General features: G+C 55.0%; 31 protein-coding genes and 1 non-coding gene across 32 annotated transcripts; 18 read left to right on the top strand and 14 right to left on the bottom strand.

Annotated features, from left to right (window-relative positions):
• Positions 1–16,337: 16,337 nt before the first annotated feature.
• HRG_06498 (FAD binding domain-containing protein) lies at positions 16,338–18,418 on the top strand (the record flags this gene model as incomplete). Its single annotated transcript, XM_044864969.1, has 5 exons — positions 16,338–16,611; positions 16,671–17,942; positions 18,001–18,095; positions 18,168–18,248; positions 18,326–18,418. The coding sequence occupies 5 exons, from the start codon at positions 16,338–16,340 to the stop codon at positions 18,416–18,418; spliced, it is 1,815 nt and encodes a 604-aa protein (XP_044719909.1).
• A 637-nt stretch (positions 18,419–19,055) lies between these two features.
• HRG_06499 (UPF0183 domain-containing protein) lies at positions 19,056–20,660 on the top strand (the record flags this gene model as incomplete). Its single annotated transcript, XM_044864970.1, has 3 exons — positions 19,056–19,107; positions 19,162–20,181; positions 20,239–20,660. 3 exons carry the CDS (start codon positions 19,056–19,058, stop codon positions 20,658–20,660), a joined length of 1,494 nt encoding a protein of 497 aa, XP_044719910.1.
• Positions 20,661–22,506: 1,846 nt separating this feature from the next.
• On the top strand, positions 22,507–24,381 carry HRG_06500 (major facilitator superfamily domain-containing protein; the record flags this gene model as incomplete). Its single annotated transcript, XM_044864971.1, has 1 exon — positions 22,507–24,381. The coding sequence occupies one exon, from the start codon at positions 22,507–22,509 to the stop codon at positions 24,379–24,381; it is 1,875 nt and encodes a 624-aa protein (XP_044719911.1).
• Positions 24,382–25,240: 859 nt separating this feature from the next.
• HRG_06501 (kinesin motor domain-containing protein) lies at positions 25,241–28,875 on the top strand (the record flags this gene model as incomplete). The annotated part of the gene is made up of 3 exons (XM_044864972.1): positions 25,241–25,681; positions 25,731–27,437; positions 27,502–28,875. The coding sequence occupies 3 exons, from the start codon at positions 25,241–25,243 to the stop codon at positions 28,873–28,875; spliced, it is 3,522 nt and encodes a 1,173-aa protein (XP_044719912.1).
• Positions 28,876–29,281: 406 nt separating this feature from the next.
• On the bottom strand, positions 29,282–31,428 carry HRG_06502 (RNA polymerase I specific transcription initiation factor domain-containing protein; the record flags this gene model as incomplete). The annotated part of the gene is made up of 3 exons (XM_044864973.1): positions 29,282–30,116; positions 30,174–31,111; positions 31,162–31,428. 3 exons carry the CDS (start codon positions 31,426–31,428, stop codon positions 29,282–29,284), a joined length of 2,040 nt encoding a protein of 679 aa, XP_044719913.1.
• A 363-nt stretch (positions 31,429–31,791) lies between these two features.
• HRG_06503 (uncharacterized protein) lies at positions 31,792–33,780 on the bottom strand (the record flags this gene model as incomplete). The annotated part of the gene is made up of 2 exons (XM_044864974.1): positions 31,792–32,025; positions 32,080–33,780. The coding sequence occupies 2 exons, from the start codon at positions 33,778–33,780 to the stop codon at positions 31,792–31,794; spliced, it is 1,935 nt and encodes a 644-aa protein (XP_044719914.1).
• A 381-nt stretch (positions 33,781–34,161) lies between these two features.
• On the top strand, positions 34,162–35,550 carry HRG_06504 (GPI transamidase subunit PIG-U domain-containing protein; the record flags this gene model as incomplete). The annotated part of the gene is made up of 3 exons (XM_044864975.1): positions 34,162–34,300; positions 34,373–34,640; positions 34,692–35,550. The coding sequence occupies 3 exons, from the start codon at positions 34,162–34,164 to the stop codon at positions 35,548–35,550; spliced, it is 1,266 nt and encodes a 421-aa protein (XP_044719915.1).
• A 192-nt stretch (positions 35,551–35,742) lies between these two features.
• Positions 35,743–37,090, bottom strand: HRG_06505 (outer mitochondrial membrane transport complex protein; the record flags this gene model as incomplete). The annotated part of the gene is made up of 2 exons (XM_044864976.1): positions 35,743–36,887; positions 36,943–37,090. The coding sequence occupies 2 exons, from the start codon at positions 37,088–37,090 to the stop codon at positions 35,743–35,745; spliced, it is 1,293 nt and encodes a 430-aa protein (XP_044719916.1).
• Positions 37,091–48,175: 11,085 nt separating this feature from the next.
• On the bottom strand, positions 48,176–49,074 carry HRG_06506 (uncharacterized protein; the record flags this gene model as incomplete). The annotated part of the gene is made up of 2 exons (XM_044864977.1): positions 48,176–48,786; positions 48,840–49,074. 2 exons carry the CDS (start codon positions 49,072–49,074, stop codon positions 48,176–48,178), a joined length of 846 nt encoding a protein of 281 aa, XP_044719917.1.
• A 275-nt stretch (positions 49,075–49,349) lies between these two features.
• HRG_06507 (tRNA synthetases class I (I, l, M and v) domain-containing protein) lies at positions 49,350–52,301 on the top strand (the record flags this gene model as incomplete). The annotated part of the gene is made up of 6 exons (XM_044864978.1): positions 49,350–49,399; positions 49,452–50,463; positions 50,509–50,918; positions 51,015–51,237; positions 51,400–51,776; positions 51,827–52,301. 6 exons carry the CDS (start codon positions 49,350–49,352, stop codon positions 52,299–52,301), a joined length of 2,547 nt encoding a protein of 848 aa, XP_044719918.1.
• A 1,039-nt stretch (positions 52,302–53,340) lies between these two features.
• HRG_06508 (uncharacterized protein) lies at positions 53,341–56,994 on the top strand (the record flags this gene model as incomplete). The annotated part of the gene is made up of 2 exons (XM_044864979.1): positions 53,341–55,863; positions 55,909–56,994. The coding sequence occupies 2 exons, from the start codon at positions 53,341–53,343 to the stop codon at positions 56,992–56,994; spliced, it is 3,609 nt and encodes a 1,202-aa protein (XP_044719919.1).
• A 586-nt stretch (positions 56,995–57,580) lies between these two features.
• On the bottom strand, positions 57,581–59,840 carry HRG_06509 (sacI-like domain-containing protein; the record flags this gene model as incomplete). Its single annotated transcript, XM_044864980.1, has 3 exons — positions 57,581–57,751; positions 57,828–59,560; positions 59,615–59,840. 3 exons carry the CDS (start codon positions 59,838–59,840, stop codon positions 57,581–57,583), a joined length of 2,130 nt encoding a protein of 709 aa, XP_044719920.1.
• Positions 59,841–61,303: 1,463 nt separating this feature from the next.
• HRG_06510 (ras family domain-containing protein) lies at positions 61,304–62,186 on the top strand (the record flags this gene model as incomplete). The annotated part of the gene is made up of 5 exons (XM_044864981.1): positions 61,304–61,376; positions 61,431–61,450; positions 61,509–61,535; positions 61,591–61,782; positions 61,839–62,186. 5 exons carry the CDS (start codon positions 61,304–61,306, stop codon positions 62,184–62,186), a joined length of 660 nt encoding a protein of 219 aa, XP_044719921.1.
• Positions 62,187–62,947: 761 nt separating this feature from the next.
• HRG_06511 (uncharacterized protein) lies at positions 62,948–65,189 on the top strand (the record flags this gene model as incomplete). The annotated part of the gene is made up of 4 exons (XM_044864982.1): positions 62,948–63,067; positions 63,130–64,629; positions 64,681–65,088; positions 65,145–65,189. The coding sequence occupies 4 exons, from the start codon at positions 62,948–62,950 to the stop codon at positions 65,187–65,189; spliced, it is 2,073 nt and encodes a 690-aa protein (XP_044719922.1).
• Positions 65,190–65,652: 463 nt separating this feature from the next.
• On the top strand, positions 65,653–67,269 carry HRG_06512 (folylpolyglutamate synthase; the record flags this gene model as incomplete). Its single annotated transcript, XM_044864983.1, has 1 exon — positions 65,653–67,269. The coding sequence occupies one exon, from the start codon at positions 65,653–65,655 to the stop codon at positions 67,267–67,269; it is 1,617 nt and encodes a 538-aa protein (XP_044719923.1).
• Positions 67,270–67,384: 115 nt separating this feature from the next.
• HRG_06513 (folylpolyglutamate synthase) lies at positions 67,385–69,065 on the bottom strand (the record flags this gene model as incomplete). The annotated part of the gene is made up of 4 exons (XM_044864984.1): positions 67,385–67,802; positions 67,881–68,779; positions 68,844–68,975; positions 69,039–69,065. 4 exons carry the CDS (start codon positions 69,063–69,065, stop codon positions 67,385–67,387), a joined length of 1,476 nt encoding a protein of 491 aa, XP_044719924.1.
• A 470-nt stretch (positions 69,066–69,535) lies between these two features.
• On the bottom strand, positions 69,536–70,609 carry HRG_06514 (glutathione-dependent formaldehyde-activating enzyme domain-containing protein; the record flags this gene model as incomplete). The annotated part of the gene is made up of 1 exon (XM_044864985.1): positions 69,536–70,609. One exon carries the CDS (start codon positions 70,607–70,609, stop codon positions 69,536–69,538), a length of 1,074 nt encoding a protein of 357 aa, XP_044719925.1.
• A 432-nt stretch (positions 70,610–71,041) lies between these two features.
• Positions 71,042–72,850, top strand: HRG_06515 (prefoldin subunit domain-containing protein; the record flags this gene model as incomplete). Its single annotated transcript, XM_044864986.1, has 2 exons — positions 71,042–71,585; positions 71,730–72,850. 2 exons carry the CDS (start codon positions 71,042–71,044, stop codon positions 72,848–72,850), a joined length of 1,665 nt encoding a protein of 554 aa, XP_044719926.1.
• A 1,119-nt stretch (positions 72,851–73,969) lies between these two features.
• Positions 73,970–74,043, bottom strand: HRG_12109. The gene has a single exon. It is a non-coding gene; the product is annotated as a tRNA-Val (tRNA).
• Positions 74,044–74,276: 233 nt separating this feature from the next.
• On the bottom strand, positions 74,277–75,250 carry HRG_06516 (uncharacterized protein; the record flags this gene model as incomplete). The annotated part of the gene is made up of 2 exons (XM_044864987.1): positions 74,277–74,708; positions 74,765–75,250. The coding sequence occupies 2 exons, from the start codon at positions 75,248–75,250 to the stop codon at positions 74,277–74,279; spliced, it is 918 nt and encodes a 305-aa protein (XP_044719927.1).
• Positions 75,251–76,397: 1,147 nt separating this feature from the next.
• HRG_06517 (ribosomal protein s17 domain-containing protein) lies at positions 76,398–77,506 on the bottom strand (the record flags this gene model as incomplete). Its single annotated transcript, XM_044864988.1, has 5 exons — positions 76,398–76,466; positions 76,531–76,769; positions 76,899–77,074; positions 77,143–77,154; positions 77,469–77,506. 5 exons carry the CDS (start codon positions 77,504–77,506, stop codon positions 76,398–76,400), a joined length of 534 nt encoding a protein of 177 aa, XP_044719928.1.
• Positions 77,507–77,588: 82 nt separating this feature from the next.
• HRG_06518 (spc7 kinetochore protein) lies at positions 77,589–82,021 on the top strand (the record flags this gene model as incomplete). The annotated part of the gene is made up of 6 exons (XM_044864989.1): positions 77,589–77,798; positions 77,849–78,688; positions 78,767–78,944; positions 79,038–80,323; positions 80,369–81,314; positions 81,369–82,021. 6 exons carry the CDS (start codon positions 77,589–77,591, stop codon positions 82,019–82,021), a joined length of 4,113 nt encoding a protein of 1,370 aa, XP_044719929.1.
• Positions 82,022–83,118: 1,097 nt separating this feature from the next.
• HRG_06519 (uncharacterized protein) lies at positions 83,119–86,049 on the top strand (the record flags this gene model as incomplete). The annotated part of the gene is made up of 1 exon (XM_044864990.1): positions 83,119–86,049. One exon carries the CDS (start codon positions 83,119–83,121, stop codon positions 86,047–86,049), a length of 2,931 nt encoding a protein of 976 aa, XP_044719930.1.
• A 129-nt stretch (positions 86,050–86,178) lies between these two features.
• On the top strand, positions 86,179–86,472 carry HRG_06520 (uncharacterized protein; the record flags this gene model as incomplete). The annotated part of the gene is made up of 1 exon (XM_044864991.1): positions 86,179–86,472. The coding sequence occupies one exon, from the start codon at positions 86,179–86,181 to the stop codon at positions 86,470–86,472; it is 294 nt and encodes a 97-aa protein (XP_044719931.1).
• A 5,057-nt stretch (positions 86,473–91,529) lies between these two features.
• Positions 91,530–93,016, bottom strand: HRG_06521 (vacuolar sorting and autophagy-related subunit; the record flags this gene model as incomplete). The annotated part of the gene is made up of 3 exons (XM_044864992.1): positions 91,530–91,567; positions 91,628–92,374; positions 92,440–93,016. 3 exons carry the CDS (start codon positions 93,014–93,016, stop codon positions 91,530–91,532), a joined length of 1,362 nt encoding a protein of 453 aa, XP_044719932.1.
• A 659-nt stretch (positions 93,017–93,675) lies between these two features.
• On the top strand, positions 93,676–94,264 carry HRG_06522 (uncharacterized protein; the record flags this gene model as incomplete). Its single annotated transcript, XM_044864993.1, has 3 exons — positions 93,676–93,960; positions 94,024–94,147; positions 94,209–94,264. 3 exons carry the CDS (start codon positions 93,676–93,678, stop codon positions 94,262–94,264), a joined length of 465 nt encoding a protein of 154 aa, XP_044719933.1.
• Positions 94,265–96,067: 1,803 nt separating this feature from the next.
• On the top strand, positions 96,068–97,417 carry HRG_06523 (kinase; the record flags this gene model as incomplete). The annotated part of the gene is made up of 7 exons (XM_044864994.1): positions 96,068–96,140; positions 96,197–96,238; positions 96,292–96,470; positions 96,537–96,731; positions 96,826–97,118; positions 97,164–97,245; positions 97,301–97,417. The coding sequence occupies 7 exons, from the start codon at positions 96,068–96,070 to the stop codon at positions 97,415–97,417; spliced, it is 981 nt and encodes a 326-aa protein (XP_044719934.1).
• A 632-nt stretch (positions 97,418–98,049) lies between these two features.
• On the bottom strand, positions 98,050–100,845 carry HRG_06524 (centromere protein scm3 domain-containing protein; the record flags this gene model as incomplete). The annotated part of the gene is made up of 1 exon (XM_044864995.1): positions 98,050–100,845. The coding sequence occupies one exon, from the start codon at positions 100,843–100,845 to the stop codon at positions 98,050–98,052; it is 2,796 nt and encodes a 931-aa protein (XP_044719935.1).
• A 465-nt stretch (positions 100,846–101,310) lies between these two features.
• HRG_06525 (autophagy protein apg6 domain-containing protein) lies at positions 101,311–102,871 on the top strand (the record flags this gene model as incomplete). The annotated part of the gene is made up of 2 exons (XM_044864996.1): positions 101,311–101,395; positions 101,484–102,871. 2 exons carry the CDS (start codon positions 101,311–101,313, stop codon positions 102,869–102,871), a joined length of 1,473 nt encoding a protein of 490 aa, XP_044719936.1.
• A 644-nt stretch (positions 102,872–103,515) lies between these two features.
• Positions 103,516–108,489, bottom strand: HRG_06526 (ABC transporter domain-containing protein; the record flags this gene model as incomplete). The annotated part of the gene is made up of 8 exons (XM_044864997.1): positions 103,516–103,917; positions 103,999–104,097; positions 104,166–105,406; positions 105,460–105,625; positions 105,668–107,165; positions 107,223–107,362; positions 107,446–108,081; positions 108,175–108,489. 8 exons carry the CDS (start codon positions 108,487–108,489, stop codon positions 103,516–103,518), a joined length of 4,497 nt encoding a protein of 1,498 aa, XP_044719937.1.
• Positions 108,490–112,394: 3,905 nt separating this feature from the next.
• On the top strand, positions 112,395–114,693 carry HRG_06527 (putative WD repeat-containing protein C26H5.03; the record flags this gene model as incomplete). The annotated part of the gene is made up of 6 exons (XM_044864998.1): positions 112,395–112,617; positions 112,689–112,922; positions 113,001–114,003; positions 114,076–114,111; positions 114,178–114,416; positions 114,467–114,693. The coding sequence occupies 6 exons, from the start codon at positions 112,395–112,397 to the stop codon at positions 114,691–114,693; spliced, it is 1,962 nt and encodes a 653-aa protein (XP_044719938.1).
• A 448-nt stretch (positions 114,694–115,141) lies between these two features.
• On the bottom strand, positions 115,142–116,596 carry HRG_06528 (DNA polymerase ligase (LigD) domain-containing protein; the record flags this gene model as incomplete). The annotated part of the gene is made up of 3 exons (XM_044864999.1): positions 115,142–115,235; positions 115,434–115,999; positions 116,099–116,596. 3 exons carry the CDS (start codon positions 116,594–116,596, stop codon positions 115,142–115,144), a joined length of 1,158 nt encoding a protein of 385 aa, XP_044719939.1.
• Positions 116,597–117,229: the final 633 nt, after the last annotated feature.

A 117,229-nucleotide genomic window follows, 5' to 3' on the forward strand; every position in this document is an offset into this window, starting at 1 on the left:
TTTATAGCTCTATAATAAGAATAGTAACTATAAAGAGAATTTAAAGATAATCTATAAATACTACTTACTTATAAGCACTATAAGTATATTTTATAGATATTATATATTTATCTAGATTATATAATATACTTTTAGATAAAAGCATAATATAATACCTTCTTAGTTAAGTTTAAGGGATAAGTACTTTCGAAACCCTACTTAAGTATAAAACTAAACTACTAGAAAATCGATTAACGCTACTTAAACGACTAAGTTATATTATTAGAACCTAATTATAGCACGCTACTTAAATACCGCGATAATTATAGTTTATTAATAAGATATCTTTCGGAGATATATAAAATCTATAAATACGCTAAAATAAAGGAATAGTATAGCGCTACTCGCTCTAAGATATTAAAACTATTAATCTTTTAAAGGATTATATAATAAGTTAAATATAACGAAGAAGATTATAACGAATATATATACCTAAACTATAGAGTTTATAAATATAAAAAAGTATAAGTATAGTATAAACGATATAATAGTATACTAAAAGATTATTAGTAAAATATATAAAGGCTATAAGCTATATTCGACTAAGAAAGAATTAATATAGAAATACTATATATAAAATAAAAAGATATAAAACGAAAACTTAACCTTTAATATAAAAATAAATAAAATTATAAAGTATAATATATAATTAACTACGAAGTAGTATAATATAAACGATATAGCGTTAAGAAATAAGAAATCTTTAATTAGCTATAAGAAATTAGTCTCTTAAGCCTTAATATAATACTATATAATAAAAATATAAAGAAATAATATTAATAATAAATCGAAGAAGAATACCTAAATAAAATAAATAAGGACTAAGTAAAAAATAAGGTACGCTATCTATAAAAGGGCTATAAACTAGTATAATACGATAAGATCTAAGGACCTTATATATAGTAATAGTAAGCTATAGCGATTAAATAGTATTAGATATCTAAATTATAAGATATTATATATATATACTTTTAGACTATAGCGCGATAGGTAATTACGTTTTACCTAAAGTTATTAATCGTTACTAACTTATATAAAGATATAAGAAAGATCTATATAAACTTATAAATATTAAAGGAAAGGCCTTTAACTATAATAATAGAATTATTAATATAGAGATTAATTACCTTAATATTAATATCTAGGGCTACGATAAATAAGTTAACTTCGATATTATAGATATTAAAGAATATAACCTTATATTAAGGCTTTTATAGCTATAGGAGAGCAACCTATTAATTAACTAGAAAACTAGCTAGCTATATTAAGATAAAGATATAAGTTTCTAGGACTAGTAGATTTAAGAGAAAGTAAAATTTTATAATAATTTAGCTACTAAATAGGATAAAAAGGATAACTATTTAAGTAAATTATTATAGGCTTTAGCGATATAAACGAAAATAGTAACTAAACTAGCGGATATAATAAAATTAACTAATAAGACCTACGTACTAACTAATACGGCTATATAACCTAGTATCTAATATAAATAGAATAAAGGATATAATATAAAGATTTAAAGAGTTATTACTACTTTAAGGAAAGACCTTAAATAAATTAATAAAGAGCTTAAGTTAAGAGAAACTAGCTCTTAAAAGAAAGAATAAAGCCTATAAGATAGAATAAAGAATATCCCTTAAGAATACTAGAAATATAATAAACTCTTTAAGGAAGAACTTAAGATAAGGTTACTTAAATATAGCTAATAGGACTATAAAATTTATCTTAAGGATAGAATAACGCCGACGTTTTATAAAATCTATAACCTAAACGAAAAGTAACTATAAACGCTACGCGACTACCTTAACGAGAATCTATAAAAGGGATATATATAAATATTAATATCTAAAGTAAGCTACCTAGTTATATTTATTTTAAAGAAAAACGGTAAGCTATAATTAGTTATTAACTATAGACGCTTAAATAATATTATAATAAAGGACCGAATACTATTACTACTTATATTAAAACTATAAGACTAACTATATAGTAAAAAATAGTTTATAGCCCTTAATCTTAAAAACGCCTATAACTTAATATATATAAAAAAGGGATATAAATAGATAATAGCCTTTAAAATAAAATTTAGATTATTTAAATACCTAGTAATACTATTTAAACTTATAAATATACTAACTACCTTTTAATAGATAATTAATAATATCCTATAAGAATACTTAGATATCTTTATAGTAGTATACCTAGATAATATCTTAATCTTCTTAGATACCTTAGAAGAATATAAAGAATATATTTATAAGGTACTCCGCGTACTTTAAAATATAAAGTTACTAGTTAAACTAAAGAAAAGTAAGTTCTATATATAGGAAGTAGACTTCTTTAAATATACGATCTTACTAAAAGAGATATAAATATAATAAGATAAGATTAACTTAGTTAAAGAATAGCTAATACTAAAGAACGTTAAGGATATATAAAGTTTCCTAGGATTTATAAATTACTATTAATAATTTATTAAAGATTTTAGAAAGATTATAGTACTACTATATAACTTAATAAAGAAGGAAAAAGAATTTATATAAGACGATAAAGCTAATAAAGCTTTCGATTATATTAAGACTATAATTATATAAGAACTAGTCTTAACTACCTTTAATCTAAAATAATAAATCGAACTTAAAACTAATATATTAAACTTTACTTTAAGAGTATAAATCGGATAAAAAGATAATAAAGGAAGACTATAACTAATTATATTCTACTTAAAGAAGCTATATAGTATAGAGCTTAATTACCTTATCTATAATAAAGAATTCCTTATAATTATTTAAGCTTTTAAGGAATTTTAATACTACCTTCTTAAAAGTAAATATAAAGTTAAGGTCTATATAGACTATAAGAATATCTTATATTTTATAACGATATAATAGTTAAATAGATAATAGATCTAATAGGCCGAATACTTATTAGAATTCGACTATAAAATAATCTATAAAAAAGGAATAGAAAACGGTCGAGCTAATACCCTTAGTCGATAAAGTAACTATAATATAAAAGCACTTATAGTAAAAGGATAGCTCCTAGAAATTAATAAAAATAGGAACTACTAGTAATAATAGCTAAATATAATATTTAAAGTATAACCTAACGACTTAATATACTAAAAGATCCTAAAATAAATAAAAGAATATAAAGTATTAAACGGATACGATATAAAATATTTAAAAGTTCTAATATATAAAAATAAAATCTAGATACTATTAGTATTATAAGATAAAGTTATATAAGATATATATAAATATTTAATATATAGATACTAAGGAATCTAAAGAATAATAAAATAGATTAAACGATAATATAACTTCCTATAGCTTAAAGAAGTAGTATAATAAGTTATTAAAGAATATAAACTTTACGTACGAAGTAAAGCTAAATAATATAAACTATATAGAGAATTATAACTATTACTAGTACTAAAGAAACTATAGGATTTAATAGCTTTTAATTATATTATAAAGCTATTACTATTAAAAGAACCTATAACTAACGTTAAGTACGATAGTATATTTATTATTACTAATAGATTAACGAAGTATAATTACTTTTTACTATATAAAGAAGTAAGTAATATAAAAGAGCTAGTATATATATTCCTACGAATAATTATTAGTAATTATAGACTACTAAATAAGATTATCTTTAATAAAGGAAGCACGTTTATAGCTAAGTTTTAGTAAGCTCTTATAGTATAATTAAGGACGAAATATAAGCTTAGTATAGCTTATTACCTATAAATAGATAAATAAATAAAACGACTTAACTAAACGCTTAAATAATATTTACGATACTATATTAGCTATAAATAAAACGATTAAGTTAAATAGCTACTAATAGTATAACTAGCTTATAATAGCTTAGTTATAGAAATAACTAAGCTCTTACTAGTATACGCTAATTATAGATATAACCTAGAAGTATTTAAGGTTACTTAATAAGGACTATAAGCGGAACGAGTAATACTATAAGTAGATTAGCTATAAAAATTATATAAAGAAATATAATAAGAACTTTAATTCGTTAGAAAATAAATATCTACTTACTATAATCGGAAAAGATTATAGGGACTAATCTTTCGAGAGGGAGATATAGTCTACTTTATACGATAAAATATTAAAATAAAATAACTAAGTAATAAATTAAATTTTAAGAAACTTAGACCGTTTAAAGTTAAGAAAGTTATTTTAAAAGTTAATTATAAACTTTTGCTACTAATAATAATACGGATATACCTAATATTTTATATCTTATTATTAAAACTAGCGCTATAAAACGCTAAACTATAGGAAAAAATCGAAGTCGATAACGATTAAGAATATAAAGTAAAATAAATACTAGATATAAGAAAATAAGGTTAGTAATAAAAATACCTTATTAAGTAGAAGGGATATAGACTAAAGGAAAATACCTAGGAACTACTTAAGCACTTAACCTACTATAGTTCTCTACTCCGATAGTTCTACTAAGCGAACCCTTACTCGGAAATATAGGGTTACTAAGAATAGCATCTTAGTCTAATATATCTAAAGCACTAAACGATTAAACCTCGCTAATAGTAATAGTTTCCTTATTTAATAAATAAACCGATTTATCTCGAAAAGAACGTATTATACTATCTTTTTTATTAATAGCTTATATACCCTAATAAAATAACTTACTACCTTAGTCTTTTAGGAAACGCTTCTATTTCCTAATCTAAGCTAGGCGAGCTATCGCTTCCTTTAACGCTTCTTTTACTTTCCGTTCGTTTAAATTAATCTTTTACTATTAATTTATAATATAATAAATTAAAAGGAATATTAGCGAAAAAGAATAATAAGGAAAGGGATAAAATAAATAGGCGGACGCTATATTATACCTATTATAAGAACGGCCTATAGAGGTATATTTAGAATACCGATTAAAACGCTCGCCGACCTTATAAGTTAGGCCTAACTAAAAATAATAGGAGTAAGGTATAATTTTAATACTATAGATCTCGGTCTAGGATACTAGCTTTAATCGTTAATACGATTTATTAGAATTATAAGAACGGGATTTTTAAATATAACTAGATATACTATTAGTAGTATATCTTAAAAGGATAAAGGAATAAGGAATAATATACTTACGTACGACGCGATAAAGGTATATTTATATACGGCGGCTAAGGTAGTAGGTCTTAAGGGTAAGACTAAAAGGAGGGGAGGCATCCTATTATAACTATAGTCTAGTAAACCGCGGGGACTAGTATATATTACGAGGATATATAACGTAGGGAGTAAGGAATATTAAACGGACCGACGGGCTAATTAAGTTTAAAGCGACGGGTTACTTTAGCGCTTTAACGCTCTATAGCTAGGATCGTAGGATCGCTCTAGCGCCCTAGCGCTCCTAGGCGACGGGATTACCTAGTGCTCTCGGCGATCTAAGGAAACTCTTAAGATATATAAAAAAGGAATAAAATACTCCTTTAAATAGATAGCTCGATAGCTTTTAATATAATTATTACGATCTCTATTACGATCTTATCTTTAATTCTAATTACTTAATTACTTAGTTATAGTCTATAGTCTACGACCTCTAACTTATTACTAATATAATATACTTATTATTACTTAGACTACGCCCTATTATATCTACTAATATAAACCCTTCGATAGGTTTATCTCTTAGGAATAATACTAGTCGTTATAATATAAAGGCGAACTTATTAAGGAAGTCCTAAAGTATATTATTAATATAATACTAGAAGGTAGCGGGCGCTCCTAAGAGGCTAAAGGGCGTTATAAGCTACTTAAATAAGCTATAGTATATATAGAACGCTGTCTTTTACTTATTACCCTTTAAGATCTATACCTTATAAAACGCCTATTTTATATCTAGCTTTATAAACTACTTTACCTTTAAAAGGTTACGGAGCGTATCTAAGATTAAGGGTAAGGGGTAGCGGTCTAGCCTTATAATTACGTTTAGAGCCCTATAGTCGTAATAGAACTATATCCCGCCCCTTAGTTTATATATAAATAAGACCGGCGCTCTTACTTTAGAGCTACTTACTTAAATAAAACCCTTATTTAAGAGGTCCCTTAGCGTCTTCTTTAGTACTAATAGCTCCGCGTATAATATACTATATAGCGGTCTAAATAGTATAGGCAGTTCCTACCCCTTCTTATTAGTATAAAGTACGATCCTATAGTCTACCCTTAGCTTATATAGGTTAAGCTTATCCGCTTCCTAGGCCTTAAATAGCGGTAGGAGGTTATAAAAGCGCTTTAGTATCTATTACTATAGCTTAAAGGTCGACTTCGGCTTCTTTATCTAAAGGGCCTTATCGATATCCGCTAGGCTAACTACGTAGACCGCTATATTAGCTACTACCTAGCCTTGCCCCTACTTTACCTATCGCACGGTTCCTATAAAGATAAAGGTAAGGACTTCTTATACTAAGTATAAAGCTTATACGCCTAGTCCTATATTTATAAAACTATTATTATAGCGGACCTACTATTATATAAGCTTAAACTATAGCTTCCTTTAGTATAAAACTAAGTATAACTCTATATATAATAACTAGGGTTTCCTAAGGATTAAGGGAAACTTTAGTTAAGGGATTATATAAGCTACGATAAGCTTATAGTAACCGTCGACCTCTATAGCTAGCTATATAATACCCTTAATTACTATACCCTCTATTGCGCTTAAGGCGCCCTTTACTTACCTTAGGGCGATCTTTTCTACTAGTACTTATAACTCTCGTGTAAGCGCCTCGTTAACTACGGTATAGTACTAGTAGCCCTTATCTATAAGGGCAGTAATAGGTAAGGAGTTATTAATTATAACCTATATTAAAGTAGGCTCCTCTTTTATATAGGCAGATAATTCTTCCTTCTCCTTTACTAGTACTAGTAATTAGGGCTTTAAAGCCTATCTTTACTCCGGAGCTACTCTTTTTCCTCTAAGCCTAGGGGGGCGGAGTCCTCCTTATTATCTAAGGTAAAGAGCGGTTATATCTTTACTACTTAAACCGCTATAGGCCGCTTAGCTAAAAGGAAGGGGCATTTTAATATAAAGTATATAGATACTCTATAATATAGGTAGCGGCTATTAGCCTTCCTCTTCTTAATTTCCTTATTTATTACTTACTTCGCCCGCTACTTAGAGTATAAGGCGGTATAGGGGGTAGTCGACGGCGTCTTCTTACCGCGTCTAGCCCGGTCTATATAGGTAGCCGATATTAAGGTATCCCTATCTATATCGATAGCTAGTTATTTATCTTACGGAGGGGCGGTAATCCCGTCGCCGCTATACGGCGTGCGCTTACGGAGCTTCTAGAAACGCGGCGTCTACTTATAGCCCTAAGCTACCTTTATTAACTAGCTTATATACTCGCCGTAGTTAGTAGGTATAATTATAGGGATAAGTAGCTCTTATAAGGCCGGCGTAATCGAATTCTATAGCTATATAAGCTTCGCGCTATCTTCTTATACTATAGTCCCCGCTACCTATAAGAGCGTCTCTTTAAAATCGGGAAGGAATTCGCTAAAGGTTTATCTATCTCTTTACTTAAGGGTCTATAGCCTATCTTATACCTTCTCCCGCTCCTATACGTTACCGAACGTATATATAAGGTATTAAAAGAAGTCTTATAAGTCGCGTCTACCCTTAAGGCCGCCCTTATCCTAGAATCCGGAGATCCGCTATATTTAAGGCTCTAGTAGCGTATAGAGGAGCGAATACTACGCTATATCGCGATAGCTATTTAGGCCCTATTTCTCGTCGGTTATAAACTTTATTTATAGCCGGCTAAAGAAGAAGTAAAAAGACTCTAGCTTACTATCTTAAGTCGGCTAAGGGAGCGGCTTCCTCGTTAGTAGTATCGCCGCCGTAACAAGCGTTATAGAGGCCATAGGGGTTAAAGCCGGTCTTATAGACAGCTCCCTTAGTATAGCGAGAACCTCGTCCTTCTTACTAGCTATCGCGCTTCTAATCGCTTCTAGGATAGCTACGATACTTCCTATCTATCTAAGGAGGGGCGGAGTGCTTCCTTAAAAGGGAGGCGCTCTCTCTAGAGAGATATCTATTAGATCTATTAATTAATAGCTTATACTATTACGGAGTAGGTAGAGGTATATATATAGGTGCCGTCCGTAGGATAATATTAATAAGCTATATAGAGCTCTCCTATACGCGGCTAGCCCGTATATATACGTATAGGATCCGGCCTTCTATATATAACTATATAGCTTAGGCCGTAGCCTAAGCCTATAACCTATAATAGTTAAAGACTCTTATATATAATAACTATTAACGTTATAGAGCATAGACTAATATATACTTATATAGGCGTATACGCGAGATATATAACCGAAACTACCTCTCTTCCTAACTAAATATATATAGTATAGTAAAAGTAATATATATTAAAGATATAGCTAAGACGTCTATATAAGAGGGGAGATAATTATAAGAGCGCTACTAAGAAGTATAGGCTAATAAAGTACTTAGTACTAATATATTAGTAGGGTATTAGTAGGGAATCGTACTTACCCCGCTTATATATTATAGACCTCTCGCTACTCCGACTAAAGAGGAAAAATCCTTCTTCCTATAAGCTTTAGTCTTACGATAAGGAGAATATAATATATATAGCGTAGTACCTTTAGCTATCTTAACTACCTAACTAATTATACTATAATATATATTCCCTTATAATTATACTTAACGTTCGCTTAGTTATTACTTTATAGTAAAGTAATAAAGGTTAAGATAATCTATTAAAATAGTAAAGGACTTTATACTCCTTAGTTTAGTATCTTAATACTTTAAGTAGTAAATAATCGCTTATAGCTCTTTATTATAAATTAGGTAATTATATTCTACTAGTATATCCCTTTTTAAGAAGAAGGTAATAGGCTATATAATACTATTATCGCCCTTTTATAAGAGCGCCCTTTCTATAATATAACTAGATAAATCTATCTTTATAATTATCTTTCTATTTAGATCTTATTACGCGAGAATTAAAGCGCTAGTTAAGAGTAACTTTATCTCTTTAAACGCTGCCTTATACTCCTTAGATTATATAAAGACTATATCCTCTTTTATTAGCGCCGTTAAGGGTATAGCGATATTAAAAAATCTAAGGATAAACTACTAATAATAGTTTATAAACCCTAGAAAACTTCTAACGCCTTTAATAAAATAGGGCCGTTACTACTATTAAATTACTTATACCTTTTCTAGGTCTATATAAATACCTTTTCTAGCTTCGACGATAAAGCTTAGGTACTTAATACTCTTTACCTTAAAGTTATACTTATTAATATTAATCTATAAGCCTATATCTTATAGTTAAGTAAGGACCTACTTAACTTTATTATAATAGTTTATAAGTAACCTACTTAAGTAAATTAAGATATTATTAATATAAGTAAAATAGAACTTATTAAGGAAATCGTATAATATATAGTTAATATAACGCTAAAATATTATAAGAGTACTTATTAATTTAAACGGTATAATAAGTTATTTATATAGTCTATAATATATTTTAAATACTATTTTCTACTTATCTCCCTCCTTAATATAAATCTTATAAAATACTATAATAATATTAAGCTTAGTTAACTACTTTACTTTAAATAGCGATTATAGAGTTTCTTTAATTAACGGTAATAAATATCTATCTTTTTTCGTAATTATATTTAAGCCTTAATAGTTAACGTAAAACTATAGGCTACTATTAAGCTTCTATATAAATAAAACTAGTATTAATACTAAAGAACTACTTACTTAAATAAAACCCTTATTAAGTAGCTTAGTAAGAGTCTTTTATAGAATAATAAGCTCTTCTTATAATATACTATATAATAGTCCTTATAGCGGTTCTTTCTCTTTATTATTAAGACCTTTCTTTAACTATATCTTATAATTATACCCTAGAAAATATAGTAGGAGTTAGTCTACTTAGTTATAGTTAAAGATAAATAAGTACTTATAATAGTAATAAAGTAGCTTTTCTCTTAGGTCTAACTTCTTCTTTAAAGCTAATACCTTTTCGATATCTATTAAGCTTATAGAAAAGATCTATACTCTATTATCTTAATACTTAAATTTTCTTACTTAGCGAGTTATTCCGGCGAATATAAACGCCGCTTATCCTTATATATTATATAGTTTCTCTTTCTTTAAGTCTTAGCCTTTTACCTAATAGTTATATATTTTAATATATAAAAGGTTCTAGGATAATTATAAAGTAATATTCTCTTAGTTTAACTACTTCTTCCTTAGAATTATAAGATCGGTTTAGTCTTATATAATATAAAAGAAGGCTTATTTCTTTTAGTAGCTATTAATATTAAAGTTAAAGTAATTTATAGTATAAATAGCTATAAGTAAGAATATATTAACCTATTTTAATACTTAAGGTATAATTAGGATATATAGTAAGTAAAGCTTATAGATAAGACCTTTACTAATAGTTTTATAATATAGGTAACTATAGTTAGTAAAAGCTATAATAAAATACTTTCGATTAATACCGAAATTTATATAAAGGCCTTTATAGTCTATCTTATCCTTTTAAGTTACTTACTCCGCTTTAGCTTTTATATACTCTTAATAGCGATTTTTATTAAGAGCTACTTATTTTCTAAATACTTATTAAAAGCCTTATTATAAGAACTCTTAATAAGCTCTTAGTACTTTACTTTTAAGCTCTTTATCTTTTCCTTAATATAAATATTCTTCTATCGCTACTATTACTTATTCTTTAAGTAGTAAGCTATAATATAGCTAAGTTTCTTATACCTATAATATATATATTCTTTTAATAGGACGAAATAGTTTCTCTCCTAAGGTTTTCCTATATCTATTAACTAACTTACTTTTATTAGCTCTTAATCTATTTAATCCTTATAAATAGATAAAGGTAGTATAACTATAACTAGTATAGAGACTAGTAACTAGAGTTTTTATCCTTAAGGGCAATCTTTACTAAGTAACTTAACGTTTAAGTTCTTATTATTTATATACTAGTTATAGAATTATAGATCCTTAAAGATAGCTTTAAGATTTTATAAGGTATTAATAAATATAAAATACTCTCTTAATAGGCTTAGCTAACCTATAAGATAGGTATAGAGTTCTTAGTTAATAATACGCTTTAGCGTATTAATTTATATAGAGTCTACTTAAGTAGCTTCTCTTATTATAAAGCATAGCTTAATTTTATAGTTCTTAGAGATATCCCTTAGTAAGAGGGACTAAGGAAGCTAAAAACACTTAGTATAGAAGAAGGAAGAAGGAGCTAAAAAGAGGTATAGAAAGGAGGGTAGGGGTATAAGGGGAAGTAAAAGTAGCGATAGCTTCTTATAGAGGTAGTAAGAGATAAGATAGATATACCGGTAACGGCTAGAAAAGAAGGGAAAAACTAGTAAAAAGCTTAGTAGTTAAAAGGATATTAATAGCTTCTTTAAGTAAGATCTTCTTTATTAATAAAGATACTAAATAGGTTTAAAAAGGGGCGTTAGATAAAGGAAAGAAGGATAATTAAGGTAATATAATAATTACTCCCTTACTATAATTACTGCCCTTATAAGAATTAAATATCTCTACCCTACCTATCTAACCTATTACTTTTACTTTTACTTTTATAAATTTTATATATACTTCTTATATCTCTCTTTATAAGAGTTATAAGCTTAAGAGGAATAGAATTCCTATATATTCCTTCTAGCTACTATAAAAAGCACCTTTCTTATATCCTTTATAGCTTCCTTTTACCCCTCTTACTAGAAAAGCCGATTTTTAACCGACTTTTCTATCCTTCCCCTATAATAATATCGAAAAACGACTCCTCTACTATCCCTATAGTCTATAAGACGATTCTTATAAAGCCCTAAGATTAAGATAAGTAGGTAAAGGAGCTATAGGCTTATATAGATAGAACTATTTATAATTTAGTCTTCTTTAATAAGTAGGTCCCTCTTAAGCCCCCTCTTTATCCTAAGGTAATAGAATTTATAAAGGAGCTTCCTCTTCTAAGCTAACCTCTATATAGTAAAGAGCTTTTTCTACTACCTTAAGTAACTATAAGAGTTATTATAAGGAATACCTTTATAAGATAAAGCTACTAACTACTACTTATATAGTAATAATAGAATCCGTTAGTACTATAAAGCTAATCTCTCTTTAAAAGAAAAAGACTCTTAAGTAATAGCTTTTAAAGCTTAAGACCTTAATAGCTCCCTTAAAGGGCTTATAACTAACCTTATTAGGAAGACTTATATAGTATACCTAGGAGCCTTTTTTACTAGGAACCTACTAGCTTCTTCGTAGCTAGCTAAGTAAGAAGAAATCCTTAAAGAAGCTAACTAATACTTCTTAATAAAAGCTCTTTCTAGCTAGTAGCTATAGGATATATCTCTACTAATAAAGCTTATTAGTAACGGTTACTTAACTATCTTTCGAAAAGCTAGCCGGGAACTAAATAAAGAGGCTACTAAAGTATAATAGTAAGTAGTTTTATTCCTTTATAGCTAGCACTCGACCTAGACGGTTCGACCTACTACCCCTATAGCTACTATAGCCCTTATTACTACGGCCCCTACTACTGCTACTACGGCTATTACTCCTCTAGCTCTTCCTCCCTCGAGAGCCTTAACCCTATTTTTAATAGCTGCCCTAGTCCTAGCCCTAGCTCCGCCTCTTACTCCGGGCCCGGCCCTGGTCCTATTAGTTAGACCGGCCTAACTAGTCCTTTAATAGACCTTTTAGTCTATTAGTTAAAAAATTAAGGAACTAGTTAAAATCGAACTTCGTTAAAATTAGTAATAAGGGGTAAAAAGGGGGAGCTTTTAAGTAGACCTTTTAGATTAGGATAAGGATTCCTTAAAGAAATAAAAGACTAGACGATAAAATAGCTGCTTAGCTTATAAATCCCTAGGCTATTAGTTATTATAATACTAGTAGGTCTTTAAGGAAAACCGACCTAAAGAGGTTAACCCTTTAAAAAGGCTATAAGAAATAGTATAATAGTCTCTTAAAGAGGACCCCTTATTATAGAAGAAGATAGATAAGATTTAGGTTACTAAGAAATAGTAACTAATAACGCCGCTGCCTTTATTTAAGCCGTAAATTTAAGGAAATATCGTTAGTATAGTAAATTTAATATTCGTCTTTCCTATAGATTAGTAAGACTACTTATTAGGACCCTCTAACTATCCCCTATAAAAATTAGCTATCCTTAATTTTAGTACTTCCCTTAATATCTATAATATACTTTTATAATTTTAGTTCTTTAAGAAGGTATAGAGGGAATATCTTATTACTAAGGAATTAACTATATAGATAGAGGGATATAGAAGGGTAAATTTTACAATAAAATTACTTAATAGGTCTATATAAATTCTTTAATAAAAAAGGGTAGCTTTTTACCCTTAATTTTTAACGAGCTTAATTTCCTTCTACCTACTTTAAAAAGAAGGAATCGTCTAGGATATAACGTCTAAGCCTATAAAGCTAGTTAAAAGAATTAAACTATTAGACTTATTAAGGAGAAATTCGGTTAATTTATTCTTAAATTCTAACCTATCCTTAAAAAGGAATCTCTAGAGAAGTTAGCTTTCCCTACTAAAAGAAATAGGTCTACTATAAAGGACCCTCTTTTAGTAGCCTAAGGAGACGGTCTTCTTTAGTATATATAACTTAGTTACCTAGGCCCCCTAGCTTTATATAAGCTAGGCTAATAATAAGGCGTTTAAATAAAGGGCCTAAAGACCGTTAAATATAAATACTATAGCTAAGGAAAGACTAAGAGACGAATTTCTAGACGAACCCCTTTATAGCCGGACTAGCTATATAAGGAAATTTAGGTCGACTAAACTAATATCTCTAGGGATTAAGAAAGCTTCGTTAGGGTAATATTTTTTATAGACGCCTTTTTAAGGATAGTTTTCCCTTATTTTTTATAGACCTACCTAAGTAAGTATAACTAGTCTACCTTCTAAGACTTCGTTAACTAAATAAAATCCTACTTTAGCTACGAGGTAAAGAAGATACGGTTTAATAGAGAGCTATTTATAAAGTATATCTTAAATTAGCTTCGAAAAAAGAGTATTTTACCCCTCTTATTAATACTAAATACCTAGGCCTAGAACGGAGGGGTAGAAAGATTAGGGGGTACTATAATAAAAAGGGCCTATATAATAAGACTTACTATAAAGCTTCCTTATAACCTTTAAAGGGAAGTCGTTAAGACTGCCTATTACCTATAGAACTAGACCCTTAGAGGGACTACCTAAGGAATAAACTAGAAATCCCCTCTTAAGCTCTTTATAAAAAAGAGGGCCTTACTAAGCTACCTTTATACCTATAGCGATAAGGTATACGCTATAACTACCGATATATAGCTAAAAAGGAAGAAGAAAAGAAAGCTTAATCCTAGAGCCTTTATTAGTTACCTTATTAGCTATAATTCTATAAATATCTTTTAGATTTAGATTCCTCTTTTATAAAAGGTTATTTCGACTAAGGATATAATTTTCGACGAATCTAGCTTCTTTAATAAAAAGAAGTATTAATAGCCCCTCTTACTCTTATAACGTTAGCTAATTTAGAAGATTTAAATTCCCCCTTCCTAATAGTCTTAAAAAGAGGTCCTAGATAAGGAAACGGAAGAAGATATCGACGTCGAAGTAGTTAAGGATAACGCCGATTTTAAAGAAGAAGAAGAGGAAGCTACTAGATTAGATAATCTAGATAAAGAAGGAGACTATAGGAAAGCGGTAGAGCTAGAATACGCCTATCTCCCTATGCCTCCTCTTATATAAGAAGAAGATCTAAAGTAGCTTTTTTAGTTAGTCTTCCTATCTCGACCCTTAAGGGGGTAGGAAAGGTACCTCTCTTAAAGGATTACCTAGCTGCCTTTTTATCCTTACTTTAAGAAGTAAAGGAAGGTATAGGGCCCGATATAAAAGAAGACTAATTTCTCTCTTATTTTAATTATTTTCCGACTTTTATTTAACGCCTATAAAAGACGGTTCCTATTAAATATAGCTAATTAAAAGAAAGGATTTTAAAAGACTCTTAGCTAAATAAAAATTTAGTTTTAAGTAAATAGTAATACTTTATTATAAATCTTAACTATAATATAAAGTATTACTATTTACTTAAAACTAAATCTTTATTTAGCTAAGAGTCTCTTAAAATCCCTTCTTTTAAGTAGCTATATTATACCTTAGTTATTAAAGAAAAACCTTAAGTATTTTAAAGTACTTATTTTATATATCGCGCTTACCTTATATAAGGGTAAACTTATATAATAAGACCCTTTTTAAAGAGGGACCTCTTTCTTACTAGCTTAAGCGCTTAAATATATTATTTTATAGTTAAAGCTATCTAAGGGTTTTTAAGGATTTTTTACTAAAGGAATAGTTTAAAGATAGTATATATAAGATAGAGTCTTACTATTTATATAGATAAAATTCTCTATTTATATAAAGTTAAGCACCTAAACTTAAAGTACCTTAAAGTTACTTTAAGGTACTGCCTATACTTCCCTTAGCTGCCTTACCTAGGTACCTACTAAGAAGGCCTCGATTACGAATAAGCGCACCCGAGTACCTAAGCTAGTAGGGGAGGGGTCCCCCTTAGGGAGAGGCCCTACTATATGGGTTTATCCCCCGCGCGAGGTAAGTACGACGTGTAAGATCGCGACTTTTAAGGGACTTAAAAAATACACGAGGTAGAGTACTAATTGCTAAGCGGATTAAGCTACTAATTTAAAGAGAGGATTTTAAGAAGTTCTATATAAATAGAGAAATATATCTATATAAATAGTAAGACTTATAAGATATTAATATAAGATATTAAGGTACCCTGCCTTTACTAGTATTAGCTAAATAAAGATTAAGTCTTAGGTAAATAATAATACTTATAATATATAAATAGTAATCTTAAAGTAACTAGTATATATATTAACTAAATAGTTACTAGTAAGATAGTAAAACTACCTATTTAAAGATAAGATCTTAAGAGACTTAGCTAAATAGAAATCTAGTCTTAGGCAAATAGTATTTATTATAATAGGGACTAAAGTTAGCTAGTCCCAGGGACCCTTGGCCGGCGGCAAGTGAAATTCCGCCGGCACTAGGTAAATAGCTCCGTCCTTCATATCGACGCTTTTTGCACTCGGCCCACCAAGGGCTACACAGACATCGTCCCCGCGATCCATCGCCGGCACACGGCTTCCGTCCAAACTGCGCCCACAGCATCCGAGGCTGGCGCACACCGCAGGCATGGCGCAAATACAGCTGCGAGCGAAGGCTCTGCGGAGCTTTCGGGCTGCTGCTGCCGCTGCGCCGACAACGGTGCGCTGCTACGGGACCGAAATCGAGCCCGACAAGTCCAAGTCGCTCAGGCAGGGCAACGAGGCCAAGCTGGGCCGGTCGTTCCCGGGACAGGTCATGGGCAGCATCGGCGCGCGGCTGAGGAGGGAGAGGGAGCAACGCGAGCACTACGAGAAGTGGCGCGACCTGACGGATCCCGCCATGAACTGGATGACCACATTTAGTGAGTGCTCGAGGCCGCCGCCTCCCCCGGAGCTCACGACTGGCTAACCCGCCCGTGAGTGTTCCTGTCCAGCGTCGGCATCGCGTACTGGTTGGGCACCTACTGGCCGCGCGAACCGGACCCCGGCTCAACCCTCCCCCTGTCCAAAACGCGCAAGCCGCCTCACAATACCAAGCTGGAGAATATGCGCGCCGCCTGGGCCGACTTCATCAAGATCGTGGGCCTAGACAATGTCAGCACGCTGGAAACGGACCTCGAGCACCACGCCACGTCGGCCTGGTCGACGCATCGCCCCAAACCGGACGAAAAGCCCTTTTGCGTCGTGTATCCGGGCTCGACCGAGGAGGTCTCCGAAGTCATCAAGATTTGCCATGCGAGGAGGATCCCGATCGTTGGCTACAGCGGCGGCACGAGCCTCGAAGGCCACTACGCACAGACGAGGAAGGGCGTCTCCATCAACTTTGCGAGGATGAACAAGGTCTTGGCCCTGCACAAGGACGACCTCGATGTCATTGTCCAACCCGCCGTCGGATGGGAGTCTCTGAACGATGATCTGGCCAAGGAGGGCCTGTTCTTTCCACCCGATCCGGGCCCGGGTGCCATGATCGGGGGCATGGTCGGCACGGGCTGCAGCGGCACCAACGCCTACCGCTACGGCACGATGCGCGAATGGGTTCTCGGCTTAACGGTCGTGCTGGCCGACGGCACCATCATCAAGACGCGGCAGCGTCCCCGCAAGAGCTCCGCCGGCTACGACCTCACCAAGCTCTTCGTCGGGTCCGAGGGCACCCTCGGGCTCGTCACCGAGGCCACGCTCAAGGTCACAGTCAAGCCGCCGGCCACAAACGTCGCCGTCTGCACGTTCCCCACGGTGCACCACGCCGCCAGCTGCGTCAGTAGGGTCGTCGGCCAGGGCGTGCCCATTGCGGCCGTTGAGATCCTCGACGACAACCAGATGCAATACATCAACGCCGCAGGCATGACGTCGCGGTCCTGGGCCGAGGTGCCCACGCTCTTTTTCAAGTTTGCCGGCACCCCGGCCGGCGTCAAGGAGCAGATTTCCCAGGTGCAGGCCCTCGCGAGGAAGGCCGGCAGCAAGACATTTGAGTTTGCCAGGAACCAGGACGAGCAGGACGAGCTCTGGAGCGCAAGAAAGGAGGCGCTGTGGAGCGTCATGGCTGTGGGTCGCGAGGGCGATTCCGTCTGGACAGGTGACGTGGCGGTACCGATGAGCAGGCTGCCGACGCTGATTGAGGAGACAAAAGAGGACATGAGGAAGAGCGGATTGATTGGTTCCATTGTAGGACATGTGGGAGACGGAAACTTTCACAGTACGTCTGCTCTTGCGCCCTGCCCAAGGACGTGGTGCCACGACTGACTCGGGTGCAGCCATTTTGATGTACAGCGAAGCTCAGCGGCCAAGGGCGGAGATGGTGGTGCACAGAATGGTCAAGCGGGCCATTGAGATGGAGGGCACGGTAACGGTGAGGCCCGACGGGTGGTTACCCCCTGGAAATGCCGAGCTTGTACTGACACGCTGGATTACCACGGCACAGGGCGAGCACGGCGTCGGCCTGGTCAAGAGAGACTACCTGCCTCACGAGCTGGGCGAGTCGACGGTAGCCGCGATGCGCCAGGTAGGCATCTCCATGGACCGCTTCGCCCTGGCGATGCTCCGTCCCAGGTTGGGGGTATTTGTTAACATGAGCTGCAGATCAAGAAGGCGTTTGATCCTTTATGTCTGTTGAACTGCGACAAGGTGGTTCGGATGCAGAAGCCGAAGCGTGGCGAGGTGCAGGAGTGGTGAGATGGAGATGAGCACATACCACGACGGACACGGAGAGTCTGAGAGGGAAGTCTGAGGGGAGTCTGAGAGGGGAGTCTGAGGGGAGTCTGAGGGGAGTCTGAGGGGAGTCTGTCAAGGCCATTGGTTTGATATACATACTCTCGTGCCAAGCTGATTTGTTGATGCTGGCAGCTTGGCTAGTCTAGCCAGAGTTGAAGCATCTAGCCATGCGCATCCATCTGAGTTGTTCCTACCCCGAGGAACATGTAACTTAAGACTGGACCTTAGCCGTGTTCAGCAACGGGGTGCTCCGGGGTCAGCAGCTTGTGTGGCTGGTGACGCTAGCACTCGCCACAACAGCCCTTCTGCTGCGTCATGCCCCTCTCCCCCCCTTTCCTTCCCACATCGTCACATCACATGGCCTCTCTCAAGCCTGGGTCCCTGAAATCAGCTTTGGCCCGTGACTGACGGTAGCGCTCGTGCCGTTAGTCCTTGCGTTGCCTCCCTTGTCCTTTGCCATTCTGCTTCCTTTCCATCTTGGTCTTGCCAGTGTCGACAGCGAACCCGATCGAAACCCGGCTTTGCCCTGGACTTCGAGCTCAGGGGCCACGTCCGACGAGCCATTCGCCGTGGGGGCCTCCGCCGGTGAGAGAGAATCATGTCGCTGTTCACGGCGCAGCTGCATCCAGGCCGAGCGCTTGGGTTCCTAGGTAAGCCACGGCCCCTGGTCGACTTCCCGCACCATATGCTAATTTGCTCGACAGCCCTAGGAGCCTCTCTCCACGACGTCCTGACGCGCCTTAAGGCGGAACCGCAGCGATTTCCAAAGCTCGAGGTGCTGTACTCGCCCGAAAAGCCCGTCACCGAGCCCGTGTGCATCGTGCTGCCAAACAATGGCGTGCGCCTGCGCTTCGACGGGCCCGAGCAGCGACTGCGACTTATTGAAGTAACCGACTTTACAAAGAACCACATCACCTTCAAGGAGCGCGACCTGCTCAAGCCCGTGGCCAACGGCGCCTCGGCCCCCGGGTCCCCCGTGCCGGGCGACTCCTCGCTCGGCCCTACCTTTCGTCACATCTACCACCGACTGTTGGGCCCGACTTATGCTGGCGAGTTCATCCCCTCGCCGAGCGGGCAGGAGGATGGCATCTACGTGCTGTCGTACCCCGGCGTCGCCTTTAACTTTTCCCTCGCCGAAGCCAACTATTCTCCGGACAAGGACGTGGTGTCGCTGCTGTCGGCATCGTCGAGCCAGGTGGCGACGTCGATGGCCGTCTTCAACGGCGACTCGTGGGCCGAGGCTCGGCCGTCACTGTGGACTCTTGTATTGCCGATCGTCAAGTTGGCGTCGACGACTGCGCGTGCCAAGGACATGTATCCCGACGAAGTGTCTCTGGTGCGACTCTACGGGGGCGGCAAGGTTGACATGTTTCGGAAATGGACAGGCAACGCGTTTCGGCTTCAGCTGGGCGAGACGACGCCGCAAGAGCTGGTGACGGAGCTGGGGCCGCCGAGTGCCATCTACCGGAAAAACGACCAGAAGATGGTCATCCACAAGATGCGGACGGCGAGCAACGCGCGCAGTCGGTCCAACGCGGCGGACCTTGGACGGCCCGACGAGTTGACGGACACGGACCAATCTTCGATGAACACAGGCTCGGACGACTCGGAGGACAACGAGGTGATTGACGAGGAGATGGCGAGCAACCCTTCGGGTGAGTGCTTCTACAACTACTTTTATCTGGGGTTTGACATCCTCTTGTCAACGCCCACGGCTCCCTCGAGCGAGCCACCAGGGCCCACGGACGGGAGCGGGAACGCGATCAAGCCACACCACCCAGACCGGCTGGTGGCGACGAAGCTGGTGCTGCACGGCAACATCCCCGGGTGCTACGAGTTCAACCGCCACCGCCGATGCCGGTGGGAAATCGACTACGTCAACGAGGGCGACGAGGAGCCAGTGGGGTCCGAGACGGAGTTTCGGCACATCGAGTCGTGCATGAACGCGCGGTGGCAAGGGGCGGTGCCGGCGACGACGAGCAAGGCGGCACATCAGCCGCGGCAGAGGGGTATGGTCCTGAACCGCGGCTGGGGCGACAGTCCGGGCAGCAGCTGCGAGTTCCTGGGCGGGTGGGAGGAGAGCGGCGCGCGGCGGGCCGAGGCGAGCAGCGGGGGGGAGTCGACGACGACGTTGTACGGGTTCCCGGGACTGGTGTTTGAGGTGCTCAAGAATGACTATGTGAATACGGTGACTGTGTTTTGAGGTGCTCGGATTCGGCGGCGTGTGGAACGGGGCGTCGAGAGGGGGGAGGGAGGTTGGTTGTGGTTGGTCGCCTTGCCGGGCCTTTGTTTTCTCGAGGATACCATGGGTTTGCTTTTCTTTTGTCGGTCAACGTTGGCCTTTCGGATTAGCAATGCAACTACTGTACTGTAGACATTGCAGAACTGGATCATGGTAATCGGCACGCGAGTGGCTGAGTGTTTCCGTGGTAAATCCGAGGCAGAGGCTTGCCTTTGGTCGGGATATAGCGATAGTGTGGTAGGCAGGTTTGGGGCGTGGAAGAGTAATTATGTACTGTATGCACTTTGTTCTCGTCGGCGCTCGGCCGAAACGGGCACCGCGCGGTGGGTGAAGTCTCGGTGCCGCTCGGCTCCACCCGGCTAAAGCGGCCACTAAGGGTATCTTGGACGCTGCACGTGGGATCCGTACAAGGCCGGGGGCTACTTGGCAGTACCCGATCCAGTGGGTGCCGCCGGCAGATGACGGGGCATGCGTGACAAAGGGCAGGTTAAAAGGCTCCAATGACTGACTTTTAGTGCGTTGGTGCTTAAACAAGGGTAGGTAGAGTTCAGGCCAAGGCCATGTGACGTGACGGGCCTCTCGGCGGAGAGTGGGAGCGAAACATGGGGGGACATGGGGCCGCGGGGTACTGGGTACTGCCAAGTATTACGTTGTAGGTAGTTCTCCGTACCGTCGGAATGCGATCGGGCTTCTCAGCATGGGGGACGACCGGTGCAGGCACGGCGGCGGCGGCGGCGCTCCGTCCAGCATGGTCTCTACAGTCTAGCAAATACGTGACCAGACCAAGAAGTTGATCAAGGTCTATGTCTCCTCTGTCTCCTCGCCCCTAAAGATGGGCTTTTGTACCCCTCTTTGCCCCTGACGGTCCCTTCTGTCTACCTTGCTGTACGTACGCAGTACAGAGTACCCAGGTATCCGTACAGCTGACCAAGTGGGGGCCGCCGAGGCCGCGTCTCGGTGACGGTGACGGCAAACGGGCTTGTTGTGTGCGACAGCATTTTGCATCGGTACGTACTGCGTAACTTATGGCATGCGCGCAAGAGGCAAGGACGACCGGCCCCCGGACCCCGGCCCTCGCTCTCGGTGGGCTCCGATGCCCTGCGCCTCTGTTGCTTCCTCGTAGATACTTAAGTCCTCGTAGATACTTCCTCGTAGATACTTCCTCGTAGATACGAACCCAGCTGCATCTTGGTTACGGCTCGCTCGGAGGCCGGGGACCAGGAGGGGGCCTGGAGGAGCAACTATTGCATGTACACTTTCTTTTTCTTCCTAATATCCGTCGCTCTTGTTTCAACCCGTGCGTCTTGCTGCCAGCCGTGACGTTTCGGCCTCGGAAATAAAAAAAACATGTTCGGCCGCGTTGGCCCCCTTCTTGTGAGTTACAGTGCCGTATGTATGGCCCATCATGGTCGCCTCTTACCGCCTTGATGCCTTTCTCTTCCCTTCTCTCCTCTCTCGCCTCTCTCGCCTCTCTCGCTCCCCGCCTCGCCTTCCCCATAACTTGAGCTTGCCGACCCGCGAAACGCCCCAGACAACGAGCAGGACACCCGCCCTTTTCATCTCTTCTTTCTTGACTGCGCAACCCGCCCGCTGTTGAGCCCGCTGTTGAGTCTTTTGCCGGCTTGGCGGGACCATCCGCCGTGGTCCGTTTCGTTCCGGAGTCCCCCATTCGTCTGAACACCTCCGAGTCTGTTGGGACCTCGTCGCAGGCCTCGTAGTGAAGGGACGATCCCCCGATCTTGTCTCACCGTTTTTGTGTCTTGTCTTACATACCCCTCGGGGCCTGTGTGTGAGAGTGAGTGAGACCATGACGACAGCCGAGTCGCCGGCGACGCCTGCGCCGCGATCCACTTCCGAGGACACGACCGATGTCGAGCGAGACGCCGGCGTCGTCAAGCCGCATGAGGAAAAAACGACGCCGACCGGGTCCCGGGACCCAGAGCATCGGTCCGGCGCCGGCCAGCTCCCGGCGCCGGCAGTCGGGCGGCCAGAGACCGAGGCCGCGACCGACCCGCCCGAGAGCGGCCGCACGAGCATCGAGACGTTCCTCGTCATGTTCGCCCTCTGCCTGGCCCTGTTCCTGGCGGCGCTCGACATGACCATCATCACAACCGCCATCCCCACCATCTCCAGCCACTTCGACTCGAGCGTCGGCTACGTCTGGATCGGCAGCGCCTACCTGCTCGGCAACGCCACCTTTGTGCCCACCTGGGGCAAGATCTCGGACATCTTCGGCCGCAAGCCCGTCCTCATCGCCGCCGTCATCATCTTCTGGATCGGCAGCCTGCTGTGCGCCGTCAGCAACAGCATGGGCATGCTCATCGCCGCCCGCGCCATCCAGGGCGTCGGCGGCGGCGGCACCATTGTCCTGCCCAACATCTGCGTCTCGGACCTCTTCTCCATGCGCCGCCGCAGCCTGTACTTTGGCATCCTCGGCGGCGTCTGGGCCGTCGCCTCGGCCGTCGGGCCCGTCCTCGGCGGCGTCTTCACCACCAAGCTGTCGTGGCGCTGGTGCTTCTACATCAACCTGCCCCTCGGCGGCGTCGGCCTCGCCATCCTCGTCTTCGTCCTCAAGCTGCACAACCCGCGCACCCCCGTGCGCCAGGGCCTCGCCGCCATCGACTGGCTCGGCAGCGTCCTCGTCATTGGCGGCACCCTGATGTTGCTCTTTGGGCTCGAGTCGGGCGGCGTCCAGCACCCCTGGGGCTCGCCCATGGTCGTCTGCCTCGTCGTCTTTGGCGTCGTCGCCGTCGTCCTCTTTGCCCTGTACGAGGCCTTTGTCGCCCGCTTTCCCCTCATCCCCGTCTCGCTCTTCCGCCAGAGCACGAGCATCGCCGCCTTTGTCCTGTCCTTTGCCCACGCATTCACCTTTATGAGCGGCAGCTACTGGCTGCCCCTGTACTTCCAGGCCGTCATGGGCGCCTCGTCGCTGCTGTCGGGCGTCTACCTGCTGCCCTTTGTCCTGTCCCTGTCCCTCGCGTCGGTCGCGACGGGCGTCGTCATCAAGAAGTCGGGCAACTACAAGCTCATCATCATGGCCGGCCTGCTGGTCATGACGCTCGGCTTCGGCCTCTTCATCTCCCTCGGCCACGACCGCGACTGGGCCAAGATCATCATCTTCCAGATCATTGCCGGCGCCGGCGTCGGCCCCAACTTCCAGGCACCGCTGCTGGCGCTGCAGACCAACGTGGAGCCGCGGGACATTGGCGCCGCCACGTCGAGCTTCGGCTTCCTCCGGCAGCTGGGCACGTCCATCTCCGTGGCCGTCGGCGGCGTCATCTTCAACAACGAGATGCAGAAGCAGCACGACGCCCTGGCCCGGAGCATCGGCCCGGAGCTGGCCGACAAGTTTGGCAGCTCGGACGCGGCGGCGAGCGTCCAGGCCGTCGGGACTCTGCCGGCAGCCGAGCGAGCCGTGGTGCAAGGCGCCTACTGGAACGCGCTCCAGAAGATGTACATTGTCTACACGTGCTTCATCTTTGCCGGCTTCCTCGTCAGCTTCTTCATCAAGCAGAAGAAGCTGAGCAAGACGCACACGGAGCACAAGACGGGTCTGAAGACGCTCAAGCACCGCACCGCGGGCGAATCCGGCGAGGAGAGCAAGGGTGGGCAGAACGAGACGCTGCTGACCGAGACAGAGAGAGAGCATGGATGGCGTTTGATTTTCATGTCCGTCATTTGAAGGAAAGAACACACATGTTGCATCTGGGGACTTTGCATATGAAAAACGACTCATATTACGGATCTCGAATCAGAGCCCAGCACGGTTGGCAGTCATGATGGCGTCGGGGGTGTGCTTTTCGAACCAAGGTTAATGGCATGATGGCCCAAAAAAGGGCGATTGGCAGGAAAATGTTCTGGCGGCTCAAGAGTCTGGAGTTTGAATGAGCAAAAGAAAAAATGACTTGAATCCTGACCTGATGTGACTGAATGAGTGATGTTGTGGCGACATGTCAAAAGCCGACACGGCTATTGACACCAAATGAGCATCAGGGTTTAGGGTAGCCTGAATGTCCCTGGACGCCTACGGGGCAAATAACGAGCACAAGCCGCCGCTGACAATTGGAAGCTGGGGTTTCCAAGCAGTTTTTCTTGAAACACTTGATCATATTTTCCGAGTTAAACAAAACCTTATCAAGTGCAATTGGCCATTTTTGTCCTATTTTCCGGACACCACGCAGTCTGTCATGGCGCGCTTCAGCGTCGGGGTGGACGGTTTGGTTGCCCCGGCGACAAGGGACGCATTGTTGACCGCCACAGCGGCTGGTGCACCACCTCCCCTGCGGGCTACTCCTCCCCACACCAAACCAAGGGCCCGGAGACTATGCAACGCCTCCAAAACTGCTGCATCATTTTGCCCTCGCGCGCCTCCTCCTCCTCCTCCTCCACCACCACCACCTCCATTGGGAACCCAGTGACCTCGTGTATCCTCTACAGGGGAAGCGTGTGCTGGGGCTCCGGAACCCAAAGCCAACAACAAATCAGTCGCGCTGGCTTCCCGACGAACGACGCGCTCCGACCGTGAGCTCGGCCGCTCGGCCATGGGCACAGGCATGCGCGCCGGCTCCTCGAGCCGCAGCGGCACCAGGCCGGCCGGCGTCAGGGCCTCCTCGACGACGACCATGGCTCGCCACGCGTCGGTCCTGCGCGGCGCCGCCCTCGATCGCAGCGGCGCCGTGTCGCCCGCCGAGTCTGCCTCGACATCGGGCACGAAACGCAAGGCGCGCGACCTCGAGTCCGAGGCCGGCGGCGAGGAGACCAACATTAACGTCGTGGTGCGCTGCCGAGGCCGCAACAAGCGCGAGGTCAAGGAGAACAGCACCGTCGTCGTCAGGACCGACGGCGTCAAGGGCAAGCTCGTCGAGCTGTCCATGGGCGCCAACTCGCTCAGCAACAAGACGTACAACTTTGACCGCGTCTTTTCCCCCGCTGCCGATCAGAACATGGTCTTTGATGACACGGTCAAGCCCATTCTCGAAGAGGTACGCTGCTCCTGGCGTGCGAGGACCATCGTGAGCTGACAGGGCCTAGATGCTTGCCGGCTACAACTGCACCATCTTCGCCTACGGCCAGACAGGCACGGGAAAGACGTACACAATGTCGGGAGACATGGAGGAGACCATGGGCATGCTCTCGGACGAGGCCGGCATCATCCCCCGCGTCCTCCAGCAGCTCTTCAACAAGCTCGAGCGCGACGACACGGAAAACTGCGTCAAGTGCTCCTTCATCGAGCTCTACAACGAGGAGCTGCGCGACCTGCTCTCCGTCGAGGAAAACGCAAAGCTCAAGATCTTCGACGACGTCTCGAGAAAGGGCCACGCCGGCACCATCATCCAGGGCATGGAGGAAAAGCACATCAAGAACGCACCCGAGGGTATCAAGGTGCTCCAGGACGGCAGCTTGAAACGCCAGGTCGCCGCCACAAAGTGCAACGACCTCAGCTCCCGCAGCCACACTGTCTTCACCATCACCGCCTACGTCAAAAAGACAAACGAGCACGGCGTCGACGACTTTGTCAGCGCCGGCAAGCTCAACCTCGTCGACCTCGCCGGCAGCGAAAACATCCAGCGCTCCGGCGCCGAGAACAAGCGCGCCGCAGAGGCCGGCCTCATCAACAAGTCGCTGCTCACCCTCGGCCGCGTCATCAATGCCCTCGTCGACCGCGGCGCCCACATCCCCTACCGCGAGTCCAAGCTCACGCGCCTGCTGCAAGACTCGCTGGGCGGCCGCACCAAGACGTGCATCATCGCAACCGTCTCCACGGCCAAGAGCAACCTGGAGGAGACCATGTCCACCCTCGACTACGCCTTTCGCGCCAAGAACATCCGGAACAAGCCCCAGCTCAACCCCATGCTCAACAAGAAGATGCTCCTCAAGGACTTTGCCAACGAAATCGAAAAGCTCAAGAGCGAGCTCATCTCGACCCGCCAGCGCAACGGCGTCTACATGTCCAACGACATGTACGAGGAGATGACGGCGCAGAGCGAGTCTCGAAGGATCGTCCTCGAGGAGCAGGCCGCCAAGATCGAGACGCTCGAGACGAACCTTCGCAACAAGGTCCAGGAGCTCTTTTCCCTCAACACGGCCTTCTTGGGCCTCAGGAAGGATCACGAGGGAACGAAGTTCCAGCTCGACGACACAAAGTGCGTGCTCGACCAGACCGAGATCGTCCTCAACGCCACGCGCATCTCCCTGGCCGAAGAGACGCAGCTGAGAAAGGCGCACGAGCAGACCGAGGAGAAGCTCACCGAGATCGGAGGTGAGCTCATCGGCAAGCTCAAGAAGACGGTGCACGACGTCAGCGGGCTCCACGCCAAGAACAAGCGCAAGTCGGATCTGCAGTCGCTCAACCGTGCCGCCTGGGGCACCTCCCAGGCACAGGTGGCCGACGTTACCTCCATGGTCGAGCGGCGCGTGCTCGAGTTCCAGGACGAGCAGCTTGAGCACATTGCCAGTGTCTCGAGGCGCATGGGCGACTTTGTCGGCGAGGAGCTCAGCAAGCTGTCGGCGACGCAGGCCTTCCTCGACGAGCACCTCAATGTCTTTGTCGACTCCAAGCGGCAGATGCTGGAGCAGCGGCAGAAGTCAAAGGACGACATGGACGACGTCTTGGAGGAAATCAAGGCCATTCGCGACAATGTCAAGGACAAGATGGGCGAGAGCCTGCGCGTCATCTCCCATGCCGCCGAGAAGATTTCGGCCGACGTCTTGAACGAACTGACCAATCTGCATGGCACTGTAAGTTGGAGAACCCGGCGTCGGCCGGTTTCCGAGGTGGAATTATGCGCTGACGGTTGCACAGCTACATAACTCCTACAGCTCTCTCGGCAAAGACTTCAAGTCCATCTTCGAGGACCTCGTCAGGCACCTTACCGCTCAGCGGAGCGAGGCAGACACCCTTCGCCTGCAGCTGCAAAGCGCCACGAGCGCCAGCGTGCTGCAGAACGCGAGCTTGACCACGCGCGTCCAGGATGCCTTGGAAGAGGAGCGCCGACAAGCAGCCGAGGACCGCCAGAAGCTGATGACGCAGATCACCTCCTTGGTGCACGCTCAGGCCGAGTCGCAAGAGGCGCGCATGTCGGAGCGGGCGTCGCAGATGCAGAAACTCGTGGCCGACTCGAGCGCGTCTCTCGAAGGGGCCGCCACCCAATACGGCCAGGGCATGGAGGCGTGGGATGAAAAGGAGAGCCAGCTGCTGGAGGATGTTAAGAAGTCGCGCGACCAGCTCAAGACCAAGCTCAAGGACGACTGGACGGCGGCCAACGAGCAGAGCATGACCATCCAAAACACGGCCAAGTCGGTTCACGCCGAGACTGTGCGCGTGGTCGACGAGCAGGTCGAGGACCTGGACGCTCAGATGGAGGCGCTCGATGACTTTGTCGCCCGGGCCCGGTCAGAGAACACCAGCCATTACGAGACTCACTCGCAGTCTGTTCAGGCGCTGTCGAATGCTGTGGAACAGTCGTTTGGTAACATCTCGGCCCACTTCAAGACAACGTTTGACCGGGTTAAGAACCTGGGCGAGGAAATGGAGCTGGACGCAAACGACTTGCAGGACGGGATCGAGCCCCTCGAGATGCACGTGTGCCAGCCGCTGGCCAACCTGCGCGAGGGCATCGCCTCGGCGTCGCTGCAGGAATACCAGCCCACGGGCGAAACACCGCAAAAGACGCTTTACACGTATCCCACCAAACTGCCGCGGACCGAGCCCCCCGACCTGCTCATGGCCAGGATCGACGAGGCGTCTCCGCTGGACGAGGGGGAAGACAACGACAACGACGGCACGGAGCTCGAAGATAGCATCTTGTCGCCCCCGGAGGCGGCCCCCGGCGCACGCAAGATGACGCCGCCCCTGTCGCGCGCCCGCCGGCCGTCGACCGCCTGCAGCCCGGAGGGGAACCCGCTGAGCATGAGCCTTCGCGAGGTGAGCCCCAACGTGGCGGCGGCGTCCAGGGCCAACATGACGACGGGTAGCCTAGGCTTTGACGGCCGCGCGAGCACCGCGTCCGTGCCGGCGGACCTGACGGTGCCCATCGTCAAGCGCACGCGCGCGAGCCTTAGGAGGCAGGGTCAGGGGGTCGTGGTGGTGGCCGAGGGCTGGGAGAACGTGCCGCTGACGGCGGATGCGTTTTCGCAGAGCTCGTCGTCGAGGCGCAAGAGTCCGCGCCTCAAGTGAGGGGCTCGTCTGACGAGGCGAGGTGTCTGCCGTGACTTGGGCACGATGTCCTCCACGCGCTGGCGACGATGAACTACAAAAGAATTCGAAAACAACACTTTCTTGTTTGTACAGGCGGCCGGCTGCCGCGAGAGCTATGCTTGCAGGGTTACCGAGTATTTAGATAGATACCCCCTTTGGCTTTGTTGTTGAAGAGGATGATTGAATTGTTGTCTTTCCGTGTACACACATACACACACACAGAGAGAGAGGCAGAGAAGGAGCCGTGATGGGGAGAAGGCAGATGATGTAGACGTTTGAGGTAGCCTGTCCGCGAGACATGGCATCTATATCCAGAAGACCAATCCAAGAACCACTGTCCCTTTGTGCGCCAAACAGGGGCTCTCTGGGAAGAACCTGACCCCTCTCAGCACGAGTCGTCCGCCGTCTCGTCTCCTCCGTTGCTGCCAGCGGCACCTTGGCGAGCTTGGCCATCTTGACCACCACCACCACCACCGTCATCCTCCTCATCACCATCAGGGTCAACGCGCGACCTACCGCGCGCGGCCCTCTTCCCCAGCCCGCCGGGCGGCGCCCGACGGCGACGCACGTCACCGCCGCGCCAGCCGCGAGCCACGGCAATGGGGCGCAGGAAGCCATCGACGTGCACGGCGCCTCGGACCTCGTCGTCGCTGTCGGCGTCGGCATCGGCGGGGGCGGCGTCGGCGAGGGCGGCGCGGCCCGGGTGCACGAGGTGCATGTGGCGGCGCAGGTTGACGCGGCGCGCGAAGCCCGTGGCGGCGCGCTCGCACGAGGCCACGGGGCAAAAGGCCAGCCCGGCCGAGGAGCGCGAGCGCGAGCGCGAGGCGCTGGACGCGGAGCCGGGCCGCCCGCGCCCGCGCGGCGAGGGCGTCGACGCGAGCGATGCGAGGCGGCGCTGCTGGAGGGTGGCTTGGGCGTCGTCTTCGGCGTCGGTGTTGGCGGATGAGGACGCTGCCGAGGAGCACGACGTGGCAGGCCGCGACGAGGTAAAAGGGCGGATGGGCTCGGGGCGGTACTCGAACTCGGCGGTCGGCAGGTCGGGCCCGCGCGAGGCTGGCGTCTCGTCGAGGCGTCGGATCAACATGCCCTCGCCCAGCAGACGGGAACAGCGCTTGGCCGTCCGCTTGATGACGTCCTCCGGGAAGCCCGCCAGGGCAGCCGCGCCCACCACGTCGCTCCAGTCCCGTAGGCCCCATCGTCGCAGTTTCGCTTCGGCGTTGCTGCCGTCGCCATCCTCGCCATCGCCCTCTGTGGCCGTCTCCCCGGGCACCCCCGACCTCTCGCCCTCGCTCGCGGCGGCGGCGGCTGCTTCCTCCCTTGCCCGCGCCGCCCGTCTCACGTCTTCGCCACGCAGCCATTCCTCAAAGGCGGCATCCTTGTCCTCCTGCGTCGGCGGAATCCGCCTGTGGGTCTCGCGCGCGATCCGCACCCGGAACTCGTCCTCCGTCTCCCCCTCCCTGGGTATGCGCAGCTTGCGAGGACGGCCTCGCCTGCGCGGGCCGCCAGAGCCACTTGGCGAGGAAAGAGCGCTCTCGTCGTCGCCGGGCTGCGGCGTGCGCCGCGGGCGGCCGCGGCTGCGTCGGCGCGGGGTCTGCGAGTCGGAGTCGGAGTCGGTCGACGAGTCGGAGAGATGGCTCACGCCGGCGACGCGTGTGTTGTGGAGGATGGTGAGGGTGCGGTCGAGCTGCGCGACGATGTGGCGGACGCACGGATCGAGGAGCTCGTAGGATAGGTCGTCGTTTGCCGACACAACGGGCTCGTAGGTAGGGGACGCCGTCCGCCTGGCCCGCTTGGCTGGCTGCTCATCGTCCTCGTCCTGGCCGCCGCGGTCCGAGTCGCGGTCAATCTGCATCTTGCCGTCCTCGTCGCCCGACTCTGCATGCCCGGACATGGGCGGAGAAGACGGCAGAGAAGCTGCGTCATCGCTAAGCTCAGCCTCCGAAGCAGTGGCAGCAGCAATATCAGCAGCAGACGCCTGCACCGGCAAACCCCATTTCCTCTTGCGGAAGCGCTCCTTGGCGAGCCGCAGGATCGTCGCCCCCAGCTCCTCCTGCAGTGCAGAGCGCGGAAGCCTTGGCGCTGCCTTGCGAAGCGTGAATCGCTCGTCCTCGTCCTCGTGCTTCTTGAGGAGGGTCTCGCGCGGCACATGCCTCTCCTTCAGGGGCCACGCCGTCCAGGCCTTGGGCGGCGCCCATATGGCGTCGTGGCCATCATCCTGCAGCCCTGTCAGCGCCGATGGCCAAAGAGCAGAGGCGTCCGACTCACCGTCCCGATGGTCAGCCCGCGCGCCGTGTTTGCGTTTCTGCCAGCCCGCCTGAGCGCAAAGGCATCGTACAGATGCAGCGCCAAATCCTCGTTGTGCAGCTGCTGCATCGACCGCCACAGCAGCCGCTCCTCCCCCGTGAGCGTCCGCCAGGATGACTCGGGGCCGCTCCAGCGGTTCGGGCGGTTTGCGTGCAGGTCCTCGGACGTGACGGATGCGATCTCATCGCTTTCCAGGTCCCAGTTTGCCGGTGGTTGAGCGCGTTCCATGGTGGCGAGAGTCAACGCGCGGCGAGATGACCCATTAATTACGGACCAAGGTTATTCGTGTACGTCGACCATGAAATTCGCATGCGTGTGTCGTGAGCATCCATGGTGCAGGCCAGTTGTTGTGGTCTTGTAAGTTGGGAGGTGGAAAAAAAGAAGAGACGGCTTGAGCCGCCTAGTGTCACAGCCTCAGTTGCCTGTGCAGCCACAGGGAAGATCGGGTCACACGACAGCAACAACAGAACAACAAGATGGGTTTCATTTCTTTCCACAGGCGACAGACAAAGTCACATGCACATCCCACAATAAATCTGCAGAAAGATGGTATTTCGCCCCTACATAAACAGTTGTAGCAACGCCCAACATCTACGCCTTTCCTCGCGCCTTTTCCTTTTCAAACCTTCTCCGTTTCGCCCGCAGCTTCTGGTCCTCGGCGCTCTTCTTCTTATTGGTGTACTCCATTTGCTCAAAGAGCTTCCTCTTCTTCTTGCTCAGCATGCCCTTGGCGCGCTCGAGCTCCTCCGCTTCGTCGCGCGACTTCTTGGACAACGCCTTCTTCGCGCCCTCACGGGCCTTGGCCTTGGCGTCGACCGGCTTGGTCTTGACCGGAGCACCCGTCAGCTCAGCCTCCAGCTCCTGCTGCCGCAGAGTCACCTCATCTCCCTCGTCGTCCTCCGCCGCGTCCTCGTCGTCATCTGATGGTCCTTCAGACCCGTCGTTTCCTTTGGCATCGCCCTCGTCCTCTCCATCTTCGTCCTCATCTTCATCTTCGGAGCCCGCAACATCCATGCCCTCGACAGTCTCATCGGCGTCCTCATCCTCGGCCGCCTCCAGAGCCTCAGCCTCGGTCTCTTGCTGTTCGAGAGGCACCGTCGGGTCGTAGGCGCCCTGCACCTGCTTGACAAATGGACTCAGATGAGGGGGCAGCGATGCGCCGGGGGCATACAGGTGAGGCTCCTTCAGCTCCTGGTCGTTGACGCTGTCCCATACCCACTGAGGCTGAACGTATATCCGCCCCGGCACTCGCTGATTGCCCGCCAGCTTCCACGACGTCTGGTTGTCTTCTCCGTCCCCGTCCTCTTCCATCGCTGCTTGGATCGGGGGTCGATCGACGATTTGATGTGTAATCGAGGGGTCCAGCTCGTCTGTTGTGGATGCGCCTTCGCCCAGTACCGCATCCCACCCGACGCGCTTGCAGCCAAATGCCTTCAGCAGAAACTCGAGGGGCTGTCGTGGCGCCTCACGCGACAGGTAGATTGTGAAATTTGAGAAGAGGGACCCCTGGCTGCCTCCAGAGGTTGGCTGGGGTAAGACATCACCTCCCTCTGCCGTCGGCTCAAACTTGTCCAGTGTTCCGTTCGTCGTGTCCTGCTCCGTCTCGTTGGCATTGCCAGGAGCCTCGCCATCCTCCTCACTTTCGCCGCTCTTCATCGTTTTCAGGACCTTGTTCACGGCTGCCTGGACCCTGGGGTCAGGCCTATGGGGGACATCCTCGAGCTGCTTGGGCTCCTCGGGCGCCACCAATGACTTGCCCTCGAGGGTGAACGCGCCCAGCTCTGCCGAGTTTTCATCCTTGGTCACGTCGAATTTGGGAGGATACTTGAGACCAAGGGATGTGTACAGCCGAAAGTTGACGAAGCCCAGCAGGGTCATGTAGAACTCGACAAAGGTCCCCATGATGCGAAAGTCGATGTCGCCGACGATGCGCTGGTTGAACTTGTACGGCACCAGCCACAGAACGTCCTCGCCCTGGATGTTGGCCTGGTAGTAGATGCCCTTGATGGACAAGAAGGACTTTGTGAGGCTCTTGGAAACAATCAGGTAGTGCTGGAACTCGAGGCATAGCCGCTCGCATCGGGCAATCATCTTGGCGGGGACGCTCGAGGTCGAGGGCAAATTGGCAAAGAGGAAGAGCATGGAAAGGCAGTCGTCCAAGTCTCGCAGCGAGTCGTTGAAGGTCGGATAGCGCTCGCGAATGACATGGTCGAGAGTGTAGCGCGGCTTGCCCGTCTTCTCAGGCCGAGCGGCATTGGTCTCGAGGCGCTTGGCGTCGGAAACATTGCCGCGCCCCAGGGCCCTCGAGATCTTCTTCTCGAGGGCTTTCTGGTCGCGGAACCTTTGCAGCAGTGGCTCGTGGAGGAGGTACTGGATGTCCTTGGCGTAGTAGAAGGTCGTCGAGGCCGTAGACGACTTGGACACCTTCTTCTTGCTCCGGGGCTCGCGCGGATAGATGCCCTTCCAGATGCAAAGCTGGCGGAAGTCGGGCAGGCTGATTTGTAGTTTCCGGATTGCCTGGTTTCGGGTCACGTAGTTTTTGGCGGCGCCGGCCTGGCCCTTTTTCTTTATCCGCGCCATGGCCGTCTTTGTGCGTGGGATTGGTCTGGATTGTCGTGCTGAGGGCTGGCTCGGCCGCTGGGTAAATGCAGCGGGGCCACTGAGGAAGGATAATTCCGACTTTTTTTTCTCTCTCGACCATGGCAATTTTACTGCCACGGCCCACCGCCTGGATCATCATCCATTTCGGGCCTAGTGGCTGCCGCCGTCGCTCACCGCCCGAGCCTGCCACCTCCCACTGTAAGTACACTAAGTTGGAGCAAGCTCCCGCGGCGCGTCTGTCCCAATTGAACCAACAGCCAAGTGGCCTCGGTCCCCATCGTCTCGCGCCAGGAAGCCGCCCCCTCTCCGCTCCCGAGTCGCCAGCTTCGCAATGGCCTGAGAAATGCAATGCCCGGCATCATGACGCTGCGAGGCAAGGCTGGCGTCTACGCCGGCGCCGCGCTCCTGCGACTCGTGCTCACCCTCGCTTTCCCGGCCCTGCCCGACTTGCTGACGGGCCGCGTTGAGATCTCAACGCCCGTCACGAGCTTCAAGCGATGTATGCTGCTACCCTAGTGAGGAATGGGTGGGCGACGAGGAATCCTGCTGACCTGGCTTGGCGACGACGCAGTACAGGAAGGCTTATTTCTCTACAACCACAATGTCCCGCCGTATGATGGCGGCGTCTACCACCAGGCGCCCTTGCTCCTCCCGCTCTTCTCGCTGCTCCCCGACGTCAAGGCCTGGCCCATCTTCACCTCGCTGCTGTATATCTTGGTGGACCTCGTCAGCGCAGATGCATTGGTCAGGATTGCCGACTCGGGCGAGGCCGGCCAGTCCCTGCTGTTTGCGTCCCCGCGGCGAGCGAGGCGCGCATCAGGCCTGTTCGTGGCTGCGGCGTGAGTTTGCCCGTCCAAGTTTTACCTGGGAAGCGAAGCTGACGGCGCCAGGTTCCTCTTCAATCCCCTGACGATTGCAACGTGTATAGGGCGCTCGACCAGCGTCTTCACGTCTTGCGCCATCCTCCACGCCATCTCCAGGGCCATCCACGGCTCCCCCCTGAACGCAATGGTGGCCCTCTCCTTCGCCTCATACCTGTCCATGTACCCGCTGCTCCTCGCGCCGCCGCTCGTTCTCCTGGCCTTTGATCGCCAGTCCCCGAAACGTCGCGAAGCCTGCGCGAGCAAGTTTGCCGTCAAGTGTACCCTCGTCATGGCCGCCTGTCTCGCCATCCTCCTGGCCATGTCCTTTGTGCTGACAGGCAATTCGTGGGAATTCTTGGCACGCACATACGGCATCCAGCTCACGCTCTCGGACCTCACCCCCAACGTCGGCTTGTGGTGGTACTTCTTCATCGAGATGTTCGATTCCTTCCGGGCCTTTTTCCTCGCCGTCTTTTGGCTGCACTTATCCTCCTACGTTGGCGGCCTCACCATCCGCATCCGCACCCAGCCACTCGTGGTTCTGACTCTTCTGCTCGGCATCTTCGCCATATTCAAGCCGTACCCGTCCATTGCCGACACGAGCCTGTTCCTGGCCATGCTTCCGCTGTTCTGGCACGTGTTTCCCCTCATGCGCTACACCTACGTCGCCTCGGCCACCATCTTGTACGCCACGTTCCTCGGCCCGGCCTTTTACCACCTATGGATCTACGCGGGCAGCGGCAACGCCAACTTCTTCTACGCCATCACCTTGGTATGGAGCCTGGGGCAGAGCCTGTTGGTGTCGGACCTGGCATTTGCTGTCCTGAGAGATGAGTGGGAGGTGGAGAGGCCCGAGATGGTAGGGAAAGATGTCAAGCAGATATAGGGATTTAGAAACACAAGCTTAGCACGGGCACGGCAAGCAGGACACTTGCGCTATTGAGCATAGGTGGCACTTAGATGGGAACAAAGAAATCATCGACACTGGTCCCTAAGTCGTCGAGGTATCTGACGTTGCCGCATCTCATTTCCAAGGGGAGGGGTATCAAGTTCCTTTACGCCTCAAGACTCCACCTTCTTAATCCACCTCTGAATCCATCTCTACAAGCCGACCATGGCCAGTAGACAAGCTCCCCGTGGCCGGTGCCGAGGGCATTGGTGCAGACTGATAGGTCCCCATGGCACCGCTCAGCATCGTCCCGAGTTCTCCGAACTGGCTGAGCATGCCCCCTTGTCGAATGGCTCTCCAGACTTGCGACCGAGCACCAAACGGCTGGAGCGACTTGTAGGCATAGAGGCCGTACCCAACGACAGCGCCGGTAGCCACGAGGCTCGAGGCCAGCACCAGCGCCCGGCGGTCCAGGCCGTGAGACGCTTGTTCGGCACGCAGCCGCATCTCCTTGGCGTAGTGCTCGCCGAGGCTGGGGGCGTTGCGAAGGATGGAATCGACGACCCGGGCGCTCGAGCCGATGACGGTGGGCGGGTCTGAGGCAGACCATGGCAGGTCCCGTGGCGCCACGCTGTCTACGAATTTTGACAGCCGCGGAGCCTCGGCTTGCATCCAGTCACGCAGAAAGGAGCGCGGCACGGAAGGCTTGAGCATGAGGGCGAGATAGCCGTAAGCCAGACAGTCCAACGAGGAGACGGGCGTTCCGGGAAAGAATCGCGGTGGCTCCCGGTCGCCTTGCTTCTCATGGTCGACCATAAAGGCACCCACGTCGGACAGACAGTCCCCGACAAGCCCATGCAGTCTGATGGCAGCAGCCTGCTCAGGCGTCATCTCCTCACGGACCGTCTTCTTCGTCGTCACGGGCAGATGCCTCCTAAACGTCTCCGGCAGCGCATCCCGGCCAGCCGACAGATGCAGGCCGGCGCTGGGGTCAAAGTCGGTGTCCAGCTCCGCGAGCCCCAGGTGCTCGGCGCGCTTGATGGCTTCGGCCCGGATCAGGGGCGGGACGGTCCAGGTCAGCGGGAAGGGGAGAAGCGCGCTGTAGGCCGGCCGGGTTGCGGCTGACCAGTTGGCGGCGGAGACGTAGAGCGAGAGATCGACCAGGGGCGCCGCATGCACGGACAGATAGGCGCTGTAGGCGACACTGTCGGCTTGCTGGCGCGCATCCAGGCTTTCGTCGAGGTTTCTGCAGAGGGAGTTTGAAGTGAGGTAGTCGACTATCTGGCGGTAGCCACTTGTCCAGACGCCGTCGTGGTACAGCGCGGGGAGATGGTCTGGGTGGTCAGTCGAGGCTCATGAGCAGCTGGAGTCGCATGGCAGGCAACCTACGTGACGGGCTGACGGAGGGATCGCTGCTCGGGGTGAGGCACCAGGTAGAGGGTGGAGCGGCATGGTAGAGATGGGCGATGGTGGCGAGGCACTCGGCGTCAATCGAAGGGAGGCCGAACGCCGCCCCCCAGACATGGAGGTTGAGCATCGCCGTGATGAGCCGACCGGCGGGCCGATGACTGTCTGTGCTGAGTCTAGGGCACTTGGGCATAAAAAGCGGAAAAGCGAAAGAGCACCAAGAGCAAGGGCCCGAAATCGTTCGGTTCTGAGGCTCCTCAAGCAGACGCCATCGTCACCACCGGTCCGGCAAAGCACTAGTTTGCTGCGCGCTCGGCCACGTGACGCCGCCAGGCAGGTCCAGGGACAGGCGCATGGGGGCCCCGACCGGGCCGATCCATGCTGAAGTCAAGAAACAACAAAAAACAACCAAAAAGAAATTGAGGGCGAGGAAGAAAGCCTCTAACCGGTGGCGATATTCATCCCCCGATGTGCCCCCCTGACGATCAGGTATCAAAGCTCGTCCAGGGGAGGTGGAGGCGGCCAGTTCGCGCCCCGACGTGCACCGCGACAGCAGCTCTCCTCCACGAGCCCCAGCGTCCATCCTGACGTTATCTTGTAGGCTTCGCAGCTGACCATTTACGAGTTACCCAATCGTCGTCCATCGTCCATCGTCCATCGTCCATCGTCCATCAAGACTCCACCAGCAGCAGGAACTTTGGTCACCGCTCGTTTCGCGCCGGCATTGCATGCCCACTATGCGAGCATCCCGACCTCGACGTCAGAGATTGGGTCATTTCAGAGAGCTCGTCACCGGCCTGTACGTACATGTGACAAGCCTGTCACCAATGCACCCCTGGAGGGGGGGTCTGCAGTACGGATAGTTGAGACGAAAATCCGAAACGAGCAGCAAGAGGTGAGAAAGGGGCCCTGGTTTCTTCTTTTGTTCTGGAAATTGACCGTGTCGCGGATGGGCGGGCCCTCCATTTTCATTTCATGTTTGCATGCGCCTGAAACTAACGTTTCTGTAAACGTACTGTACCTATGTAAGTTACTTTGCTTGCGGATACCTGTATGATGAGATGATGATGAATGGGTTCGTTGCTTCGCATCCGTGCTTTTATTAATTCGATATCCGATGGAGGTAGTAGGAGCTTAGCTAGCAGCATGGACTATTTAACATAGCTGCCAAGCTTGTAAGAGAAACCGCCCTCTGGGCCTCTGGGACCAAGGAGAAAGGAAAAGAAAGGAAAAATTGGTCATGGAACGCCTTGGCTGCTCGCTTCTAGCAAATGGCAAAACCAGAGGACCAGAGGGGCTAGTCGTGCCCAGGGAGAATGATAGCACGGCCTCCGCATTTCCGCCGTTCGTCGATTGCTCGAGCATGGGCGTTTTGCGACGATCACAACCATCGAGGCGGCCAGCCACGCTACTTTGCTGTCACATACCTGATCCACCACACTCGGCTATCTAGGGGTGAGACCGAGTGAGGCCCTACCAAATTCCAGTCTCGGCCGAAAAGAGCTCAATACAGTTGTCGCGTAACTCCCAAGGCCTTTGCCTGCAAATGCGTCACTAGAAACGAGTCTGTGTAGGATTTGGCAAAACTTCTATTGCCTCGATGCTATGGCATTCCCATTCCCATTACCATGTATAATCATTACCCTCCTTCGTAACCTTTGGCAAGCAGCCGCGACAGTGCCGAGGGTATCAACGACGCAAGCGCATTGAAAGACATAAATGAAATGCTCCCGTGATGCAGATCCTCCAGCAAGCCACATGAGCCCTGAAAAGCATGATACGTAAAACCCTCTTCCGCAGTCGAGATGATTAAATTATTGTAGAAAGGGGCACAAAAATAGCCAGGCTGCGGCTCGGGCGCAAACAGGCAGGAGAAGAAGTAGTGTTGCGATCCGCTCGTGCCAGCCAAGGCGGGATGGGTCGAGGCGACCCGTTCTGCGGCCGGGCGTGAGGTTGACTTTAGCCGTCGAGGGTAATGTCCGGTGCGAGCAAGGAAATTGATTCGACGTCCGCCAGACGAGGCGGGCGGAAAGCGGCGTCATGGGGGCCGTTTGAGGCAGATGACCACCACATGCAGAAGCCAGATCCAAGGATAGAGATGCATGTTCGACCCCGCGGCGGGGCGACTTGACGGAATGCCATGCCGCAGGATTCGAGACGCAGGAGGCGGAACGCGGCTCCTTCTCTTGCAGGTTCCCGAAGTTGCATGTTTCGATGTGTACGTGTTTCTTTGTCCGAGGCGACGAATGACCGATGTTTAGACGATACCGTTGTCCCTGAGATGAATTGCTGTCGACAAAGGGATGGCTCCTCTAGCCGCGGTTGGGCAGGGGAGGAAGAGGCCGGCTGGGAGGAGGCCCCGGGCAGGGAGGGAGGTGAGAGGGACGCTGAGCAGGCATGGTTGTGGTGTTGGGTGGTTGCTTGGTGATGATGAGATGGGCTCGAAGGACGAGTTCGCGATGGTCGGTCTGTAGAAGACGAAGATATGCGGTACGCTGCAAGTTGTTGAGAGGTTGAGAGCAGGAAGCTTCGGAAGCAGGAGGGGTGGATGAGCAGACAGGAAGCTTGAAGTGACTTGAAGTGACGAGTGGTGGTGATGCGGTGTGGAAACGAGGGCAGGCCCGGCGCCTTATGTACAAATTCCAAGGCCGACGGACTCCGGAGCTGGCCCTCCAGGCAGTACAAACGACCAGGCAATCTGAGAAGGGGTGGATGACGGACAAGGGCAGTACAGAGAGAGGTACTCCGTGGGTGTACATACACTTTTGCACGTCAGCCCAGAGCTCGCGCTGAAAGTGCCTGATTCAGAGCCGGGGGCCCCTTGCAAGCCTTTCCCGTGCCATTGTGAGGATCCTTAGACACTCCCCCCCCCACACCCCTCCCCAGGCAAAAAGCAGCCAAGCCCCAGGCCCCAGCAGGGGAAGGCAGCAGGGGAAGGCAGCAGGGGAAGGGAGGCCCTCCCCTCGCTAAGGCAGCATGCCTCTGAAAGGGTAATTACTTGCAGCTGCCTTGGGGCGACCTTGGGGCGACCTCGGGGCGACTTCGACCACTGGCCACCGCAAGCATAATTGAAATGGGCAGGCACCACACAGGCACCACACAGGCACCACACACATGGCTGCTGCCCCTGTTGGGCAAGAGCCCGGGCCTCTGGGAGGGCTGGGCGTCAGGCGCGGGTACCTGGGCAAATGTAAGGTACACAGGTCTGAGTCCAGTCGACCTCGGTGTCAGTTTGCGTGTCTGGTTGACCACCAACAAGAGCATCAGGCTGGGTGACGATGACGACGAGGAGCAGCGCAGTCGCAAAGCCGCCCAAACACGGCGACGACACACACACTGGTCTTGCTGTGTCAAGAAATGCAGTGCCATCGCCGTGCACACGGGTTCCGGCACTCTCCCTCCCTTTGTCCGTGTGCTGCGTGCTGTGCTTTTCGTCGTCTTGGGCGACGGCAAAATGGCAGCCAAGCCTCCTTTTTCCTGTTCTTTCTTTGCCCGACCCCGTTTGCTTTTTCATTGTACGTCTCATTCATGTACTGTACCTGCATACGGGGTGCATGCATGCAACATTTTTGCCCTTTGGCCTGCGTTATTGAACGGACGGACACTCTTTTGTTTTTCCCCCCACGGCTGTGTGCGTCGTCGTCGTCGTCCCACGGCTGATGCGGCCTTCCCGGATCATGGAAGCAGACACACGGCGCTCACTCACCCCATCCCTGCCCTGATTGCCTGTTTCCGTTCCCTTACGTGTGGCGGTAATTTCTGTACAACGTGGCGAGCCGGATTGGTGTCGCGCGATTCCAGACACTCATGCCATCACATTCGCCGCCGCCGGCAAAGGCATTCAGCCTCCTCCCTGCTCGCGACAAACGGGAAAGGCGACGCGGCACGGTGTGCGCGCCGGCATCCATTCCATCGCCTCTCTCTCTCCCCCCCTCTCTCTCCTTTCTTCTAATCCCGTCCACGTGGGGGATTTCGTCGGAGGCTCTTGGAGCGCGTGTTGGCTGCTCTCCTTCTCTTGCGGCTGCTTCGGATGGCGGGGGACGCAAAGTCCTAATTTCGCGTTCATTGACAGGACAGGCAACACACGAGGAGCCTGGTTGCACGGCGGGATGCCCAGCCGAGCCGGCAAGTGCAGAGGCAGGCGGCAGATAGACCGAGGAAAAGAAAGGAACCAACGCAAAAAGACTAGAATAGAACGCAGCAGGAGGCTGTCCTGTCACGGAGCAGATGGAGGAGACGTTTGATGAGGGTGGGGATCAATCACCTGTACAGTACCAAGGTAGTAAGTACTAGTAGTACCTGGCTGTCCTTGCAGGCAGAACAGGTGTCTGGAAGGCTGCATGTACCCGTGCGGCAGGGGCCGTGTCGCCCTGCCCGCTGTAAGTGAGATTTGCACATGCCGCTGTAGGGAGCCGGCCATGCAAGTCCCCTTTCTGTCTGCACATGGGCGCATAGCTGCATCAACCGTACGAGCCACCCTCAATTGGCAGCCTGCAGCGTGTCTGACGCTGTCTAGCCGAAACAGCGGACAGACGATTTGCAAGCAAAGCCGCGCCATGATTAACGCAGCGGCTTGTTCGGAATGCTCTCACATCAGACGGCTACGGGACGCGCTCAGGACAGGCAGGGGATGGGCGCCGAGGCCATACCGGCCGGTACTGCATGTAATTAATACAAAGTCGGTCAGGTCAGGTGGCTCTCTGGGGGCCCTGTTCCTGGAGGGGTTGTAGATCCCGGCCAGCCCGGACGGCTGTCTGTGTGTCCGGCTTGTCAGCCTGTCCGAGAGTCCGTGGCCTGACAGCGGCGCCAGTCGAAGAAGAAGGGAGCCTATTCCCCTCCCCCCTGATGTTGTCCTTCTCCCTCACCTTGCAGAGAACCATGACAAAATTTTCAGCGGAAAAAGAAAAGAAAAAGAAAAACGACCGAGCGGGTCCAATCGACGGCTAGCCACCCACCCACTCACTCTCTTTCTCTGTGTGTGCTCGAATTACAGCATGCACCGCTAAAGTCTCGGCGCCCTTGCGCTCTCCAGAGCTGCATCCATAGCTGCAGGCAGGCAGGCCAAGGTAACCTTCGGCTGCACAGGAAAGTGGCACAAGCGGCGCGTTTCGCTTCCTCCTGATCGGCAGGGTTGCGGTGAACCATGGACTAGATCCCGATCGCGGGGAGGGTGCTGTCAAACCTAGCAGAGGCCTCTGTCTCTGCCTTGTACTGTAAATCCGTGTCTGCTCCTGTCTTGGTGGGTGCTGCAAGTGTGCGGCCTTGATCTGCTGCTCGGAATACCCGTCGCGGAAAGCGGTCGCATCCGGTGGGGGGCGTCTGGCTTGTTTCACTTGTCCCGACCCGTATGCCGCCTCCCGCCTTCATCAACCAAAGGAATGGGCAAAGCGTCTCGCCGTGACGCCGCAGCAGCAGTTTACTCCGCACCGAGCATGCGAGTATTCGTCAATGCTGACCTCAGAGCTAGTCAACGAGGCAGCTACAACAAGGCCCGGGGAGAGCCTGTCGCCTCGGGGAGGGCCTGTCGCCCCGGGGAGCGTCATCGAATCGACCGGCCTGGCCCGGTTGGCGGTCGCAACAAACGCCCGCACCCCCTCTCCGCCGTGGCGCCCGAATCTTACGACGCCTTTTTTGCTGCTGTACGGACAACAAAGGGAGGAGGTCAATTTCGAGCATGGGCGGCCTCGGCTCGCCAGTGCGTCACGCGGTTGCTCATGATGCCTGCAGCCTTACCGTCCCTCCCGCGGGCCTGGGCTGTTGAGCGGTTCGCCAGCAAGGGCCATGGAGCCCCCTGGCAGTGTGCTCGGCAGGGTGCAGGGATATCCCTGGTCCGTGACCCTCAACCACCCCGTGACTCACTCTGCTACAGTGATGACATGGCCATGGCTGCTGCTAAGGCCGGCAATCAATGGACCCTTGGCCGCTTGTGGCTGAACAAGAGGCATAAAAGAAGAAAGCCAAGTTCAAGAAGGGGAGGGGGGCCAATAAGCACAGATGCCGCCTCTTTTTTCCTTATTTTTTCGCTTTGTCTTTCCTCAATGGGAGGGGACCACCAGAAGACGTTTTTTTAACCACTCTGGCAGAATCCGGAGATGACGAGTGGAGCGCCCAGACCCCTGCAGAGCGGGTCAGGAACAGCGCGCCATGAAATCATAAGGGTCTTCTTGAGCCGGGATCGGGCCTCTTGTCTCCCTCCCCAACAAAGCTCCAGGCACACAGCTGACAGTTTTTTTTTTTTGCTCTCCATTTTTTTGAACATGTATCTGACAGCTGTGTCTTCGTCTGTTTCGGCAGCCCATCAACGCTTTCGGGCGCCACGATGCGCTTCGCGATTGCTTCGCGATGAGCCTGTACTTTACTTAAATGGCGCGAGGGTGTTGCGGCGGCCCCGAGTTGTGCGCCCACCGAGTGACGGGGTGTCAGATTTTTCCCTTTAGCTGATCGGCGCATGTCGTGATGATGGTGCACATGACATGATGATTGTCCTCTGCCGTCGAGTCTGAAACCGCCTCTGAAGTCATCTTGACCTCACCACTTGCTCCAGTCTGATGGTGCCTGCCGATCTCTGAGCCGGGTCAGCGTCTGCGTGGCCTGGGCGTATTTTTCTTTCCTCTCCTTTCTTCTCGTTTGCATCGTGCCATCATGACGATGTCATCCTTTGCGGCGCTCAGACGCTGCCACGTCCGAGCATCAGCGAACTCGTGCCGAGTTACCCACCGCAAAGTAGGTACTCCGTACAAGGTCCTACTACTAACACGCTCCTCGACATCAGGTACCTGGCTCGGCGCCTGGGTGTCCGGTAGGTACCTGCAGGGCCAAGCCCTGGTGACAGCGGCACGCTGAGATGAAAATCAGGCAGCGCCACAAGAGGTGGGGGGCCGACAATAAGCTCCTCGTCTCCGAATGTGCGTGCGTGCGTTGGTCGTTGCTTTTTCCTGCTCGGGACATGAGCGGCGCGGGATGAGCTCTTGGCAGACGGCCTGGGCTGTTGCTTCAACAGGTTTCCTTTTGGCGAAAAACAAGTTCTTGCCTCTTGAGTCCCTTGAATCTCTGTACCTGCATCACGCCCGGGCTTGGTGAGAATGGCCAGCACAGCTGAGCTTCCACCAGAATTCGCTGTCGTGGCGTGGGCCGAGACCCTTCACCACGTCGATAGATCTCACCCGGCGCGACCCCCTCTTCCCGAGACCCGTTTTTGCCTTGTCCCTTTCTTTTTCGCTTGCTTCCAGTCGATATCTATATGAGATATCGACTGTCTATTAGATAGATAAAGCCGCCCGGTCCAGTCTGCGGTGTTCCAGGAGGTGTTCCAGGCCAGACTGGACCTCGTCCTCTCCGCAGAATCCAGCCAGCTGGGATGGCCACTGCTTTGTCTCGGATGCCGTTGCGTGGAATCATACCATCAAGGCCGCTTCATTGATGGATGATGGCTTGCTCGCCCGGCGACGGGCCGCCGCCGCCGCCCAATGCGGAGGGAGCAAGACGGCGCTGTGGCTGCCGTGTAGCGGCATGCTCATTGGCCCCGTCCCCGTGTTGCCGCGCTGCCTTGCGAGCTGCGACTGATGCGGAAGGGCGTGCAGCAGCGGCATCAGCAATCGTGCCCGTTTTCCCTCGGGTGATCTCGCTCGGCAGTACGTACGATACCAGGGGCCCCTTGCAAGCCTCTTCTTCTTTCCTCCCCCCTTTGTCCCCTTTGTCCCCGGCTCGCCAAACAGCCAAAACTGCCAGTCGTCTGGTGTCGCACGGCAGCGCAGTCAATCCCGTGCCCCGTGCCTCATGCTCCTGGTGCCTTGCATGTACTGTACTGTACTGTACTGTATGTATGTATGGTGGGTAAGGTACCTACTGTATTCTGCACTCGCGAGCCGGGTACATACTCGCACGGCACCGTCCCTCCTCTTTGTTCCCCAGTCCCGTTGTCATCTGACGACGGGAATCCCTGTCCAGACCAGACAGCTGCCTTCCCTCTTGTCAAACGCACGGTGACTTGGCTGGCCCCAACCACGGACACACGGGAACCGGTCCCTCGGGCGCTGAATAATACTCCAGCCAATGGCCACTAAAGCCGTTTACTGCTTGGCGCCGGGTGCGACGGGTGTTCCCTCTTATCGCGCCCAGGGCCAGTCGCGCAGCCTTCAGCTGAACCAGAGTTGCGAGTTGAGGGTGTGGGCGGTTAGAGGAGCTATCGCCAACTAACCCATCGGGGCGCGCAGCCATCAGCAGCAACTTACACGCCCGCCGGGCCAATCGGAGAGTATCAGGCGTCGATTGCTTGCGTGGTTGACGGCGCTACAGCACACGCGGCATTGAGTCTATCATCATCGATGCCGTTGGCGCCAGCGAGAAGAAGGTGTTGGTGGCACACGGAGACGCATTCGAGGCCCTCGTCAAAGCGAGACAAGCGATTATTGTGGGCGGGGATATTTTACTTGTTCTGGTGTGACTTGTTGATGACGCCACAGTCGCCGAGTGCATGTGCTGTCGAGGCACAGTCCTGGTAATTAGTGCACAGGCCAAAGCAAGTGTCGGTGTCAATTTTCTCACCTGCCGACAGTGTAGCCGACAGTGTATGTACCTGCAACATTCCCTACGGACAAGGCGCGAAGAACCGAATTGGTTGATTAATGAATGTAGATACTCCGTCCGTACTTGTGTACTGTACGGAGTACACGTCGTGGGGCTCAGCCACCAATAGTGCCACGTGGAGACAAGGAGCAGGGGTCGAGGCAAATGACCAGTGGTCAGCGCCCTCTTGTATGTACAGTACAGTACCTGACTGAGCACACACTCAAGGGGGTCGATTAATATCTAGACAGGTGGCCGACGACCTTTGGCCAGCTGTCGCATTCATGTAGGTGACTCCTCGACCGCCAAAGCAGGCTCATACAACACATCACACCATCATCTCGCATGTACAGTACGATACAATGCGTTCTGCAAGCCAGCAAAAAAACTCCCATTCGCCGCCGCCGGCCACGTGCAGCAGACTCTGCTGTACACTATCACACAGCACCGTCCCACAAGTAATTCCACGAAAAAAAGGCCTCCTGCAGTCAGATATGCACGGGCTCGCCGACGTTGCGCGTGTGCCGGATCGTCGGAAAGGGCAAAGGTGACGAGAACGACACAGGCCAAGGGTTGGAGAGCGGCCGGCTGACGACCTCTGGCCTCGTGCCCCGGCTGCCTCGTCGACTCTTGTCTCAAGGCATCGCTGCTCTTCTCTCGCCATTTAACCGATTCTGCCGGCCGGTGGAACAAGAGAATCTCAGAGTGCCCCGTCACTCGTATTCGTACCTGCTGTCATCTTGTCTTGTCCCGGTATTTCCGACTGCATTGGCCTTTCTGCGTCGCCATTGCTGAAGGATTCCCTCCCACCCATCTCCTCCACTCGGCCACCAACCACAGCCGCATCCTTCCTTCATTACACAGCGTCGAATGTGCTCACCCAAAAAACCTTATCGGCCTCTCGATCGCTGCGAAGGCGACGGGCCCCATTGTCAAGTGACGAGACCTTTTCCCGAAGCCCGGTCAGCTCGACCAAGAGACACGTCAGACGGGCCTTGTCTAAAAAAAACAGGCACCACCCCCTTGTCCCGTTGTCCGAAAGGATTCGCGCTTGTGACAGGAGCGAGTTGTGCCACGACCGAGTGGCAAAGAGGCTTTCCCCTGGGCCTGGGTTGGGATCAGGGCGGCGCGCGGCGGCTACAATGCCTCCTTCTCCCGAGGAGAGGGGCCGCGTGATGATACACGCCAACCAGCTGGTAAGATGGATGGCAACGACGGGTTCCAGATGGCGCGGCACCGCAGGCTGCATAACGCATGCAAAAGCACCCGTCGAGGGAGAGCTTCGGGATTCGACGACTCTGCAGAGTAACCACCCCCGAGCCTGCGGCACGCGTCCCCTGCAAGAAAAAGAGAAGGTGCCATGACGCCCCGAATCGCCTCCACGCCGCAATCCCTCTTCTCTCCTCGTCCCGCCATCTTATGTTGGGCAATGTTGGTCTGAAGCCACTTATTATTATTAGCCCTGCATGGACCTTGGAGGTTCCGCCCGTAAGCCCATCGTCAGCGAGTGAGCCGTCCCGGCATTCGCTGCAGCTTGGCTCCCCCCCCCCCCTCCTCCCAATCAACGCTCGTGAATGCTCCTTTTGCGAGAATTGGTTCAAAGGTGGGGAATCGAGGTTGACCGTGATCGACCTTGCGGGCAGACCCGTCTGGGGGTGAGACGGCGAGTATGCAATGGCGATATCAATGTCTCAACCTCTGTTTAACAAGCTCGCGTCTGTATCGCCTCCTGACACGCACCAAAGCATTCCACGGCTTGATTGTCTTGTCTCGTCTCCTCGAACATGATTAATTGCGACTTGGTCCGCCGTCCCGAGCCGTCAAGCCTGGTCTGCTGACCTGCCTAAGTCAAGTTGCACCACGCTCGTCGTCACCGTCCATCTCTTAGAAGCATCCCCCCGTTGCTCGTCAGACGTTTCGTCATGTGTCTGGCTTCTCATCATCCCTGTGGCTCTCTCCGAGAGACACGTGTATATGCTGCCGCCCCGGTGTACAAATACTGTGTGTGAGAAGTGGTCGTCACATCATGCGAGAAATAGGCCAGTTCGTCACCAATCAAAAGCCTGTTTCGAGGCATCTCACTCGCCCCGACACTTGCCAACAAAGCACTGAATCGCGACACTTGAGCAGGGCACCTTGGGGGCCCAGCGAGTCGCCGTCGGCGTTTACATTGGAAAACCCCGTAGCCTGCGGATCATGCTGGGAAACCAAGCCGTCGATGGGCACCCTTGGTGCGGCAGGCGATATCCCTGCCACGTCGTCCCTCGGCAGACATATCGGAAGTCAAGTGCGGATAGCATGATGTTGTTTCTCCATGGAAATTGCTGGCCAACTCGCTCCGACCTTTTGCTTCATCTCACTAACTTCCAAGGCCCGCATAGCCATTCGCTTCTGCAAACCTTGTGCGTACCTCCAGGCAGCAACGTCGTAGCCCGCGTCCCCTTGCCTCTAGGCGCGCGAAACCGTACGCCACGCCACGGACAGGGAATATGATCGTCTTGAACCCCGGCGGTGCCGAATGCAAGAGGCGAGTTTATACACGACACATGCACACCGTTGAATGAGACCCAGACCGCAACTGCGTGGCAAGTCGCAAACCACCTCATTGTACCGCACATAGGCACGGCGTCCGTACCTCGGCTTACAGCTCTTACGGCACCTCCTCGCCTACGGGCATTTGCGTAGATGAGATCCAATTCTCCATCCTGGCTTGCCCCTGCCCGGCCGACTTGGATCCCCTTGCATCGCTTCTTGCGGGCTGAGCCTTGCCATCTCGCCTTTTGACCACCAGACAGAGGACGCGGCCGTAGATGGCGAAGCCGTCGTACGATACATCCATGGCCATCTTCTTCTTGTCGTCGTCGTCGTCGTCATCTGGCCTCATGACACCGCGTGGACGTTTCGGAGCTGGCTCGTCGGCGTCCGAGTCTATCTCGATTGCCGAGGCTGCGCCGTCGTCGTCAGCGGACTCTCCGTCCTCGCCGCTGATGGCCACGTTGCGTTGACGCTTCCGCCGCGCCCTCGTTTCAGGCAGACGAATGGCCGCGAGGCGAGGGCCCTCGTCATCGCTGTCTTGCTCGCGCAGGACCGGCGCAGCCGTCTCGGCGTCGACGTCGACGGGCACAAGATCCGTTTCGCCAATGAGTCTCGTCGAGTTGGACTGCATCGTTGGCGGCGCCTTTTCGCGAAAGTGCTTGTGCTTGGTGAGCAGCGAATGCCGAGTGCTCGTCTCGGTCAGGAACATGGAGACTTCAAAATCATCTATCGCCGCGATCAACGGGCAGCTTGGCCACGACGCTCGGGGAAAGGCGGACCTTGAACAATGACGTCCTTGATGCCCTTCTTCTTGGAGCTCTTCTTCTTGCCTCTCTCCTTCTCCTCTCGTAGCTTGGGCAGCACCAGTGGACGGATGCTCTCGATGACGCGCGGGAGGATCGGGTCGCGCGGATTCAGCAGCCATGACTGTGCCAGCGCTGGGTTGTCGAGGTAGATGCGGCACTCCAAGACGGAGTATTTTGATATTCTCAGGTAACGGCGTACCGGCGCCATCTCTCGCGATCGATGGATAGGGGCATTCTGCGCCTTGAGAGTTGGGGAACTGTTCGGTCGAGAATGCCGAGCCGGAGTTTGAGTTGGAAATCAGCGGTACTTCGTACCTTGCGTATGACGACTCTGAGCCCCACTACTTTCGTGCTCTCTGCGCGCTCGAATATCCCCAGCTTCGGCTTACAGCTTAAAAATTGTAGCTACAACAACCCACCTCGAGCTGTTCTGCGAGGCCTCAATTTGACCAGCCAACCCTTCGGCATGTGTCCAACGCAAATATGACCAAGTCCTGGAAGGCAACGCTGAGACTGCCTCGCTCGAGCTTCCCGTACGCACAATGACGCGCCGTTGGGACAAGAGCATGGCTGACGCGAGTCCAGAGCCCGGCCGAACCCGAAGCTCCAACAACAGTATCTGCGGCAATGCACCGACGACCTATACCAATGGCAGGCGGCCCATCGGCCCCAAGACGACCAGTTTGTGCTCCACGATGGCCCCCCGTACGCCAATGGGCCGCTGCACATCGGACACGCAATCAACAAGATCCTCAAGGACATGATCCTTCGGCATCAGATCCAGAACGGGAAGCGCGTGGCGTACAGGCCTAGCTGGGATTGCCATGGCCTCCCCATTGAGATGAAGGCTGTGGGGGCAATCCCCGCCAAAGGGTTGAGCCCGGTCAAGATCCGCGAGTCGGCGAGGCGGCTGGCGAGCAAGACAATCACGGAACAGATGAAAGGCTTTCGCTCCTTTGGCATCATGGGAGAGTGGGACAACAAATGGACTACCATGGACCGCGAGTTCGAGATGAGGCAGTTGCGAGTGTTTCAGAAGATGGTTCGCCACGGACTCATCTACCGCAAGCATAAGCCTGTCTACTGGTCGCCCTCGTCGCGAACGGCTCTGGCCGAGGCCGAGCTGGAGTACCGCGATGACCATCTCTCCCACACAGCGTACGTTAGATTTCCCATAGTCTCCGACTGCGGCTTGCTTCCGGGACTTGCCGACTTCAACGAGCGCCTGTACGCCGCTGTATGGACCACGACTCCCTGGACCCTTCCAGCGAACCAGGCGATTGCGGTTCATCACGACTTGCTGTACTCCATCTTGCGTGTGGACGACTACGGCCTACTAGTCGCGTCAAGTCGAATCGAGGCCCTGAGAGATCATCTTCCCCCGTTCGAAGTTGCCGTCGAAGCCATCCCAGGAGCAGACCTCGCCGGACTCGAGTATCGCAACAAATTGCGTGGCAGAGACGCCGCCGCACAGCCTATCGTACATGCGGGTTTCGTGTCCGCCGACTCGGGAACTGGCCTGGTACACATGGCTCCCGGCCACGGCCAGGAGGATTACGAAGTCTGTTCCAGTCTGGGCATCGAAGCTTTTGCCCCCGTAAATGACGAGGGATGCTTCACCAAAGAGGCGTATCCTGACCAGCCCGAGCTCCTGACGTCTGCTCCATCCATCTTACAGGGAGGCAGCCAGGCGGTTCTGGACCTGGTCGGGGATGATGTGCTGGGAACACACAATCTCCGTCACAAGTATCCCTACGACTGGCGTACCAAACAACCGGTAGTTGTCAGGGCCACGGCGCAGTGGTTCGCCGACGTTGGCAGCATCAAGCAGGCCGCTCTCAAGGCCTTGAGCCACGTCCGCTTTGTTCCGGAATCAGGCAGAGTCCGCCTGGAGAGCTTTGTCAAGGGCAGGAGCGAGTGGTGTGTATCTCGTCAACGGCCATGGGGCGTCCCGATTCCGGCTTTGTACGACGCTGATGGGAAAGCGGTGATGACGGAGGAATCCATTGAGCACATCATCTCAGTCATGCGAGAGCGCACATCTGAGGCATGGTTCTCCGACGATGCAGACGATGCCGCGTGGGTAGCCCCTTCGCTAAAAGGATCGTATCGTCGGTGCACAGACACGATGGATGTCTGGTTCGACAGCGGAAGCAGCTGGACGGAAATCAACCGCCAGGTCGACGTGTATCTCGAGGGATCGGACCAGCACCGGGGCTGGTTCCAGTCCAGTCTGCTGACATATGTGGCCGACCAAAAGGCAGACGGCAAAGCCGATGCCGAGATCACCGCGCCTTTTAAGACGCTTATCACGCACGGCTTCACGCTAGACGCCCAGGGCAAGAAGATGTCCAAGTCCCTGGGCAATACGGTGGGCATTGAGGAGGTCATGGACGGCCGCTTGTTACCTTTGGCAAAGAGAAAGGGAGGCAAGGGACTTCAACTGGACGCATTGGGCCCGGACGCCTTGCGCCTTTGGGCGGCGAGCAGCGACTTCACAACCGACATCTTGATCGGGCCCTCGATTCTCCAGCCGATCCACAACGCGCTCATCAAGTATCGAACGATGCTTAAGATGATTGTTGGCTCACTCCATGAATCGAGCCGCCAGGCCGCGCTGACCAAGCTCGATCAGATGGCCATTCTGCAGCTGAGCGACACTATGAAGCAGGTCCGAGAGGCAGTCAACAACTACGAGTTTCACCGGGCTGTGAGCCTGATTAACAAGTGGGTCGCGACGGACCTATCTGCCTTTTACCTGGAGGCTCTGAAGGATCGGCTTTATTGCGACGATGGTGGCGGAGTCCTCGAGCCCATCTTTGTCGGATTCCTGCGGATGCTGGCGCCCATCACGCCGGTACTGGTTGAGGAGGCATGGTCTCATCGACCGTCGTGGATGGCTGATGATGAGTAAGGGGGCCGTTGCTGCTCTGTTGACTTTGTGCTAACAAGATGGGTAGCTCGCTGCAGAACCCCGCAAGACAGCTATACGACAGTCCAGTGATGGATCCAAGCCGCTTGACAGTGGCGCGAAGCAAGCTGCGGGGCGACCTTCCGGCTTTGACCGCCGTGCATGAAGCCGTCAAGGCAGGGCTAGAGGAAGCAAGGGAGGCGAAGGTTCTCGGGAGCTCGCTACAGTGCTCAGTGGCCGTGACTACCGAGGACAGCGAGCTTGCGGCCATACTCGGGTACTACCTGGACGAGTTGGATGCCATGTATGTGGTCTCGCATGTGGAGCTCAATGAGCCCGGTCCCGAAAGGCCCAGCTGGTGCTACACGAGGCAGTTTGCGTGGCAGGGCGCAGCCAGGGGAACGGTGCGTGTGCTTCCTCCCAAGCAGCAAAAGTGCTCGAGATGCTGGCGCTACGCGGCGGAGGAAGAAGAAGGGCTGTGCGACAGGTGTCAGGGAGTGGTTGGCGCGGCGGCTGTAAGATGATTGACTTGGCTGTCCATAACTCCATATACCCTCTCCTTCTCCCTGGAGTCGGAGGCATTGTAGACATTTGGAGAAGAGCTTCGTTGGCGGACGCGCGTTGGTTCATGGAAGACGCTGACGAGCCGGTTTCAACATGGGTGCAACCAATGAGCGAGTTTTGGAGTTGGCTGATAAAATGGTAGCGAGGGTTGGTGGCATGTTTCGAGCCTCGGGAGAGCTGGCAGCGGCACATGCGTGAGAGGCTTGCGCGGCGTTTCATTTGGCATGTGAGTCGCCACCGATGCTCGCGGGCCACGAGGCCGGGACGGTGTGGAGCGGGACAGAGAGGGCGCAGGGAGGTCAAGAGGCGCAGGGATCTTTTGCGTCCGACGGCGGTCGACGACGGCGGTCGACGACGGCGGTCGATGACGATGGCCATGGACGCAGATGGGAGGGATGCCGGCATGGAGACCCAGCACTCCGTAGTGGAAGCCTCGTCAGAGGTCCCAGAGGTGCCCGCTCTCGACTCGTATACCTGGAAGCGCTCCGTGCCGCCGCGCGACAAGTCTCATGCCATCTCATGCCACGCACCCGCAGGGCGGTATGGAGGCGGCTCGAGCCTGGATGCAGTAAGGTGCCGGCTTTCGTGTGAGTTCTCGACGGTCACGGAGTTGGGGGGCGAGGGAGACGGACGCTGGTCTCTTAGTAGCTTACTTTCTGTACGTGCATGAACTAGGTAGGCAGCTAGCGCCTTGGGCTCCCCGGCTTTACCGCCCGGCACATGCTATTGCATATCTGCATCGCCTTCAACCTCCACCCCCATGCGGTTGCGAAACGCTCAACTACGCTTGCTCCCATGCGCATGTATGCCTGCATAATCCGCGCTTCCAATCTTCTTCTGCCCGACGCAAGCTTCCTGCTGCCCGTCATCGCCGCAGAATAAAGTGACCAAGATGCCGTCGCGCTGTCGGCCGTTCCAGCATCACCCCTATTGAGAAGGCCGCCCTCCCCTTTCCGTCGCTCGCCCGCCGCCTCTGCAGCATGCGTCGATCCCGGCACCATGGCGGATCACAGTGTCATCCGCCCGCCCAAGATCCGTGAGGGACGCCTCACGCCTGAAGCTGGCTCCCGGGCAAGCTATGAGACGGCCGAGTCGAGCACCGCCGGCAGCCACCGCGCCCATCACATCCTGGGCCGGCACGTCGTCGACGAGACTCCCCGGCGGAGGCGAGCTCGAAATCGCTCCTCCGGCGGCTTCTTGCTCCGCGACTCGGTGGCCGGAGACCGTCATCCATCTCGCCGCCGCCTGGCACCAGATTCGACTCACCCCAGTCCCCGCGCACCTCGAACCCCCGACTCCATTCCATCTGCTGCTGGACCAGATGACAGCCTTGCCCCGTCTTCGGATGCCGCCTCGAGGCCGAGCACGACATCCCCGCGCTCGCGAGCCAAGTCCTCGGCCCACTCAGACAACTCCGTCGCCGACGGCATCCTCAGGCAGACTTCGCCGCACCAAGACCTCGCCAGACTCGACGTCGACTCGGCGCAGATTGTCAACATGGCCCTCAGCCTGAGCGAGTCGCGCAGGATCGCATCACGAAGGAACATCTCCCGGGGCACCCCACCGCGCCTCGCTCCCGTGCCGGACAGCAGCTCGGCCAGCAACCTGCGACAGCACCTACAACAGCAACGTCGCTCCTCTCGAACCACCAGCCCGAGGCCCAAGCTGGCCACCTCGTCCAGAGTGCCCTCTGGCGTATGGTTGAGTGGCCCTTCGCAGCCCGTCGCCGACCCGACCCACGACAGCCAGTATCGATACCACTTCTCTTCCTCGACATTGGCCAGAGCCCAAAAGGCAAAGGAACACCTGGAGCTCATGGCGGAATACAGACGGCTTCTGGAGACGCTACCCCCGCTGGACCCCGGCTTCCAGCGTCATACCACGGCTAGCCCTCCCACCTCTCCGTCGGGCAGCAAGATGGCCAAGTTCGGCTCGCGTAACAACGTGTCCCTCTCCGCAGGCCGCCAATACAACCCACTGCAGTACATTCGCAACCGCAAGATCCGAGCTCGCGAGCGCAAGGTGATTGATGCAGAGCGCCAAGGCTTTGGAGACGTCGAGAGTGTCAGGACATGGGTCGACAGAGTCTGTCAACAATCATCATCGCTCCCCGCCTTCTCCGACGATGGAGACGGGCCCGCTCTGCCGTCTTTCCCCGGCGCCGACGGGCTGGAAAGCCAGTCGTCATCGGATCCTGCTACTTCGAGGGCTGCCGCGCACAAAAGGCGCCCAAGGGTCGATTGGTTTGTCGAGCCTTGCGATATGGTGGCCGACGCATACTGGCTCGAGCAAGACCATCACAAACATCTCATCGAGGATCGGCACTGGCGCAGAATATTTCCGCCCGCTGCAGACCTGTTTAGACCCATGTCTGGCGACAGCCAAACTCCAGATCATACGATGACACCTCAATCGCGCCAGCCCGAGGGTCCGCCAGACACGAAAGGCCCTGGGATCGCAAAGGCCGGTTCAGACCTCTCGAATAACAGCGCGAGAGACCGCGCTAGGCAGAAGTTCCAGAACATCAAAACATTCCCGCATCGGCACAGTGGCTCTTTACACGGCCATCACCTGCACCATCACGACTTTAGGCGGCTGGGCAAAGACTCGGCCTCGGATCTCTCGGGCAGTGACAACGAGGTCAAGAATGACCTGCGGCGAAGAATGCGGCTCGGACGGAGCGGGACGCTCACCAGCAACACCAACGACCTACTGGAGAAGCAGATGATGGAAATGATTGCCAAGGAAGCCCGTGAGCGGGAGCTTGCAGGAGCTGGCGCACATGACGAGCGAACCAGCTACCCCGCCATCATGTCTCCTGAGATGAAGAATCCTCTGTCTCCGCCTCTCAGTCACTCTCTGAGCAGACCAGGTTCCATGGCCGACACGAGCGACTCGGATCGCAAAGGCGCCTCTGACAAACCCCGGCTAGCATCACCGCATCGACATCAGCGGGGCGCAGAGGTGCCAGAATTGCCGTCGAACCCATCGGAAATGGTCACGTCGCTTGTGGCATCACCGGAGCTTCTGCCTTCGAAATCCAACGTCGCAGAGCCAGGCACCCTTAGCCCTCCATTCTCCCCTACATGGAGCCGCTCGGGATCCCCTACAAGGAACCCGCTCAGCAAGATCAAGAACATCATTCGTGACAAGAGCGGCGACAGTAGCGACTGTGCTCCTCTGACCGATGTGGATCAAGACGTGGACCGTCGAGCACCTGCTCAGGACCCAAACCCACCACCAGAAAAGGTGGGCGTGCCGCATAGGCGCACATCGAGCCCGATAAAGAAACTTTCCTTTGACCGTCCGTCCGAAGGTTGGAAAACGCATCGAAGATCCGGCAGTCTGCTGCAGCGGCTGGATGAACAGGGCGCTGGCTTGCGTGGCATGTTCAAGGGACCTCGCATCGACACCGTCATCAAAGGCGGCGTGTCCAGGCTGAGCGATATTCTCTGGAAGAAGGATGGGTCGGGCGAACCGTCGCTCGAAGTAGACTCAACTGATGAATCAGAAGGCGAGCGGGCGCGCGGGCGGCACAGAACATCGTCGCCGCCATTGCACGGGCAGTCGACGGGGACGCCAGACGAGAGCCGCCGCGGCTCTAAACATTTCGTTGACTCCATGCCCGAGTTCAGCCATGCTGCTGGAGTTCACTCGCACAGCACCGGCGATGGTCACGCAAAAGAAGCGGCGGACGGAGTGACGAGTCAGAGCAGCCGATCGTCACGCTTCGAACTGCTCAAGCCTCCCCTGGTCGGGACCCGGAGTGCCTCGCCTTCCGTTTCTCCTCTTACGCACCGAAAAGCTCGTATCGGCGATTCGGAAGCTTGGGAGTCGGATTCATGGCATGGCAGTGTCGTTGAGGGCGTCCGGAACGCAGATAGGCGTCTCGACGATGCAGCAGAGCCCGAAGCGTCCGATCCGGCCGACCGAAGGCAGAGCCGACACTGGTCGATAGCGGACTTTGGCTACTCCACAGCAAAGACTCAGCTTTCTCGGCGCGAAATTGCCCGGATGAGGGTCCTGATTCTAAGCTCCGGCATCAAGGCCATGGAGATTAGCAGGCGGGCAAACGAGATTTGCGAGCCGTTCAGCAACGAAGCCCTGACGGCGAACCGAGCCTCCATGGAAGCCAACCGCGCCGGCATAGAGTGGGCAGACATCGCCCGGCTCAGCCCGGAGAAGCAGCAGTTGCGCAATCACAAGGCTGCGCTCTGCGAGCTGTATCCGCTCGCGGCCAAGACGCTCGCGTCGGCAATCCAGGCGTCGGGCCAGCGGTGGCAGATCTCGGCGGACAGGTTCACCACTCGGACAAGCCCCGACCTGCACCGGCGCATCGGACAGGTGCGGTCACGCCTCGTCGACGACCTCTCCGAGATGACGCGGAGGGCGGCCAACGATGCCGACGAGACGAGCAGGGACCTGGCGCTCGGCCAGCCGCTCAAGGTCAAGCACGTGACGGACACGATTGACAAGATGCTCCGCCGCCGCCGCCGCCGCCTCCGCTGGGTGCGACGCGCGTTGTGGCTCATGGTTGAGTGGCTGCTCGTCGGGCTCATGTGGTATGTCTGGTTCGTCGTCATGATCCTGCGCGTCGTCCTGGGCCTCGGCAAGGGCGCGTGGAGAAGCGTCAAGTGGCTGCTTTGGATGTAGCGGCTCCCCCGTTGACTCCCGGGTTCTTGACATGTAACCGGTTTTCTTGCACGCTCTCGCCTGTAGGGCATGGCGATCTGTACTCGCGCCGAGGACCGAGAGACGGGGATTTGGATTGCCCGCGTGGCTTGCATGCTTAGTAGCAGTTTGATACCCACGCTTGTTTCTTTTCTTTCATATCTCGTCTATTCGGGTGCGTCAGGGGATGCCTTTATACGTTTTTCCCTGTTTGCTTTTCTTCGATGCGATGCATAGCTTAGGAGCGTCCGCTTTGGCCGGAGAACCACTGGCCTCGTTCTTTGTTCCTCGCTGCATACTTTCTTGTTTGAGCATTCAGAAGACAGGCCGGAGGAATATATTTGATGGTAATGGTATATAGATACTCTAAAAACCCCCATGGGTCGAAACAAAGCCAGTCCCTTCTCAGCCTTTGTTGCTCCTCTATTTGTTCCCCCTGGGGAGGCTTACTCCCGCCTTGTAGGACAGCGCGAATACAGTCTAATCAAACAAGAGATGCGGTTATTAATGAGAAACGGCGTGGCAGGGCTCTAATATGTGCTTCAAGAATGTAGAGCCACAAATTAATCTATTCAATCCTCTTCTTGCCCTCCTCGGCATTCATGTACCTTGCCGCGCTCAGCCCACGCTCGTGCCGCGTGACGAGCGGCCCGATGAGGGCGTCCTTGCGCGCCTTTGAAAAGTGTTCGCCGTAGCCGTCGACGGCAAAGGGTCTGGGGTTGAGGCGGGGCCAGTTCACCTGTGAGGAAGAGCAACGACATGAGCAACGCTGTTGTTGAGAGTGAAACAACAAGAGGGTAGGAGCGGGTGCTTACATAGAGCATGCCGTGGGTCCAGATGAAATGGAAGCACCACGCAGCAACGGCCGTCCAAAACAAGATGAAGAGCCGCATGGGCAGCACCCTCGCGTCCGAGTCGCGCTTGGTAAAGATGCCCACAAGGACGATGAAGAGGCTAAAGGCCAAGACGTAGGGGATGGACTGGATGAGAAGCGGGCGCCTGTCCACGAAGACGAGGCTGGTGCCGATGGTGGACGCGCCCGGTTGGTAGGCCCCCAGGAACAGGTCGTACGAGTCCTGGCGCGGGCCATCCCGGAAGTTGTTGAGAAAGTACCTCGTGAGGCCGATGCGCGCGTCCTGAAGGGCGCCCATCTTGGTCCGCGCCCCGGTGCGCGTCACGTCCGTCTTCATGGCACCTGTTCCGGCGTACGACGAGGACACGACGTCGGCATTGTCGGCCCATATGTTGCGAAATATGTGCTCAAAGGCCGGATCCACGTCGCGGAAGCTGGCCCCGCGCGACATGAGGCCGACGTCTTCAAAGATGCGGTCGAGCATGTGACGCGCAAACATGCTCTGGACGACGTTGGTCCGGTCGAGGCAGTCCATGCAGTTGACGCGCATGACGCTTGTCTGGAGGCCGCGGACGTCGATTCTGCCGTCGATGGCGGCCGGTGTGTCGACGCCGCGGAAGTAGCCCTGGGCGGCAAGGGCATCGCGAAGCTTCTCGACAAGCGCGTACGCCTTGTGCATCTTCATGCCCTTGGTTTCGTTGTGGTAGTCAAAGTAGATGTAGTGCAGCCGGTCAAACTCCCGTCGCTTGGACCCGGGCTGAATGGTGGTAAACTTCTCGTCGGTGAGCTTGTCGGCTTCGCGCCTCTCCTTGGGCCCCGAGACGAGCATCTCGGCCATTTGCTCGTATGACTCTTTTACCCTGCACTCCCGTCCCTTCTGGTTGACGAGGTTGATGAGGTAGTTGTCGCCGTAGAGACGGATTTGCTCGTCAAAGTGCTTCTGCGCAGCCGCCAGGGCCGACTCGGTGCTGCGGACCTGGAGCTTGGGGACGTAGCGCAGGCTGTTGACCTCGGACCAATAGGTCGGGACACTGCCTCGGGTCTGGACATAGGACATGGTCTGCATGTCTTTGCCGGTCGAGGAGCCAAACTTGCCGCTCTGCATGTCGGAGCTGCCGGCATAGCCACCGAGGCCAGTGCTAGTGTCGTTGAGGATGATGATTTGCTCCGTCTCGTTGTAGTTTGCCACGTGGCCGTCCTCATCGACGCCGCGAGTAAAGTATCTCGTCCCACCGCGATAACGCGACCTACGCGAGATCAAGGCGAGGGTTAGTGGGGTGTTGTTGAACTTTGTGGGCCGGATCTCGAGCATGCCGAAGATGCACGGCAGAATGTAGGGGTCGATGCCGGGCTGGGAGCCGGGCTGGCTCCTGGAGCCTCGTCTGCGGAAGTCGATGAGATGGGACTGCAGGTACTTGTTGAAGAAGAAGCGGTCGTCGGCCCTCATCCAGAGCGGGCTGGAGGTGTCGGCTTGGGATTGGCGCTGGAGCGAGTTGGTGAGGTCGACCGAGTAGGAAAAGTACATGGGGCCTTGCTGGAGGAAGGTGGTGAGGAGGTTGATGAAGGTGTCCTCGTCCGGGTCGTGGATCTGGCGCTCGCGCATGGGAAGGATCTCGGCGGCGACGACCTTGTAGACCATGTGGCCCTTAAGACGGCCCATGGGCTGGGCCTTGCTGATGACGACGACATACTTGTCTAGAAGGAGAGAGTCAGCGCTGCATGTTCAGGCGGCGGCCATTTTGGGCCGACCTAGTCTGAGCTGGATGATGCCGATGATGCCAGAGATGCTCGAGACTCTTGTGGCGCGCTTCCCGGCATGCAGGGCGGCGTCGGCGAGATGGACGTCGCCGGTGGGACGGTCGATGAGCAGGGCGGGCGCATCGGGAGACGAGGGTGAGGTGAAGGTATATGCGTCGTTTGTGACCCTCACGTTGATGTCTCGGTAGGGAAGCCTGGAGGCGACGAGAGGGGCCATGGCTGCTGCTGCTTCTGAGCCGATAATCGTAGGTTGCGGCTCGTCGTCGCGGCCATGAAGTGAGGCAGGTCGTCCAAAGTTCCACGTCACCGAGTACAGGTACAGTAGTACCTCGACGAGCTCTTTCTTTGTAGGGCGTCGCAACGGTCCACTGCGACGTCCCTGCAGCCAATCAGCTGGCTAGGAAGCACCGTGCCTGTTCAGGTTATCGATATTATATAAGCTAGGTCTTCAATAAGGCGTTACTGTAAATAAATTGTTCCTTGCTCTGAGGCTTCCCTCCTCCGCGAACATAAGATCGACTCAAGCTCTGTAGGTCGTCTCGGGGCTGGTACCGAGTCCTCGAACGACAAGGCAAAATCTGTCAAGATTGTATGTACCCAGCGTTCGAACCGGAGGGCAACACGAGCTTGGAAGGTATTGACACAGTCACTATGACGGCCTGCGTGAGGTGACGACAGATTTGTACCAACAGCTTGTTAGCGATACCATGACCGAATACATGCATCTGTGTATCTGTGTATCTGTGTATGGTCAACTTCCAAATACCATCTGGCACAGACAATCGCCCACAATTACTCCTATAAGATGCAACATTCTCTAGTCAGTTGAAGGCGAAACTTGAAGCCACAAAGTAGTCTAGATTGAGTGAACGACCGACCTGTCAAGCGTCGATGTTTTCGCGACTCATTCACCCCGTCCACGCACTTAGACTGCCAGTGGGTGAGTGGGCTATGAGGTCATTTGGCTTTGTGGCTTGGTTTGCGTTGAGAGTGACAGGCTGCTGGGCTTCGCAAAGTTTAATAGAGCCGTCGACTGAAAGTGTTATTTTGCATGTATCGCGAGACATTTTCCATCCCAACGGCCAGGTACAAGCGACCTTCACACTTCAGTGTCATGATGATCGCAGGTGCTTTCCCTCCAGCCACTGTAGGTACCTGAAGTCAGGTGCCGCTTCAAGCACTGACGGCCTGTTCAAGGCTCCAACGCACTAGTAACAGAGGCTTAGTTCGGCGTTACGTAGGGGCCTCTGCTTACCTAACACCCCGAACACGTCTCTCGCCTCGAACTCACACCTGCGCCCCCCTCAGTCTCTCTCTTCCCCGAGGCCAAGCCACCACCCAGCCATCAGCAGCTGGCCAACCATAACCAAAACACTGCCAACCACCACCGCCTCTCGAGTCTGACGTGTTGTCTCGATACGTACGTCCGTCATCAGCGTCCATCCGCTCCGCCCACCGATACCATCTTGCTCGTCGACTCTCGCGCAGGCTCAACAAACGGATCCAACTCAGGACTGGTTTCCACCCCTGCGCCTTCGTCGATCGAAACGTCGCTTGCGATAAGCGTCCGGTCCACGCTGGACCCGATTCCGTCCTCGTTGTCAGGTCGCACATCGCTCACCCGCGCACCTTCCCGAACCGCCACCGAGACTCCTCTGCAAACCGCCCATTCGAGCCAGTATGGCAGCCCGAGCACCTGCCGGCGGTCGCGGCATGAGCAACCGCTTCGCACAGTTCAAGCTCGTCCTTCTTGGTACGCCCTAGACTTCCATGCCTGTTACGGACCTTGCACTGACACATGTGATAGGAGAGTCTGCTGTTGGAAAGGTAAACTCGATGCTCGACTGTCCGCGCCTGCGACCTACCGGCTGACGCTATACTCTAGAGCTCAATAGTTCTCCGCTTTGTCAAGGTGCGTTCTGGCGGCCGAGCGAAAGCTATTTTTCATGGCTAATTAAAACCGTCAGGATCAATTCGACTCGTTCCGAGAATCCACCATTGGTGCCGCCTTTCTCACCCAGACCATCTCCCTCGATGAAAACACCACAGTCAAGTTCGAGATTTGGGATACCGCCGGTCAGGAGCGATACAAGTCCCTTGCGCCCATGTATTATCGGAATGCCAACTGCGCCGTTGTTGTCTATGATATTACGCAATCGGTAGGCTCACGTCCGACTTTCCCGTTTCAGGACTGCCCGGACTGATCTTCTTCTAGTCTTCCCTGGACAAAGCCAAGGCATGGGTCAAGGAGCTGCAGCGCCAGGCCAACGAGAACATCATTATTGCGCTCGCCGGCAACAAGCTTGACCTGGTCACCGAGCAGCCCGATAAGCGGGCAATCCCCACAGGCGAAGCCGAGGCTTATGCGCGAGAGGCCGGGCTCCTGTTCTTCGAGACGTCCGCCAAGACGGCCGAGAATGTCCGCGACCTCTTCACGGCCATCGCCAAGAAGCTACCGTTGGACCAGGTTGGGCCCAGGCATGCTCGGCCAGGCCAGCGACCGGGTGTGAGCCTGGCCCCCGAGAACGCAAACACCAACGTGGGCGGACCTTGCAGTTGCTAGACTCGCCGCCGTCGCTTCGGAACAGACGGGTTCCCGGCAATTGTGCCGCCCACGCATTCTACGGAAACGACGGGATGACACTGGGGATATAGACTGACAGAAGTGATTGAGGCTTGGCTCAAGTACGTCGTATGTTTCTCGGAGTCCTGGGTTTGGAGTGCTTGCGGCAGACGCATCTATTGGCTTGTCTTCTCTTGGGTTTTGATACGTAATATCGATTTGTCCGTCTCGAGGGCAGCAGTGCTTGCAGGGGTTTAGAACACTGCATGGGTGCTTCCGTCTGGACGTGCAGTACCTGCTTGACGTTTCCCGGTAGCGTCTCAACAGAGACTTGAGTGTTTTATTCGTCACTGGCATGGGCATGTGAACAGGCGGCTGGCAGCCTTTTGGTATGATGTGCCAGCGCCAAGATCAACGTCTGATGCGCCGATCCAAGGTGCGCGTATTTATTTCGAATAACCCCTTTGGCTGCCCTCCTCGTTCCCTCGTCGCCCAAATTGGTTGAATGTCGAGGTTGATGTCGAGGTTGATTAAGTAGAGTGTGCTGTGTTGGATCGGAGTCTTCCTGGTAGAGCATTGGCGCGGATCCATTGGTGGCGTCACACCCCTCCAACCTCCCCCCGGCTGGGCATCGTGTCAAGCTACCTAGGATTTAGCCGAGTTTTTCCCCCCCGCGCGTTTTTGTCTCGCTGCCGACATCTACAAATCATCTCCCTTCTCCCCCCGTCCTGACAAGCCTCTGTTGCCCATCGGATTCCCCCATGCTGCGATCATCGCTCCGGTCGGCACGGGTGCTGGGCGGCACGCCTATTACGGCTGCTGCCAGCCGCCAATGGCCATCTGCCGCGGCAGCGTCGCGACGAGCTTGCTTGCTGGGTATTGTATGTTTGCCCATGTGCCAGATGCGGCACCACTGGATCAATGCTGACCGAGACGCCTCTAGAGGTCCTTTGCCGACCAGAAGAAGCCCGGCCACGACGCGTCCAAGGCCGCCGTGCTACCCTCTACCGAGACGTCGAGCTCTGAGCGAACCCCGTCGCCCTCCAGCTTCGGCGAGACCAAGTCTCCGCCTGTCGTGAATATCCCTCCGACTCCTCCCACGCCCGAGGAAGCTTCCGTCGGGCGAACTAAATCCCCCACGACGATTGACGATATCGGCGAATCCAGTGTCAATGCTGGCCGGGTGCCTCCTTTGCCTGGCTCCAGGCCACAGCCCACAGCCACAATCGACGATGTCGGCGAGTCCACGGTTCTCCAGGCCAATACACCAAGCCCGCCGCCCCCGCCCCCGCCTAGGACCAAGAGCTTCATGGGCCGGCTGAGAAGCTTTGTCTTTACACTTGTTCTGCTCGGCGCGGTTGGGTTTGGAGGCGGCGTTTGGTACTCTCGAGTCAACGACAATTTCCATGATTTCTTTACCGAGTACGTTCCCTATGGCGAACAGGCTGTCCTGTACTTGGAAGAAATGGAGTTCAAAAAGAAGTTCCCGCACGCCACGGGGCGCGATCCGAGGCCACGCCGCGAGTCCGATCAGCCGGTTAGAATCCCGGCGCAGAGCGGTGCTTCTTGGAGGGTGGCGGACAACGGGGAGCCGGGTGGCCGCCAGTCGAGCGCCTCGGCCGGAACCAGGAGCCTGACAGGCAAGTCGTCGTCAAAGGCTTCGCCCGACGAACCCAGGAGGGCCTCGTCACCGACGCCTCCAGCTGCTGACGTTGAGCCTGCGGCTGCCAAGTCTGCCGAGAGGGCCACTCCCCAGAAATCTGCAAAATCTTCCTCTACAAGCTTCAAGGCCCCTGAAGTCAATGAGCCGTCCAAGTTTCCCCCCCTGCAGCCAATCGACCTCATGTCGCTTCCCGATGCAAAGGAGCCCATTGTCCGGGACCTCGTGCACATGCTCAACGATCTGATACTGGTGATCAACGCCGATGGTGCTCATGGCAAGTACGGAACGACCGTCAACAAGGCCAAGAACGACATCGTCAAGGTCGGGGACAGGCTCAAGGCCATGAGGAAGAGTGTGGAAAAGAAGGCCGCTGGCGAGGTCAAGTCGTCCATCGAGGAGTTCGACAAGGCCGCTACCGAGCTCATCAAGCGCGTCGAGAAGACCATGTTGGCGCAAGAGGTTGAGTGGCGACGCGAATTCGAGCAGGAGATGAAGACGGTGCGCGAGAGCTACGACGAACGAGTCAAGCTTCTCATGGAACGCGAGAAGAAGCTCAACGAGGAAAAGCTCGGCAATCAGCTCCTGGAGCAAGCCCTGGCCCTGAAGAAGGAGTTTGTCCAAGACGTCAAGAACCAGGTTGAGCGGGAGCGGGACGGCCGCTTGGGTAAAGTGGGCGAGTTGTCGTCGGCCGTGTCCGATCTGGAGAAGCTAATGGCCGGGTGGAACGACGTGGTCGACTCCAACCTCAAGACGCAGCAGCTGCATGTGGCCGTCGAAGCGGTCCGTGCCAGTCTCGAGGACGCGCAGCACCCTCGCCCGTTTATCCGGGAGCTCGTCGCCCTCAAGGAGATTGCTACCGACGACCCCGTGGTAGACGCAGCCATTGCCTCTGTCAACCCCGCCGCCTATCAACGGGGCATCGCAACGCCTTCTCAGCTGATCGACCGATTCCGCCGAGTGGCTGGCGAGGTGCGCAAAGCGTCCCTGCTCCCCGAGGATGCCGGCGTGGCCAGCCACGCCTCCAGCTGGGTCCTCAGCCACGTCTTGTTCAAGAAGCAGGGGCTCGCAGAGGGGGGCGATGTGGAGAGCATCCTGACGCGCACGCAGACGTATCTGGAAGAGGGCGACCTGGACGCTGCAGCCCGGGAGATGAATGGGCTGCAGGGGTGGGCAAAGACGCTCAGCAAGGACTGGCTGAGCGAGGTTCGCAAGGTGCTCGAAGTCCAACAGGCGCTCGATGTGAGTATCCGCCCATTCTGCACAGGTTGAGTGCATCGCTAACAACATGTTCCCAGGTCATTGCTACGGAGGCGCGGCTGCAGAGCCTGAGGGTGGACTGAGAGGGAGTTGCTCATTTGTTCTATACAGTGGTGGGAGGATGGAAAGCTCCTTAGAGGACGTCAGCAGACCCGTGTACTGAATAAGCGATAGACACCGGCGGTATCCGTTGCAGTAAATCTCTCCAAGCGCGACTTGCGGTCGTTTGGCCGGGAAGATGCGTCGGCGCGGGGCAACGAAATCGATGCTTTTTAGCCTGACGATGCTGCCAACAGTCACGTCACGTCACATTGGGGCATGATTCGAAAATAATAGTAGTGTAAGAAAAAAGCAAGCGGTGAAAGAAGAGAAGAGAAAGAGGCAGAAGCATATAATAGGAGCAGAAGGAATCGAGTATTTTACCATGTTAAAAGCATCATCTCTCGCAGCCTTGTCACGTTACTCGCCCATGGTCACCAAACTCCGCAATGCCACGCCTCGATGCGCCGTATCGCAGACTCATCATCTCTCGTCTCGAAAGGTCGGATGCAGCCACCGACGAGAGCGACGGCGACATGCTCCATGGCGAGGGCCGTCTGCGGCGGCGGCCAAGCTTTGAGCATGCGCGGTGCACGCGGATACCCCGAGGCTCTCGAGAAGCTGGCAACGCTGCAGTCGAACCGCAGCACGACGCTCCTGTTCGGCGGCGGCGGCGGCGGCAGCCCCGAGCAGCTCAACGCGCGGGCGATTCCCGAGATGGGCGCGTGGCTGCGTCGCGCCGGCTACGGGCCTGCGGACCTCGCGCGCATGCGGCACATTCACGTCGCCGGCACAAAGGGAAAGGGCTCCGTGTGCGCGTTTGCGACGGCCATGCTACTGCGGCGGCGGTGGCGGCACCACGGTGGCGATGGAGGAGGCAGCGTCGGCACGTACACGAGCCCGCACCTGGTGGGACCGCGGGAGCGCATCGCCATTGACGGCGAGCCCATAGGCCAGCAGGCCTTTGCCGACGCCTTCTTCGAGCTGTGGGATCGCTTCGGCGAGGCGGCGCGGCGCGAGGACGGGGTGAGCGCGGCGCAGGCTGAGGGTCCCGAGTCGAAACCCTTCTTCTTCCGCTTCCTGACCATCATGGCGTGGCACGTCTTCCTCGCCCGGGGCGTCGGCGATGTCGTCATGGAGTGCGGCATTGGCGGCGAGTACGACGCGACGAATGTGCTGCCGCCCGAGGCGGTGTCGGCGGCCGTGGTGACGCAGCTGGGCATCGATCACGTCGCCATGCTGGGGGACTCGGCAGGGCAGATTGCGTGGCACAAGGCTGGCATCATGAAGCCGGGCGTCAAGTGCTTCACCGGCTCTTCAGACCACCATCACCGCCAGCAACCCGCCGTCATGCAGGTTCTCAGAGCGCGGGCGGCGGAAAAGGGCGCCAGCCTGGTCGAGGTCGATGACGAGACAGTGCGGCAATGGGGCGGCGTGCCAGGTCTCCTACGCGGCGATTTTCAGAAGAGGAACCAGGCGCTGGCGACGCTGGCGGTGCGCGAGCATCTGGGTTGGGGCGACGTCGTGCCATCACCATCATCATCGTCATCTCTCCTCGCCGCGCTGCGGAGCATCCCCGAGGACATGGTGCAGGGCCTGCGCGAGGCACGGCTCCGCGGCCGGTGCGAGGTGCTCGAGCACGCCGACGTCACCTGGCTCCTCGACGGCGCGCACACGGCCGAAAGCCTGGCCGAGGTCGCGCGCTGGCTCGCCCAGTCACTGCGTCCCCCGGCCGTCGAGCCGATCGTGCTCGTCTTCAACCAGCAGGACAGGGAAGCGGCGCCGCTGCTGGCCGCGCTCGTGGCCGCGGTGCAGCGTGAGACCGGCCGCCAGACGCTCGTCTTTCGCCACGCCCTCTTCACCCGCAACGACCTCGCTCGCCCTCCCGCCGGCGCCGTCGTGGACATGGCTGTGCAGGAAAAAACGGCTGCTGCCATGGTTGGCTTGGTGCCGGGCTGCGATACGGCGTGCGTTGACAACGTCGAGGACGCTGTTGCGCGGGCGAGGGCCTTGGCGGCGCAGCTTGCGGACGAGCACGGCGTGAAGCCCAAGGTGCTGGTGACCGGAAGCCTGCATCTTGTTGGCGCTGCATTGCGAGTGTTGGAGCCCGATAGCTCGTTATAGCTTGAGATGTACACCGTGGATTCGCTTGCCCCTTTCTATGCTTCCCGCTCTCTATGGCCCAAATCACGTACAGCGTTCCTCCTCCTTTCTCCACCAAGCTCTTCCATCCCGTATCCTACAGCGCGTCGGCCTGCTCTAGAATGCCCAGAGCCCCCCCTACCAAGTGCAGGCTCCCCGTCACGTAGGCCAGCACGCTCTCGCCGGCACCCAGCCCCTGGCTGAGATGCCTCGCGTAGCCGAGCGCCTCCTCAATGGTCGGCAGAACGACAACCCGGGCGGCTGGATCCAGGGCGGACCACTTTTCGGCAAACCGGCGCTGCACCGTCATCTTGTCGAGCTCCTCGGGGTCGATTTGGTGGTTGACAAAGTCACGCTTGTAGCCCGTCTCGGCGTAGGTGACGTTTGTGCAAAAGACGACGTGGTCAAAAGACGGCTCGTTTGGTGTGCGCGCGGCGGCCGCGTGGATCGAGGTGAGGAAGTCGACGGCCTCGGAGCGGGTTTGTTGATTGAAAACCATGACTCTGGGACCGGGGCTGTGGAAAGGAGGGCAAGCTTGGTCAGCGGCTGGCTATGGAGGGTCAAGGTTGATCGCAAGACAAAGGAAAACTCACCGGCCGGCCGTCTCTTCGGCGAACCATCGCGAGGACATTTTCAGGCTGTCCGAAGTGTGTGCCCCGTCGACGAACCACGTCACCCCATCCTCGACCTTGACCTCGCAGCGACCCCTGAAAACCGTCTGCTCCAGCCCATCGACAAACTCGCGCGGCAGCGAGGAGCCCGGCGGCGAGACGGCGATGCCCAGCTTCGGCAGCACGGCTTCGGCGAGGGCCACTGCCAGCGTTGCATTCTTCCTCTGGAATCGCGCCTGGGGCCTGACCTTGACACCGTCTAGCCGCGGGTCAATGGGCAGGACGGTGAGATCGGCGCCCCGTTCCTCTGCCCTCTGCCGCAGAACGGCCGCCGCGCCGGGGTCCTGCTCGACGGTAAAGGCAGGACTGCCGCTCTTGATGATGCCCGCTTTATGCCACGCAATCTTGTCCACAGTGTCGCCAAGAACGAAGACGTGGTCAATGCCGAGCGTGCTGATGCCCGACGCGGCGGGCCTTTGCACGAGGTTGGTGGCGTCGTACTCGCCCCCGATGCCAGTCTCGTAGACGGCCACGTCGACGCCCTCCTGCAAGAAGGCGTGCCAGCTGACGAGCGTCAGGTAGCGGCCGTACAGGGGCCTCGTCCCGAGGGGCGCGTCGTCGGGCGCCGCTGTCGAAGACCCCAGGCGCTCCCAGACGTCGAAGAAGTACTTGGCGAAGAGGTCCTCGGAGATGGGCGCCGAGTTGATTCGGATGCGCTCGCGGACGGCGATGAGGTGCGGCGAGATGAAGAGGCCGCTCTTGCGGGGAGTGCCGTGCGCGTGCCGGTACTGGGCGAGGATGGAGTCGACAAATGCGCAGGTGCTGCCTTTGCCCTTTGTGCCGGCGACGTGGATGATGTTGAGGCCATCGATATCCGCCGGCTTTTTTTTTCCCTCGCACGTTAGCCTTCTGAGGAAGAGCAAAGCATAGAGTGAAAAGGCGCACCGTGTACCCGATTCTACTGAGATAGGCTCTCATCTCGCGCATCGAGGCCGCATCAGGCCGGATCCCGGCTTTGCGCCTCGCCTCGATGACGGCATGAGGCGTCTGCAGCGAGTTGAGCGCATCAATGGCATCCTGTCAGAGAGCTCAGCATCATCAGAGTGTATTTTCTATGCACAGGGCAGAGGATCAACTCACATTGTACGACCTGGCCGATGAAGCCATGGCGCGTAGCAGCCGAGTCTGCGGCGGGCCCGAGGCTTTGCGTATGAGAAGAGCTGGGCGCCGCGATATACGTCGCATCAATTCGACTTGTTAGGCGCACCGGCCCGCGCGCGCACGGGTTACTGCGGGCGAGCGGGAGCGAAGAGGGCGAAGTGGTGGATTGACGTGCGTTGTTGGTTGGTTGGTTTATTCTCCGTGACCGGCGCAGTCAGTTTGGGTGACATTGAAAAGGCGTCCCCCCACGTCTTCGGTTCACCACTTCAACCGAAGCCTCGAAAAGACGACTTATACACACACGAGTATGCACAGCACGACTCTCATTTTCCATGTCCTTCTTCAGCTGCTCTCGCCCATGACCTTTATCAGCATCTCCATGTACCAAGTACTGGAAGCGGCCAGCCGCCGGATATCGTCGGCGTCATGACAGCAGATACGCCGCATCGTCTGTACGCTGTAGACCTTGTCTAGTCTTAGCCAACTTCAAAGTCAACCTCTTCCCCGTAGCTTTCCCTGGTCCACCTCTTCATCCCTTCGCTCAGCGCCTCCCCAAAGTCCTTGTCGAAGCTCACTCCGCTCGACGCAAAGGCCACGCGCGTCCGCCAGGTGAGCCAATCCTCGGCCATGACTCCCTCTGGCGCCCGAATTATGCCTGTTGCAATGTCGACCACGGCCTGCTCCCTGCTCGGCCGACGCTCCGAGTCGGTAAAGAAGAGGGTCGCGCCGCACGTGCCGCAGAACGAGCGCAACGCGCCCTCCGAGGACGAGTACGACTTGGCCGTTCCAATGGTGAGCTTGGGGTCAATGGGTGGCTCGCACACGGAAAGGGGCACAAAGGCCCAGCCGACGACGTGAGATCCAGAGGTTAGACGGCAGTCGTCGCAGGCGTCGAAGACGGCCATCCACTTCTTCTTGTCCAGAGGCGAGACAAACTTGGTCACGAATGGATCGTCGAGCACTTGCTTCGTCGGCCGCCTGACGGTAAATGAAACGCCCCCGCAGTGGCATTGGGCACGCAGGCGGTCTTGGCCATCGTCTCCCGTCTCGGCCTCGGATGTCACAAGCGCGGCGCGGGGATCATCGTCTGGCGGGTTCCACGTTTTCACCTCGCGGTCGCCTAATCGAGTCACGATAGATGCCAGTCCACGCCCCTTGGCACTCTTGCTGAAGACGTGATACTTGATCTGGAACTTGTCTGGTCCGTGGTCTTTGAAGATGGATGTGGCCATGGTCCACTGACGCCGGTCAAGGCTCACTCCGCCAATGTGGCAGCCACACATGGAGCAAAAGTCGTAGCTGCAGTCCGCCCCTTTGGCCGTGTACGAGCTCAGCTTGTCCTCGGTCGACTCGCCCACGAACTTGGGCAACAGGCCAACAGGGAGCTGCGTGTGGAAGATGCATGGCGAGCCGGTGGCATAGCGGCACATGCTGCAGTGGCAGAGGTAGGCGGCGAAGGGGAGAGACGAGACGGGGACGTCAAACGTCATGTGGATGGAGCCGCAGAAGCACTTGGCTTCAAGTGTCTGGATGTTTTCAGAGTCTGCCATGGCGCCGGCGGTTCAAGGGTTGGTTCTCCGTCTTTGGGCGATTCGAGGACGCAAGAGGACGGTTCGACTTGTCATCTTTCACTCTCCAGTAGCAGTAGCACTTATCCCTGACAGCCCCTCTTTCGCTTTCGCCCAAGGGCTGACGGCCGAGGCGTCCTAATTTGCGTACCCGCCTGTCGCATCTCGTGTAGCGTCGTCGAATAGGCGCTTCTCCAGCGCGTCAGCTGATGGTCTGGCGGCAATCATTCGAGTGCCCGCTGTATGCAAACAACCCTTAACCGAAGATCAGCCACATGGCCCACAGTACGTGCCTTGACGCCACTCTACGTACCCGGCCCAGGGCTTTTCCCTCCCTGTCACCTTGGTTTTTCAACTTCCCTTCTTCGCAATTCTCATCCGGTCAAGGCTCGGTGAGCTGGCAACTCGATCGACATGGCCGGTGTCAAAGACAGCTTTCTCGACCTGGAGAGGCATCGGCTTCAGCTGGAAGACAACATCAAGCAACTACGCAAGGCCCTCCAGCACTGGCAAACGTGGGACGCCGAGTACGAAGCCCTCAAGGAAGAGGTTGACGCCGCCCCGGAAAGCCCCGACAGCGAGGCGCCAGAGTTGCATCGGATTCACAGCGAGTACGAGGGCGAGCTCCTCCGTGGCAAGGAGCTAGACGACGTGTTCGGACCCCGAGGCTCGCGCTCCAGGGAGCACATTGTCAACCTTTTGCAACGGCGGATAGACTATGTTACCAAAAACGTCGAGAGCTTGCAGAAGCAACTCGAGGCGGTGGAAAACAGGTATGCCGCCGCCACCGTCATCAGTCAGCCCGACGCCACGGACGAAGACAGCGAGCCCTTTACCGAAATCATCGAGAACTTGGACCAAGACGACAATGTTGTCTCGTACCGCTTGAACCGGCCAGGTGATTCGGTGCCCCATGTCCGGGAGGCGCTGGCCAAGGCAGGTGTTGAGGAACTTCCGGGTGGGGAACCCGGCCTTGAACAACAAGCTGTTGAGTCGCTTTCCACGGATTTCCAAGCTCATCCCGCTCAAATGCCGCCAGCTTCTGCCAACGGAACGCAACAGTCTGCACCCGCACCAAAGAAGACAGTCTCGTTTGTGGAAGATGCGGATACAAGCAACGCGACCACACCCGCTCCCCCACCTAATATGTCGCGAAAAGCCAAGCGCATCGAACGCATCATGAAGACGGCAAGGGAACAGGAAAGCATCAGCCAACAGGAACCGGTGATACCGGAAGATGAGGAACCGGAAGACGCCGCGCTGCGGCAGCAAATGCTCAAGTACAGCATGGGCGAAGTTGGCTCAGTGGTTGCTGAGCTCCAACTTGAAGGGGGCGATACTGACGATGGCGAAGACTTCGATTACGGCCATGACGATATTGACGACGAAAGCGACCAAGACGACAATGATGATGATGGGGAGGATCGGTTCGGGCGGTCAACGAGCCGCTTGGTCACTGATGAGTATCGGCAACGCATGCTTGAACTGGAGAAAAGGCTCGGCATAACGTCGCGCTTCACCCAGGATGCTGACAATGAGGATGCGGACTCCGACGCCGAAGACGAAGGCATTGGCCGCATAGTCGTCAAGCATGGCCGAGAAACGCCATCTTCCGCGTCAAAGCCCCAGCCCACGAAGTCGAGCATCAAGGATGGGCAGGGTGATGTCGATGCGAAAAAGGGCGTGCGGTTTGCTCAGGCGCTGGACGTTGCCCCAGACAATGAGCCTACCGTGCCTCCCATGAGCGAGAGAGAAGAGCCCCCCGTTGAACCGCTCGGCGATATTGTTGAGCGGTCAGGCCCTGCCAGTGCTTCTGGACCCGCCACTGAGCCCAGGGCGCCTCGGAGAACATCGCGATTCGCGAAAGCCAGACATGAGACTGCTTCAAGTGGAGACATCCCCAAGGGCCCCTTTGATGTCCCTCGCCGGTTCGCTGACCAGGGAGAACCGGAGCCACCGGCATCGGGCCCCGAGGGGACAACCTTGGCGGATCGACTCGTCGAGAGGGAACCCAGGCCCAATCCTCCACCGCCCGGTGAGCTTGACGATTCTCTGGATCACGACGCTGTGGCCGGTGAATACCAGGCACTGCGCAAAAAGTTCATCCAACGTCAAGGTGGGTTCTTGCAGGAAGACGAGTCGCCCATCCAGGTGTTGGACGAGGCCGAGAATGCGTCTGAACCCGTCAGTCGATTCAAGGCCGCCCGGCTGTCCCGCCAGTAGTGGGACTGCCAATTCAAAAACGCTACGTCCTCGTGACTTTTGGAGAGAATAGTCGGCATAGAATCGATTTGCCTTCCCTCCCTTGATGCTAAGGTCCGTACATTCTGGCAGTCGTGATTGGCGAGTCGCATCGTCTGAGCAATGGGTCTTCTCGTCCGCGTCTCCACCATGACTGCTGACCTGTCCAGCAATTGCCTGTCCAGCAATTGCAAGGCCGTGAAAGCGACATGTGCTCGGAACGCGCTTCATCTGACTACGGTCCATTGGCGGGCTGCAGTATTTTGCTCTGCTTCTCGTTACCGCGCGATTCCAATATCAATCATTGCTGAACAAAGGGCATCTCTGACGCCATGGCCCGCGCACCGCACTTTCTATGGCCTTGGCGTTCGTTGACCCTGTACATTCCTCGGCGGCAGGATAGAGTGCGAAGATTCGAGGCAGCATTTTCAATGTCACTAGACACTGCTTTGGAAAGTCTCTCACCTATGAAGTAGTCGGGCGAATCAATGGTGTCTCCGTCAATCCATTTATGTATGCAGGGCTCATGACTGTTGTTTAGTCGTCACTCACTGCGATCCTCCGTATCCGTAGGCACCGCGGCAATCCACCGTCTGTCGGGTCCTTCATAACCACACCCTACCCTGTACACAACAACTTCAATTCGCGATCCGCGTCACCGCAACCCATGGCTATATGCTGGCTGGCGGAGGACTGGTGAAAGTGAGGATACGGAGAAAGCCTTGGTTTGTGCGTATCGTGGTCAAGTCCACCATCAATCGCAGGTGCAGAGACAGCAGCCTTGTCACCATGGGTTGTAAACCCTCAGCTTGTGGTAATGGCTTGAGTGCGTTGACCCATAAAACCACCAGAGTGGTGCCGCGGATTGTTCCATCGCCTCAGACAGTCCCGGCCGATCAGAAGAAGCTGGATGCTCGAGCCGTGTAATCAAGTGAATACGAAACAAGAACCGGGCCCTTGAAGGCCTTCAAGCTTGTGTTTATCCCAACATTTACGGAAACCCACGACGATATGAGAACAAAATATCTCGGGAGACCAAAAAGTGATTGTACCACAGACACCTGAACAAATTGGTCACACGTAAAATGTGACAAAAAAACGTGGTTCCGCCCGGGCTCGAACCGGGGACCGTCTCGGTGTTAGCGAGAAATCATGACCAACTAGACCACGGAACCAGATGTGATGGTTGTTGTAATTAGAGGAACATAATTTGAATTAGGAACCTGTAACCTGAATAAATGCAGATATGCTGGGTGAAGAAAACGGGATCATGCTCGCACAATGCACGGGTGCCCACGACATCTCACATGGAAAGAGACACTATTGGGGAGGCACATCTCTTACAACGAATACTGTACAGCATCAGAGGCTTGGACGTGAAGATGGCAGCCGGGTATCTCCAAGAGCATCATTTTTCTCCACGCCCAAAGAGCGCGGCTATGCTGTCGAAAAATGTGGCCTGTCCCTCGGCCTTTCGCGCATCCCTCTCTTCTTTTTGCGACTTCCATATCTTCTTCACGTTCGTCGCGACCTCGGCCTTTGCCTCGAAGTCGGCCCTCAGTGCAGCCTCCTCGACCGCGCGCTCGTCCTCCGGCAGCTTCTCCAGGTCCTCCTTCCACCGCTTCGCCAGCTCCCCCGATGGCGTTGCCGCGCTTGCCTTTGCCCCGGGCAGGACGACCTCGAAGACTGGAATCGGCGTCCCGTCCTTTTTTGCCTGCTCCACTGCCGCCTCGTGTTTGAGCATTCGCTGGAACAGCGAGTCGGCGTGCATTTGTATGTCCTCGTCGACCTCGAGGGATCGGCCCATGACGGAGCCGAAGCCCAGGGCCCTGAGGAATCGCTGAGAACGAGTCAGCCAAGAGAAGATGAAGCAGACACCGTGCTCATCAGACTTACCGACTGCATCCCGTAGCACCTCTCGAACCGGCGCACTTGGTATCTGCACATCTGCAATTGGTCCTCCCAGCTGCCGTGCTTCATGCAGTTGACCCATTCCTCCTGCTGCAGCGCACAATTCTCCAGCGCAGCGCGCCCAATTGCCGCCTTGCGGTCCTTGTACCCCTCGAGCACGTTGACGAGCTTGTCATGATCGGTTGCAGACTCCGCCTCGACCTGCGACAGAGGCCGGTAGTTCTTCCACAGGTGGGCGTAGCGGCCGTCTGGGAACAGGCTGGCGGCGGGCACTTGCGGCTGGCCGGCCACGGGGCTCGCTATCTTGGCGTCATCCGTGCGCGGCGCCAGGGGGGCAGGAGGAGGCGATGGCTGCGTTGGCGAGTATTTGACGGGCGACTCTTTTTCGAGAAACTCGCGGAGCTTGGGGTCGAGCTTCTCGAGGGGATCGGCTGACGTGTTGGAGCCAAATACCGACGACCACCAGCCCATTTCGGCCGGGATGCGATACGGCGCAAGGCGCAGAGGGCGGGCGGCGGAGGTATTTCTATTTTATTTTATTTGGATATTCGGAGGCTCTGTCATGGAAGTTGAGATGCGAAGGTGCAGGTTGGGTGTGGGTTGAGCAAGTGCATGGCTCCTGTGGCTCTGACCAATCATGCGGCAGCAGCCAATTACCCGCGAACCCAAGCGTCCTCGCAGGCTTCAATTCCGTACAAGGCTTGACAGGGCAGCCACGCCGACAAAAGGCTTGAGCAGCGTCTTGGTTTGGGCCTTCAAATACCCTCTTTGAAGCATCTCGCTCGGATCAAATTGCGAGGAGTAACAGCATGCACTCTCGGCTTTGGTAATCAACTACTAGGTTGGGTCGCGACACAGACGACGTCGAGGACTCATCCCAAAAAGCCGTCTCACATCATTACATGGGCCAATCCTGCCATATACGTGTATTCGACGTGGTGCTTTTCGTAAACAAGAAATAAATGATGTGATCGAGCACAGCGCTTCTCATTACTCAAAGGGATATTGAATTGCCCTCCCGAGCTACACGGATATGGATTCACTGGTATTCAGACTCGAGTCGAGACAACTGAGGCAAATGGAGCGCCCTGTAGCCAGACGGGAGAATTCAGGATAGGAACACTTGAAATCCGCTACAGTTGAACCTTCTGTCAGAAGAGGCATTGGACATAGCGTGATGTTGCCCAAGAGGAGCATATACCCCCCTCTCAGCCTTGAACCAATTCGACCGCTCCAAGTACAAGAGTCCTCCGTTTTTTGCTCCAAAGGCGTGTATCAAATTGTTTGTTATCCAAGAGTTTGCGGACAGTTTCCCCGTCGTTTTGATGAACTGGCAATCGAGCAGGGAAACTAAAGCCGACCGAGCCGGGAAGCAGGCCGTGGGGTTTCCAGGTAACCGCCATCTGCACCGATCGATAAGAATGCCCAATGGTGGCAATAGACGCTAGCTGACAGCCCCGAAATGTCGTCATTTTTGTTGCATTCATGAATACCTTATTCTAGACTGCAACCACAGCAGAGAATCACTGCCCATCAACTTCCGGTGCCCGACCCTGCAGTGGGAATGTCCACCCCCTTGTTGTTTATCACGCCAAAAATGCCACACGAGAAGCCCGAGTTAGAATTTGCTGAATGTCTTGACCGCCTTGCCAGTTCGGGGCAGCACGCGCAGGACGTTGAATCGGACCTGCCGACAGTTAGTCCCATTCCATTACAACCAACTCCCTGTCACCAGTTGTGGCAAGACGTACAGTCTTGCTCAAGGGCCGGCACTGGCCAACGGTGACCTGGTCACCCTCCTCAACACGGAAGGCGGGGGAGACGTGGGCGGCGAGGTTCTTGTGGCGCTTCTCGTAACGGGAGTACTTGGGGATGAAGTGCAGGTACTCTCTTCGGATAATGACGGTTCGGTGCATCTTGGTGGAGACGACGGTGCCGTTGAGGATACGGCCGCGGATCGACACGAGACCGGTGAAAGGGCACTTCTTGTCTGCAGGGTAGAGAGTCAGCATTTTCCCCGCGCTCCTTCAAATAGCCATGACTGCGTGCGGCGCGATTCCTTGCCCCGTATAGTCGCACGCGCCCAATCTCCCGCTCGTCGAGAAGTCGTCATACGTACCGATGTAGCTGCCCTCAATCGCGGTCTTGGGGGTTCGGAAACCCAGACCGACGTCCTTGTACCATCGTCGACCACCCTTGCCAGGCCTGGAGCTCTTGGGCTTGACCTTGGAGTTCTGGAAGATGTGCGGCTGCTTCTGGAAAGCGCGCTCCGATTGAACGGTGAGTTCGGTCGCCCTGAGCAAGCTGGTTAACTTCGACAGGTCACGCCAATGGTCGCAAAGAAACAGGGCGCGAGAACTGACATCTTGGTTGATCTTGCTCCGGAGAGGTGTCGTGGCAAGAAGGCGTGTCGATGGCTGATGGCAAGGCGTGGAGTTGCTTGGGCGAGAGTGAAGAGGAGGGTCTTCCCACACCATTTTTTTGCACCCACTCGCGCTTTAGGGCTTGCAAAATTCGGATTGGTAGACTTGCCGAATGGACCCGCTGCGTCGGCTGGCTGTCGGGATATGATTGAGCCGTTCCGTGGCGACACCCCTCCCCCCATGCCTGTACGACGTCCCACGTGATCTGCAGCCAGTCCCCCAGGCAGCACTGACATCAGTGGGGCTAGGGATTATTCGGTACGTACCCTGGCTCGCCCCTGGCAAAGTAAACAAACGCGGTCATCGCGAACCTATCAGTTACCCGCCCGCAACGGTTCTTCGTTGATGCCGCCGCCACAACAGCCTCTTGTGCTGCCATCGTCAAAATGCCGTCGTCGGCTGATCGTACCTTGCCACTAGCACGGCGAAGCCGCAAGTCTATCGGCGCGCAACCGGCAGCCCGCGACGCCATGGACAAGGAAAATGCGACAGTTGATGTGGGCAGTTCACTGGCTGCCAGTCGCAAATCTAGGAGCAAGAGTATGGGTCCTGGTGGATTGGACGCCTTGAAGCAGTCCGCTGGGAACAGGCGCGCTGTGAGGAGACCAATGCTCATTATCGGTAGTCACCGCTAACAGCAACACAGTCTCTTGCCGCCCCGGTCAAGCCCCCGCGGTCGATTCTAAAGCCTAGCATCTCCTCGCTCCCCGAGATCCCGCCCCTGAAGAATGGAAATCGAAAGCCCGGCGCTGCAAGCGATGCTCGCGATCCGACCCCAGGCTCGAGCCTGTCGAGCGAAGACTTGCTCGGATCGAAGCTTCCCCTGCGCACAGAGGAGGAACAGCAAGCTGCCGCAAAGGAGAGAGAAGAGCGCGACAGGCGGGATGCTCGTCGAAAGTCACTCGCCAACCGAAGGGTCTCTTTCGCCGCCGAGGCGACACTTCATACCTTCCATGAGGTCGAATACATGCAGGACTCAACCAGCTCGACCGACTCGACCAGGAGAGCCTCGTCCGGTGCCAAGTCCCCAAGCCGAAGCTCTGCTACAGCCACTCGTGAAGAGACGCATCCGTCGCAACCGGAGAACATCCCCCGGTCGCCAGAAGACCAGCGAGAACTTCAACAGCGTCGACGGCGCAGAAGCTCAGGAATCCCGCCCATGAACTTCAGCAACGCACACGATGATACGCTAGCATCAACTGTCTACAGCTCTGATTCTGAGCCTGCGGACGCAGTGGAGGAGATAGCAGAGGACGACGATGAGGCCTCTAGCAGCGACTCTGACGACGGGACCATGATGACCATTGACACTGAAGAGGTGACTGGCACCTCAGTCGCCTCGGATCGGTCAACAGCCACAGCTGAGGACTCCACACTGGATGAAGCTCTTAGGATTGCCGCGCAGAGAGCCGGAGCGGGCAGTCACGAAAATGATGAGGGCGAGGACTCCGACGACGGAGAAGAAGTCATACCGTCGTTTGGCTGGGTGAAAAAGAGCAATCAATCAAGCGACAAGCCTGCGAGCTGTGGAAGCCCAGTCCAACGACAAGCTGAGATCCAACAGGAAGAACAGGATGACGAAACAGAAATGGAAATGGATATTGACGCGGACATGGACATGACCCACGCCGTCGGGCGAATCTTAAAGCCTCCCAGCACCCACGGGACGGATCCTCGCGGAGACATGTCAATGGATGTCACCCAAGCCTTTGGTGCTATCCTGTCACAAAACAGAGCACAAGGTGCCTCCAACGACCAGGAAGAGAACGCGACGGACGAGGCTACAATGGAGTTCACTGCTGTTATTGGTGGGATCCGTAGTAAACTAAACCAAGATCCGGACGACGTGGAGGACCACGAGGACATGTCGATGGAGCTGACCACCATCATCGGGGGCGTGCTCTCCAAGCCTCGGGACTCGCGTGCAGCGGCCAGCCGGCGACAAAGCCTCAGTCGCCTGGCTGAGGCAGATGTGGACGATGCCGCAATGGACATGACTGTCAGTGTCGGCCGAATCATGTCTGCTACCAGCCCAGAAAGCAAGGAGGATGCAAACGCAACCACGGGCATGGACATCACCACTGCCATAGGAGGCATCATCAAGAACGGAGAGATGACTCCGCGAACTCTCAATAAGCGGATCATGGAAGAAGAGGTCGACGGACCAGACAGCCCGAGAAGGGCAATCATTGCGGCAGTGACCCAACAGTCGCCGTCGCGGAGGTCTTCCCGAATCTTGCAGACAACGGAGAAGGCATCATTGGAGAGCCCTGGGCTATCGGCGTTTCAAGGGAAAGGCTTGCGCCGAAGTCTTGGACCGCCGACGCAAACCACACCTCAATCTGGAGCACGATCACGGACGCTGTCGCCTTCCAAGACAAAGACGCCGCAGCGACAGCCGGCTTCTACCAAAAATCCAGAAACGGGGAAACAAAGCCCGAAACCACTGTCAGCTTCGCCGGAGAAGCCTAGTCCAGCGAGCGAAAAGAAAACCCCTTCACCAGCAAAAGCTACTCAACAGAGGGGCTCTTTCTTCAGGCGGAACCCCGAGACAGGCGACAAGACTCCAACAGTTGTGCTGACACCCCCCAAGCGCCGACTCTCTGGGGTTGGTATCGATCGACCCGGTCTGGGATCTCCTCAGGTCGCCGCGCTATGCGACCGACGCGGCTCCATTAGCAAATTGGCGTCCGTTTTCGTCCCTGGAAAGCGAGCAGTTGCTTTTGAGGAGCCAAAGGAAGTAGAAAAGGAGATTGATAGAGAGCGTCGGGATGAAGAGGATAAAGAGAATCGACGCAAGATTCTAGAACGCGAAGCCGATGGTTCGCAGGAAGACAGAGATGCCACCTTCAACCTTCGGGAGATGATCAACAGCCTCAGCCCAAAATGGAAACCGCTCAGAGGAAGGAAGAGTCTCCACATTGGAAGTGCCAAAGGCCTGCTGGGCAAGCGGCCTGCCGAGTTGGAAGGTGATGACGAAGCCGAAGATAACGACGGGGTCAAGAGACTTAAGGGACATCAGAGCAGCCCTGTCAAAAACGTGCGACTGCAGCAACCACCGTCGAATTCCGAGACTACTGGGCGGCTCACGAGATCGGCACGAAGGAGCCCGGAGCAAGCTGTCAGGACTTGTACGCCATCGTTTTCCTCACCGCTTAAAAACCAGCCAGCCGCGACGTCCCAGAATCAGGGACGCTTCAAGGATGTCGGAGACAGCCCGAGTGTGCACGAAGTCAACTTTCATGATTTAAGCGTCAAGGATGACGCGGAACTTGAGCGTGAGGTCGACGAGGACAAGATCCACCTCCAGGACTTTCTAAACATGACTTCGATTCGCTTCATGGAACTGACAACCACTAAGCGCCGCCACACGATTGCTCCTGGAACTCGAGAGGACGGAAGCGCAGCCGACGGACAGGATGACCTTTCTCTGGAGTGCTGCGTGGTCGCGGGTGCCTGCACCGTCCCATTGCTGGAGCTATATCAACATTCGTGCCGGGAGCTCAAGCAATACATTTCCGAAGGACGACGCATGGTTAAGGAGATTGAAAATGAGACGTTTGAAGAAAACCCGCCTCTCTTCCGCGAGTACATGTCGGCCACGCCAGAGGTCAAGGCACTCATGGACAATCAGTTCAAAAATGTCAAGACTCACGCCAGGCTCCTAAGCAAGGCCATGTGGTACGAGTGGAGGATGAAACTACAAGACGGCCTCAAAGAAGGACTCGTGAATATCGCCGAGGGGATGGAGAGCGACTCGAAGCTTCTGCAGGAGCAGCAAGATTTGCTGACTTCAGTTTTGCCCGCCCTCGCGGCGCGTTACGAGTCCCTCCAAGAAGAAGAGGGCAATCTGCAGGCGGTTGCTCGAGAAATGGCCGACTGCGACCCGGCTGAGCTTGAATCGGCTCGGCAGGAGCTGGAAGCCCTGGAAGAGGACGTTGCCATCAAGAAGCAGCAGATTGCCGAGCTCCGACAGCACTTTGAGACTTCGGCCGCAGAGGTGGAGGACCTGTCGCTGAAGAAGACGAAGTGCATGGAAGAGATGAACAAGTCGGAGAAAATCAGAGAAAAGTATCGTGGCTGGACAAGCAGAGAGGTCAATGCTCTGAAAGGTATGTCGACCATTGGAGTTGCCGCCCAGAACTGACGGCTGACAACTGGCACAGCTCGCGTAGAAGCCATCGAAAAGCAGCATGGCTGGGCAGTCACAGGGCTCTCCGGGTCAAACCTTTCCATGACGTACAAGCGGGACATTGAACTTGTCGTCGACATTGCTTCGATGCAGCCCGGTGGGCCGAATTCGCCCATGGATCTCTGGTACATTGCCGATGCTAGAGAAAACGACCCCGTGCCGAGGACGACGGAAAAGGAAATCTGGCTGCAGTCTATGCGCCATCATGCCCGGGCGCTGCAACAGAGCGGAGCCAAGATGTCTGACCTCATTGGCGAGGTTCAGGCTGGATGGGACAAGGCCTTGCTGGTGTCGTCGCAAATCAGCCGCATCAACGTCGTGTTCCCAACCACTGTTGCCAAGACATCCGACTCGAGCATTTCGGTGACAAGCTCGCTGCTCCTGGTGCCTTTGCGAACAAAAGTCGAGGTCAGGCTTCTGCTCCGGAGCTGCAGTGGCCAGGCCGGGATTGATGTGGGCATCTCGGCCGAGGCCAAGGTTGTGTACGGAGAGCACTTCAACGTGGGCAAGATTGAAGACTTTCTGCTCACGAGGATCGGCAACACGGTCAAGAAGGAAAAGAGCGAGGATTGGAGTGACGTGTTTGTGGAGCTACGGCGGAGACTGATTGCCAGGGGGAAGAAGTGACGGCTGGCGGATTGCTTGATGCAGTGACGATTGACGACGGGCTTGGGGAGTCGGTAACTGGTCTTTGCTAGTGAGGCGTAGGGATTTGAATGAGCGAGCGTGCATGGGCAGGGAGAACAGCTGGAGGTGTGAATACCAAGTCGGTTGGCCTCGCTTGACGCGTTTGATTTTCAACAACAATGGGTTGAGAATGGCGGTGCCTCGGTCGTCTTGCTATTCAAACAAGCCACCAGAGACGAATTGAATTCCGCGCCTGGATGGAGAGGGCTGCAATTCGCGCCTCGAGTGCAAGCACCAGGCCATTGCTCGTGTCGTTCGCAGCCCGCCTGCACTGCCCCTGCAACCGGCAGAACCCTGATAGGCTGGCAACTAACTGTACAGTGAATAGTGAATCACTGTAAAAGAGGAACAGGGTGTTTTTGCTGTTCAGGAAATGCAGGCAGCCGGTAACAAAGTCACTCGGGCCCGGCCTGCGACTCTTTGACCAGCAAAGGAGCCCGGCGTTTCCTCGAAAGAACCTTCGACAATGACGAAAGTCACCTGCATATCCTTGTCTGGGCCGCGTTGGACTTCTTTGAAGCACGGCGTAGTGCCGTCGACGTATATAGCTCGCCGTGACCCCCCGAGAGGCTGGACTGCTCTCGAGGAGAGGTCACCACGTAGGATAGCTGGGTTTGAATTTCAACTCTATGAATATCGCCCCCCCCCGAATCCACCCGGGTGGCAGTTTCAGAATGGGTGCCAGGCCTTCTGAACAGCAACAGGCCCTGCCGCCTGCCCGTGGTGGCTGGGGCGCGGTGCCGGCGCCCCCTGAACAGTTGCCAGTTGCCAGATGGCTCATTTCCCCGGGGCAACGGGCAGCTGTCAGTGAATCATGGCAGCTGCTCCTCTGGTCTATAAAGGGAAGCCCTGATTGCGTCGCACAGAAAAAATCTCTTTCTCCTTCTTCATCCTCTCACCATCGCGCAGTTGAGACGATTGATCGCGGCATCAGCACACGCACACACATACACGCACGCCTTCACACACTCTCACACACACGCTCTCTCACACACACTCTCCCTCTCTCACCCTCTCCTCCATCATCCGACCTCAGGATGATGCTCTGCGACCTCGGCTCCGGCGGCCTCTGCGGGCTCCTTGTCTGCATGCTGTGCGAGGTCTTCCTCGCCCTCACCTCCCCCCTCCTCGACATCGCTCGCCGGACATGCGAGCTCCTCCTCCTCGGTGCCGGGTGGTTCCTCACTGCCACCCGTCTCGGCACCTACATCCTCCTGTGCCTCCATCTCTCGTTCGTGTCCCCGAGCCTTGGCTGGTTCCTCATGACGGTCTTCTGGTTCGGCGAAGCTGTCACCAAGGCCGGGGCGAGGGGGCCCGACGTCGGGTTCATCCTGGCGGAGATTTGGATGGCTTTCACCATGCTCGCTCTCTTCGACCTCTGTGTTTCGGAAACCCCGGCCATGGCACGTTGGGTCATCCAGTTGCTCACTCGACAATTTCACCAAGCACTGGACGCTGACATCTCGTTGCCCGACAATCTCATCCGGTGCTACATGCCTTCCGGCATCGGGTCGCCTGGCGACCTTTACTACCGCAGCCTCCTTTGCGGTGGTACCATGGAAGAGCATGCAGCTCCGAAACACGAGCAAGACGCCCTTCGCGATTATGGTTATCTGAGGGTGAACGATACCTGGATTCGCGACGTCTTGAAGAGGAGACAGCATGGACGCAAGATGGCCCAACTCGGTGCCCCCCTGTCCCCATTTTCTCTGCCCACGGTTCGCCGTCGCGCCTTTGGACCGACCACGAACCTGGATACCCCCGTGCAGCATCCCCAGACGGTGCCTCTCGACTACGACAACCCCATCGAGCGGTCTGGGGCCCATCAAGGGCTGTTCCCGATGCCCTTGGACAAGCAGCTGCACGACAGAGAAGAACGGGACGAGTCGACGGCAGGGGCCATTAGCCCCATCCGAGACCCAGAGGACGGTTCCGAGTCCTCTGGTGAGGATCAATGCCCTGCCGTCGGCTTCACGGCCACATTTGAAAATCCGGACAGCTCCCCAGAGCTGAGAGATGGTAGTGGCCGGGGGGAGATGACGGCCGGTGAGGAACCCGACGGCTCGCGAGGGCCTGAAGGTGAAGCCGGCCGGGGATCGATAATGGACGCCCAGCTGGACGGCTCGCAAGGGTCGGACGGGGAAGGCGGCCCGGTCCCCGTCATCACCGCCCAGGAACCCGGCGACGGCTCGCAAGAGCCTGAGGGAGACGGCGGTCAAACACCGAGTTTCGCCGCATCGGGCCCCGAGACCCTGCTGGAGGGGTGGAAGGGTGACGAGATGCGGCGAGGCCCTCTTGCCGCCGTGGGGTCGAACGGTGAGGAGTTCGACGCCCGCGGCACTTACAACGACCGGCCGCCCGTGGGACTGGGGAAGTCCACCGCCGCCGGCGTTGCAGATGACGCACCCGCCGCTGCCCGGAAAGGCAGCATGCTCGACTGCGGAGCGGCCCAAGACCCAGAGCCGGTCTCTGGTGAGGGCTTCACCCCGTTTTTGGGCGCCACCCTTGCGCCCGAGGCCTCTATTGGGGCCGAGGGCCATGTGGTGACGCCCACATGCCATGTTGGGGACCCTGGACTGGAGGCGTCTGACCGCCTCCTCGTGTGGGGGCCCCATCCATCTGGCGAGGCTACGTTGGTGCTTGAAGACTCCATGGAGTGGGAGAGCACTGGCCGGCCGATCGTGGTGCAGGCAGCGGCGGATCTTTCGGGGTCTGTCGTGGTCGACCACGGATCGCCGATGGAGCTCGACACGGCCGAGGAACCAACCGACTTTCGCGGGTCGTTTGGGGAGGTCGCCGGTGGCCTGGTGGACGACTCCGAGAACTCTATGGAGTGGGAGGAGACGTTCGCCGTGGTCATCGGAGGAACCGCGGTGGCGAAGGAGATCGAATCCGGGCTCGTCGACTCTCTCCAACGCCGGTCTCTCTTTGGCGAGACAACCGCGGGCTCCGAGCACATGGCCGCAGTCGAAGCGGCGGGTCGTGCTGGCGCAGTCTTGGAAGTGTTAATTCACGAAACCGCTGGCCAGCTTTCGAGAATGACCATCTCGGACCCCGAGGCACTCTTGGAAGACGGAGACATGTCGGACGCGGCCGTCCAGCAGGCCGTGCCGGAAGTCGACGTTGAAACCGGTGCCCAGAACTCGATGGTGGCGGTGGACGACACCCATCAGGTGCCTTCGTTCACGACCCTGATGGAGGATGCTCAATTCTTCGACGACATTGCGTACAGCTTTCCTCGCGCAGTCGTCGACGCGTCTAACGTCGCCGCCACCATCGCCCCAGCTCCCCCCCTTGAGGCCACCCCCGACCTGGCGTGGGATTCGCTGGTCGATCCCATGTCGGTCCTTTCCGCCCAGGAGTGGGCGGAGCTGGAGGCAGAGTTCGGGCTGAATGCCCCCGACTCCTCGGCTTCGGCTGGGGAGGTCCTCAGTGCACCCGTGTCAGCCCAGGGTAGGGTACGTGTGGTGCCTGAGGCGGGGCCTCAGTCCAGTGCCGAGATGGTCCTCGCCCCCGAGGTTGGCCAGGAGAGGGCCTTCCTCGAGATTCAGGCACAGGAGGACGGGGAGGCGGTACAGCACCGCCAGGAGGTGATGGAGGGCATCGCGGAGCCCCCATCATCTTCGGAGCGACAAGCCACAGAGCCGGCGCCAGTTCCCGAGGCCCCTCTGCCCGCGCTCCCCCCGTCCTCCGTAGTCAGTGTGCCGAAACCTGAGACGCCCGCATACGAGCGTCCCCGGCGATACAGCTTCGACACCGACTTGGAGCTTCCTCGAAAGGGCGATAACGAGGACGCTTCCAAGGAGGAGGTCATGTTGGACGATGCCGAGACCGTAACGGCTCGTCCCAAGCTGGTCGCAAGGGGCCCTTGTGTGGCAAAGGAGGCGGCCAACCAGCTGCGGCAGGACGACGCAGGCAAACCCAAGGCCGTCAATGCGAGGGACGAGAAGGACGATGAGCCGGGCTAGGGTCCCGGCTCGCGTCCGATCGCTCCCGAGCGGCGACGCGAGCCTTCCAGCGTCGAGACTGCCGGTGGCCAGGCCGTCACGTCTCAGAAGCGGGTTGACGGTGTTCACCCGACTCTCCCGGATTCGAAGATGCAAGGCACCGATCCGCAGCCGGCCGGGCAGACCGATCGACATGTTGCCCCCATTAACATGGGCGGAGGCCTGCTTATCCCAGGCGGCAACATCACACGCCCGGCCGCTGCCTCGACAACTCCCGCTCCGGCTCCGACAACCCCCCACCGACTGACGGGTCGCGCCCAAGATCCCCAGTCGGCCGAGGAGAAGGAGCGGATGAAGCTCGAGAAGCTTCAGAGGCGGGCGAAAGCGCTGCAGAATCGGAAGCCCAGCATCTTCCACACTCCGAAAAGGAACACCGCCCCTTAGACCGCCTACGGCACCCGCGCCGCGGGGTCTGCGGAGAGAGATCGCCAACTTAGATCTGCGCAGACCCTGCAGGACTTGAATGCCACGGAGAGCCGGGCCAGTGGACGGGGGTCCGACTCGTCAAACTACGGGCCCTAGACCCTCATGATCGTTCCTGGCTCGGCCCTCCGAGGTAGGCTGCCGTCGAAGGGGGACGAATGAGAGGAGGATGGTCGCCTTGGTGTGGTCAGAGACTGCTGGTCGGTCTCGGAGTCTGGGGCGGAGACGGGCACCCTCTCAGACTCTCAAGCCTCACCAGGAGGTCGCTTCCTCTCGAGAAAGAGGAGGAAATTGGGGGTCGAGCAACATGTTGGAACACCTTGTACGGATGCCATGCCACGGATCTCGGTTCGGATTACTTGTCAAGAGGAAAGGCTGTCGGAGTCCATTTCTTTCTCATTCGACGGACACAGCTACGAGCCTACGACTTTCCTTTTTCCCCTGGGCGACGAGCGGTCGGTTGGTCTCAATCTCACCACACACTCCACGACCACGACCTCGACCTCAGTCGACATCATCTCGCGTCCTCGGCCAGATCCGGTGGGCCTTTTCTTTCTTTGGCTCCGAAATCACGACAAGGCATCCTGGACCACATGCCCCCCTGGAACAGCTCTCACTAGGGAACACGCATCTTCCCGCTTGAGAGATGGTATCTACGTTTCCGGATTTGCTTCGAGGTAAGGAGCTCCTTTGTTTGATATTCGCCCAAACCACTCAAGGACAGGATGTGCTAACATATTTGGTCCCCAGTGCCGTATCAACAGCCCTCTCATCTGAGGAGCCTGGCGAAAATCTTCCCGCTGGATCTCCTTCGACACGCCGTGCCAGGGCCGAAATCGATTCAAAGGCCAGTTGGCTCCAGAGAATTGCTCTGGCCTTAGAGCCCGCCCATTGGAGGTTGGAGTCCGGGAACCGCAAGAAAAACCCACACCTTCCACCGTTCTCTAGGGTTCCAACCACACGGCCGTCGAACACCGCGTAGCTCATTCTCAAAGAGCTGGAGCGGTTGCGTCCAGCGGCGGCTGCGCCTCTCGAAGCACCAGAAACCGGAAATGATGACCTCGGGTCTCGAAATGTCCATCTCGGTGCTCTGACTCCAGAACTTGTCAGAGCATTGCGCCATTCCTGAGGAGGCCTCAGCACAGCCGCTATATCCTGCTGTCCTCTTTCGAAGCCCTCACAGAATCATTCTGGAGGGATGGCGCGGCAAGATTCCTCACAATCTATGCCAACTGAGGTGGACATCATTCGATCATCACAGAAACGGCCAGAGCATCGCGCCACTTCTGAGGGGGCCTCATCAGCCATTACTACCTGTACGGCTGGCCTCCTCACGCTTTGCAGCCGATTTTCTGTGGACCGAGCCCTGAGGTGCCATCGATGAACCTCGCTGCCTCGTCTTCACCCTCCAAGACAGGCGACTCCGGGATTCTTCAAAGGGAGCCCACGCGCTTCACTTACTCCCTTTGCCGGTAGCCCAAAGTCTTCGCCTGTGGGCATCGCCCATCGAGAACGTCATCCCCTCTGGATGACTCGTCACCTCGACTATTACATTGCACGGTGACTTCTCGGTTCATGGCTCCTACAACAGCCAAGGGTGAATGCTGCGCTCTCCAGCCAGCTGTGCTCATACCGCAGCTATCCATGGGCTACCAGCACCGGATGCGAGGTTCATCAGGCGCAAATTCGCCAGTACATTCACCTCTTCAGTTGGCCAGCAAACTGCCAGCACTGACGTCCTACATCCAGAAAAGACACCAACGATTTCACTCATCAAGTTGGTCGACCAGAGCTCAATCTTCAACACGGGCTCGGGACAAACCCTTTACTCTTAGTCCCACGAGCCACAGCTCACTGGTCGCCCGCCTGACAGTGTCTCCGGTCTGCAAATCGGATTCAGACTACCTCCTCCAAAGGAGGCCTGTTGGGCGGTGGTCTTTTCATCAGATACCGACATCCAGGACGCGGTGCCCAGGTGGCTCTCTGCTCCCCAGAGACGCCTGTGCCGGCAGACTGAGCGATTCAAGCGCGCTGGGTCGCAAAAGTCTGACAACCTCAGACGACCAGGAGCGTCAATCGCCAGGAAGCGAGGCCTGACCTTGAGTAGCTCAGATGCGGAGCTGCTCTTGGCTGATGCACAATCGCACATCGTGAGCCTTGTCACTTTCGCCCTTTGAAAAACCCTCAAACTCTTAGGGTGAACAACTGGGCAAACAGGCTACGTCTGCGCGCGGAAAGCATCATTGCTCCCGCCCTCGTCTACAAACCGCGATCGCTCGACTGTCGGGACACGAGAACAGCAAACTCTTCGAAACCCAGAAAAGGAGAGACCAGTTTTCCGGCAGCCGAGCGAGACGGGATGAGGTAGTCGGGGCCGAGATCGATGTACTTGGCCTCGACGAGAGCCCTGCGGCAACTTTCTTGAAGACGAAGCCCAGGGCTCCAGAACAACTTGTGGAACCCGGTCGTTGCGGACGAGTGCCATCATATCAAGACACTCGTCACGTCAAACAACAAGTTCATGGACCAACGGACCGGGAGACACTTTTGTTCGTCTCGGAAACAACGATGACAACTCACATCGAAGACGTTCTTGGCATCTGGGGAGCACGGCTTACGAAGAGCAATCAATCAAAGCCGCCGGAGATTGCCGATGAACGCTGTCCGAGAAGGGAGCCAGACATGAGGAGCCTCTTCCAATCTTTTCACAAGAGGACCTCATCTGGCTCCTGCCAGCAAGGAAAGAAAGAGGTGGGAAACATGGGAAGAATTGGAAAGAGTGGGAGGAAATGGGAGGTTGGATGGGAAATTTGGAATGGAAAATGGGAAACAAAAAAAGGGGGGGGGGGAGGTAAAAAGAAACCTCGGTCGCCCACACCAAAGGGACACTATCATCACGATCACAAGCACAACGAAGAACCAAAGGGCGAAACCAAAAAAGACCCAAGAAACAATCCGTCAGAAGAAAACTAAAGACGACAAAAACGAAGACGAAGTCGGGCCGCAAGAAAACGAAAAAAACAAAGCGACCAATCTCTTCAACGGCACAGAGCGCACCTCAAACGAAGCGCCTCGGCCTTTTCTCCTCGCGGCAGACAACACAAGCCTGGAAATGGGCAACTCATGCCCGGCTTAAGACAAAACCTACAACAACCAGCCAGTTCAACAGCCAAAGCAAGAAAGAATGCTGAGCACACCTCGAAAAGAAAAAAGAAAAAAAGGAGGCTCAAGGCACACACAAAAAAGTTGCCGAAAACATCAGCAAAACTCACACTCACCACGATCATGAGTTTTGCTACCTCTGGCTGAGAATCTGGGCTGCCGCGAGATGCTTGTCTGGCCCCCAAGGAAGGAAAAAAGCAGTGAAGCTCGTGCGAGGCTTACCGGGCAACACTTCTACAGACTCGGAAGCCGGAAAAAAAGGAGCACGGCACTCACTCGCTCTCTCAAAAAGAAGAGAGAAAGGAAAAGGGAAAGAAGTGGGAAGGAAAAGGGAAAGGAATGGGAAAAAACAACCACGAACAAAACGATGTCGACATTCTCGGCATCGAGGCCATGGTTTGCGCAGGCATCACGGCGTGGGCAAGCATAGTTGCCGAAATGCAAACAGCGTCTGCGTCATGCCTCGAGATGCTCAACTTGTCACCTCGCATCCGCGCTCTGGAGACTCCGTCTGCGTCAACCAAAAAAGAAACCAACAACAGCAGACTCCTCCTCAGCAGCCATGGCCTCCCTCCCTCCACGCAGCAAGCGGCACAAACCGCCGCCCTCGTGTGCGAGGCTCTCGCCTCTCCAAGCGTACGGACAGAGCGGTCGACTCATTGCCGAAATCCCAGGCCTCTGCAGCAACACATACGCTCTGCAGAGGGAACAAGCCCTGCCACGAAAAAAGAATCGGGTGCGGCCCTGGGAGAGGCGAGAAGCAGAGGACACACCACAAGAGCCTCGTGCTTCCGACTTTGCTACGCAGAAAATTAAAAAAAAACACGCCAGGAGGAGAAGGAGGAGAGGGAGGGAGGGAAGTCTAGGTCTCTGCCTGGAGCGCAAATGAACTCCTTGACCTTGCAAAAACAGCCTTCTTTGAAAACAAGATTGGCACGCCGAAATAACCGGCACTCAAAGCACCACAAAGGCACACCGAATGCCTCTTCACATGTCCGCCGGAGTCAAAGCATAAAATGCTCGGCCCAGCACGCGATGCAGCGAATGCTCATCCACACCGAGCAGCATCGAAAGGACAAAAACAAAAAAAAAACAGACAAACAAAGCAAACACAAGACGAAGAAAGGGAAGGGAAAGGGAAGGGGAAGGAAGGGGGAGAAAGTGGGAGGAGGAAAGGGATGAAAGGGGGGAAGGTGGACGGGGAAGGGGGAAGTGAGAAAGAGGCGGTCTTGAGGCACATTCCCAATGGGAATGAGTCCTGCCCGTCTTTTGCCCGAACTCGGGCTGCACGCAAGGCACGTTCTCCCCGACCCTTTGACGCAAACATGCGAGCAAGACCACTAACAGTTTGAAATGTCTAGGCAACGTCGTCGACGGGGCCTCGGGGGCTGGCAGGGTAAGAGATGCTAACCGGCCCCGCAGCCATCTGCCAGCCCACCGGGGTCCTATTCCCAATGCAAGTTACCAATCCGGATGAAAGGTGGCATGTACACGAGGTCGTTGGGAAACCAGGGAGGGATGATGGGCGCGGGAGGTGGAGGAGCCAGAAGAGCAGGTTGCATTCCGGTGATGAGCGAGAGCGAAGAGAAAATGAAGGAAGAGCATGTAAATGGCCCTCGGGGTTTCTTTGTGAAATGGCGGAGCCTTGGGAGGGGGGCAGAAATTGGATGGCGGCACGAGAAGAGGATGACGAACACCAGCGGGACCTTAGATTTTCTTGTATGACAGACAATTCGAGGCAGAGACAGCAGGAGAAAACAAAAATCAAAGTGTGTACACAAAAACGCAGACTCTAACGGGCCCCATCAGAGACAGGCTCGGGCCTTGTCACATTTGAAATGCCTTCTTCATTCATGTCACGTTCTATGTTTGACTTTTGTCCAGCCGTTTGACCCTGCTCGTGGCGCTGCCTTGCCGTCTCCATCCTTGGACCCATCGACAACGCCAGACTTGCCCTTTGCTCCTCCGCCCGCGTCGTTGGGAACCTCATCCACCCTCCAGGCGTCATCGTCGAGGACCTCCCAGTCGGCAGCATGGGCATCGCCGAGAAGCTTCTTCTTGAGCCGGTCGGCAAGCTTCATGGGGCTGGGAAGCTTGAACCTTCGGATAAATTCGGTGCCTTCGACGCCGCCGAGGTAGTAGTACATGGAGCCGTGGGAGTATCGACCGATCCAGTTGTCGGCAGCTTCGTCTTGCGTCAAGTCTCTCCTGCCGACGGCCTTGACAGAGAGATTAGTGTAGCCCTGCATCTGTGCGCCGAGGAGCAGGTTGTACAGGTTTCGACCCATGTGACACATGTCCTCGAACGATCCCTTGTCGCCAATAGAAACGCCCTGGGTGCTGCAGAGCCAGGCAATGTCGTACGCTAACAAGGTTACCCCTTCCAGGAAGAAGGAATACGTCGCGGGATCTTCCTTGGATAACTGAGGCAATGGTTTGTCGACAAAGAGAGGACGGGGCCGGGGGACGTGGTGGGAGTCGGGATCATGGGTTTGCAAGGACGGCGTTATGTTGGAGCCATTGGGAAATGCGACGGGCCCATGCTGATATGAGCCAGCCAGGTTGAAGATGGTTGGCTGGGGAAAATCGCGATGAGGGAGGGTGATTTCTGCTGGGAGGCGGATGGCGAGGTAATGAGAGACGAGCATGAGAATGTGCGCCACATGTGCCAGGGATGTAGAGATGGCTTCGGGGGAGAGGACTGTAGGGGCTGAGGTTAGAGACGGCACGCAAAGCATCTGAGATGGGAGAGGCAAAGCCACGCACTGTCCATGCTTGTCAAGTCCACCACCGGGACCCTGCCGATGTGATAGTCGTAGCGCCCCGTGGATCCCTTCTTGGTACGCTTCAGCCCGTACAGCCTGACGGCTTCATTGCACAGGAAAGCGCGAGTGCGGGCCAAGTCCTGGGCGCTTTGCGACCATCGGAAGCGGAGCATCTGAGTTGACTTGTCCACCTCGTGCTGCTGCCTCGCCCTGCGCTCCAGCAGCCCATCTGAAACCGAGGCCAGGTCCGACTTGCGGCGTGCGAGGGCCGACTTTCTCGCCTTGACCTCGTCCCGGGCAGCCTGGATTTCCTCTCGGAGTTTATCCGCCGCTGCGAGGATCTGGTCTGTCCGGTCTTCTGCCAGACGCTGCTGTGCGAGAACCAAGTCCAAGGCGTCCTTGGTGGGCTTGGTCGAGTCGGTCAGGACATGGTCCACGTCGTTTTGCAGCTTCTCATTCTCAAAGAGAAGCTGCAGCGTGTTGATACGTCCTTGGTAGATTTGGTTGCGGGCGTCCACGGCACAGAGAAAGGGCAGACGTTTGGCATCGTAGCCCCGAAAGCAGATGTCGCACTCCATACTGGAGAGGTGAGTGAATTTGGATGTTGCCAGCGGGAGCCGTCGTGAGTGCCACAAGTGGTTGAGGAGCGTGACGGGGGGCCGCAGGAAAGGGGCATCTGGTAAAGACGGCGGGAGTGAGTCGAGGCGACGTCCATGTGCCCCTGGAGAGATGGTCCGCTTGAGACTGGACCAGGCAGATGATGGTTCGATGGATGGATGCCGTTGTCGGTCACGGGATGCAGCTTGTTTGGCAGCCTGGAGGTGACCTGGAGGTGGCCTGGAGGTGGCCTGGAAGTCGGCGATTACAGTGGTGGCGTCGGGGCACCAGCGCTAAAGTAATCCTCCGGCGGTGGCCCCACCGACCTTGCGAAAGCTTCCACTACCATGAACTCTTTCCCTGTTTCACCACCAGGACTCTCGCAGAACTCGGATTCGGCGCTGCACCAACGTCAAAACTGTGTGCCAGGAAGCGCTGTGGGATGCTCTGATCCCTGGCCTCTACACTGGTCCGAGCTCAATTGACGCGTGCGCCTCCGCCCTACCAGCAAAGCGACTTCCGTCCCGCATGCGAATCAGCTTAGACTCGACCTGGATCTCGGCTCAATCACGCTACTTATCCGTTCAGCTGCTTGTCCCCGCTCACAGCTACAGCCTACGAGCGAGCCTACTCTTCAGTCATGCCGTCTCCAGTCGCCTCTCAAAACGGCGAACCGCCGGCGTCCCAGCATGAGGGCGGCGATAAGGTAGAGGGAGGTAACGGACCCGACAAGCATACGCACACGGAGACCAAGACCCCCGAGCCCCAGGACGACCAGCATAGTCCCAATTCGGATACTTCCAGCACACCGGGACATCTTGCTCCCTTTGACTGGGATGACTTTGAGGCCCGCTACGAGAAGGCTCTACGAGAGGCAGACGCCCACGAGAGAGAGACTCTCAAAGAAGCCGAGCATCTCTCCAAGGTAATCTCTGTCCATCGTGTCCGTTTCGTTGCGAGATCCAGTCGCTCAACATCTTTACTACAGTATTTCCAAGCGTGGGCGTCGGCCGCGTCGGCCCACGACGATGAGCGGGCCGTGAAGCGCTTGCGGACAAGACAACGCTTCGTCAATCTGTCGGAAGAGAAAGCTGCGCAGAAGCAACAACACTGTGCGTACCCGCGCTCCTCTACAGCATGAATGCACCATGCTGACCTCGACGCAACACTCAGACGAGGAAGTGGTGCGCGCTTTTGAGAGTGCCCTGGCGCTGCTTCAGGCAAAGTGATGAGATGGCGATAGCTCAAGCCAGGCACGTGACTTCGCGCCATCTGTCACGTACCCCCTCCATTTTACCCACCTTGATTTTCACGCGGCCAGAACCAAGCATCATCTCATCTCACCCTCAATACCGTATCCCTCAAAACATGGAAGCTGCACCAGAAGCTGCACCCGAGGCAATCTGGGAACTGCCGTCTGGGGGCCCTCCTGTCTCTCCAGTGCGCTGCTCTTTGAATCGCTCCACGTGGAACAGTCAATATATCTGACAAACAACAGGCTGAATTGGCCGCCTTTTTCCAAAATCACTTTTCTCCCGAGGCTATCGCCACTTTTGAACAAACTTTTCAGAGCCCAGCAGAATTCCAGCACAGTCATGAACAAGCTGAGGCTCATGAGCGGGCAGAAGATGATCTCGGCTACTACGACGATGGCGTCAAACGCACCTTGACGGATGAGCAGATCGAGATGTTCCGCCAGTCAGAACTCAGAGAGCTACATCGAAAGCGGGAGCGAGCGCTGAGACGGAACTCTCGGTCAACGAATGCTCACGAGGAGCTGAGCGATGAAGCAAACAGTAGCCAACCTCTCCGCCAAGGATCAAGCCTGCCATCATCGACTCGAGTGTCCAAGAGGAAGAAGAAAAGGGGCACCATGAAGTCTCGGCACGAACCAAAGCCGGATTTAAGAAAGCGAACCTGGGATGTGGTGGAGCCGGGCCTGGACACGCTCGAATACGACTGAGACCCAAATGTTTGGGAGCACTGGAACCACGGTTCGAACTCATTGAATCGTCCTCCACGCGGGCGACGCCTCGACGTTGACGACAACGGTCCTTGTTTCAGCGAGTATGCCCACAACGCGGCAAGAAAAGTCTTGGCCTTGGAAAAAGTGAGTTGACCATGGGCTTGAGCCTGCTTTTCTTTACGCTGTCATGATGAAAACCTTTGTATCGTCATCCTTAGTCGGATCAAAGTCGGAGACGTATGATCCATCGGTTCACCTGATGGGGACGACTCGCGACGGCGAAATGGCGAGTAAAATAATCTTCTCTCTGAGGCACGCGTTTCTCATTGGCTTTCCCATCTGCGCTTGAAGTCGAGGACTGCTGAACATGGGCTCACGTGAGGAAAGCAGCACAGAATGAACGAAAAGACATGAGTGCAGAGAGATGGGGCTTAGCCTGGGGGAAGCTGGAGAGCCTGAGCCTGTGATGGCGTGCTTCGCCGGATATTGGCAGGATTGGGCGTTGATGCCTGGCAACTTTTCATCGCTCTCGTGGCGGTCCTGCTCGTGCTGGGGAATGGCGAGACTGCGCTTTTGTGTTGTATATAGTACCAGACAGATGATGAGCACAAAAACATTGCCACAAGACGCCTCGGCTGCTAATGCAAGCAACAAGGCGGCGCAAAACGTCTAGCGTTCTTGAGTACAATACAGAACAGGTACCGTCTACTAAAAGTCTACTTTTTGGCATGCGCACGATTTGTGTTGGCACCTGGGTTACGGCGCTCCCTCTAGGGTCTCGGGTACTTATGCCCGCACGCGGCGCACAGGGCTGCGGGCGATAAGCGCTGCGGCCAACCACACGTCCGGTGCTGGTGGGAAAAGTGGGACTTATCCATCCCTCTCGTGGCACCCAAAGATCAGCCAGCGAAGAGACATCCCACCTTGGGCTTCGGTTTTGGCATCCATCCCTCACCACCACTAACCTGTATCGCCAGCCCCCGACCCAGGGCCCAAACCACACGTCCGCCGCACGCGGTTGCCTCCATCGTCGTCTGCGAAGCCGTCTTTCCGCCTCCAGCCCAGCATGGCGCGCGTATATGCTGACGTGAACCAGAGCATGCCCCGCAGCTATTGGGACTACGACAGCGTCAACATCAGTGGGTCGCTGCATCCTTGCTGCTGCCCTCTTCGCCGCCGCTGACTCGCATCGTAGGCTGGGGCGTCCTTGAGAACTACGAGGTGGTACGCAAGATTGGTATGTGCAGCACTGTCCGCCAGGCTGCGCGCGCCACTGACCCACGGCACCAGGCCGCGGCAAGTACTCGGAGGTCTTCGAGGGTATCAACGTCGTCAACTATCAGAAATGCGTCATCAAGGTCCTCAAGCCTGTTAAGAAGAAGAAGATCAAGCGAGAGATCAAGATTCTACAGAACTTGGCCGGTGGCCCTAACGTCGTCGCCTTGCTCGATGTTGTGAGGGATTCACAGGTCGGCCTCCCCCGTGCCGCCAGCCAGCATATTGTCCTCTTTGCTGATCCCTTCATTCACCTGCAGAGCAAGACGCCGTCGCTCATCTTCGAGTACGTCAACAACACCGATTTCCGAAGCTTGTATCCCAAGTTCAACGATCTCGATGTTCGATTTTACATCCTTGAGCTGCTCAAGGCTCTCGACTTCTGCCACAGCAAAGGCATTATGCATCGCGACGTAAAACCTCATAACGTTATGATCGATCATGAGAACCGAAAGGTTTGTTCTCTCCTAAACCGCCATCCGGGGACAGGAAGTCTTGCTCATCCCCCTTTGTGGCGCACGCTTGCTGATGTCGATGCCTTCAAACTAGTTGCGCCTTATTGACTGGGGCCTGGCCGAGTTCTACCACCCGGGCACCGAGTACAACGTTCGCGTGGCATCGCGGTACTTCAAGGGTCCTGAACTCCTGGTAGACTTCCAGGAGTATGACTACAGCCTCGACATGTGGAGCTTGGGCGCCATGTTCGCGTCCATGATCTTTCGCAAGGAGCCTTTCTTCCACGGCAACAGCAACTCGGATCAGCTGGTCAAGATTGCAAAGGTCCTCGGCACAGACGACCTCTTCGACTACCTGGACAAGTACGAGATTGAGTTGGACGCACAGTACGATGATATCCTTGGGCGCTTCCAGAAGAAGCCCTGGCATAGCTTCGTCACGTCTGAGAACCAGCGATTTGTCTCTAATGAAGCCATTGACTTTCTCGACAAGCTTCTGCGTTATGATCATCAGGTTTGTAGCTTGCGACACTTAACTCCAGCCGACCGCCTCTCTGACGCTCGTGTAGGAACGACTCACCGCAAAAGAGGCGCAAGCTCATCCTTACTTCGATCCCGTCCGGGACCCGGAAGTTTTCAAGCAAAACTTGGCGAGCCCGAACGGAACGGCCTACAAGTCTTCATGAACACCAAGGCCACGTGGTTGTGACGATCGTTCGTCTCCGGCTTACGACACCATCCTTGGCCCTTTTCCATGATACCCTGAACCAGCTGCATCATCTCGCTGGCCTGTCACTTCTTCCAGCCTGGATAGAACATTCGTGCTGGCTAGAAGATTGGAATCAATCGCAATTTCACGGAAAAGATGCTCCCGTCGTGGCCGCTCGGGTCGGATACGGGTGTTGGGAACCTTTCCCGATTGATAGCCGTCTATCTTTGCGTTGGAGCCTTGGCATGACGCGTGTGGCCAACCCGGGCTTGGCTTCCCTCTGTTCTGCCGATCTGATCCAAGCAACTACTCCGAGCTTAGGGTTGGTCTGGGCAACCATGAGCCAGCTACGGGAGGCAGTAGTTGGAGACGTTCCAGGAACGAGTTAATGAAACGACGAGCGGGTGGAAGGAGGTTCATGGTTCCCTGTGTGTGCGCCCGCATTGACTTTGCCGCATCGCTTTTTTCATTGCTCTCTCGGAATGGACATTGGGGGAGGAATGGACTGAGATAGCGTTTCAATACAGGAGATAATCGAAGAATAAGCGCGGCTTGTTTTTTTGGCTATTACCTGGCTTGCCTGGGTCACGATTTTGTACGTCTTGCCCTTCATAAGCAGGTGAAGCAAAAGTCGCGCCCACACCGATACCCGGCCAAGCCACACGTGCGAAGCGTGCCGCCGGGGGTCTTGATGATGCTCCCCGGGCTCAAGACTTCAGTCGGCCGCCGCTTGACGGGCGTGTGGTAGACCTCTGTCGTGCGCGCACTCGACTTCCAGATCTTGCGGCTCGCGCCGGAGCTGAGGAACGACACGGATGGGGCGCCGCCGAGGCTGCGGCCCAGCTCGTCCAGGTCCCTCTCGTCTGCGTCGTCGTCATCGTCCATGGGGTCCGAGGATATGAGGGAGAGGATGGAGCGGCGCGAGGAGGGGGCTCTGGTCGGCTTGATGGACGTGTGGCGCGGGGTCTGCGGCTTGGAGGGGGGCGCGGGCGGTGGCGAGCGCGTCTGCGGCGCTGGCTTTGCGGGCGAGGCCATGGGGGTGTTTTCTTGGAGGGGGGCGAGCGCGGGCGGGCTCCGGGGAGTGTCTGCGACAGGGTTGGAGCATGGGCCTTCGTCGACTTCCACCAAGCCTTCAGACGGCGTGCCATCGTGCCTGCCTTGGTCTTGTTGCTGATGGACAGACTCGGGCTCCTCAACCCTGGGCCTGGATCCAGACGCGGCGCGTCTCGGCGGCCTGGATTGAGGAGGGTCCTTGGCAGTAGGCGAGCTCGGGGCGTGCGCGGGGACCATGTCGGGCCCATTGAGCTTCCTAAGCCACCGAAGCTCCCTCGTCAGCCGTCGCGATTTGTCTTCCACAAGCGTCGCCGAAACGTTGCCGTCGGCCGCCGCGCCGTGACTTGCCACAGACAATGGCGGCTGCTCAAGCGTCGGCGGCGGCGCAGCAGACGCGTCGTGGCCGAAGGCGGCGGCTTGCGACTTTCTCGGCCTGCGACGTTTCTCAGACCGTCCTGACGCCGGAGGCAAACTTGGCGATGTAGCAGTAGCACCGGGGGCACTAGGCGACCCGGCGACCCGGGTCGAGCTCGGGGCCGCGGCTGAGTCTCCGACGCCCGAGTCTGGTGGTCCCGGCGAGGTCATGGGTACCGCGGGCTTGTTGCGGTCCTTGGCTGCCTTGGGCGGTTTCTTCGGCTCGGACCAGATGGGCATCTCGTCATCTGACAGACAAAACGCGGAGCTCACGGCCTTGTGTGGCTCACCGAACTCTTTCCGGTCACGCTCGGGTGCCTTTTCACAGGCACCGCCGACATTTTGCGACACGGGCTCATTTCCGCAGACCGAGACGGCTTCCACCAGGCGCTCTGGCTCGGTCGTGCCCCTGCCATCGATTTGGGGCGAGCGGCCCGCGGGCCCAAGCTCCTCGTCTGCCGAGTCAGCAATCTCGTCGACCGCATCGTCGACTTCCTCGTACTCATCGCGCTGCGGCCGATCCATCGGAGCAATCTCCACCGCGATGCGCTGCCGCGACGGCCCCTGTTTCCGTGCCGCACTGCGCGATGCCTCTTGTAAATGCCGCTGCTCGTCTTGCTTTCTCGCCGGCCGCAGAGTGTTGCCAGTCATTTCGGATCCACGTCCGTCTCGCGCCTCTGTGAGGACCACCGAGACGTCGTCTGGACGCTGGGGCCTCGACGGGGCCTCGACGGGTGCATTGCGAGACTGTGATTGATCCTTCCTTTTCTTCTTCTTCTTTGTCCCAGAGATTCCTGAGAGGCGTTTCCGGGCCCTTTTGGAGCTAGTTTGAGACGCCTCTTGGTCGGAGGTCCTGGATTGTTTTCCTCCCTCGGCAGCTGGTTCTCTTGTCGGCGTAGTTTGGGAGATGAACACGCTGTCAGTGTCGTCTTGTGTACTCGTAGCCATGATTTGTCCGGGTGGTTGGTGGTGCGCAGAACTCTTGCCCGTCAGAATAACGTCTTCGTCAACTTCCTCATCCACGGCCGCCGTTGGAGCTGCGGAAGGGTAAATACTCTTCATGGGCCTGGTCCTCGTCCTCGGCCGCGGCCGCATCGACCCGAATTCTAGTTGAGCTGGCGGACGGTCTCGATCGTCTTCCTTGAAGCGATAGTTGGGTGCCCAGATGGAGCTGCCGCAGTCTTGGGCGGGGAAATTGTAGCGCTCTCCCGGCGAGGGGAGCAGTCGTGGCGCTCTCGGGGATATGCTCGGGGGCTCCCACAGAGAACCGGGGAGCCCGTTCGTAAGAGACCACGGCGAGCCGGCGAGAGGCGAGACACCAAAGGCCAGGGGAGATGCACCGAATGCAAAGGGGTCCCCGAAATCCAGGGTTCCGGCGCCGCAGAGGCCGCTAAGCAGGCTGGGAGACGGGAGGCTCCGGCCCGACGGTTGAGGTCTTGGGACGGGCACCAAGGACTGTGATTGCCGGACGGGTTTGCGGCCGTACATAATGTCATCATCCTCGTCGTCTTGTTCGTCGTTGCGAGCCGGTGTCTCCAACGGTTCGGCTGCGCGCGGGAACAGGTAGCCCTCGTCGTCATCGTCGTCGTCCAGGAGATGATGCAACAAGATTCCTTGGTCCTCGTCGCTCCCTTGCTCACTAGTGCCGACATCGCCCTCGTCGCGCATATTCTGCAAATGGCCATTGTCGACAACAATCTCACCCGAGACCATGTCGATTTCGTCGCCAATGCCATCAAAGTCGCGATTGTATTTCTCAAAGATGTGGGCCATGGTGGCCTGGAAGCGGTTGTCGGCGTAGGCTCGCTGGAGCGAAAGCCTGTATCCAGGGTCTCGCTTGGCCGAAAGCTCGACAGGTTCGAAGCAAAGCTCATCGTCGTCGGCGTCGGCGTCCAGCGGCGACTTGCCGTGTCGGCGCCGCTTGGCTGGGGGCTCCATATCTGGGGGAGACGAGGGATGGAAGCGGCTGCAAGGCGCATTCGGTGCGCAAGGGAACTTGCAAGTGCTCGTCGGGGGTGCGATTGCGTCGGCTTCGGGCGGTTGGTTGAGGGAGCAACGGATGAGAGTTGCGCGTGGCGGCGCGTAAAGTGGTTTTCGCGACGGGAGCTTTATCAGGCTTGGGACAGTGCGTGCAGGGCAGCAGATAACGGCCCCGCGCCCCACTAGTAAAGACAGAGAGACCAGCGACGTCAACCTCAAAGCTGGAAAGTACCAACGTACCTCCCAGGTCATTCATTCATCGAATTGTCATCGCGAATCGCCATCATCGTCTCCTTTGACCACCCTCGGCCCAGTCCGCCCTCCCGCCCTCTCACCTGCCTCATCCCCTTGCCTCGCCGACACGCTCGCTTCTGCCACCGGCTTTCATGCCATCCTCCACAGCAAACACGCCCCAGGGCCGAAATGTACTGCCAAAAGTGTCGCCAGCCCTTGAGGCTCGACGGCTCACTCGAGAATCTAAACCCGGCGGCGTATGACCTGTTGATTTGTGCGTCTCCCACTCCCACTCCCGCCTCTCGCGTGACGAAGGTCAACATCTAACGCCACGTGCTCTCCCACAGCCTCGTCGTCGGCAGCATCGTCCCCGCCGAAATCCAAGCGGTCGCCCCAGCCTCGGTCCCAGGCCGCTCAGTCGCAAGACCAGGCACGACGAGCGCTGTACGACAAGGTGTCTCAGAACGCAGGGCCCCCGTCCTTCAAGAGACACCATGGGGGCCAGCCACGCGACTCGGCCATGTCCTTTATCTACCTGACCGAATCCCAGGTCGGCCATCCGCATCAGCAGCAGCAGGCCCAGCTCAAGGAAGCGCCCGTCACGCCCACCCGCCTTCGGCGCTCCAGCTCAAGCAGGGCTTCCGCCGCCGCGACGCAAGCGCCCAAGGCCGACGAGATGGAGAGGATGAATAGGCTCTTCGAGGTCCTCTCGGCAAGGTCAGACATCGACCACCCCGTCTGCGTTGACTGCACCGAGCTGCTCGTCGAAGGGCTTCAGAGGAAGCTCGACGTCGCCTCCAAGGAGAGAGACGCCTACGTCAAGCATCTGCGCCAAACGCAAGCCGAACAGCCCAGCCAAAACGACATCAAAGCCCAGCAAGAGGCGCTCAAAAAGGCAGAAAGGGACAAGGCAGCTGCCATGGAGGAGCTCAAGAAGCTCGAAAAGGACAAGGATGCCCTGGACCAAGAGATCCTGGCTCTCGAGGAGGAGTCCAAACAACTAGACAAGGAAGAGGAGGCGTTTTGGCGCGAGAGGAACGCGTTTGCCACCAAGATGGCCGAATTCCAGGCTGAGCGGGATAGCGTCAACGCAAAGTACAGCCACGACTCGCAGCTGCTCGAAAAGCTGCAGCGGTCCAACGTGTACAACGACACATTCTGCATCAGTCACGACGGAAACTTTGCCACCATTAATGGCCTTCGCTTGGGGAGGCTTTCGAACAAGCCCGTCGATTGGCCAGAGATCAACGCCGCCTGGGGACACGCACTGCTGCTCCTCGTCACGGTAGCCGAGAAGCTCAACTACCGGTTTCAGGGCCACGACCCCCAGCCGATGGGCAGCACGTCCAAGATAGTCCGCTACGACGCCTCCAGCCCGGCCTCCAGCCGCCTCGGGGCCCGCGCGACGCAGCCCCCGCCAAAGAAACACGTGCTGGAGCTCTACAGCTCCGGCGACATGCCCCTGGGCCTGACGTTTATGCACCGCAAATTCGACAACGCAATGGTGGCCTTTCTCGAGCTCGTGCGCCAGCTGGGCGTCTTTGTCCAGAAGCAGACGGAGCCGACGGGCAACACGCTGAGCTTGCCGTACCGCATCGACGGCGACAAGATTGGCGACGTGAGCATCAAGCTGGGCATCGCGCAAGACGACGGCTGGACAAAGGCCTGCAAGCTCACGCTGACGTGCTGCAAGTTTCTCTTGGCCCACGCCAGCAACGTGAGTTCCAATGCCAGAGGCGCCGCCTCCTGAGTGCATCACACATGACTTTTTCACCGTGACGAGAGGAGCACGGGCACAGCGAGGCGTATTGGGAGAAGCAGGAGATGGGAGTTTTGGCATACAACGGGCGTTGGGTGCTTTAGACGGCAAGGCGTCCAAGACGACGACCGGTGTGATTCAACATTAAGGGAAGCATGCTTCGATCTGCCTGTACCTAATAGCATCATCGCGGAAAGCCAGCACACGCAGAGACAACCGGCTAAATGGAGTCTCGGAGGCGACTGGGGACGTTCCCAAGTCGACCCAGAGCTGCTCACTGCCCAAATTCGGTTCATCTTGGCACCAGTTTGACTCGTAGCTTACATCTACAGCGCGGAAGCATGACACTCTCATGACATCTGAAGCAGGCAAACTTGCAAAGCCTTTCCCCGGCTGACCCTGTCTAATCTGACGCTGCCGTTTCGTCCCCTTGCCAACGGCCAGCGCTCACTGCACTGTTTCTCAGTCGTCATTCGTCACCTCATCGATTGGATCAAAAGCCGCTGCCATTTTTCACGACGGTCTTGATTCAAACACCGTCTCAGTGTATACAGCTGCCAAGGCCCTCCTGTATGCCATCGATGTCAACACTGTTCTATGCTCTCATATCCACAGCCCACTTTCGCATGGCCATCTCATTCTCGGTTGCCGACAATGACCTCTCTCAGCTTTTCCTTTTCCCCACTGTGCTCGCACATGGCCCTGAACACGCCACTCTCTTTGTCCCACAGCTCACGAGGCGTACCAAATTCGGCCACGCTGCCATCACTAAGGACGAGAATGCGATCAAAATCGGCAATGGTACTGAGGCGATGTGCAATGACCATGAGGGTGCTGTCGACAAACTCCTCGCGGATACTGCGTTGGATGAGCGTATCCGTGGACATGTCAACGGCAGACGTGGCCTCATCGAGCACCATGATTTTGGGGCGTGAGACGATTGCCCGGGCAATGCACAGAAGCTGGCGTTGGCCCTGAGACAAGTTTCCGCCCGATTCCGAGATACCACTGTAGAGATCGCGGAAGATGTTGAGGTTCTTGGAGACCAGAGTCGAGCCCGCTGCAGAATCTACCGTAGACGCAGGCTCATTGGCAGGGGTGGGAGGCTCAGAATCGACCAGGTGCACTCGAGCAAGGCAATCACGCAGCTCCTCGTCAGTGTGGTCGTTGAACGGATCCAAATTGCTCCGAATTGTACCAGAGAAGAGAACGGGATCCTAAAGTAGAGCTGTCAGAGTCCAAAACCAAGACAGACTGCTGGAAGATGTGAGCATCTTTAGCCTACCTGGGGGATGATGGCCAGGCGGGATCGCAAGCTGTGAAGATTGATCTTGGAGATGTCCAGTCCATCAATAAAGACTGTTCCCGATCGGGCCTCAATGAATCGGAAAAGAGCCAGCGTTAGAGATGACTTGCCGGCTCCGGTTCGCCCAATGACCCCGATCCTCTCGTTATTGAGGATCTTGAACGAGATGCCCTTGAGTATTGGTGGCAGATCATCCGCGTAACCAGCCACCAGGTCTTTGACTTCTATCTGCCCTGAAGTTGGCCAGGCAGCAGGAGGCTCTTCACCGGCGAGATCTTCCGTGTCCAACGCGGTATATTCAATCACGCGCTCAGCTGCATTCATGTCCAGCTCCAAAGACGCATACCCTCGAATCGCCATGAGCATGTTTCCAGAAAAGTCGAGGGCGAATGACAGGGTAAAGCCTGCCATGGCCGCATCCACAAAGGAGGAGCCGACCACGATGGCACCGACAAGTGTAGTGAAGAGGGTGCCAAGGAGCGCCATGCGGAAGCCAAGCCACCGATTCAGCGTCCAGACATATACGCTGAGGGAATCCCAGACATCGAGGAGGCCATACATGCGTTCGACATAAACATGTGTCTTCTGATACGCTCGGAGCAGCGGCACGCCGGCGAGCGCCGCGTTGAACAGTTCGAAAACAGGCGACTTGGCAGTGCTTTCAAGGCGTTTGACCGGTCTCGCCCCATCCAAGAATCTTTTTCCGACAACGCCGGATATCAATATAAGGATGACAGCCAAGGGAAGGATATATATGGAAACGAGCAGTGCAGCGACGCAAACACCGAGAAGGCCCAGCAGTCGCCAGAAGAGAAAACCCAAGTCTATGGTGATGCGGTTGTCGATAACTTCAAAGTCGGCCGTCAGTCGGTTGAGGATACGCCCGACCGGAACCGTGTCAATCCATCGGAGTTTGGTCCGCATTACGGTGAATAGTATTCTCTTGAACAGCGCTCTGCTGGCCTGGAGGCTCATGACAAACGACCACAAGAAGCGAAATGTTCCGATGATGGCGCTTCCGGCCGCCAAGGCGACATAGACGGATAGATAAAAGGACAGAGGCTTGTGGGCGGCTTCGGCTGGGTGCGCATGCGAAGCGGCGTGCTGCGTGCTGTGCTGCAAAGATAGACCGTAAGCCATGCCGTGCTCATGGGCCGGGCTGGTTGAGGCATGTTGCTCGCGAGGTTCGTCGGTCCATTTTCGCAGCCACCAGTTACGTCCTGAAGAGGGTCAGCGAGAATTCCTACTGGAGGTACGGTTATCTTCGTCCTACCCAAGTTACCGGCCTCGAAGGTGACATAGAGAACCGCACACACGATCCAGAAAAAAAAGCCGCCGCTGCTCTTCATGTATGTTGCGTAGACGTGTCTTTTCACCATGCCTTTCTCGTGGGTTTCTTCTGCCACGAACTGCTTGGCCCCCTTGGACGAAACCGTAGGCTGAGCATTAACGTCATTTCCGCCATCAGCAAGTTCCAATACCGACGTCTCTTCGGATCGTCCAGCCTCCCAATTGTCCGTGGTCTCTTCTACATCAATCTCCTTCCGGGGTTGCTCGTGGAGCTTGATGGTCTGCAGAGTGCCGTCATCGGCAAGGTCCGACGTGAGACCGTGATGCGACACCGTGCCCTCTCCCAACTCGACGAGATATTTGGCCTCGGACTGGACCAGGGCGACGTGATGAGTGACGAGGATTCTGGTCCTGCCTTTGCACACGTCGCCTGTCACACACATTTCGAAGATTTGACGGCCAACATGAGCATCGACGGCGCTGAAGATGTCGTCCATGATGAGTATCTCTGCCCGAGAATAAATGGCGCGGGCCAGGGTTACACGCCATTTCTGACCACCACTGAGGTTGACTCCGTTGGCGCCTAGCTCGGTCTGGTCGCCATCTGTCAAGATTGCCAGGTCTCTCTTGAGAGCACAAACTCGAAGGACCTTGTTGTACCTATCCTCCAAGAAGGGCAGCCCAAACAGGATGTTGTCGCGAAACGAGGCGCTTTCGAGCCAGGGGTTCTGCCCAACGTAGGCCACAGAGCCAAGGAGAATCCAGTTGCCAGGATGAGCCATATCGTCGTTCCGTTCCAGAGGTGGTGTAGTCGAGGGCATGAGGATTGTTCCCTGCAACAGGTCGGCTTCACCGAGAAGCGCACTCAGGAGCAGGCTTTTGCCGGTGCCCGTCTTACCAGAGATGACGGACAACTCTCCAGCAGGGAATGACAGGTTCACGTTGCTCAGAATGAACCGATCTTCGTCCGGTACCTCCTCGTCAACAGGCCAGGCAACTGTAGCATCCACAAAGGCAACGCCAGTGCCCTCCGATAGCGTTTTTTCTATCTCTGGGCCGTTCAGATAGGTCTCGATTCTACGGATCGAGATGAGGGTATCCAGTCCGCTCGCAAGGCACTCCGGGATAGCCGACAGTGAGACCTCTAAGCTCTTGAAAATACCGACACTGACAAAAGCGACAGAGGGAGACAGAGCGCCGTGGACGGAGGCGTAGACGGCTAGCGATGCCGCAGCCAGGAGAATGGGGCTCGCTATCCAGCAGAAGAATAGGACCGAGTCCGCAGCAAAGACTCGCCTAATGTCCCCGATTTCTGTCTCACGCATCTTGGTGATCTTGTCCTCCCACTGTTTCTCGAGCGCAGAAAACTTGATCTGGCGCATCCCCAGTAAAGCTTCGTTGACGACGGCCAATTTCCTGTCGCGAGTCTTCATGAGGGTGTCCTCTGCCCTCATGTAGATTTTGGAAAGCCACGCGTTGACAGGGAGGACGAGCGCCCAGGCGAGGATGCCAGCCCCAAACGGCACCCAGCCTATCAGCTGGACAAGGAAGGCGGAATAAATGACAAGCTTAACGGCGCTGTTGATGATGTAGTATTGAATCACGAGGAAATCGGCAACGTGTTTGGAATCGACGCCCACGAGGTTGACGACTGCCTGACGAGACTTGGTGACGTTGGAATCCTCAGGACTAGTCGAGGTGGCATCCTCGGGCTTCCCATTGTCTTCATTGCCATCTTTAACTGGCTTGTTGTCGTCCTGCCTCTTTTCGGCAGCCCGTACGTTTTTGCGCCGCAGGGACTTTTCGAAGATAAGGGCCGAGAGCTGGCCTCGAGCGGGTATGCACAACCTGGTGATGGCGTACCAGATGACCCAGCCATCCATCCACTGCAGCTCAGGTCAGAAGGGCTTTCTATGTAGTGATGACGATACCGAAGTGCCTAAACGAATGAGTGTAAGCGAGTACTTGCCTGATCAGCCAAGATGCAAGCTCCCATGAAGATCACAAGGATCCAGGGCTCCATAGCTGGCAATTCAACCGAACCCCTTTTCTCGAGCAACTGGACCAGCCGCAACATGGCCCAGAAGGGACCAATGCCCAGAATACATCGTCCCACGATTATGGCCCACTGGAGGGCGAGACGGCGGCCGTAAGCTCGGAGGACTGACCGCAGGAGACTGCCATGATGGCTCGCCTTTGTCCACGCCGAGACGAGGTTTTCGGCCCGAATAAAGTGGTCGGGTCGGGGTATATCTTTCTCATCAAGGTCCCCTTTCTTACAGGCAACTTTGAGGAGCGCGCCAGCCCAACTCCACGTGTACCTGTTGATGGCCGAGACGGTCCACTCAGCATCGACCTGCCGGCCTTTGTGAAAGACATGGGGACGGCGGGGGATCGAGATGCAAGCGATGAGGAGAAGGGTAGTTGCGCAAATATTGACGATGCGGAGAGTCAGAGAGATGCGCTCGTGACCAACACGGAGTGCCTGGAGAACCGTAGCTGGAAGGGTGATGAGGCATGAGAGAAGGGCCCAGAGACCGAGGTCGTGGACCTGGACGGGGGAATGATGGGCCGCGAGGAAGATGGCTTGCAGCAGCACAGCGGCCTACAAGCCGTCGTCAACGAGGTCCAAAGACGCCGGCGGTCAGGCATCGGAAACAGGGAGGGGATTGCCGCAAAGCAGATTGTTCCGACTTACCCACGAGGCAGTGGCCAGCCAGGTTTCGAGGAACAGCCCGTGATGGCTCGAGTCAACGGTGGTCAATATGGAGACAGCGGTGAGGGAGGCGAAGCCGAGTATGGACAAGACAACAATGGCGGTCTTGGGCGCCTTGTTGGAGAAGGCAGCGAGCGCCTCGGGCGTGCTCGTGCCGTCTTCGTCCTGGTAGAAGTTGTCTTTGGGAGTGCGGTTGCGGATTTGAGTCAGGATGGCAAGGGCGCCCGGGACTGTGGCGAGGCAGGTAATGCCCAGCGCAGCGGCGGACAGCGGCAGGAGCGTGCTGTTGTCCATCATGGTTTCCCGACTCGCTGTTCCAGTTGGGAGAGGCAAATCATGGACAGTTTTGCAGTTCTCTCTCCGCCGCTTATCCCTGGCGGTTGCTTTTGGCCGCTCAAATGAACCAAATCCAAGGCCACTCGGCGTGGGAGAGACAGGAACCGGCCAGCCAGACGGCGCTTTCTCCTACACAGTACACACAATACTTCTACTTACCTACCACTACGCAGACACAGGTATAGAAGGGGCGGAGAAGGGGAGAAAAGTGAGCGAAGCCAAGTCTGCCGGACGCACCATGCCCATTTCTTATGTATGTGCGTACATGTAGTTCCCTGCAAGGACTGTTTGCCTGCCTACCTAACAGGCGGAGGCCGATGGAGTCATCCGGTGAGTGAGTGGAAGAAGGACGCCAAGGCGCGTACTGTACTACACATGTACATGCAGTTCTTGGTAGGCCTAGCCTTGAACATTTTGGCGTCTTTTGGAGGCTCCAGTGTGCCAATCACGGCTAGTGCCGGACGGCCGCAACTCGCGAGAAGAACGTGTGCTAATAATAATCAGTCACCTTTGTAGGTCCCTACGGGCCCCTGACGCCGGAGCCCAAGGGCCACTCGGAGCCTCCCTGCGTAAACAAATGTTAACCAAGGACTGGGTTCAAGCTTCGTTTGCCGTGCGGAGCGATGGCTTGTGCTACGGGCCATCTGCACAATTGAGACATTCATCATGGGCCGTCCTCCTCCACCTCGTTTCCGACCGCCGGCCCTGCAAGGCCTGCCACCCGCCTCACTAGCCAAGGTAGGCAGGCGGGTCCAGCGCCGACTGCTAGGCAGCAGCAGCTCTACTCATCAGTTCACGCTTTGCTTGATGCCAGCGAGCCACCCATCAGCCAAGGTGCTCTTGGTGTTGTATGAATATGGGTGGATGGGCATTCGCACAGACGAGTCAGCGTCGTCGAGATGAAGAAACGAATGAGCCCAAAAGGGAGAAGCGCAGGGCATCTCGGCTCCCTCGAGATTTGCCGCCGGCAAGGCGTGGTCAAGGAAGCTCCGTCAGTCTTGCTGAGGTACAGTACATGAGACGATCCATCAGATTGGGTGAGGGCGAAGACCCCTCGTTCCCTCCACCTTGTCGCCCGCTTTCTCATGCCGTTAATTACCTGGAGCGACGTTTTTGGGGCAATGGACAAATGGCATCTTATATTTCGCATGTACTGTATCCGTACGTACGCGCACAGAGAGAGAGGCTGAGACTGGGATGAAACTGCAGGCGATCCTGTTGGCTGGAATTCAGCAAGACGGTTCTCAGACGGGCTACTCTGCGTAAACTCTGTTCTTGGCGCGTCGAGATCTTGAGACTGGCCAATGCTTGCTTCAGTCCCGCCGAAGAAACGAACCTTTTTGAGATGCGTCTAACGGGGAATGGGAGGATCCGTGAGTCATCCCGGAGCAAAGCAGCCATTCATGGCACTGTCAGCACCGTAGTGACTGACATGCACGGGGATTGGCTCCGTCTGTGCTTGGTCCAGAAAATCCGCTTTGGTCCAGCCGTTGGCCCATCGTACGGGAGGGCTGAGAGGAGTCAGCGGCCGGCTCATAGATTCCGAAGGAGGATGGGAGGGAGGGGAATGGGCCAACTGTGCAAGAGACAGACCCTTCTTGCCTTTGTCCACTCAACCAACGGCAAGCCATGGGTGACTCGGGTCGCATTGGCGGCTCATGGCGGGGTCTTAAGAGTCACACACCAGGCGGCCGTGTCGGGACATTCAAGGCAAATCTTTGTCAAGGAGCGGGCGCCCCGTGGCCTGGACATGAAGTCTGCCAGTCAGGCTTGTCCAAGCCGGCTACTTTCAGGGATAGCCCATTGAGAACGCCACGCCATGGCTGGTACTCTCATCTACCAAGAAACTTCACCAAGCACGAAGTATGTCGTAGCGTGGTACAGACAGTATACTGCTGCCTCTGTCACGGTAATCCGCTTCGCAGTCCAAAACCCCATGCTGCAGCCTGCCACAATGGATTTTGCAGCTCGCCTAATGTGCCTGTTTCCGACTTTATCGCTGACCGTGGCTGGGGAACGGAATCCAGTCTGGCATCCATCCTTGCAGCATCCAGCTGGCCTGCACGGGGCCCCTGTCCTCCAGACATCTGGTGCAATGGAATTGAGGGAAATTGGGCCAGGCTGCAAAACATCGGCTGAGGAATCACGTGCGGCTCAGGGTGTCGCATAACCGTAGGTGCCTACCTACCGTAGTAGGCTGGTACAGACTACCGTACAGTAATTATATTGTACACCGTATTTCCACCACCTCTGCCTCTTCATTTGCCGCTCCCCGATGAGACTGTTTCGCGGCTCAGGTCCCGAGCATGGCACGCACGGAACAAGACGTTTCTCATCATCAGGAACTGTGATGACAGTCCCGTCCCATCTTGAGTCTGGGTGCGGAGCCAACTAGCCGTTGATGAGCAAAGCAGGCCGACGGCGGCAAAGAAACGGGCGGCGGCGGCTATTTCGAATTCGAGGAAGCCAACAGGGCCAAGGGAGCTGAATAGATAGGTAGGTAGGTCCTCGGTACCCTAGGCCCCCAGCCCCGTCCGACTTTGTGGAGAATACTAGGGAGTAGAGCAGGTAGATCCACGGCATTGCCCCCCGATGCGTTGAAACAGCAATTCTTTCTTCTGCCGACTTGGCCAGACAATACGGTACAAATTTACTCTAGGCTGAGTGCACTCCCGGGCCAGGTACAGTACAATTCCCGCATTACCTACCGTATTGGTTAATGGATCAAGAGGCCCATCGTTCTGGGACCCCTCGGGGCTCGGGCGGCTCGTACGGATACGATGGCGAGACTCTGCCAACCCAAATCATGACACATTCATCGAGGCTCGAGGAGCCACAAGGATCAGGTATGCGATTGACTGGGAGACGCACTTGTCTTGCCCGGCGGCTGTCAGCAGGACGAATACCAAGAAGGGAAGAGTGCACGAGTGCACGAGATAAACACTAGACCGTGTCATCAGCGCCATGATCATTCTTCAATCCCATGGCTCTGCCGCCTCCAATGCGTGTACGAGCCTTGTTGGCCAGCCGCGCGCCCGTTGTCTCGTGGAGCTGCTCGTGCGTAGGGCCCCATGACTGCGCCGCCTCCTGCTAAGGTCCATCCCGAGTGGGTGCCCGCTCTCCATCGTGAATCTCTCTGCCGCAGCCGTGTCTTGTATGCATTCCTGACATGCATGCTGCAACATGGCTGTATTGTGCATGTCGCAACTCACATACATCCGTACATGTTGTATGTATGAGCGCTCATGTAGGCAAAAGACGACGGTCCTACCAAGGTTCGGCCTGCAGTATTATACCTCACCTGTGATGCATCCATCCATCCACATGGTCCACACTAGCTCTCCACCTCGTTTGCCTCACCACCAATCTAACCATTCATCAAGTTACTAAGGCGCTCTCGTCCGCCTGTTGGTGGCGTTTCTCTCCCGCCGTCGCCCGCGCGCCAGTCCAGCTGGCCAATCAGGGTGCAGCTCAGAGACCACCGCCGTGTGTAGCAGGATTCGCACCCTTGCAGCAGCAGCGCCAGCGCCTTGCCTATCACCCAAATTAGAGCCCCCCAAAGCATTCACAACTACAACCGCAAACCGCAACCACCTCCCCCCCCCTCTGCCTCCTCACCCCAACCCCATCCTCCGTCTTTCCTCGTTCAACACTCTTCCAGCATTTTCCTTACACCCGCCACTGCAATCGCTTCCGCCGACTGCCGCACAGCTCGACACCATCGTCGTCGCCTCACCCGGCCGTGACGGGCCCTCAGAGCAGCCGTTTCCGCTCCCTTCAGACGACCGCCGCCGCCGCAGCCATCCCACCCTCAACTCCACATGCAGCTCGAAAAACGACCTCCCTAGTCCCGAGCCTTCGTCACGATGAAGGCCACGCCCCTCATCATCAATTGGCATGACCAGAACGCCCCCGTCTACTCTGCCCACTTCGAACCCTCGGCAAAGGGCCGCCTAGCCACGGCTGGTGGTGATAACCACGTTCGCATCTGGAAGGTCGAATCCGTCGGCTTGGAACGCAAGGTCGAGTATCTCTCTACCCTCTCCAAGCACAACCAGGCCGTCAACGTTGTCCGCTGGGCCCCCAAGGGTACGTCTCAGCCCCCGTCCATCTCCGTCACCCCACGCTCTGTATGGCATCGTGCGCTGATGCGAGCCTAGGTGAAACTCTTGCCTCCGCTGGTGACGATGGCAATGTCATTCTCTGGGTGCCCAGCGACCTGCCTTCGTCCAACTTTGGATCCGATGGACAAGACGACAAGGAATCGTGGAGAGCTAAGCACATGTGCCGCTCCAGCGGTGCCGAGATATATGACCTGGCCTGGTCCCCCGACGCCGTTCACTTCATTATCGGCAGCATGGACAACATTGCTCGAATCTACAACGCCCAAACCGGTCAGCAACTACAGGCCCCATCGCCCGAGCTCTAGCTCCAACGACTCTCCCAGCCATGAACTAACGCAGTCGCACTAGGCACCCTCGTTCGTCAAATCGCCGAGCACAGCCACTACGTCCAAGGCGTGACCTGGGATCCTTCAAACGAGTACATTGCTACTCAGTCCTCCGATCGATCGGTCCACATCTACTCCCTCAAGACCAAAGACGGCCAGTACACGTTCAACCAGGATGACAAGCCACCCAGGCTGGCCAGCCATATCAAAGCAGACCTCCCTCCTCGACGCATCTCCTCGAGCAGCCCTGCCCCTCCCGACTTTGGCCATCGGACCCAGCTGTCCGTTGTCGACTCGAGCACCTCCATAGGGTCCCCGTCTGCCTCGGCGCCCGGGACCCCGACTTCGTTCGCCGTCCCGATGAACCCGCCCAGTGTTGTCAGCCACAGCCGACGATCCTCGTTCTCGTCCCGTCGCTCCGCCTCGCCCGCGCCGTCCATGCCGCTCCCGGCAGTCATGCCGATGGAGGCATCGCCGAAGCCTCCCTCCATCTCGGCGAGCCTCGGCATGGGTGTAAAGAACGCCAGTCTCTATGCCAACGAGACACTCACTTCCTTCTTCCGTCGCCTCACGTTTACGCCGGATGGTAGCCTGCTCTTGACCCCGTCGGGCCAGTACCAAACCCAGCACCAAGCGGACAAGGAGGGGGCCAAGGCGACATACGAAGTCATCAATACCGTGTACATTTACACCCGGGGCGGCATCAACAAGCCGCCCATCGCGCACTTGCCGGGGCACAAGAAGCCATCGGTCGTGGTCAAGTGCTCGCCCGTCTACTATACTCTCCGTCACTCCACGCCCTCTACCAGGCACATCACCATCGACACCTCGTCGGCGGAAGAGCCTCTCCCGTCTCTTCCGGACCCCGTCTCCAAATCATCCCTGGCTACCTCGGTAATGGATCCTCCTCCTCCGCCCAGCACCGTGCTGGACCATGCAGCAGGCTCAGCGAAGCCCGTCAATGCCGACTCGGATGCGTCTACTCCGGGGCTCAAGTCGGCCTTTTCATTGCCCTATCGGATGGTGTATGCCGTGGCCACGCAAGACGCCGTACTTCTTTACGACACGCAGCAAAAGACGCCGCTTTGCATTGTTAGCAACTTGCACTGCGCCACATTTACCGACCTTGCGTGGTACGTTGACCACTCTATCGCCTCCCTTTCTTATTGTCTCATAGTCGGAGGCTAACGCCATGGCAGGTCAAGCGATGGGCTCACGTTGGTGATTTCGTCCTCGGACGGATTTTGCTCCACTCTCTCGTTTGCCCCCGGCGAGCTTGGGGAGATTTACAAGGGAGAAACAGGGCCACCGAAAGCCCATGCAGGAGCAACTTCGTCGACTGCAACGCCGAATCAGAACACTCCCACCCCAACCACGAGCTTCGCGCCTCTGTCCCCCTTCCCCAACGGTGCATATCACCAGCACCGCAACTCGAACAGTTCGTTCACGGCCCCATCGCCGCCTGCTTCGGCGCCACCCGCCCCGCAGCGCCCGTCGTCTCCGACTCGTTCGAACTCGGCATCATCCGTGGCCACGCAGTCCTCGCTGCATCCGTCGACTGGGGTTGTGAGCAATCCGTCTCTCATCGTTGGCAACATGCCGACGCTGACAGCCGCTGGCGGGGGCAAAGCCGGCGGGGTTCCCATGACGACTCCGCCAGAAACGCCTCGGAGCTCGGGCGGCAGCGTCGCGGGGACGAAGAGGGATGCGAGTGAAAGTGAGAAGGAAGAGGGGAGGGAGCCGAAGAAGAGACGGGTGGCGCCAACTCCCGTTGAGAGAAAGCAGGTATAACTTGGACGACTCGGGATATGAAAGAAGGGCATCTCTATGACGAAGGACGCGTTCGGCGGAGTATATTGGGAACAAAACGCAATGAGCGGCTTGCTATACAATGATAGCGGAGAGCACATTACGACGCGCATGGGATGGCGTTTGCGAGTTATGTACAGAAAGCAAGTGGATCACTGGACTTGGCACGGCGTATCAAACGTCGAGGACGGAGTGGCTTCGCATGTGTCGCAGACGTTTCTACAAAGGCTGCCAGAAGGACTGTTTATCAGGCACATGGCTGGCAGAGCAGTCGGGAGGTCTATCATTCCCTCACAATCGATGATTTGTTGCTACGCTTACCGCACATGAAGTCGATATGAGAAGTACAGAGGCTTAGTTTAGTACGGGAGCCCAGCCCTGGCGGCGAACGAAAGAGGTGACTTGTTCGTCTCGAAGGACGTCCTCACCGCGCCGGCCAGTCACGACGCTGATTTCGTGGTCCGGTCCGCGGACGTAGAATGGGAAAGAGAGGCGAGAGGTATCTTGGCATGTGTCTCCGTTGTCGGCCGCGGGGTCGTGGCTGGAGCTGTCGGGGATGCTTTGTTTGTCTGGCAGTTCCCAAGTGAGCCGGCCACGGTGTCTAGTCGCTTTAAAGCCGCATGCGGGCCGGTCGAGAGAGAGGTACCACCTGCGTTGATGGATGCTGCCGATGGTGTTGACGGCTCCGGGGTAGGCGTTAGTGCGGCGGACCTGGTCATCCTCGAGCTCCCTCAGCTCGCGGTCCAGGGCGGAGACATTGCCAGTAGGGTCAGCTTCTTGGCCCGGCGGGACAACAATATGCTTGTCGTCTTCCTCATCCTCATCGTCAGCATGGTCATCGTCGTCGGAGCTGCTAGTCTCGGGCTGCGCATGCTCGGCGCGAGGCCTTCGTCTCCGCGTTCTCGGGCAACGCAGACTTCTCGAGCGGCCGGACGCGTCCTCGGCCTTGGTGAGCCGCAGATTGAGCACGTAGGGGTCAGGGAGTTTGGAGCCGTGCAGCCGGAGCCGAATCTTGCGGCTGTGAAAGGCCTTTTCGAGGAGAGCCTGCTGTGTAGACGGGGAGGGGGCGGCCGACGAGGGTGGCGAGGTGGGTGGTGAGGAGGGGTCTTGGCGGGGTGCGTGCTTGCTCCGGCGGGGGAGGATGGAGTATGTGCCCGTGTCCCAGATGAGCAGGGAGCCTGTTTCTGGCGAGGCCGTTTCGATGAGGTGATTCTGCGGGGATAAAAGAGATGTGGTCAACGACGGTGTACACTGTATGGGATAGGAAACAGGGGCAGGAAACAGGGGCAGGAAGAGAAACAGGCTGCTCACCCACAAGGAATGAATCCTCGTCTCTGTGGCGTTGCGGTTGAGCCTCTTGCTGTTGGGATCACCGGGCAGGCCGTACATGACAGCCCAGCTGACACTGCTCGTCTCGTTGATCTGCAGGCGCAAGTCATAGTGGGTGCCGGCGACGGGGTGGTCGTGCTGGTGGACGACAAAGTGGGCGCCGAGCGGGCTCCCTGCGTTGGAGCGGTACAGAGCGGCGTAGGAGGGCACGGAGAGGGACGAGGACGCGACGAGGACGCGGGCCGAGAGGTGCAGGGTGAAGTGGGCGAGGTGGTCCGTGACGAGGACTGCGCCGGACTCGATGGCGGCGGTGGTAGGGGGAGGCGGCGGCGGCGGAGACGGCGATGACGAGGCGTGGTGGTCGTTGTCCTTGTCGTTGGCGGCGGGAGAGCGCAGGGTCCATTGGAGGTTGCGCTTCTTGACCAGGGGATTGGGGATGAGGCCGGGGCTGCGAGGGCGCTTTGGGGGGGGCGCTGTCATGGTTGGTGCCTGTTACTCGGGAACAAGGCTATGGAGACCAACGTGTTTGGCTCTGCCGCCGTCATGCAGCGAAAGCCATGGGGACTTCCTTTTTCTTTTTTCCCTTCAAGGCTGTGAGGGTGTTGATGGAATGGAGTTGGTTAGGAAGCTGCTGACTGTCGACGGTGACGGGCGCCGGCTTCGGGGGGAGGGAGGCCGGAGACATACCGCGTTGCTTCCCTGCATCCCCATCGACAACTGCCAACGGAATCTGCAAGCCCTGGGTGATTCTTCGAGGCGGCACTTGAATAAAGCATCTTCAGCGTACTTTGTCCAGCCGTCGTTTTGAGCGAGTGTTGTTTGTACGTTCATAAAGGTGCCTAGGTACCTAGGTACTTACCCAGCACGGTACGTACGTGCAGCCCACTAGGATGACAAAGACCCCAGCAGGTACAAGCTTTATAGCTGTACAGTGGCCTATGAGGCTTGTACCTGCTGTGGTCTTTGTGATCCTAGTGGGCTGTACCTCTTCTGCAGCGAGTTGCCGAGGCTCGTCTCGACTCCATCCATGACTGGACAGCGCCGGGGCTGGATGTACCTCTCCAGGTACCTCGGGGCGCTCGTCTCCACCCGTCGTCTTCACAGGCTCGCCTC

Source organism: Hirsutella rhossiliensis (assembly GCF_020360975.1).
Source record: "Hirsutella rhossiliensis strain HR02 chromosome Unknown scaffold00006, whole genome shotgun sequence".
In the NCBI taxonomy this organism is placed as follows: Eukaryota; Fungi; Ascomycota; class Sordariomycetes; order Hypocreales; family Ophiocordycipitaceae; genus Hirsutella; species Hirsutella rhossiliensis.